This window comes from Oncorhynchus tshawytscha, linkage group LG03 (genome assembly GCF_018296145.1).
Source record: "Oncorhynchus tshawytscha isolate Ot180627B linkage group LG03, Otsh_v2.0, whole genome shotgun sequence".
Taxonomy (NCBI): Eukaryota; Metazoa; Chordata; class Actinopteri; order Salmoniformes; family Salmonidae; genus Oncorhynchus; species Oncorhynchus tshawytscha.
Window position 1 is genome coordinate 21,831,943 of NC_056431.1, and position 110,730 is coordinate 21,942,672.

General features: G+C 42.3%; 5 protein-coding genes and 1 long non-coding RNA gene across 10 annotated transcripts; 3 read left to right on the forward strand and 3 right to left on the reverse strand.

Moving 5' to 3' along the window:
* Positions 1 to 12,354: 12,354 nt before the first annotated feature.
* On the reverse strand, positions 12,355 to 13,604 carry LOC121842245. Its single transcript, XR_006081011.1, has 4 exons — positions 13,517 to 13,604; positions 13,280 to 13,349; positions 12,818 to 13,156; positions 12,355 to 12,515 (listed from the first exon to the last, which is right to left on the reverse strand). It is a non-coding gene; the product is annotated as an uncharacterized LOC121842245 (long non-coding RNA).
* On the forward strand, positions 12,984 to 42,939 carry LOC112223834. 4 transcript variants are annotated; one of them, XM_042312299.1, is made up of 17 exons: positions 12,984 to 13,002; positions 18,923 to 19,074; positions 19,254 to 19,631; positions 20,463 to 20,783; positions 21,030 to 21,287; positions 21,408 to 21,701; positions 21,877 to 22,003; positions 22,226 to 22,307; positions 22,461 to 22,797; positions 39,262 to 39,369; positions 39,571 to 39,948; positions 40,197 to 40,517; positions 40,608 to 40,871; positions 41,237 to 41,356; positions 41,492 to 41,618; positions 41,839 to 41,920; positions 42,074 to 42,939. In XM_042312299.1, the coding sequence occupies exons 2-17, from the start codon at positions 19,014 to 19,016 to the stop codon at positions 42,494 to 42,496; spliced, it is 3,681 nt and encodes a 1,226-aa protein (XP_042168233.1). In that variant the 5' UTR covers positions 12,984 to 13,002; positions 18,923 to 19,013; the 3' UTR covers positions 42,497 to 42,939. The 4 variants fall into 4 exon arrangements, with proteins under 4 accessions (XP_042168233.1, XP_042168227.1, XP_042168221.1 ...); XM_042312293.1 differs by lacking the exon at positions 12,984 to 13,002 and adding an exon at positions 14,761 to 14,879; XM_042312287.1 differs by lacking the exon at positions 12,984 to 13,002 and adding an exon at positions 16,652 to 16,804.
* A 1,246-nt stretch (positions 42,940 to 44,185) lies between these two features.
* irgq2 (immunity-related GTPase family, q2) lies at positions 44,186 to 46,596 on the forward strand. Its single transcript, XM_024414407.2, has 2 exons — positions 44,186 to 44,334; positions 45,294 to 46,596. Exon 2 carries the CDS (start codon positions 45,296 to 45,298, stop codon positions 46,442 to 46,444), a length of 1,149 nt encoding a protein of 382 aa, XP_024270175.1. The 5' UTR covers positions 44,186 to 44,334; positions 45,294 to 45,295; the 3' UTR covers positions 46,445 to 46,596.
* A 2,109-nt stretch (positions 46,597 to 48,705) lies between these two features.
* si:dkey-24p1.1 (uncharacterized protein LOC556718 homolog) lies at positions 48,706 to 85,526 on the forward strand. 2 transcript variants are annotated; one of them, XM_042312301.1, is made up of 17 exons: positions 48,706 to 48,804; positions 64,800 to 64,879; positions 75,871 to 76,266; positions 76,398 to 76,679; positions 77,052 to 77,306; positions 77,513 to 77,779; positions 79,535 to 79,828; positions 80,138 to 80,449; positions 80,611 to 80,880; positions 81,256 to 81,522; positions 82,118 to 82,199; positions 82,339 to 82,411; positions 82,515 to 82,669; positions 82,974 to 83,031; positions 83,452 to 83,555; positions 84,334 to 84,412; positions 85,124 to 85,526. In XM_042312301.1, exons 2-17 carry the CDS (start codon positions 64,816 to 64,818, stop codon positions 85,373 to 85,375), a joined length of 3,210 nt encoding a protein of 1,069 aa, XP_042168235.1. In that variant the 5' UTR covers positions 48,706 to 48,804; positions 64,800 to 64,815; the 3' UTR covers positions 85,376 to 85,526. The 2 variants fall into 2 exon arrangements, with proteins under 2 accessions (XP_042168235.1, XP_042168240.1); XM_042312306.1 differs by lacking the exons at positions 75,871 to 76,266; positions 76,398 to 76,679.
* Positions 85,527 to 87,097: 1,571 nt separating this feature from the next.
* On the reverse strand, positions 87,098 to 99,605 carry LOC112231191 (myelin-associated glycoprotein). The gene is made up of 11 exons (XM_024397812.2): positions 98,886 to 99,605; positions 97,999 to 98,097; positions 96,524 to 96,883; positions 96,089 to 96,394; positions 95,733 to 95,996; positions 95,356 to 95,622; positions 91,520 to 91,789; positions 91,109 to 91,414; positions 90,604 to 90,691; positions 90,463 to 90,532; positions 87,098 to 89,998 (listed from the first exon to the last, which is right to left on the reverse strand). Exons 2-11 carry the CDS (start codon positions 98,048 to 98,050, stop codon positions 89,372 to 89,374), a joined length of 2,610 nt encoding a protein of 869 aa, XP_024253580.2. The 5' UTR covers positions 98,051 to 98,097; positions 98,886 to 99,605; the 3' UTR covers positions 87,098 to 89,371.
* Positions 99,606 to 100,921: 1,316 nt separating this feature from the next.
* LOC121841005 (sialoadhesin-like) lies at positions 100,922 to 106,388 on the reverse strand. Its single transcript, XM_042306720.1, has 8 exons — positions 106,033 to 106,388; positions 105,598 to 105,903; positions 105,238 to 105,505; positions 104,848 to 105,131; positions 104,516 to 104,603; positions 101,982 to 102,000; positions 101,671 to 101,736; positions 100,922 to 101,401 (listed from the first exon to the last, which is right to left on the reverse strand). Exons 1-8 carry the CDS (start codon positions 106,361 to 106,363, stop codon positions 101,345 to 101,347), a joined length of 1,419 nt encoding a protein of 472 aa, XP_042162654.1. The 5' UTR covers positions 106,364 to 106,388; the 3' UTR covers positions 100,922 to 101,344.
* Positions 106,389 to 110,730: the final 4,342 nt, after the last annotated feature.

Genomic DNA, 110,730 nt, shown 5'->3' on the forward strand with positions numbered 1-110,730 from the left:
TGCTCTGATGATACTGTTTCTCTCTTCATATATTGTAGCTCTTTCTGGAGGATGTGGGAATGCAGTTCTCCCCTGGACCATAAATGTAGCTGGTGTGTCTCTCGGTGTGACTTTGCCCTCTTCATCTACCTGTCTACAAATGAAAAGGATCCTTTTTACTTATTACACAATGAAAAAATGTGCATAATTATATGACTTATATTCTGCTAAAGTATTTCACATCTAGTTCAAAGACAGAATATATAAGTATTTCTACATGAAAATGAAACTTTATATCTCAAATGATCTGTTTTCAGCCCAGACACTGTCTGATAAGATGCTTTCTATGAGCGAAAGAAGAGTGCTTACATCTCATTGGATAAAAAAGACATGTCGTTTAAGAAGAGTGAGGTCATTGCCAGGCGTCCAAGATGATTGAGCACCTGTTCTTCCCCCACTCCTAAGCTTATGCTGTTTCAGTGCAATGAGATCCTTTTCATGTGAAATAATTCATACTTTTCTTCTTTGTAAAGTTTCAAATTTGCATGCATAAACATTAAAAAGTTAAGAGGAACAATTTTTTATAATAAAAATTATTTTGGATTTCATGGAAAAGCGCATAAGTACTGTATGATATGTGAATGAAAAAGCACATACGTTTTTCTATTTTTACTTTAGATAAACTATGTGAATGAAATATGGAGATATAATGATTCTGTGCACAATCATGACACTGTACATTTGCTCATTGCATTCTGTACATTGCTGAAGATTCCTGTAGATTCCTTCACCTGCCAATTTGCACTCTGCCACTGTGGCATTCTCTGACTTCAATATACACTACTGTTCAAAAGTTTGGGGTCACTTAGAAATGTCCTTGTTTTTGAAAGAAAAGCACATTTTCTGTCCATTAAAATAAAATAAAATACAGATCAGAATTACAGACACAACGCTCTGTACTACTCCCTTCACAGAACAGCGCAAATAGGCCCTAACCAGAATAGAAAGAGGAGTGGGAGGCCCCGGTGCACAACTGAGCAAGTGGACAAGTACATAAGAGTGTTTAGTTTGAGAAACAGATGCCTCACAAGTCCTCAACTGGCAGCTTCCTTAAATAGTACCGGCAAAAAAACAGTCTCAACATCAACAGTGAAGAGGCGACTCCGGGACGCTGGCCTTCTAGGCAGAGTTGCAAAGAAAAAGCCATATCTCAGACTGGCCAATAAAAAGAAAAGATTAAGATGGGCAAAATAACACAGACACTGGACAGAGGAACTCTGCCTAGAAGGCCATCATCTCGGAGTCGCCTCTTCACTGTTGATGTTGAGACTGGAGTTTTGCGGGTACTATTTAATGAAGCTGCCAGTCAGAATCCTGCAATCTTTCTTCAATCTTTCTGCAACGTACCACTGTTATTACTTAATGACAATATGAGCTCTATGATGATGTTTGATCACTCTCTTTATTTTACAAGTCTGTCCCGCCTCAAGCAAAGCCGTCTTTCTTTGGTTCCAAACAACAAATAAATAAAGTAAACAACAGAGAATGTGACCCGCTCAGTTTATCTATATAGTGTGTTATCTGTTCTCTCATACTCAAAACAGTAAGGAAAATACACCCCAAATACATTCTATATCTCCATGTATTAGTATGACTTTATTAATACAGTATGTAACAGTTATTCCTCCCACACCAGCCCTCATTGTTTGCAGAAGCGACATCACACAAAGCATTTTTAAAACCATTTCACTTGATAATATTTGCAACTGTGGTATGGAACACCGTTTGGGTCTTGGTGTGTCAAAAAAGATACACGTCAAATAACAAATAACACTAAATAACACTAAATAAGCTTGTTGACCAATCAGGACCTGAATATGATGCACGCCACACAATAATTGAACGCATTAAATATTTGTTTATGTATTTATTACACATTGATTACACATTGATTACACTATCACTCGTATTTCATATGCTATGATACTGGTAAAGTTCCCAAGTACTTCCATGACCCAAGTCTTTTCTTGCAAAAATATATCTTCAGCTAATGATTTGATGTTTTCAATGAGAGTAGTATCTTAAAGAAGTGTGTTGTTTCATTTCCAATATCCTCAAGTACCTTTTGATTTTTTTGTAGTTTGTAAATTCAGGTAAATCAAGTGATTATCAGAAAGGGGAGCCAACTGAGGATCTACATCTATAACAAATTGTAACAAAAAGGGGAAATTAGGAATAAATATATTCTAGATTTACATGACAAATATAAAGTCAGAGTGGTAGCCAAAGAGCTGATGCTTGACAGTTTTCTAAAGAAAGATCATCTATGTTCATTTCTTTACAACTAAAATTAGAACAGCTTTACATGGATCTGGCAAAGGGCGCCTTTGTAAGGTCAAGAGTAAAATGGATTGAAGAGGGGGAAAAAAACACTAGTTACTTTTTTTGCACTTGAAAAGAGAAACTACAAAAGAAAATGTATAACTGCCCTCAAAACTAATGATGTTTTAAGCAAAGATCCCATTACAATATCATAATTTGTCAATTCCTTTTATGAAAACCTTAACAGCTCTCAATTTCAGGAAGATGGTTGTGAAAGCTACATTTGCCACATTCATAATTATGTCCCTGTAATTGAGGATGATTTCCTCTCAGTTTGCGATTCACCTGTGTCAATTGAAGAAATTAGAGAGGCGCTGAATTCAATGAAAAAGGGAAATCAACTGGCCCTGATGGCCTGTCAGTTGAATTCTATAGACAGTATTGGGAGTTACGAGAAGACCCGATTTTCAATATGTTTCAAGATTGCATTAAAAATGGGGAAATGGTCTCCACTATGAAACAGGGCCTTATTTCATTGATTCCCGATAAAGACCTTTCTCTCATTGACAATTGGAGACCAATTACTTTATTAAATGTTGACTACAAATGGATTGCTCTGGTTTATGCCAAAATATTAAAGAAAGGAATAGATACCATTATAAATGAGACTCAAACAGGATTTTAGAAGGGCCGTCACATAAGCTCTAACATTCGTTTAGTCTTGGACCTTATAGATTATTCAGATGCAATTGACTCAAATGCGGTTGTCCTATTTCTGGACTTCTGTAAAGCCTTTGACACAATTGAATTTCTCTGTAGGTCTCTTAAACCTTTTGGATTTGGTGAAAATTGTATTAAAGTAATTTGCATGTTTTACAAATATATAAATAGCTATGTGCTACTAAACCTTAATATTCCAAAAGATTCAGTATCAACAGAAGTGCACGACAGGGATGCCCAATTTTGCCATTTTTATTCATTTTGGTTGTGGAACTTCTATCTCTAGATATTCTGAATAATGCAAAGTTGTATGGCTTAACCATTTTTAACAAAGAAATCAAAATCTCCGAACTGGCTGATGATACTACTATTTTCTTAAGAGACAAAGACCAGGTCTCACATGCCCTTAATACTATAACTGCATTTTCTATTGCATCAGGATTAAAACTGAATGTTTCTAAATGTGAAATCTTATGTTTATTTGACTCGGGTGATAAAGAAATAGAAAATATTCCTGTAAATTATATATTCCTGTTAAATATTTAGGAATTTATCTGTCAAAAAACACTTAGTCAGACAACATTTGAATTTAAACTAAAAATATATTTCATTATTGGCTACAAAGAGTTCTTTCTATACTTGGGAGAGTACTTCTGTCCAAGGCAGAGGAACTGTCTCGTTTTGTGTACCCCTCATTATTGTTATGTGTAAATCCAGCTACTTATAAAGAGATTAATAAGACCTTTCTTGACTTCATCTGGAAAAATAAGTCTCACGAACTAAAAAAATCTGTCCTTTCTAACAAAAGAGCTGAAGGCGGTCTAGAAGTGTTGGATTTTGTTGACATTAAATAACACTTTCAAGATAAACTGGTTGGAAAGATGTTTGATCAATACTGATTCAATATGGTATTTCATTCCAAACAATGTGTTTCATAAGTTGAGAGGTCTCCAATTTTTACTGAAATGTAATTATATTCCTGAAAGATTACCTGCTAAATTGGCTAGGTTTCACCAACAAGCTTTAATGGCCTGGAAAATATGTTTCCTGCACAATTTTTCCCCACATAAAGCTCTTTTGTGGAATAATTCAGACATGACTGTAAGGAATCAGTCCTTGCTCTACCCCATCTGGCATGAGAGGAATAACGACTTTGTCCTTGATATTTTTGACAACAGAGGCAATATTCTCACATATGAACAATTTATAACATTGAAAGAGTTTCCAATACCTTTCAGAGAGTTTATTTCTGTGGTCAGAGCCGTTCCCAGGGGTCTAACTACACTAATGAAAACTCATCTTATCTTTGGTAATGATCACACATTTTATCCAGAACTCAGATTGGAAGGCGTGGGCTTACTTGAGAGATCATGTTGTAATAAATATATAAGACAAATTCTTCATTCAAAACCAACTTACACTGAGAGGAAAGTTTTTCTGGAACATGCTTACTCCTGACATTGTCTGAAAAATGCATGGTTAAGGCCTTATAAACAGTGTATACCAAACAAAGTTAAGGAAGTGCACTTCAAAATTGTACATAAGATATATCCATGTAATTATATGATGTCCAAATTTGTAGCTATTGATGATATCTGCATTTTCTGTGAAAAAAACTGTGTTTTGTTTTGTTAGACATGTTTGATGTAGCAAAGTAAGTTGATTTTTATATTATGAATTTTAAAAACATTTTTAAAAATAATATAAAAGTTGCTGGTAAAGTTGTCTCGCGCACCTGCTGTGCTGGTCATAAAAAAGCTAGCTAGCTCATGGATGCAAACAATGTTCTTCCCCAAAAACATAGCAAAACGACATCATCTGTTTTCAGTAGCTATAGTAGCTAGCTAACTATATAGCTAGGCGTCATCATCTAAAATAACCCTAATTTATAAGACAGTTCTTATTTGATGAATGGTGGTCGGGCCCATCTATGTGAAGCTAGCCACAATAAGGATTAGCCACAATAGTGGACTTTGCGGTTAACCTTCAGAATAAAATTATGTCATTGACAGCGATGCAAATGAATACAAATAGTAGAATTATGCCATAATTGAATAGATGATGCCAAACGGGGTTGGAATGTTGTTATATAAAATCAACAAAAGACAATAATTTGTTAGTTTGACACAAATCTGTTGAAATCACACTGGATGGATTATACTTTAGAATTGCATTGGGGGCATACTAAACCAAGGTGGCGTAGCAGTGGGGATGTCTGTTTTGATTGTCTTGTCCCGTCCCTTGTATATATCAGTTTTCTTCATGTATATTTCATATATATATTTGTATAATTCTTTTTACATTTGCACACACTGTACATTACTTTTCTATTTTCCTTTTTTTTGTGTTATTGACTGTGCGTTTGTTTATGTGTTGTTGTTTTTGTCGCACTGCTTTGCTTTATCTTGGCCAGGTCGCAGTTGTAAATGAGAACTTGTTCTCAACTGGCCTACCTGGTTAAATAAAGGTGAATGAAAACTAAAAAAAAAAGTTATTTCACAGTACAGCTTTACCTATATATTGTGGATCAATTACATGGGGTCTCAGTCTACTCAGGACACCCAGAGAACATTATCGTCATACTGTAGCTCTTATTGCTGGACTCTGAAAAATGCGATGATTGTGTTTTCAGCCATGGTAGCTATTCCAGAGGAAAAACAATGGGTGTTTTACTGTAAGGACGCACTACAGTGGGAAAAAATTATTGGGTAGTGCATGTCTACTTATATTAAATATATAATTATTAATATACGCCTACTGTATGATAGCTAGCAAATTAATTAGCTATAGAGTACAACTTAGCTAACTGTATTTGGTAAACTCTTCACAGTTGTGTTCTGTGGGTGTTTTGAGGAGCTGTACCCCATTTTTGCTTCACATTCCAATTTTAACATGGGCACTAAAATGGCAGGCAATGGAATCAAAAGGAATTTGATTTTAAGTCAGCAACCCTCCGGTTGCTAGTTGACTTTCCACCAGACTTTTCCCATCGGACCAGGCATTAGAACTGGCAACTCTCTTATTAGGCTGTTAGACAGGCAAAGGCGTTCTCTAGTTGCTAAACTTTCAGTTAGCCAAACAGAGCTAATAAGTTTTCCTTGATTATAATTTACCCTGAGTCAAATAGTGTTATTTGAGTAAAATATTTTGAAGGAAACTTAAGTACGTTTACTGTGGTCCCTTGATTATCTGCATACCATTTTGATTAACATAGTTGAACATGAGAAAGATAACACGAACTTGTAGCTTTATGTGGTATCTGTACAATTTTTATTTTAGTGTTCATAATTTTTGATGACTTTTACTTTTTTCAGGGCTACATTCCAAAAAAGTATAAAGAAAAAATTATGTACTTTTACTCCATACATTTTCCCTGACCCCAAAAGGACTATATGTTACATTTTGAATGCCTTGCAAGGACAGTAATCTTGTCAAGCTCTCGCACACTTTTTTATTTAAGACAAAAACATCTCTGAGTCATTTCCCTATTGCCACTGATCTGGCGGAACTAAAACACAAATGCGTTGTTTGTAAATTATGTCTGAGTGTTGGAGTGTGAAATATCCTTAAATAAAGGAAGCATCTAAGTACAATTGTGCGGCCTGGTTTTTAATATAATGAATTTTAGATGTGTTTGTACTTTAAATATATATTTTCAACCCATTTTTGTGCTATCAATTGGTAGTTACAGTCTTGTCTCATCGCATATTTGCAACTCCAAATGTACAGACTCAGGTGAAGTTTCGAGTGTACAATTATGTTGTGCATCCTCCAAAACATAACATCCAAACAAGCTGCACTAGCTTCTTTACTCATGTAAATAAGTTAGAAATTGTGCTACTAATGAACAAACACGTCACATAAAAGTAATCATGTTTTTGTTTGGTTAGCTTTTGGAAATTGCAGAAATAAAAATGTTTCCTTCTTCAGAAGTAACTAGGCAGGCTAATGTAAGGTAGCTAATTAATTTGCTAGCTTAGTACAGTAGGTGTATATTAATGATTATATAGTTAATGTAAGTACACGTGCAATCATAATTGACAGTTGTGTATATAAAGCACCCACAAGCTACCGGTGGCAGTGATCTTGGAATGAACGAGTGACAAATTTACGGGCTAGGGCGGTCCATTTAAACCTCTTGAGTGTAGGGGGCAGTATTTTGATGTTTGGATGAAAAACATACCCAAATGAAACTGCCTATTTCTCAGGCCAAGAATCTAGAATGTGCATATAATTGTCAGATTAGGATAGAAAACACTCTAAAGTTTCCAAACCCGTCAAAATAATGTCTGTGAGTATAACATAACTGATATTGCAGGCGAAAACCTGAGGAAAATCCAACCCGGACGTGTTGTTTTTCCTGAAAGCTCTCTGTTCCATAGCTTGCCTTCGCTCCATTTAAAGGGATATCAACCATATTCCTTTTCCTATGGCTTCCCCATGGTGTGAACAGTGTTTAGACATAGTTTCAGGCTTTTATTTTGGAAAATGAGCTAGAAAGATCACATCGCGTAAGGGGATGGCTGGGTGCCAGCAGTGTTTTGCATGCGCAACAGCTTGGAGCAGCCATTTTCTCTCTCTCTCCTATTGAAGAAGCTACAGTCCCGGTTGATATATTATCGATTATATATTGTAAAAACAACCTGAGGATTGATTATAAAGAACTTTGACATGTTTCTGCGAACATTACGGATACTATTTGGAATTTTCATCTACAATGTCGTAACTGCTCGAGCCTGTGGATTTCTGAACATAACGCGCCAACCAAATGGAGGTATTTTGGATATAAAGATAATCTTTATGGAACAAAAGGAACATTTATTGTGTAACTGGGAGTCTCGTGAGTGCAAACATCCGAAGATCATCAAAGGTAAGCGATTTCATTTATTGCTTTTCTGACTTTTGTGACCTTGGCTGCTAGCTGTTTGTAATATTTTGTCTACTGAGAGAGATGTCCTTACATAAACGCTTGGTATGCTTTCGCCGAAAAGCTTTATTGAAAACTGACACGCCAGGTGGATTAACAACAAGCTAAGCTGTGTTTTGCTATATTGCACTTGTCATTTAATGAACATTTTATATTTTTAGTAATTTAATTTGAATTTGGAGCTCTGAAATTCAGCGGATGTTGACGAAAATGATTCCGCTAACGGGATGGGTGCATCAAGAAGTTTTTAAGAATCATTCCTTCCTTCCCCTTCCTTTGCCCTGTAAGTGTAATTGGAGGGGTGAGGGGATATGGCCTGTAGTCCGAACACTTAAAAGACTAATCCTATCCTCTCAGCCTTCAAATTAAGTGGACACTTCTAATGACGTATTATGATGTCTGACGAGTATACACTTGCAGGGAAAGGGGCGAGGGATGAAGGGATGATTTTTAAATGGACCACCCTTGGCCGGAAATTTGTCACTCGTTCGTCCCGCGATGATTGTGTTTTCAGCCATCGGTAGCTTGTGGGTGCTTTACTGTATACGCACTACAGTCAATTACGAGTGCATGTCTACTTATATTAAATATATAATTATTAATATACGCCTACTGTATGATAGCTAGCAAATTAATTAGCTATATAACGTTAGTCTGCTTAGCTGGAACTGTACGGGGCTGTTGTTTTGGGGAGCTGTTGTTTTGTGGCGATTTTCAAGGGCACAACCGCAGGCAATGGAATCAAGGATTTGATACCAGCAACCCTCCGGTTGCTAGTTGACTTTCCACCAGACTTTTCCCATCGGACCAGGCATTAGAACTGGCAACTCTCCGCTAGGCTGTTAGAGAGGTTAGGCGTTCTCTAGTTGCAACTTTCAGTTAGCCAAACAGAGCTAATAAGTTTTCCTTGATTATAATTTACCCAGTGGTCTAGAGCACTGAAGTAAAATATACTTTAAAGTACTACTTAAGTACTTTTTGGGGGTATCTGTACTTTACTTTAGTGTTCATATTTTTGATGACTTTTACTTTTACTTCACTACATTCCTAAAGGAAATTATGTACTTTTACTCCATACATTTTCCCTGACCCCCAAAAGGACTATAGTTACATTTTGAATGCTTAGCAGGACAGAAAATTGTCAAATTCGCACACTTATCAAGAGAACATCTCTGGTCATCCCTACTGCCACTGATCTGGCGGACTCACTAAAACACAAATGCTTTGTTTGTAAATTATGTCTGAGTGTTGGAGTGTGACCCTGGCTATCCGTAAATAAAGAAAACAAGACAATTGTGCGGCCTGGTTTGCTTAATATAATGAATTTTAGATGTGTTTGTACTTTAAATATATATTTTCAACCCTTTTTTGTGCTATCCAATTGGTAGTTACAGTCTTGTCTCATCGCTGCAACTCCAAGTACAGACTCAGGTGAAGGTCGAGAACCGTGCATCCTCCAAAACATAACCCAAACAAGCTGCACTGCTTCTTGACACAATGCCAACTTAACCCGGAAGCCAGCCGCACCAATGTGTCAGAGGAAACACAGTACACCTGGCTACTGTGTCAGCGTGCACTGCACCTGGTCCACCAAAGGAATCACTAGTGCGTGTTGGGACAAGGACATGCCGGCCAAACCCCTAACCCGGACGACGCTGGCCCAGTTGTGCGCCGCCCCATGGGTCTCCCGGTCACAGCCAGCTGTGCCAGAGCCTACGCTTGAACGCAGAATCTCTAGTGGCACAACTAATACTGCGATGCAGTGCCTTAGACCACTGCGCCACTCGAGAGGGCTTTTACTTTTGACACTTAAGTATATTTAAAACCAAATACTTTTAGACTTTTACTCAAGTAGTACTTTACTTGAGTCATTTTCTATGAAGGTATCTTTACTTTTACTCAAGTATGAAATCTGGGTACATTTTCCAACGCTGAATTTACCTCGCTCAGACAGTCGTACCTTGCTTAACTTTTTGATTAAAAAAGCTCAGTATAACAATGATAAGCATTTTATGCCAACTGAATTTATGCCGTATGTCCTCATGTATGAAACTGTGGGATTGTAATGTTTTCTTACCATTTACAAGCGCTGGTCAGATAGACAAGGAGGGCCACATTAAGGCTGAGGGACAAGCCAACGATTATCCAGGGAAAGACTGCAACATCCCTCTTCTCTGACCCAGGGATATCTATGGGAAGTGATACAAATTAATTGGTACAAAAACACTTTGTTTAATTGATCCAACACTATTCTACTTTTTACTCTTTACCCCACTAGTTAGGTTTCCATTCAATTGGCGACAGATTTACATGCAGAATCAAATGTTCAAAAACAAACTTGTTTCAGATATAATCAGTGTGTGATGACGCAGTCCACACAAAATGTTGTTTTTCACTTAAGTTGTCATTTACCTAATAACTTTAGCAATAGTTTTGGCACAAAAACTGTTACGGTAAATAGCAAATGTGCCTAATCTGATTTTGGCACATGCATAAAGACTAACAGCTCACATATACAGTGCGGGAAGGCTGTGCTGGTTGGCTAGTCTACATGATGAAATTATCATGGATAGGAGCGAGAATATTTCTCTTCGTCAAAAGGCAGTCAAGCAACGATCATGTCATTAGAATAAGACCCTCGATATTTATTTCAAAGTAGCATCAGGATAACCGTGCACCACCCTGTGAAGTTCATCAATGATTTCATTTGTAGACTAATAAACTGCATGGTTTCCTGAATCGTAGTGGAGGACCACACACCATATCATTGCTTGAGTCCAACTTTATACTTCGATATTATGGTGGTTATTTCAATATTTGCGCATAAAGGCGTTTCCACTGCCATTTCTCGCATAGATATCCCACCATGTCGAACGAACAAATGATCTGTCTGCATTTATAAAATTGTATCGAAACTTCCTGTTTCCATCACAGATGTCATACTTTTTAAAAATCCGGTATGACTTTACTATCATAAAAATTGTGGATGGAAATGTGGTATCTGACATACACTACATTACCAGAAGTAAGTGGACACCTGCTCGTCAAACATCTCATTCCAAAATCATGGGCTTTAATATGGAGTTGGTCCCCCATTTGCTGCTATGATAGCCTCCACAACAGCCTCCACTTCTGGGAAGGCTTTCCACTACATGTTGGAACATTGCTGCGGGGACATACTTCCATTCAGCCACAAGACCATTAGTGAGGTCGAGCACTGATGTTGGGTGATTAGGCTTGGTTCACAATCGGTGTTCCAATTCATCCCAAAGATGTTCGATGGGGTTGAGGTCAGGGCTCAGTGCAGGCCAGTCAAGTTCTTCCACACCGATCTCAACAAATCATTTCTGTATGGACTTCGCTTTGTGCACTGGGGCATTGTCATGCTGAAACAGGAAAGGGCCTTCCCCAAACTTGCAACAAAGTTGGAAGCACAGAATCGTCTAGAATGTCATTGTATGCTGTAGCGTTAAGATTTCCCCTCACTGGAACTAAAGGGCTAGCCCGAACCCTGAAACAATGTGCTTTATAAAGAGGTGATCATGAAACTATCGTTTTTTCAACTCTGCATAAACTGAGTATAAACAGCATATAATGAGTAGTCGCCTATTTATTACAAACATGGTTGAAGAAAAGTTCAAAATTAAATCACACTGCCACATTATAATGAGATGAATGGTGAATTTTGCACTTGACACCACTTTTGCATGATGCAAATGTCATCGTCTTTGTCGGTGTGATTTGAGCTGAATTTGAGCAGAAATGAATTGGTGATTCATCTTCACTCAAATTGTAAAATGTAACACTAGTCCTATACATACATAGAATGTTCAACTGAAGAACTTACGTGTCAGGCTCCCTTCAGCTTGGTGTAGTATGGGGAATTCCATCTCGGTCTGGCCAATTACATTTCTGCTGACACACTCCACGCTGCTGTTCTTTTATTCTGAGGCAGACATGGTGATGTTGCTGTTCACGGTTTGGGCACTCCTGGAGACGATCACACTGTAACTAATATAGACCCCTAACATTGGCCAAGCAATCACTGGTAAGGGAACCCCCTGACTGACACACACACAGGTCAGGACCTCTGCCTGGACCACACACACCGAGCCATTCAGGAACTTGGGACGGTCTAGGGAAGACAAATAAATACTTGTTTACCTAACAGAGACTTGAAGAGTAAGTACTGTAATGTATTTTGATAATGAGGGAATGCTCTGAAAGGTGAATGTACATTTTACTGTTAAAGTCACCGTTTTCTCCACAGTAATGTTGGCCTTCTTGTAGATGCCCATACATGTGAGGTTGATGTTGTGATGTTCGGATTTAGGAGTGAAATACAACTTATTCACACTGAAAGTATTTTCTGCTGTTGATGGCTCCATTCTCCCCCAATGCATGCCTAAGTTCTCTGTCCCTCTCCAGACTATTCCAACAAAATCTTCTTCTAGTCTTTGCGGGCAGAGGTCATTTCGTTTGAGTGAATATACTTTGCAGGTCAGTGTGGCCCTCTCTCCCTCTGTGAGAGGGGGTGTCTCCACAGTGGGCGTCTTCTGGGTTAGAGCTAAACAGAATTTGGCTGAGTTTAATCACTTTGACCATTCATTTTTCAAGCATTTTAATTCAGATTATGCTGTGATGTGAAGAACATGATTATTATCATTTGGAGGTTCTGAATCAATGACAAAATATGCTGCAATTTAACATTATTAGAAATCAGAGTGTGTAGGCTACATTTATTCTCACTTGGACACATAAAGGTGATATTTTCATCAGGCAAAGACCAATACAGTAATACTCATTATAATCTGTAGTGCGATTTAAGAGAATGAAAGTAGTATATTGTTGACATAGTTTCTTACGTACCAGACACTGAGACTTGTACCCTCTCAGGAAAAACATACATTTGATCATCTCCCCATGTTAACTTGAATCTATACTCGTGTTCTCCTTCTTGTTGGTCTTCGAGGAAAAAGCTGCAAGACCTTTCAGGACCTCTCAGGAACTGCCAAACAACACCGCACACCTCTGCATCTTTTTCAAATACAGGTGTAAGTGGATCTCCTTTGAACCAGACTCTTCGTACGTATTCAGTAACGTTGCCTGGGTATGTGAATTTACATGATATAGGAATGCACCGTCCAGCCTCTCCTGTAACGTCTTGGGTCACTGTGATGGAGAAGTTTGTACCTGTCTCACGAGGCTCTAAAAATGTCCAGTATAGTAATACATTTAACAGTTGACTCGCCAAAGCTTACAAAGAGAGTAATCTTATTCCAAAACATGTTACTATACTCTTTTGTTGAGTCGTAGAGCATTATACTGTACCTATGCACTGACTACAGCTTGCTGTTATGACCCAGCAGATAGCCACGGTGCAGATCTCAACCAGCATCTTCTTTTATCACAAGACATAAGAAATCAGGATTTATGAGATACAAATCTATGCTGTAATAGAGAGTATACAATTTATTTCCCTAAACAGCTAACCAAATGCACAAATGATTCATCACTTCATAATATGCTGACTTAATGACTTGTTTATATTGTTATAAATCAACTTACCACTCCCTACCGTGTACCAGCCCTCTGTCTGTCTCACTTAGCTCTCTCTGTTCGGTGGAGATATCTAAATATTTTCTGTCATTTCTGGCTGCGGGAAATGTAAAAATATCTGTAGAGGCCAGAGTCAAGAGTCAGTATCTATCTTTAGTTCACCCTTTTCACAACCTAATTTTGTGTTGAAACAATATAAACTGTTGCACAGTACAACACTGTGTTAATGTCAGTACAATTAGGAACAGTTGTAGAATATACTAAAGTCAGCATAGTAACCTAAAATACTGCATTAACATTCAGGCCCTTGGTATACTTGTTTGTTTAGTCTTTGAACCTATGCATGAGGGCAGTTCATATTTCAGATTAAAATAACTGTGCATATGGTTCACATTGATCAGTTGTTTTATCCTGGGAATGCATTTTTAGTGCATCTCAATGTATTACAAAACAACAAAATTCTAACCAAAAGCAATTTGTAGAGCATATACAACTTCAATATTTTATGCTGCTGGTTGATCTTTACTAATAGTTCACTAATATCTGACTCAACAGATATCTTTGGCCCCCATACACACTTAGGTTGTACAACTGATGTACGACGCATTTGACACCATGGTTGTGATAGCTGATATTTTTGTGATACAATAATGAGTTCAAACAACCACTGCAGGCTTCCAACGCTTATGCAATTATATTTGTGCAGAAAACCCCCGTTTTATCACAACGATTGTACCAAATGTATCAGTTGAGTATGTTTTACTTAGTTGTTAACCCACTTTAGGTTTACCCTAAATTTCATTTCAATTCCATTCAGTTTGACTATGACTTACAATGGCTAGAACAACTCTACAAGGCTTTTAGTTTAGGTACCAACTGTGTGAGTATCTGTAGTTTGGTGCATACTGATGAGAGACTTTGGAAGGCATTTGCAGGAGTAGCCAACAGGTTGAGGCTCATGCCACCAGAATTCAGCCCAAATGAAGCCATATCTAGAATCCCTTATAAAAGTCACAATAGCAGGTATTGTAAAGACAGTTTGCTATAATGTCCCTGCTGCAGCGTGAGGCCTGCTCAGGAGACCTGTACTTTACGCCCTTTTTCAACAGCAGAAACAGATATATTTCAGGGAACATGGTGTAGAGTTTAAACGGAAGTATTTAGGAGAAGTTAAACCCCACCTAACAAATATAGCAAAACTTTAGCACTTTAACTCAGTCTCAAAGTGTGAAGAGGAACTAAACTAGGGCCCACAGAGTGTTGTAAGGGTTGGTCAAACTCTGTGAAGATGCACTAACATGTCTGGTTAAAATACAATAAAAATGTCATGGGAAACTGAGTTGAAGACCAAGAAGGCATAATGGCTTTTACGGTAATATTGTTTTTAGAAGAATTGCAGTAATGGTCAAATGTTTTTTAACGTTTAAAAAATAATGCAACTGTGAAAGAGGAATCATCACTCTTCAAATGTGGTTCTGATATAAATGTATAAGTGAATGATTGTGGAAGAAAAACAATCTAATTTGCTGCTGATTTTGAATAAGCTATAAAATCATCACAAAATACACTATTTTTTCAAAAGTATGTCGAAACTCCTTCAAATTAGTGGATTCAGCTATTTCAGCCACACCTGTTTCTGACAAATGGAAAATCGAACACACAGTCATGTTTGTTTATGTTTGTCTCCATAGACAAACATTGGCAGCAGAATGGCCTTACTGAAGAGCTGAGTGACTTTCAATGTGACACCATCATAGGGTGTCATATTTCAAACAAGTCAGTTCGTCAAATTTCTGCCCTGCTTGAGCTGCCCTGTCAACTATACGTGCTGTTATTGTGAAGCGGAAATGTCTAGGAGCAACAATGGCTCAGCCGCAAATTGGTAGGCGTGTAGCGCTTAAAAATTGTCTGTCCTCAGATGCAACACTAACTACCGAGTTCCAAACTGCCTCTGGATGCAGCGTCAGCACAAGAACTGTTCATCGGGAGCTTCATGAAATGGGTTTCCATGGCCAAGCAGCCGCACACAAGCCTAAAATCCCCAAGCGCAATGCCAAGAGTCGGCTGGAGTGGCGTAAAGCTCGCCACCATTGGACTCTGAAGCAGAGGAAACGCTTTATTTGGAGTGATGAATCATGCTTCACCATCTGGTAGTCCGACAGACATATCTGGGTTTGGCAGATGCCAGTAGAATGCTACCTGCCCCAATGCATTGTGCCAACTGTAAAGTTTGGTGGAGGACAAATAATGGCCTCGGGCTGTTTTCATGGTGCGGTCCATGCCCCTTAGCTCCAGTGAAGTGAAAGCTTAACGCTACAGCATACAATGACATTCTAGATGATTCTGTGCATCCAACTTTGTGGAAACAGTTTGGGGACGGCCCAAACCGGTCATGCAGTGTCTATTGAGTACAAACCAGTAGCCTCTAATGTTAATAATGAACGGAATACATAGTCAGTTGCGGAACTGAATGTATTCAACCAAAATCTGTCTTCTGCATTAAACCCTATTTCGCATTTTTCCACTTTGGCTGCTTGGTTAATCAAACCAGCAACTTTTCAGTTACTGTCTCAACGCTTTTAAACTGTAGGCTACCTGTCACTCATAATTAATGCATTCAGCATGCTTGTGACTTAATGAAGAATATGTCAGTGAATGGGTTTTTAACTCATATAAAGGTAAGTACCCTTTTCTCAGCAGATCTTGCGTATTAGGGAAATGACTTCATCTATCAGACCACAGAGGGGTTTAAAAAAAGATAGAGGATATTGCAAGTTTATCTCTATCCAATGCAAGGCATTTTAAATATTATTCACATGTACTTGTTACAAACAGCCAATCTTGAAATATGTACACATTTTCTTGTATAAATCTTTCTTATGGTAAAATAAAACTGCATGTAAATACAAAAGGCATGGGTATTGCAGTGTGTGTTGGGATCGCAGTCTGTGACTCAGTTGTTTGAGTATGGTGCTTGCAAAGCCTGGGTTGTGGGTTTGATTCCCACGGGGGACCAATACAGGAAAAAGTTTTTAAAAAATGCATTGACTCACTACTGTAAGTTTCTCTGGATAAGAATGTCTGCTTAATGACTTAAATGTCAACCAAGTTGGTTTGATGGGTTGATAGATTATGGTCTATATACAGTATGGCTGGGCGGTATACAGTACCAAGGGACTTCCTGGATTGCAGCACCAAGTTAGAGAGAGTAACAGAATGGGGACATGAAGTGACAGTTCACACCCATCAGAGAGACACAGGGCTCCTGATCAACAGGAGGAGAGAGCACACAGAGAGGTAATGTGCTGATTCAGTCTAACTTTCTGCATGGATCGAAAGACAAGCTATTCAACCATTATATATTTTTGTTTTGTTACATTGAATGACTGTTAAAACTTGATTATGACTACTTAATGTAATGGTAATTTTCTATTAATCATTTAGGGCATTACATCACATTGCTTCATAAGGCTTTTATGTACAGTTGGAGTCGGAAGTTTACATACACCTTAGCAAAATACATTTAAACTCAGTTTTTCACAATTTCTGACATTTAATCATAGTAAATATTCCCTGTCTTAAGTCAGTTAGGTTCACCACTTAATTTTAAGAATTTGAAATGTCACAATAATAGCAGAGAGAATGATTTATTTTGTCTTTTATTTCTTTCATCACATTCCCAGTGGGTAAGAAGTTTACATACACTGAATTAGTATTTGGTAGCATGGCCTTTAAATGGTTTAACTTGGGTCAAACATTTTGGGTAGCCTTCCACAAGCTTCCCACAATAAGTTGGGTGAATTTTGGCCCATTTCTCCTGACTGAGCTGATGTAACTGAGTCAGGTTTGAAGGCCTCCATGCTCGCACATGCTTTCTCAGTTCTGCCCACAAGTTTTCAATAGGGTTGAGGTCAGGGCTTTGTGATGGCCACTCCAATACCTTGACTTTGTTGTCCTTAAGCCATTTTGCCACAACGTTGGAAGTATGCTTGGGGTCATTGTCCGTTTAGAAGCCTCATTTGCGACCTAGCTTTAACTTCCTGACTGATGTCTTGAGATGTTGCTTCAATATAACCACATAATTTTCCTACCTCATGATGCCATCTATTTTGTGAAGTGCACCAGTCCCCTTGCAGCAAAGCACCTCCACAACATGATGCTGCCACCCCCGTGCTTCACGCTTGGGATGATGTTCTTCAGCTTGCAAGCCTCCACCTTTCCCTCCAAACATAACGATGGTCATTATGGCCAAACAGTTCTATTTTTGTTTCATTAGACTAGAAGACATTTATCCAAAAGTACAATCTTTGTCCCCATGTGCAGTTGCAAACTGCAAACTTTATGGCAGTTTTGGAGGAGTGGCTTCTTCCTTGGAGCAGCGGCAGCCTTTCAGGTTATGTCGATATAGGACTCGTTTTACTGTGGATATAGATACTTTTGTACCTGTTTCCTCCAGCATCTTCACAAGCTCATTTGCTGTGGTTCTGGGATTGATTTGCACTTTTTGCATCAAAGTACATTCATCTCTTGGAGACAAAATGTATATCCTTCCTGAGCGGTATGACGGCTGCGTGGTCCCATGGTGTTTATACTTGCGTACTATTGTTTGTACAGATGAAGGTGGTATCTTCAGGCGTTTGGAGGTCTTGGCTGATTTCTTTTGATTTTCCCATGATGTCAAGCAAAGAGGCACTGAGTTTGAAGGTAGCCCTGAAAATACATCCACAGGTACACCTCCAATTGACTCAAATGATATCAATCAGCCTATCAGAAGCTTCTAAAGCCATGACATCATTTTCTGGAATTTTCCAAGCTGTTTAAAGGCCCAGTCAACTTAGTGTATGTAAACGCTGCCCCGGTGGAATTGTGATACGGTGAAGTAAGTGAAATAATCTGTCTGTAAACAGTTGTTGGAAAGACTACTTGTGTCATGCACAAAGTAGATGTCCTAACCGACTTGCCAAAACTATAGTTTGTTAATAATACATTTGTGGAGTGGTTGAAAAACGAGTTTTAATGACTCCAACCTAAGTGTGTGTAAACTTCCGACTTCAACTGTAGCTTATTCATAAAGATTTATCGATGCAGTTAAAGATATTTTTGAGCAGTTATTAAAGCTTATGTTGGGCATTTGAATGTTTTATAGGGAGTCACTCATAAGGAGTTATAAAGGTGCTTGGAATGCATTATGAAGAAGGCGCTCATAGGAACTGTGACCGTACATTTTTCTTTGACATACTCTCTAGGCATTATAGCAAAATACCTCTTAGTTGAATAAACATGCTAAGACGGTTGTTATGAATGACACTGTAGCACTCATAAAGATGTAATGAAACGTTAATATCGGAGGTGTATTGCTATATGTTGTTATTATCACAACACCATTTCATATTCCATTTCACACTTGTGCTCCAGACCAGAAGACACAGACAGAGACAGTGACAAGAAGAGAAAGAGGAAAGAGACCCCGGTACTGTGATTGATTCATCAAGGCAGTGGAACCAGGATGTGGGTCCTCATCTCGGCAGCTCTGCTTCTCTCTCCGACAGAGAGAGCCACATGCGATAGTAAGGTCCCTTTTATCACAACTAATGTTAATGTGATAGTCATTAGTAGATGTGGTAGTAGTAGTGGTATGGCAAATATCTCAGTAGACACTATCTCATAAAACATGTTTACGAACAAGTGAAGTAGTATCCAAGTGCTTTCTGTATTACTCATGACTTTATTCATTTCTCTCCATCAGAACTGGCAGCACCACCAACAGCATCACCCTGGACCATCACCGTCAGTCCAGCAGAAATAACAGCAGAGAAGGGACTATGTGCTGTTATTTCATGTACTTTCACTCACCCTGATAACATCAAGCCTACCGCTGCAGTATGGTTCAAGTGCCCAACAAAGGGCAAATGTGATGAGGATAAAATCAGAATTTTCCACCTCAAAGAACCCTCTAAAGCTCATGATGGTTATGAACAGAGAGTGTCTCTACTGGAGACTGATCTGACAAAGAAGAACTGTAGTGTGATCATCAACGACATCAGAGAGAATGATGCTGGAGAGTATCAATTCAGACTTCCAAATTCAAATACATACCCGAAGAAAGTGAAAATCACAGTGAGCGGTACTATGACTATTAAATCAAATCAAATCAAATTTTATTTGTCACATACACATGGTTAGCAGGTGTTAATGCGAGTGTAGCGAAATGGTTGTGCTTCTAGTTCCGACAATGCAGTAATAATGAACAAGTAATCTAACTAACAATTCCAAAAAAACTACTGTCTTATACACAGTGTAAGGGGATAAAGAATATGTACATAAGGATATATGAATGAGTGATGGTACAGAGCAGCATAGGCAAGATACAGTAGATGATATCGAGTACAGTATATACATATGAGATGAGTATGTAAACCAAGTGGCATAGTTAAAGTGGCTAGTGATACATGTATTACATAAGGATGCAGTCGATGATATAGAGTACAGTATCAACGTATGCATATGAGATGAATAATGTAGGGTAAGTAACATTATATAAGGTAGCATTGTTTAAAGTGGCTAGTGATATATTTACATCATTTCCCATCAATTCCCATGATTAAAGTGGCTGGAGTAGAGTCGGTGTCATTGACAGTGTGTTGGCAGTAGCCACTCAATGTTAGTGGTGGCTGTTTAACAGTCTGATGGCCTTGAGATAGAAGCTGTTTTTCAGTCTCTCAGTCCCAGTTACAGGGACAACCTATTATTGTAGTTAATTGTATACAGTACACACTTGCCAAGTTCCCCCTCAGGTCTCCCTTATTATAAAGTCCTATCATAAGAAGACATTACTGGGGAAACTCCCATTCAGAGTCATCACATGCATGCTGCTCTCCTACGGCTGATTATGTGTCACTGCTGTTTTGTACACAGATGTAAAACTCACTTCTGTGTTTGTATTTCCTGCCTCCAGCTCTGACCCAGAAGCCCTCAGTGTTGACTCCTCCTCTGACAGAGGGAGAACCAGCTACTCTGACCTGCACCGCCCCGGGGATGTGCTCTGGAACTCCTCCTAACATCACATGGACATGGAGAGGAACAGGAGACAACATCACTGAGCTCAGAGACAACATCACCATACAGGAGAGAGAGGACCTGACCACTGTGACAACAACCCACTTCTCAACGTTGACCTTTACCCCCTCAGCTGAACACCACAACATGATGGTTACGTGTCAAGTAACCTTCCAGAAAAAATATCAAATTGAAGAGACAGTAACTTTGAATGTGACATGTGAGTACCGCTTATCCTACATTTGACATTAAACACCTTGTTCCAGAGAATCTTTGAAACCTAAGAATAACCTTGATAATAAGCAAATGATACAGTATGAAGACTCCACCTGCAGTTATGTCATGGCTTTGACTTTCTCCCTTTTTAATCATGATCCATTGTTATTAGTCCCTCAACCAACATAGTCTGAATTTAGTGTATGTTTAAAAATACATCTGTACAATTAGAAACTCTTTGCACTTAAAGATGTGAAAGACCCCCAAATAACTGGAAATGAAATGGTGAAGGAGGATGGTACCCTGGATCTGACCTGCAGTGTTGACAGTTACCCTCCATCTGACATCACTTGGAGTAAGAACGGGACAAGTACCCCACTTCAGAATTACACTGAAAATGCCACTCTCACCATCTCCAATGTGACAAGACAACATGCTGGGGACTATGTGTGTACAGTTCAACACCTCAACAGGACTATGACTGCTTCCACTGTTGTCACTGTGATGTGTAAGTACTAACCTGACTGTAATATACAAACTCATGTCATATTTTATGATCTGGAATTACTCTGTCATGTTTTTAGCATCAATCTATCACTGATATCTCTTTCTTCACTGTCTTTTCCAGACCTTCCTGTGATTCTTCCTGGCTCTGGGTGTGTGGACCAGGCAGAGGTCATGACCTGTCTGTGTGTCAGTCAGGGGGTTCCCTCACCCCTCATAGTGTGGCCACTGCTGGAGCTCAACACAGAGAGGTGCAGCCCCACTACATCAGTGTTGGGTTCCTCAGTGAACAGCACCATCAGCCTGCCTGTTGGAAACCACAACAACACCACTGTGGAGTGTGTCAGCAGAAATGTGGTGGGTGTAGTGAGAGAGAAGCTGCAGGTCACACAAAATAAGAGCCAAGAAAAGCAAAGAGGTAAATATGTATGTCAAGTTACTTGGTTAGAGAGTCACAGCTTCCCATTCCCACCCAATGTTTGTAATATTGAGGATGTTCTGTACATTTAAGCTTGGGGAAATTAATATTTTTTTCCAGAGGATATGAAGGAATGTGAGCCCCTTCTCATTCAGAGTTGTTGTTCTCTTTTTAGAGAAGGAGTTGGAAGGCATTATAGCTTTGCTGTCGGACCTAAAACTGATTACTGCATTTGTGGTTGGTGCAGCCCTCTCAGCCACCATCTGTTGTATCTTCCTGTGTTTGAAAGGGAAATGTAAAAGGTAAATGCATTCTATTACTGACATACAGTGTTAACTGTAGTGTTAACTGAGTGTTGTTTTTAAAAATACATTTCAGATTGTCTTTAGAAATTCATATTTACTATCAAGAGAATCAGATACGTTATCAAATGCACCAACGCCTTGCACCATAATGTAATGGGCGTGCTTGCTAACCCCTCCAAGATACAGTTAGAGAAATGTCATTTGCAATATTTTCCTTAGACAAAAAGAGAGGATCCCAATGTACTCAGACTCCAAAAGCCCTTTCATGAACCTGGAGATGGTGACATGTGAAGACCAACAGGTGCAGTACCAGTTTCTTTCTTTATTCAGCTCTGCAAATATTCAGTTATCAACTCATATTGGCATGTGAATGCTAAGACAGCATAAACAGATCTGGGATCACCAAGCTAACAAAAGACTCCTAACACAGTACTTTCTGTCTTCTACGCCATAGATGGATGCAGGACAGGCTGTGGGGGGCGAACAGACCCCTCTGCAGTTGGAGCTGAGCGAGGGAGCTGAAAATGGAGGGCCCCAGACCAGTGGAGCCGCGGGAAAATTTGCCACAGGGGAAGAACTAAATGAAGTGGACTACGCCAGAATCAACTACTCCCTGCTGAAGAAGAAGACTCCTGAGGAGGCAGAGAAGAAGACCACTACCACAGAGTCAGACTACGCCAAAATCAAAAGAGAGAAGAAGAAAGAAGGGGATGAAGACGGAAGAGAGGGGAGTGGTGTGAATATGGGGAAGGATGAGGAGAAAGAGAACAGTAAGCCAGCAGCAGAGTCAGGTGAGGATACAGCGCTTTACTCCAACGTCAAGGCTATTATGGGTGGTGGTGAGTGACAAAGCAATTTTCGCTAGAAACATGGGGGAAAGCATACAGTATTAGCCATGGGTTCTTATATCATTTTCTGAATCCGGATTGAGTTTTATGATGATACTGAGACTTTTGTTTAACTGAAGCTAGTGTAGTTAGTAGTTTTGGTAAATGCTTTGTTTTACAGCGCTGTGTCAGCTGGTACTGTATGTTCCTGGTGGTTGTATAATTTCAATAAGCATATTTTCTAGTTAGAAGCAAGTTTTGGTAATGTTTTTCAAGGAAGTGTTATTTGACTTCTGTAATAATTCTGTTTTGTCACCACGAGGAAGGACTGACAAAGATGTGGTTTGGAAAAGGTAAAGACAAAGTTGACTTGATTGTTGACTGATTGTTGACAACATGTAAAGTATATTTCTTCTCCAATGTTTATTGAAAATAAACATATTACATATTACATATTACATATTACATATTAACATGGACGTGACATCAGTCAAAATAAGACATGCTATCAAGAATAAGTTAAAACTAGCTGAAACGAGCCACCTACGATTCCCCAGATGGCATCTTTGTGTCATTGTTGCTACTGTAGCTGTCTGGCCATCCAGAATCACGACAACACATGTTCAGCCCCATTGAAGTGTGTGTATCGTTTGTGACATTGTCAGCTCACCACTATCTGAGAATATTTTTCTATTATAGGTGTTCATTATTTCAACATGATTTTATATTGAGGCACAACCTCACTTTTTTCATTAGTTTGTTCTCTGAAATCTGTTCAAAGCATGTATAAATGGTGTATTTCTTTTTTGCTATTTCCAACCTACCATCTCCACAAATTTCATTCAACAATAATTACAGGCTACCAATGGTATAAATCAGGAATGGCCAACTTTGATGGGGAGGGGGGCACAAACAAATCTGAACTCGTCAGGGGGGCAGCAGTGGCTCACGGGTCTGCTTAACAACATCCATACCCACACATGTAGTCAGAGCTGGCGGTAATCTTTTGGGGGCCCTAAGAAAAATGTTGTTTCCCCTACCTTGTGAGCACAACATTTTAGGGCCCCACTCTTGACCTCAAAAAAATTATTATTCTACACATTTTGCCATGGGACTTAGAGAAATTATGCAATACATACACATTCTGTCAAGGGGTTCAGAGAAGATTTTGCAATTTTATTACTCATTTCATGCTATTTTACTTATTTGACCATGATTCATACATAAATAGCAAAACATTCGGATAGTATACAACTTAAAAGCATAATGTACTGTTTTTTCTGGCTAGTCCAAATTAGATCTATTTCTTGCATATTGCAGCATTATGCTGCGCTATGAGTATTCTATGTTCCGAAATATATAATCCAACCGCAAGGCGCTACAGAGGGAAATAGTACAAGTACATCACTTGGTCCAAGCTTCCTGCCATCCAGGACCTCTATAGTAGGCGTGTCATATTAGGCGTTCTCTCTGCTATCACATGGTAAGCGGTACTGGAGTGCCAAGTCTAGGTCCAAACGGCTCTTTAACAGCTTCTACCCCCAAGCCATAACACTGCTGAACAATTAATCAAATGGCCACCCAGCCTATGTTCCTAGCCACCACGCGTCTACATCTGCATTGCTTGCGGTTTGGGGTTTTAGGCTGGGTTTCTGTATAGCACCTTGTGAAATCGGCTGATGTAAAAAGGGCTTCATAAATACATTTGATTGATTGATTGATTTGCATTGACACCATTTATGAACAGAGCAGAACAATATCTCCTAGGTTCTTCCACAATAAATTATATTGAACTAGAGTACATTAATGAAGATTTTTTTTAAATGTATGTAACACAAGGGCATAAAAAAGTGTGCATTTATCTATATGCCCACATTGAGAAACAATGCCTAATTTATCATAACCATTACAGATAGATCCTAACTGCTAAATTGCTACATATACACTGAGTGCACAAAACATTAAGAACATCTACTCTTTCCATGACATACTGACCAGATTAAAGCTATGATCCCTTATTGATGTCACTTGTTATTAAATCCACTTCAATCAGTGTAGATGAAGAGGAGGAGACTGGTTAAAGAATGATTTTTAAGCCTTGAGAGAACTGAGACATGGAGACCTACAGCACCCGGTGTCACAGGAAGGCCAAAAAGATAAATCAAGGACAACAACCACCTGAGCCATGGCCTGTTCCCTTGCTATCATCCAGAAGGTGAGGTCAGTACAGGTGCATCAAAGCTGGGACCGAGAGTCTGAAAAACAGCTTCTATCTCAAGGACACCAGTCTGTTAAATAGCCATCACAAGCCGAGTAATAACCGGCTACTCAACCCTGCACCTCAACCCTGCACACAGACATGAAATCTCTGGCAACTTTAAATAATGGAACACTAGTCACTTTAATGAATGTTTACATACTACTTTACTCATCTCATATGTATATAATGTATTCTATTCTACTGTATTTAGTCAATGCCACTCCAACATTGTTAGTCCTAGTATTTATATATTTCTTTATTCCCTTCTTTTACTTTTAGATGTGTGTATTCTTGTGAGTTGCTATATACTATTGAACTGATGTAGCTAGGAACACAAGCATTTCGCTACACCCGCAGTAACATCTGCTTGGTATGTCTATGTGACCAATAACATTGTATTTTAATTGATAGGCGCATACAGACAGCTTGGCTACACTGTAACAGAAGCGGTCACAGTGCGCTCAGCCAGGACTGTGACTTTTCCAACTGAATGAACACATCTTAACATGTAATGTGATTGAACTGATTGATGTTGGGTAAATAGATGATAAAATGCAGAATAGTGTCAAATGCCTGTAAACAGCTCGGGGGGAACAAATATTTCACATACAGTATTTAAATCAGGCAAAGTGACAAGACAACATTTTCTTGTGGTGAACGCCTCTCACATGACATGTAACAACACCCTGACTGCATCGAACATGAAACAACAAAACGAATGTAACAGCACAACAAAATAGATAAGCAACTATCTTTTGCAGGTGCCTTTTCATTTTAAACACCAGTGCTGAAACCAGTGCTTTCTAAAAGCCAAATTGTGCTTGATCTGAAAATGTGGTGGGAGGCTTCATATGTGTGACACCATTGCGGAACCCCTGAGGCATGCAGAGACCAAATTGGAGCTCCATACCGCATTGCTGTGTGCCTCCCACATTTTGTAACAATGCAGAGGGCGCCATATAGCTCCGCATTGACATGATTGGCTGACAGTAGGTGGTGGTGGGAGGTCCTGTATAAACACAAACTCACTTCCTTGACAACTTCCTTCACAACAGCTCTGCTCAACAGATCTGTGCTGCTGCACAAAGAGCAAGAAGTATGAATGCCCTGACTTCTGCAGAGGCCGTATTACTGTAAATACTGCACGGACAAGGCAGACTCTGACCACGAATTGCCTTTAAAAGTAAATTTATGCTTTATCTGGAAATGTGGTCGGAGGCGCTATATGGATGGTATGACGCAAATGTGGAGCCCCCGGAAGCATGCAGAGGCCAAATGTAGCTCTATACTGTATAGCCTAGGCACCTCCACAGTTTGGAGGGTTCCATATAGCTCCGCATTGACATGATTGGTGGACGCTAGGAGGGGGCGGGAGGGGCAGGATGTCCAGAAAAAACACAAACTCACTTCCGTGACAACTTCCTTCACAACAGCTATGCAAGAAGTATACAGTGCATTCGGAAAGTATTCAGACCACTTGACTTTTTTGTTACATTACAGCCTTATTCTAATATGGATTCAATTGTTATTTTTTCCCCGATCCATCTACAGAAATTACACCATAATGACAAAGCAAAAAGAGGTTTTTAGAAACGTTTGTGTGTATTAATGTGTATTAATGTATTAAGCATAAGAATCTGAAATATCACATTTACATACAGTTGAAGTTGGAAGTTTACATACACTTATGTTGGAGTCATTAAAACTCGTTTTTCAACCACTCCACAAATTTCTTGTTAACAAACTATAGTCGGTTAGGAAATCTACTTTGTGCATGAAACAAGTAATTTTTTCAAAAATAGTTTATAGTCAGATTCCAGTGGGTCAGAAGTTTACATCACTAAATCGTATCACAATTCCACCGGGGCAGCGTTTACATACACTAAGTTGACTGGGCCTTTAAACAGCTTGGGACATTCCAGAAAATGATGTCATGGCTTTAGAAGCTTCTGATAGGCTGATTGACATCATGTGAGTCAATTGGAGGTGTACCTGTGGATGTATTTCAAGGCCTTCCTTGAAACTCAGTGCCTCTTTGCTTGACATCATGGGAAAACAAAAGATGTCAGCCAAGACCTCAGAGAAAAATTGTAGACCTCCACAAGTCTAGTTCATCCTTGGTAGCAATTTCCAAATGCCTGCAGGTACCACGTCCATCTGTACAAACAATAGTACGCAAGTATAAACACCATGGACCCAAGCAGCCGTCATACCACTCAGGAAGTTCTGTCTCCTAGAGATGAACGTACTTTGGAGCAAAGGACCTTGTGAAGATGCTGGAGGAAACAGGTCAAAAGTACCTATATCCACAGTAAAACGAGTCCTATATCGACATAACCTGAAAGGCCGCTCAGCAAGGGAGAAGCCACTGCTCAAAAACCTCCATAAAAAAACATAATACGGTTTGCAACTGCACATGGGGACAAAGATCGTACTTTTCGGAGAAATGTCCTCTGGTCTAGATTTTTGAAATAAAAATATATGACCATTGTTATGTTTGGAGGGAAAAGGGGAGGCTTGCAAGCCGAAGAACACCATCCCAACCATGAAGCACGGGGTGGCAGCATTATGTTGTGGGGGTGCTTTGCTGCAGGAGGGACTGGTGCACTTCACAAAATAGATGGCGTCATGAGGCAGGAAAATTATGTGGTTATATTGAAGCAACATCTCAAGCCATCAGTCAGGAAGTTAAAGCTTGGTCCCAAATGGGTCCTTCCAAGTGGACAATGACCCCAAGCATACTTCCAAAGTTGTGGCAAAATGGCTTAAGGACAACAAAAGCAAGGTATTGGATGGCCATCACAAAGCCCTGACTTCAATCCTATAGAAAATTTGTGGGCAGAACTGAAAAAGCGTGTGCAAGCAAGGAGGCCTACAAACCTGACTCAGTTACACCAGCTCTGTCAGGAGGAATGGGCCAAAATTCACCCAACTTATTGTGGGAAGCTTGTGGAAGGCTAACTGAAAGGTTTGACCCAAGTTAAACAATTTAAAGGCAATGCTACATTTAGTGTATGTAAACTTCTGACCCACTGGGAATGTGATGAAAGAAATAAAAGCTGAAATAAATAATTCTCTCTGCTATTATTCTGACATTTCACATTCTTCAAATAAAGTGGTGATCCTAACTGACCTAAGACAGGGCATTTTTACTAGGGCTAAGTGTCAGGAATTGTGAAAAACTGAGTTTAAATGTATTTGGCTAAGGTGAATGTAAACTTCCGACTTCAACTGTAAGTATTCTGACCCTATACTCACTACTTTGTTGAAGCACCTTTGGCAGCGATTACAGCCTCAAGTCTTCTTGGGTATGACTCTACAAGCTTGGCACACCTATATTTAGGGAGTTTCTTCCATTCTTCTCTGCAGATCCTCTCAAGCTCTGTCAGGTTGGATGGGGCGCATCACTGCACAGCTATTATCAGGTCTCACCAGAGATTTTCAAGGACATTTAGAGACTTGTCCCGAAGCCACTCCTGCGTTGTCTTGGCTGTGTGCTTAGGGTTGTTGTCCTGTTGGAAGGTGAACCTTCGCCACAGTCTGAGGTCCTGAGCTCTCATGGAGCAGGTTTTCATCAAGGATCTCTGTACTCTCTCCGTTCATCTTTCCCTCGATTATGACTAGTTTCCCAGTCCCTGCCACTGAAAAACATCCCCACAGCATGATGCTGCCACCACCATGCTTTACCGTTGGGATAGTGTCAGGTTTCCTCCAGAAGTGGCACTTAACATTTAGGCCAAATAGTTCATTCTTGGTTTCATCAGACCAGAGAATGTTGTTTCTGGTGGTGTGAGAGTCCTTTAGGTTCCTTTTAGCAAACTCCAAGCTGGCAGGTCTTGTTCCTTTTACTGAGGAGTGGCTTCCATCTGGACATTTTACCATAAAGGCCTGATTGGTGGAGTGCTGCAGAGATGGTTGTCCTTCTGGAAGGTTCTCCTATCTCCACAGAGGAACTCTGGAGCTCTGTCAGAGTGACCATCGAGTTCTTGGTCACCTCCCGACCAAGGCCCTACTCCCCCGTTTTGGCTGGGCTACCAGCTCTAGGGAGAGGTTTTGGTTGTTCCAAACTTCTTCCATTTAAGAATGACAGAGGCCATTGTGTTCTTGGGGACCTTCAATGCTGCAGAGATGTTTTGGTACCCTTCCCCAGATCTGTACCTCGACATAATCTTGTATCAGAGATCTACGGACAATTCCTTCAACCTCATGGCTTGGTTTTTGCTCTGACAAGCACTGTCTACTGTGGGAAGTTATATAGACAGGTGTGTGCCTTTCCAAATCATGTCATAAATAGCAAAACATTCGGATAGTATACAACTTAAAAGCATAATGTACTGTTTTTTCTGGCTAGTCCAAATTAGATCTATTTCTTGCATATTGCAGCATTATGCTGCGCTATGAGTATTCTATGTTCTGAAATATATAATCCAACCGCAAGGCGCTACAGAGGGAAATAGTACAAGTACATCACTTGGTCCAAGCTTCCTGCCATCCAGGACCTCTATATTAGGCGTGTCATATTAGGCGTTCTCTCTGCTATCACATGGTAAGCGGTACTGGAGTGCCAAGTCTAGGTCCAAACGGCTCTTTAACAGCTTCTACCCCCAAGCCATAACACTGCTGAACAATTAATCAAATGGCCACCCAGCCTATGTTCCTAGCCACCACGCGTCTACATCTGCATTGCTTGCGGTTTGGGGTTTTAGGCTGGGTTTCTGTATAGCACCTTGTGAAATCGGCTGATGTAAAAAGGGCTTCATAAATACATTTGATTGATTGATTGATTTGCATTGACACCATTTATGAACAGAGCAGAACAATATCTCCTAGGTTCTTCCACAATAAATTATATTGAACTAGAGTACATTAATGAAGATTTTTTTTAAATGTATGTAACACAAGGGCATAAAAAAGTGTGCATTTATCTATATGCCCACATTGAGAAACAATGCCTAATTTATCATAACCATTACAGATAGATCCTAACTGCTAAATTGCTACATATACACTGAGTGCACAAAACATTAAGAACATCTACTCTTTCCATGACATACTGACCAGATTAAAGCTATGATCCCTTATTGATGTCACTTGTTATTAAATCCACTTCAATCAGTGTAGATGAAGAGGAGGAGACTGGTTAAAGAATGATTTTAAGCCTTGAGAGAACTGAGACATGGAGACCTACAGCACCCGGTGTCACAGGAAGGCCAAAAAGATAAATCAAGGACAACAACCACCTGAGCCATGGCCTGTTCCCTTGCTATCATCCAGAAGGTGAGGTCAGTACAGGTGCATCAAAGCTGGGACCGAGAGTCTGAAAAACAGCTTCTATCTCAAGGACACCAGTCTGTTAAATAGCCATCACAAGCCGAGTAATAACCGGCTACTCAACCCTGCACCTCAACCCTGCACACAGACATGAAATCTCTGGCAACTTTAAATAATGGAACACTAGTCACTTTAATGAATGTTTACATACTACTTTACTCATCTCATATGTATATAATGTATTCTATTCTACTGTATTTAGTCAATGCCACTCCAACATTGTTAGTCCTAGTATTTATATATTTCTTTATTCCCTTCTTTTACTTTTAGATGTGTGTATTCTTGTGAGTTGCTATATACTATTGAACTGATGTAGCTAGGAACACAAGCATTTCGCTACACCCGCAGTAACATCTGCTTGGTATGTCTATGTGACCAATAACATTGTATTTTAATTGATAGGCGCATACAGACAGCTTGGCTACACTGTAACAGAAGCGGTCACAGTGCGCTCAGCCAGGACTGTGACTTTTCCAACTGAATGAACACATCTTAACATGTAATGTGATTGAACTGATTGATGTTGGGTAAATAGATGATAAAATGCAGAATAGTGTCAAATGCCTGTAAACAGCTCGGGGGGAACAAATATTTCACATACAGTATTTAAATCAGGCAAAGTGACAAGACAACATTTTCTTGTGGTGAACGCCTCTCACATGACATGTAACAACACCCTGACTGCATCGAACATGAAACAACAAAACGAATGTAACAGCACAACAAAATAGATAAGCAACTATCTTTTGCAGGTGCCTTTTCATTTTAAACACCAGTGCTGAAACCAGTGCTTTCTAAAAGCCAAATTGTGCTTGATCTGAAAATGTGGTGGGAGGCTTCATATGTGTGACACCATTGCGGAACCCCTGAGGCATGCAGAGACCAAATTGGAGCTCCATACCGCATTGCTGTGTGCCTCCCACATTTTGTAACAATGCAGAGGGCGCCATATAGCTCCGCATTGACATGATTGGCTGACAGTAGGTGGTGGTGGGAGGTCCTGTATAAACACAAACTCACTTCCTTGACAACTTCCTTCACAACAGCTCTGCTCAACAGATCTGTGCTGCTGCACAAAGAGCAAGAAGTATGAATGCCCTGACTTCTGCAGAGGCCGTATTACTGTAAATACTGCACGGACAAGGCAGACTCTGACCACGAATTGCCTTTAAAAGTAAATTTATGCTTTATCTGGAAATGTGGTCGGAGGCGCTATATGGATGGTATGACGCAAATGTGGAGCCCCCGGAAGCATGCAGAGGCCAAATGTAGCTCTATACTGTATAGCCTAGGCACCTCCACAGTTTGGAGGGTTCCATATAGCTCCGCATTGACATGATTGGTGGACGCTAGGAGGGGGCGGGAGGGGCAGGATGTCCAGAAAAAACACAAACTCACTTCCGTGACAACTTCCTTCACAACAGCTATGCAAGAAGTATACAGTGCATTCGGAAAGTATTCAGACCACTTGACTTTTTTTGTTACATTACAGCCTTATTCTAATATGGATTCAATTGTTATTTTTTCCCCCGATCCATCTACAGAAATTACACCATAATGACAAAGCAAAAAGAGGTTTTTAGAAACGTTTGTGTGTATTAATGTGTATTAATGTATTAAGCATAAGAATCTGAAATATCACATTTACATACAGTTGAAGTTGGAAGTTTACATACACTTATGTTGGAGTCATTAAAACTCGTTTTTCAACCACTCCACAAATTTCTTGTTAACAAACTATAGTCGGTTAGGAAATCTACTTTGTGCATGAAACAAGTAATTTTTTCAAAAATAGTTTATAGTCAGATTCCAGTGGGTCAGAAGTTTACATCACTAAATCGTATCACAATTCCACCGGGGCAGCGTTTACATACACTAAGTTGACTGGGCCTTTAAACAGCTTGGGACATTCCAGAAAATGATGTCATGGCTTTAGAAGCTTCTGATAGGCTGATTGACATCATGTGAGTCAATTGGAGGTGTACCTGTGGATGTATTTCAAGGCCTTCCTTGAAACTCAGTGCCTCTTTGCTTGACATCATGGGAAAATAAAAGATGTCAGCCAAGACCTCAGAGAAAAATTGTAGACCTCCACAAGTCTAGTTCATCCTTGGTAGCAATTTCCAAATGCCTGCAGGTACCACGTCCATCTGTACAAACAATAGTACGCAAGTATAAACACCATGGACCCAAGCAGCCGTCATACCACTCAGGAAGTTCTGTCTCCTAGAGATGAACGTACTTTGGAGCAAAGGACCTTGTGAAGATGCTGGAGGAAACAGGTCAAAAGTACCTATATCCACAGTAAAACGAGTCCTATATCGACATAACCTGAAAGGCCGCTCAGCAAGGGAGAAGCCACTGCTCAAAAACCTCCATAAAAAAACATAATACGGTTTGCAACTGCACATGGGGACAAAGATCGTACTTTTCGGAGAAATGTCCTCTGGTCTAGATTTTTTAAATAAAAATATATGACCATTGTTATGTTTGGAGGGAAAAGGGGGAGGCTTGCAAGCCGAAGAACACCATCCCAACCATGAAGCACGGGGGTGGCAGCATTATGTTGTGGGGGTGCTTTGCTGCAGGAGGGACTGGTGCACTTCACAAAATAGATGGCGTCATGAGGCAGGAAAATTATGTGGTTATATTGAAGCAACATCTCAAGCCATCAGTCAGGAAGTTAAAGCTTGGTCCCAAATGGGTCCTTCCAAGTGGACAATGACCCCAAGCATACTTCCAAAGTTGTGGCAAAATGGCTTAAGGACAACAAAAGCAAGGTATTGGATGGCCATCACAAAGCCCTGACTTCAATCCTATAGAAAATTTGTGGGCAGAACTGAAAAAGCGTGTGCAAGCAAGGAGGCCTACAAACCTGACTCAGTTACACCAGCTCTGTCAGGAGGAATGGGCCAAAATTCACCCAACTTATTGTGGGAAGCTTGTGGAAGGCTAACTGAAAGGTTTTTGACCCAAGTTAAACAATTTAAAGGCAATGCTACATTTAGTGTATGTAAACTTCTGACCCACTGGGAATGTGATGAAAGAAATACAAGCTGAAATAAATCATTCTCTCTGCTATTATTCTGACATTTCACATTCTTCAAATAAAGTGGTGATCCTAACTGACCTAAGACAGGGCATTTTTACTAGGGCTAAGTGTCAGGAATTGTGAAAAACTGAGTTTAAATGTATTTGGCTAAGGTGAATGTAAACTTCCGACTTCAACTGTAAGTATTCTGACCCTATACTCACTACTTTGTTGAAGCACCTTTGGCAGCGATTACAGCCTCAAGTCTTCTTGGGTATGACTCTACAAGCTTGGCACACCTATATTTAGGGAGTTTCTTCCATTCTTCTCTGCAGATCCTCTCAAGCTCTGTCAGGTTGGATGGGGCGCATCACTGCACAGCTATTATCAGGTCTCACCAGAGATTTTCAAGGACATTTAGAGACTTGTCCCGAAGCCACTCCTGCGTTGTCTTGGCTGTGTGCTTAGGGTTGTTGTCCTGTTGGAAGGTGAACCTTCGCCACAGTCTGAGGTCCTGAGCTCTCATGGAGCAGGTTTTCATCAAGGATCTCTGTACTCTCTCCGTTCATCTTTCCCTCGATTATGACTAGTTTCCCAGTCCCTGCCACTGAAAAACATCCCCACAGCATGATGCTGCCACCACCATGCTTTACCGTTGGGATAGTGTCAGGTTTCCTCCAGAAGTGGCACTTAACATTTAGGCCAAATAGTTCATTCTTGGTTTCATCAGACCAGAGAATGTTGTTTCTGGTGGTGTGAGAGTCCTTTAGGTTCCTTTTAGCAAACTCCAAGCTGGCAGGTCTTGTTCCTTTTACTGAGGAGTGGCTTCCATCTGGACATTTTACCATAAAGGCCTGATTGGTGGAGTGCTGCAGAGATGGTTGTCCTTCTGGAAGGTTCTCCTATCTCCACAGAGGAACTCTGGAGCTCTGTCAGAGTGACCATCGAGTTCTTGGTCACCTCCCCGACCAAGGCCCTACTCCCCCGTTTTGGCTGGGCTACCAGCTCTAGGGAGAGGTTTTGGTTGTTCCAAACTTCTTCCATTTAAGAATGACAGAGGCCATTGTGTTCTTGGGGACCTTCAATGCTGCAGAGATGTTTTGGTACCCTTCCCCAGATCTGTACCTCGACATAATCTTGTATCAGAGATCTACGGACAATTCCTTCAACCTCATGGCTTGGTTTTTGCTCTGACAAGCACTGTCTACTGTGGGAAGTTATATAGACAGGTGTGTGCCTTTCCAAATCATGTCTGATCCATTTAATTTACCACAGGTGGACTCCAATGAAGTTGTAGAAACATCTCAAGAATGATCAATGGAAACAGGATGCACCTGAGCTCAATTTCGAGTGTCATAGCAAAGGGTCTGAATACCTAAGTAAACAAGGTATTTCTGTTTTATTTTTTTACATTTGCAAACATTTCTAAAAAACAGTTTTGGCTTTGTTATTATTGGGTATTTTGTGTAGATTGATGAGGATTTTTTTTATTTAATCAAATTTTGAGTACGGCTTTAAAGTAACTAAATGTGGAAAGAGTCAAGGGGTCTGAATAATTTACGCATGCACTTTAAATGCCCTGACTTCTGCAGAGGCCATATCGCAGTAGATGCCAGATTGACCATGCAAAGCCTTTTAAGGCACTGAACCAAAACGGTAGCTGCGCCTGAGCAATGTAGAAAACGGTGCACCTGGCCTCCAGAATCCCTCGACTTCATTCAAATTGAGATGGTTTGGAATGAGTCGGACCACAGAGCTAAGCCAAAAGCAGCTCAGTTATATGTGGGAACTCCTTCAAAACTGTTGGGAAAGCATTCCAGGTGAAGCTGGTTGAGAGAATGCCAAGAGTGTGCAAAGCTATCATTAAGGCAAAGGGTAGCTATTTGAAGAATCTCAAATATAAAATATATTTTGATTTATTTAACACTCTTTTTTCGTTACTACATGATTCCATATGTGTTATTTCATGGTTTTGATGTCTTCACTATTATTCTATATGATAGAAAATAGTAAAACATTCAGAAAAACTCTGTAATGAGTAGGTGTTCTAAAACTTTTGACCAGTAGTGTATGTTTTTGTACCCCTTTAAACTAGAAAGTATCATGATCCATTGGGTATTTTGATATTTTCAGTGATTAGTAATGTACACCCCTGTGGTCTCAAGATGAATGGTTTTGCCCACTTGAAAGTTTTGCAATTGAAATACAAAAAAAAAACGAGAAATGATTTGACCTCTACTTTTCCAAACCACATCTTTGTCAGTCCTTCCTCATGGTGAAAAAACAGAAACGATGCAAAAGTAAAATTACACTTCCTTAAAAAACATTACAAAAACACCTTCCAAACTTGCCTCATTGTACAACAAGTACATCATTGTATTGAAAATGTACAACCACCAGGCACATACAGTACCAGCTGACACAGGGCTGTAAAATAAAGCATTTACCAAAACTATTAAGAGGCGTTGTGGCGCGGATTGAATCTCGGCCTGATTCGGATACTGCAGTTGCAACTATTGGCAAGTTAAATGGTTAAAAACATATTTGTGTGATGTACAGTAGTACTGTAAACAATGGAGAGGTGGCGTGAGGATAACTGTTAATAAAGTAATGGAGAACTGTAATTGGAGGGGGTATTTCTACCTTACTGTTTAGGAGATGTGTTGAGAAAACAGATTTTCGCCCAAAACATTTTCTTCCTTTATTTTAGCTTGGAATCGAAGAAAGATGGCTTTTCTGTAGATGGGATGAACTTGGGTATTTAGACTATCAGTGGCCACCACTGGATGGAAGACGTTTAAGGATTTAGTCATCAGGCCATCAGACATTTAGAACATCCAAAGACAAGGAATATCCAGTTAACTTAGACATGTTGCAAAGAAAATATACCACAATAAATGTCCATGTTGAGGCCTTAGTCATGTTTTAATCTGAACATACTTTTTTTCTAATAGCAGCAACACATACTGTATTTTAGGGATTATAGTTCAAATGTAATTACTTGGGAGAAGTAAAACCCCACCTATATAAATATAGTAAGGTTGGTGGCACTTAAACAAAGTCTTAAAATGTGAAAAGAAACTTAACTGAGGCCAACAGAGTGTTGTAAAAGCCTTGGTCAAACTCAGTAAGGTTAACTATCAGATCTTAAAGTAAAACACATCATGAGCTGAAGACCAAGGCATCATTTTGTTACCTTCTTTTAGCTAGGCAAGTCAGTTAAGAACAAATTCTTATTTACAATGACAGCCTACTGGGGAACAGTGCCTTGTTCAGGGGCAGAACCTTGTCAGCTCGGGGATTTGATCCAGCAACCTTTTGGTTACTGCCCCAACACTCTAACCACTAGGCTACCTGCCCGCCCCAAAACATGTGGCATAATGGATTTTACAGTAATGCTGTTTTCACAGGAATTGCAGTTAGATCTCTTTATGTACAGTACCGGTCAATTATGTTGATTTATGACTACATGCACATTTGCTGTACAACTACACAAAATGACACTATTACTGGTTTTGAATAAGTCACAAATTATAATACTGCAGAATTTATCTGAATATATAAGCTACGGGATTGTAGTGTTGGTTGATCGGTATGGATTGATGGGTTGGTTGATGGGCTTGGGTTGATTATGGTCTATATACAGTCCAGTATGGCTGGGCGGTATGCTGTACAGAGGGACTTCCTGGATGCAGCATCAGGTTAGAGGGAGGAGTAACAGACTGGGGACATGAAGTGACAGTTCACACTCATCAGAGACTCACACATGACTCACAGTCAACAAGAAGAGAGAGCACACAGAGAGAGGTAATGTGCTGATTCAGTCTTATTCTTTACATGGCAAATATGTTTGTTTTTTAAGTGCTTGGAAAAAAATGGAGAACTCTGGACGTTACTTATGTAACTAAACTAGTAACTCCTTAGTCTTTGGTAGAAACAATTGGCACTTTGTTTGTTACAATGACTCCCCACGTGACTTAAAATGTAATTACTCTGTTACCATGTAGTTTCAAAATAAGTTCCAGACAATTATGGTAAAATAAAGCATAACTAGGAGTTTGACATCTCTCCATGCATTAAATTACAGTTGAAAAAAAACGAGGTGAGATGGTTGTGACAATCAGAAACGTGTCATGAAACGTTCACGTCAGTTGTTAGGAAGGCCTATGTATTCTCCTTACACAGCTGGCAACGGGATGTGTAGATATGATCATACCAAACAACAAGAAGGCCCGCACACGGTTGATGCTCTCAATTCACTGCTTTACTGACAACATTTCGATCTCGAAACGGATCTTTGTCTGGTCAAACAAACTGAGTACTCACTTCCCAAAATATACACATTCCATCTTCCATGACCATTATGCACATGACGCGTGTAGGCGTGGTAACAATAAAACATGTGGCACAAGCAATCATAATTAATCTGAGAGGTACATATGTTCATAAAGGATTATATACATACAAATGGATTCAAGTTCAAAATCTTGGCAACAGTAGTAAAAAGATTGTTGAAAACGTTTGGAATACCCTTCCATATGACTATTACGAGCAGGAGGTGAGGTGGCCGTAAGTATAATTCCAGTGACCTATTTCAAAAATTATTAGTGCATCTTTAATATTTGATATCAATGAGATGGGCAGATATAGTAGTTACAGAATCTAATATATACAGTATGTACAAAGTAACTAGGAGACCAGGAAGCCAAGACAAATCAAAGTGACATACAGTATGTAAGAAAGGGTCTGAGATCAAACTCTTGGTTCAGACCTTTAGGAGACGTGGTGCACAAACTGTGATTCCAATACAATTCTCTTCTCAATAATAGATTATAAGTACCCCCCCCATGTGTCTTAAAATGTTCGATACCAATGTATCTCAGAGAGCTAATGTTGTGACGGGCCTCCATGAAATGTGCAGCCACAGGGTTTCTCTGGTCGAGGGTCCTGATATTACTCCTGTGTTCTGCTATTCCTGTTTCAGAGCGTGTCTCGTTTTTCCTGCATAGCATATACCACAAATACACTTGATCAGGTTTATCACATTTTTTTGTGGAACGTGTAATGATGTCCTTAATCTTGATGGCCTTGCCCGTGATAGGGGGATTGAACATTGTGCATTTGTTCGTAAAGTTACACTGGGTACATCGACCACATCTGTAATTACCATCCGTCAGATTGTCTTGGAAGATGCTACGTGGCACCAGTGGAAGATCAGACCTCACCACCATTTGACTGATGTTGTGGGCCCCTCTGAAGATGACCCGCGGAGGTTCTTTAACCTTTTTTCCAGTTGTGGATCAGTGCTTAAGATGTGCCAGGGTTTTTAATGATGTGGTCAAACTGTTTACCAAGTGGGGAGTATTGGAGGAAGCATTTAACACGTTGGTCAGGAGCGTGGGGAGGTTTTGGCATGAGGCTGTCATCCTTGGTCATATTTTTTTAACGTTCCCCTGCATCATGCAGCCATTCCTCTGGGTAACCTTGCTGTCTGAAACGCTCATCCAGACAGTCGGCTTGCTTGTCATAGTCACTCTGTGTACTACAAATCCTGCGTATGCTGGATTGGCTGATGGGGAGGCTCTTTTTTAGGGGTCTAAGGTTGGAATCTGTCTCCGGGTAACTAGGAATTCCTGTCCGTCGGCTTCCTGTTTAGGTCGGTGCTGAAGCCCTCCCCCTCCCTCTTTATCAAAATGTCAAGAAAACCTGTTTCGTGCATCAAGGGTGAGAGTGAATTTCAAATGTTCAGTGCTTGTATAACACTATTTATCATGTTATTCTGTGTTATTCTCTTTCTGTGCTCCAGACCTGTGGACACAGACAAGGGGACCAGAGAAAGAGGTGAAAGACAGGATGTGGGTCCTCATTTTGGCAGCTCTACTCTTCTCTCTGACAGAGAGAGCAACATGTCGAAGTAGGGTTCCTTTCATCATTAAAGTATTGTTAATATTGAAATCATGAGTAGATGTATAGATGTGGTAATCGTAGTGGTACAGTATGGTAATTAAAACCCCAAAACATTTTAACCTCAACTGATTCTGTATCATCAAAAATGTAATGAACAAGTGAAGTGCTTTCTGTATTACTCATGACTGTATTCATTTCCCTCCATCAGAACTGGCAGCACCACCAACAGCATCATCCTGGACCATCACCGTCAGTCCAGCAGAAATAACAGCAGAGAAGGGACTATGTGCTGTTATTTCATGTACTTTCACTCACCCTGATAACATCAAGCCTACCGCTGCAGTATGGTTCAAGTGCCCAACAAAGGGCAAATGTGATGAGGATAAAATCAGAATTGTCCACTCCAATAAACCCTCTAAAGCTCAGGAGGGTTATAAACAGAGAGTGTCTCTACTGGAGACTGATCTGACAAAGAAGAACTGTAGTGTGATCATCAACGACATCAGAGAGAATGATGCTGGAGAGTATCAATTCAGACTTCCAAGTTCATATACATACCCGAAGAAAGTGAAAATCACAGTGAGCGGTACTATGACTATTATTACCAGTTACAGGGACAACCTATTATTGTAGTTAATTGTATACAGTACACACTTGCCAAGTTCCCCCTCAGGTCTCCCTTATTATAAAGTCCTATCATAAGAAGACATTACTGGGGAAACTCCCATTCAGAGTCATCACATGCATGCTGCTCTCCTACGGCGGATTATGTGTCACTGCTGTTTTGTACACAGATGTAAAACTCACTTCTGTATTTGTATTTCCTGCCTCCAGCTCTGACCCAGAAGCCCTCAGTGTTGACTCCTCCTCTGACAGAGGGAGAACCAGCTACTCTGACCTGCACAGCCCCGGGGATGTGCTCTGGAACTCCTCCTAACATCACATGGACATGGAGAGGAACAGGAGACAACATCACTGAGCTCAGAGACAACATCACCATACAGGAGAGAGAGGACCTGACCAATGTGACGACAACCCACTTCTCAATGTTGACCTTCACCCCCACAGCTAAGCATCACGGCACCAACGTCACATGTCTGGTGTCATTCAATGGCCGCATCACCACTAAGAAGACACTGACAATGAATGTGGCACGTAGGTAGTGTACATTATCTGACCTCCCGTTGTGCTGCAACACTTCCATTTCATGAACACGATTTGTATGTACTGTTCTTTGTTTTCTAGATGTGAAGGAACCCAAGATCTCTGGCTGTAACACAGTGAGAGAGGGTGATACCCTGAATCTGACCTGCAGTGATGACAGCTACCCACCATCATCATCTAACATCACCTGGAGTAAGAAGGGGACAACAGCTTTGGAACGGAATAACTCTGGACGGGCCACTCTCATCATCTCTAACATGACAAGAGAACATGCTGGGGAGTATGTGTGTACAGCTCAACACCACAGTAGATCTCTGATGGCTTCCACTGTTGTCACTGTGATGTGTGAGTACAAGCAGCACTGTTCAGACAGATTGAAAATGGCTTGTGACATGCTGTTACCTTTAAATTGCCTATGGTTTATCTCCCCTCTCATGACCTGTGTGTGTGTGTGTGTGTGTGTGTGTGTGTGTGTGTGTGTGTGTGTGTGTGTGTGTGTGTGTGTGTGTGTGTGTGTGTGTGTGTGTGTGTGTGTGTGTGTGTGTGTGTGTGTGTGCGTGCGTGCGTGCGTGCGTGCGTGCGTGCGTGCGTGCGTGCGTGCGTGCGTGCGTGCGTGCGTGCGTGTGTAACTCAGGGAGTTCCCTTACCCTTTATAAGATGGTTAACACTAAAAGAGTACAGTTTTACTACATCAGTGTTGATGTTCTCAGTGAACAGCACCATCAGCCTGCCTGTCAGAAACCACACCAATACCACTATGGAGTGTGTCAGCAGAAATGAAGCGGGCAGAGTGAGAGAGGTGCAAGTCACCCAAATAGAAAAACAAGAAGGTAAAGATACAAGTTAACACACTTTGTTAGAGAGCCACAGCTTCCCAATATCAATGCAACATAGAGGATTTGCACGCTTGGATTGAGAAAAGTTGTGAGCCACTTCTAAAATCCAACGCGTTGTTCTCTTTATAGAGGATGTGTCTAAAGACATCATGGCTTTGCTGTCGGACCTACAACTGATTACTGCATTTGTGGTTGGTGCAGCCCTCTCAGCCAGCATCTTTTGTATCTTCCTGTGTTTGAAAGGGAAACGTAAAAGGTAAATGCATTCTATTACTGATGTACAGTCGCTATTGACTGAATATGTTATTTAAAAAATCAATTGTAAATTGTCTCACTGATTTATTTATATTTATTATCAAGAACATCAGATTTCTTGTCAAAAGTACCAATGCCTTGCACCATATTGTAATGGAAGTGCTTGCTAACCCCTCCAAAATACAGTGATTGAGACATTTCATTTGAACTCTTTTCCTTAGACGCAAAGAGAGGATCCCAAAGGACTCAGACTCCAAAAGCCATTTCATGAACCTGGAGATGGTGGCATGTGAAGACCAACAGGTACAGTACCAGTTCCTTTCTTTATTCAGCTTTACCAACATTTAGTTAGCATTGACATGCCAATAGGAGTTTACAAGGCAACACAAACATGTCTGGTACCACCAAGCTAACAAAATACTCCTAACACAGTGCTTTCTGTCATCTACTGCATAGATGGATGCAGGACAGGCTGTGGGGGGCAAACAGACCCCTCTGCAGGTGGAGCTGAAGGAGGGAGAAGAAAACGGAGGGCCCCAGACCAGTGGAGCCATAGGGAAATCTACCACAGGGGGAGAACCAAATGAAGTGGACTACGCCAGTATCAACTACTCCCTGCTGAAGAAGAAGACTCCTGAGGAGGCAGAGAAGAAGACCACCACCACAGAGACAGACTACGCCGAAATCAAACGACAGAAGAAGAATGAGGAGGAAGAAGATGGTGGAGAGGGGAGTGGTGTGATGGAAGAGGTGGAATGGGAGGAAGGGGATGAGATGGTAGGGAAGGAAGAGGAGAAAGAGAACGGTAAGCCATTACGAGAGACAGATGAGGATACAGCACTTTACTCCAACATCAAGACTATTATGGGTGGAGAGTGACACAGCAACGTGGGAAATAGCGCACAGCACTATGGCTTCTAATATACAGCACTGCGGTGTTTTCTCATACTCCAGATTGAATGTTTTATGATGATAGAGACTTTGTTTAACTGAAACTACTGTAGGAAATAGTTTTGGTAATTCTTTCTTTTTCAGCCTTGTCTAATGTAATGTTAGTTTTGTAACGATTCTGTTTTTGTGTCACCATGGAAGGACATGGTGTCTCCTCTGATCCTTCATGTTTTTGTATTTTGATTTAACCATAACCCTGTATATTGAGGCACTACCTTACTTTTGATGTTTGTGTGTATTTTAGTTGTTTGCTATCTGCTAAGAATTTCTAAATGATGTTTTAACTGTCTTGTAGCATGATGTACTACAGTACCCATAATGCTCTGTATCAATATACGGTTTCATCTTGGTAAAGACGTTCCTAAAGCTAACACTATGGTGTCCCATCTACTTATTAATACATTAGAGGAGGCTGGTGGTAGGAGCTATAGGAGGACAGGTTCATTGTAATGGCAGGAATGGGACGGCAGGGTAACCTAGTGGTTAGAGAGCGTTGGACTGGTAACCGAAAGGTTGCACAGATCAAATCCCCGAGCTGACAATCTGTCGTTCTGCCCCTGAACAAGGCAGTTAACCCACTGTTCCTAGGCTGTCATTGAAAATAAGAATTTGTTCTTAACTGACTTGCCTAGTTAAATAAATACTTGAAACTGTATCAAACATATGAAAACCACATGTATGACTCTGTTCCATTAATTCCATTCCAGCCATTAAAACAAGCCTGTCCTCCTACAGCTCATCACACCAGGCTCCTCTGTAATACATGGTGTCAGAAGTTGGATGTCTATTTATTATCTCCACAAATTGTATTCGACAGTGATTACACAGATGGTGTGACTGCAGAGAACAGTAGAGGTTTTCTTTAGAACTCCAGTTCCTTCACCGTGTATTCTATGTTGACATAATCAAAATGTATATGTTCACGATCATTGTAAATAAGAATTTGTTCTTAATTGACTTGCCTAGTTCAATAAATGTTACATTTAAATGAAATAAAAATTTTAACAATATTACTATGCTACAAACAACCCCTAGATAGAGGCACTCCATTTGACATGACAACCGCAAAGCCACATCATTTACAAGCCCACTTCTAAACCCCATTCTCAGTTTGAGTTTTTATCATAGTACTCATTTATCAGAAAAGGAAACTGATTTAAGGTGATCTCAACCATCTGCTGGTGTAAGTGAAAACAGAACAACAGGCTCTGATTGGAAGGCAGATGTTTAAAATTAACCCTGAAACTCTCAGATGTCGGCAGAGGTTTCTCACATGGTTTCCTCTGAACAAAAAAAACACCAAGAGGTGTGTGTGTGAGTCACAATAGCAGGAAATGGACACTCCCTTTCACATTGTAAATCTGTCTGTGTTGTGGTGGTGGTTTCTTTTGCACTGTACCTGTCACTGAGCTACCGAACAAACCCACGTACAAACACCTGTGTTATTCCTCAGGTTTGGATGAAAAGAAAATGAAGATGTCCCTTTACTGTTAAATGTTCATTTAGAGAGTACGTCACCTGCCAATTGTCAGTGTGAGCATCATGGACTCTGTCGTGTGTACAGTATGTGCTCACACTCATACTGGATTAAGGATGGGATTACAGGATTAGAATGTTCCACTCACATTAAAGAGCCTGTAAATAGATCTAGCAGACACAGTCAGCACACTTCGCTTGTATTGAGGATGTATCTGCCATTGATCATTGGATAAGGATGTATTTCCCTTTTTAAGGTCTGCCCTTAGGTTTTTTCATCCAGGTCAAAGGTAAGGCACAGGCAGTAGCATACATTAGTACTGTAGACCAGACAGATACTTGGAGCTAAAATAGTGTATTTGTTTACACAACACTTACCACTACCCAATACTGTCATAGAAAAAGTGAAATACGTTAAATCTGATTAATTGTGTAAATAAATGGTTTTATTGTGTTCCCACTTATCCCGAGTTGATACAGCAGTAAGGGATTGTGTTCCCACTTATCCCGAGTTGATACAGCAGTAAGGGATTGTGTTCCCACTTATCCCGAGTTGATACAGCAGTAAGGGATTGTGTTCCCACTTATCCCGAGTTGATACAGCAGTAAGGGATTGTGTTCCCACTTATCCCGAGTTGATACAGCAGTAAGGGATTGTGTTCCCACTTATCCCGAGTTGATACAGCAGTAAGGGATTGTGTTCCCACTTATCCCGAGTTGATACAGCAGTAAGGGATTGTGTTCCCACTTATCCCGAGTTGATACAGCAATAAGGGATTGTGTTCCCACTTATCCCGAGTTGATACAGCAGTAAGGGATTGTGTTCCCACTTATCCCGAGTTGATACAGCAGTAAGGGATTGTGTTCCCACTTATCCCGAGTTGATACAGCAGTAAGGGATTGTGTTCCCACTTATCCCGAGTTGATACAGCAGTAAGGGATTGTGTTCCCACTTATCCCGATTGATACAGCAGTAAGGGATTGTGTTCCCACTTATCCCGAGTTGATACAGCAGTAAGGGATTGTGTTCCAGGTCCTCGAGGGCTGCACTGTATGTCAGTGTTTGTTCTTGCCTTCTACTCAGAGACTAATAAATACCTCAGTATTAAACTGTGTGACATAACAGCCAATCAATTATCAATTGAATTGATCAATTACGTGCCCAAGAAATGTAATCCTCCACTATTAAGATGTGTGAGTGTTCCTACATGTTGATCTATGCTAATGACCATCCGCACCTCTCTCACAGCCATGGCGGCGGATGTTGTATCTCACAGCCTGAACCTCCTGGAGACTCTCAAAGAGTCTATTGAGAACAACAAGCTGTCAGATGTCAAGGATGCTGTGGAGGACCTCCTGATCAGCCGGATCAACCTGGCCGTGGCAGGAGAGCGGGGGCCCGAGAAGTCTGCATTCATCAACGCCCTCCGTGGCCTGGGGCCTGAGGATGAAGGAGCCGCCCTATCCCCTTGCCCCACTTCTCCAGAGGAGATGGCCATCTATCCCAACCCTAAGCACCCTGACTTCAGGCTCTGGGACTTGCCACCCACCCCCGCAGCCTCGCCCTTTGACCCAGAAGGGTACATGGAGCGGGTGAAGTTCCTGCGGTACAACGTGGTGGTCATGGCGTTCACACAGAGTCTCCAGGCCAACAGCGTGGCGGTGTTTCTGGAAGCCCGCTCTGTGCAGAGGGACACTGTGTACTTCGCCCTGCTGGCCTCGGAGAAGGACACAGAAAAGTGTCTGGAGGAGAGGCGGAAGGCCAGCCTGGAGTTGTTGAAGGCCCAGGGGGTGGCCCTGCCTAAGGTGTTCCTAGTGAGGCCCTCCTGTCTGGAGAAACTTGACTTCCCAGGACTCCTGGAGGAGATGGAGAGGGACCTACCAGAGATCCGGGCCCATGCTCTCCTCCTGGCCCTGCCCACTCTCTCCCCAGTCCTGATCACCCAGAAGAGAGACGCCTTCAAGGCCTTGGTCTGGGCTGCCGCGTCACTCTCTGGTGGGGTGTCGGCCATCCCCGTGCCCCTGGTGGCCTCCATGGTGGACGCCAGAGTGGGTGTGAGGATCCTCACCAAGGCCAGGGCCTCGCTCTGTCTGGACGACGAGTCTGTTGAGCGGTTGGCACGGCAACGCGGCATGGAGCCGGCACGGCTCAAAGCCCTGCGGACGTGTAACCTGTCGGCTGAAGTCACCAAGGGGGAGGTAAAGCTTCGGCTGGCAGTGGCAGAGAAGGAGTTGACCACCAACACGACCCGGCTGGTGGAGATGGCCATGCCCAGGCACGCCCGCTCAGCTGGTCGTTCCTTCACTGTCATGTTGCAGGCTCTCAATGGGGCCATCGATGAGATGGTGGTTGACGCAGAGAAGATACTGGCTGATGCTGGTATTGGAGAGGGGAAATGAAGGAGGTCAAGAGGAGGGCTAGAAATAGTGCAATGAAAAATGTTTTAAAACATTTGCAATGGAAATGCAAATATGCATTGCGTAGGACTTTACTGCAGACAAATTATCTAGTGGCTTCATGGTTAAAATGTTATTAATATTTTTCAAAATTAATAAACATTTTTTCAAAAACCGTGCAGAAAATCAGGTGTTTCTTTGTCAAAGGATTTTGTTACATTTCAGTCTCCTGTAATGTACAGTACCAGTCAAAAGTATGGACACCTATTCGTTCAAGGGTTTTTCTTTTTGAAAATTATTTTAACACCCCTACTCTTACGACAAGTGCCATGGGGTCTTTAGTGACCACAGAGAGTCAGCACACCCGTTTAATGTCCCATCCAAGGGTTTTTCTTTATTTTTACTATTTTCTAAATTGTAGAATAATATTGAAGACTTCAAAACTATGAAATAACACATATGGAATCATGTAGTGACCAAAAAAGTGTTAAACAAATCCAAATATATTTGAGATTCTTCAAAGTAGACACCCTTTGCTTTGATGACAGCTTTGTACACTCTTGGCATTCTCTCAACCAGCTTCACCTGGAATGCTTTTCCAACCGTCTTGAAGGAGTTCCCACATATGCTGAGCACTTGTTGGCTGCTTTTCCTTCACTCTGCGATCCAACTCATCCCAAACCATCTCAATTGGTTTGAGGTCAGGTGATTGTGGAAGCCAGGTCATCTGATGAAGCACTCCATCACTCACTTTCCTGGTCAAATAGCCCTTACACAGACTGGAGGTATGTTGGGTAATTGTCCTGTTGAAAAACAAATGACAGTCACACTAAGCCCAAACCAGATTAGATGGCGTATTGCTGCAGAATGCTGTGGTAGTCATGCTGGTTAAGTGCGCCTTCAATTCTTATTAAATCACTGACAGTGTCATGAGCAAAGCACCCCCACACCACCTCCTCCATGCTTCACGGTGGGAACCACACATGCAGAGATCATCCCCTCACCTTCTCTGTGTCTCACAAAGACATGGCGGTTGGAACCAAAAATCCCAAATTTGGACTCATCAAACCAAAGGACAGATTTCAACCAGTCTAATGTTCATTGCTTGTGTTTCTTGGCCCAAGCAATTATTTTATTTTTATTGGTGTCTATCTACACTATCTACCTAGAGAGTTTTCATCTGTATTTTTCAGAGCCGTCTACATACCACCACAGACCAATGCTGGCACTAAGAGCGCACTCAATGAGCAGTATTCCGCCATAAGCAAACAGGAAAACGCTCATCCAGAGGAGGCACTCCTAGTGGCCGGGGACTTTAATGCAGGGAAACTAAAATCTGTTTTACCAAATTTCTATCAGCATGGTAAACATGCAACCAGAGGCAAAAATAAAATCTACACCTCCTTTACTCAAATCAAATCAATTCAAAGTTTATTTGTCACGTGCGCCGAATACAACAGGTGAAATGCTTACTTACGGGCTCTAACCAATAGTGCAAAAAAGGTATTAGGTGAACAATAGGTAAGTAAAGAAATAAAAACAACAGTAAATAGATGGTGAAAGATAACATTAGCGAGGTTATATAGAGGCACTGGTTAGTCGGGGTGATTGAGGTAGTATGTACATGTAGATATGGTTAAAGGGACTATGCATATATGATAAACAGAGTGATCCTGATTTCGACCACTGCAGCAAAATCCAAGTCCTTGTTTCAGTAACTTTCCTTCCATTTGGTGCCTTTTGAATGTGACCCTGTTCTTTTCATATCACTTTTGCTCAGTTTATATTTATGCTCAGTTATTACATTTACTGTGGGTGCATTTATGGGCTTTTACATGTTTTGTTATCCACAATCAATAGCAGTGCCAATGTGTATAGGAGTTATTCAACTTGAATACAGTAACTTGGGCAGGATAGCATGTTGTCTTTATATGCAATACAATATTTTCACAGACAAATACGAGTCAGCACTGTGTTTCTGCTTAAATCAGCAAGGTTTTACTCAGAAGGTATTGCACAGTACAGTGCCTCGTTCTTCATGTACAACCACACACACTACACATACTGTAAATTTGAACAAAACACCTGACAGATGAAGTGAGTCTAAGCTCACTTCACAAATACAGTTCTGAACAGCGCAGAATGGAAAACAGATACAGTACCTCCCTCCATCATCAACCCCGAATCATACAAATAGACGCTTCTGTCTGTCATGCTTGGATGATCATGCAAAAAACAAATGCAAAGCCTGGCAGATTTTTGGGTTCGTCTTTTAGTTTCTCATCCTTATCTTGAGAAGACGGATATGCTTGCAGATACAGTATCTTTCACGAGACAGTCATCACAGCGAAATCCCTTCTGAGGTAAGAAGAAACAACTTTGTGAATGTTTGCTATTTCTTTTATGCATGTCTACCCATTATAAAGTGAGACATGTATCCTGGATACATCTTTATTTGAGTCATAACGAGCTGATAATGTGAAATAACTCATGTGCACATTGAGATAGGAACATTGCTCAAATGCTGTCAGTTCCACTCTAAAGTCATAATAAAGTGTCACCAATACATTTCTTATATGAGAATGTACAGTCATTTAGATATTTCTGTCTCAATGATATGGTAATAATGAGAGAGAGAGAGAGAGAGAGAGAGAGAGAGAGAGAGAGAGAGAACCAACAATTGCAAGACAGAATAATCGAATGGGAAGTGTAAATTTAAGTTCCTGGCCTCCACCTGACAAAAACGAAGGTTACTACCAGTAAAATTTGCAGTAAACGTTACTTGTACAAGTGAAACTTCTAAACAGATATTTATATTATTGTGGAAGTGTTTATTACTATCCTTGAAGTGAGCAAAGGGGATTAAATAAGAATTCACAGCAGCTTTCGAAAGCGAGAACATAAAATAAATGCCACCTATAAAAATAATAATCCACATTTGGATAGGCTACTAATGACAAAATAAATAAAGTAATCAAAATAAGTACGAAATTAACCAAATAAATACAGTGCAAATACGTGTAAGGCACACAACATAATATTCTTGCAAAGGCTACATTTATTTCGAATAAGACGCACTGTGAATACAGGCTTTGAAAATGAACAAAAAAAAGTGCAACAAGAACCATTCGGCCTATTTTTCTTTTCATTATATATGAACCTACCTAAAGGTTTCTGGCATGGAACACAATCATGTTCACCTTTTCTGGTTTAATAGACTGCAGAGTGGGGTAACAATATTGCCTGCTGTAGGCTTACTGAAAAAAACGTTCAGACGGGAACTTTTTTTGCACAGATGCAGAGGTATTTGAGGGCGACGTTGACAAAGAGCGGAAATCGATCCTCATTCCCTCTCCCCAATGCCACTAGGTCATACATTTACATTTTGTTGGGTGGATGTGAAGCTCCGCGCTGGCCCGCTGTTGTGAACGGAGTATGACTTTTTGCTTAGCTCTCCCAAGAACACTGCCCAGTGATGTCTTCTATGTTGAACATGCAAACTCGATCTCTATTCTAATTCAAAATCACCATTGAAAGGGTCTCGTATCACCCTGCAGGTCTACAACGTTTGATTCCAAATCACCATTCAGAGTTATCGGTAACACATATCACCAAATGATTGGTTAATATGTGTTTACTTATTTGCACACATGATGGGACGATGTGTCATTCCAGACATCGCCCAATCCATATACACCCCTAGTCCCAGGAATAATATTGTAGCCCTATTCGCATGGGACTAATATTACCAGAGAACATTGGTTATGCATGTACTACACCCGAATGCCCGTTATTCCAGAGGACGATTCGGACTGAATTAGTTTTTTCCAAACTGCCACCTGTAATTAGATATATTTTTGTTTTATACATTGGCAGTTAGGACGGAAGCCTGGAGTTTTTTTTTTTATAGGAGTGAAGATATTTCATCAAGTCCTGGCGACAGGTGACACTGATAACTCGAGTTTGGTTCTCAAGTTTCTAAACCATACAAAGCCATCTTTGGTATAGTGTCGACATAATATTTGAATTGAGGAAGTGTGATCAAAATCATGAGGATAATTTAGCGATCAGCAGTAGAAAGCCCAATACGGACGGGATACATTTTACTGGGGGTGCTCAATGTAATGTAATTATGTACAAAAGCACAAATCACCACATCCGTAATTTTAGTCTGGTCTGAATCTGCCATGTCAGTCATTTTTATTTGTCAGGAAGGTTATTATCCCAGCCCTAAAAATCGATTGTTTTTCAGCAAACTCCCAGGTGCTCTGATAATACTTATCCCGTGCGGATCGTAATCCCTGTGTTTTGGGGAAATTACAGAGTTTAACAGGTGCTGCACCCAGTTTTGGGTAAGAACATGGGAACAAATTGATCAACTCAAATTAAATTTTATTAATCACATGCGCCGAATACAACCTTAAAGTGCAATGCTTACTTACGACCCCCTAGCCAACAATGGAGTTTAAAAAAACGTCTAAGAATAAGAAATAAAAGTAACAAGTAATTAAAGAACAGGAGTAAAATAACAGTAACGAGACTATATACAGGGGGGTACCAGTACAGAATCAATGTAAGGGGGCACCGGTTATTTGAGGGAATATGTACATGAAGGTAGAGTTATTAAAGTGAATATGCATAGATGACAACAAAGTGTAGCAGCGGTGTGAAAAAAGGAGGAGGGGGGGTCAATGCAAATAGTCTGGGTAGCCATTTGATTAGGTGTTCAGGAGTCTAAATGGCTTGGGGCTAGAAGCTCTTTAGAAGCCTCTTGGACCTAGACTTGGCGCTCTGGTGGTAGCAGAGAGAACAGTCTATGACTAGGGTGGCTGGAGTCTTTGACCATTTGTAGGTCCTTCCTCTGTCACCGCCTGGTATAGAGGTTCTGGATGGCAGGAAGCTTGGCCCTGGTGATGAACTGGGTCGTTCGCACTACCCTCTGTAGTGCCTTGTGGTCGGAGGCCGAGCAGTTGCCATAACAGGCAGTGATGCAACCAGTCAGGATGCTCTCGATGGTGCAGCTATAGAACCTTTTGAGGATCTGAGGACCCATGCCAAGTATTTTCAGTCTCCTCAATGGGAATAGGTTTTGTCGTGCCCTCTTCGCGACTGTCTTGGTGTGCTTGGACCATGTTTGTTTGTTGGTGATGTGGACACCAAGGAACTTGAAGATCTCCACGTGCTCCACTGTAGCCCGGTCGATGTGGATGGGGATGTGCTCGGCCCTCTTTTTCCTGTAGTCCACAATCATCTCCTTTGTCTTGATCACATTGAGGGAGAGGTTGTTGTCCTGGCACCACACGGCCAGGTCTCTGACCTCCTCCCTATAGGCTGTCTCGTCGTTGTCGGTGATCAGGCCTAACACTGTTGTGTCATCGGCAAACTTAATGATGGTGTTGGAGTTGTGCCTTGCCGTGCAGTCATGATTGAACAGGGAGTACAGGAGGGGACTGAGCACGTACCCCTGAGGGGCCCCTGTGTTGAGGATCAGCGTGGCGGATGTTGTGACCTACCCTTATCACCTGGGGGCGGCCCGTCAGGAAGTCCAGGATTCAGTTGCAGAGGGAGGTGTTCGGTCCCAGGGTCCATTAGCTTATTGATGAGCTTTGAGGGCACTATGGTGTTGATCGCTGAGCTGTAGTCAATGAATAGCATTCTCACATAGGTGTTCCTTTTGTCCAGGTGGGAAAGAGCAAGTGCAATAGAGATTGCATCATCTGAGGATCTGTTGGGACGATATGCAAATTGGAGTGGGTGTAGTGTTTCTGGGATAATGGTGTTGATGTGAGCCATGACCAGCCTTTCAAAGCACTTCATGGCTACAGACGTGAGTGCTACTGGTTGGTAGTCATTTAGGAAGGTTACCTTAGGGTTCTTGGGCACAGGCACTATGGTGGTCGGCTTACAACATGTTGGTATTACAGACTCGGACAGAGAGAGGTTGAAAATGTCAGTGAAGACACTTGCCAGTTAGTTAGTGCATGCTCACAATACACCTGTTTAAAGGTTACCTGTTTAAAAGTTATTCACATCGTCTTCCAGGACAGCTGGTGCTCTCATGCATGCTTCAGTGTTATTTGCCTCAAAGTGAGCATAGAACTATTTTAGCTCGTCTTGTATGCTCGTGTCACTGGGCAGCTTTCGGCTGTGCTTCTTTTTATGGTCTGTAATGGTTTGCAAGCCCTGCCACATCCGATGAGCATCAGAGTCGGTGTACTACGATTCGATCTTAGTCCTGTATTGACACTTTGCCTGATTGATGGTTCGTCGGACGGCATTCCTTGAGCACATTTTTGGGGTACAGTCGATAGCTCTGGACTTCGGGCTAAAAGTCCTCCCTGGTGGCGCAGTGGTTAAGGGCGCTGTACTGTGCCATCAGAGACTCTGGGTGGGCGCCCAGGCTCTGTCGTAACCGGCCACGACCGGGAGGTCTGTGGGGCGACGCACAATTGGCCTAGCGTCGTCCGGGTTAGGGAGGGCTTGGCCGGTAGGGATGTCCTTGTCTCATCGCACACCAGCAACTCCTGTGGTGGGCCGGGCGGAGTGTGCGCTATCCAAAGTTTCCAGGTGCACGTTGTTTCCTCCGACACATTGGTGCGGCTGGCTTCCGGGTTGGATGCGCGCTGTGTTAAGAAGCAGTGCGGCTTGTTTGGGTTGTGCATCGGAGGATGCATAACTTTCAAACTTCGTCTCTCCCGAGCCCGTACGGGAGTTGTAGCGATGAGACAAGATAGTAACTCCTAAAAACAATTGGATACCATGAAATTGGGGAGAAAAAGGGGTCAAATTTTAAAAAGAAGTCCAGGGCTATCGACCTGCTCCCTGCCATTACATTTTATGTGAATGAATTGAACATCGCCAAGGCAGCGTAAAACAAATATTGTGCATATTTCATGCAGCCTTTGCTGTTAGATCGCAAAGCAGCATACAACTGAGCTAAATGTTTGGAAATGTCAAGTTCACTTTCTCATTCACAGTTTATAAATGCATATCAAGCGCAAGTGTGCTGTTTAGTTAACATAGGCTGTGTGGGGGGGAATTTAGGACATCTGAAGCTGGGGGCTGGGCATTGAGGACGTCTTCTACTGTGGATCACAAACATATCCCAATGATTATGACTTTTATGAATTCAAATATTATGGCGACACTATACCAAAGCTGGTTTAGAAACTTACCAGATGTGTCATTTGAGCAAGCGTTGCAACATAAATGTACACATACACGTTATTCAATCATTGCACCCACACTGCAGGTGTGCGCCAAGAAGTGCCTGCTTTGCCAAGTGCTAAAATAGAAGTTGCTTCTATTTGTGACACCAAACGCAATGCAAGTCCAGCCTCTCCCATCTCCTCATTGGCTTTTAGAAGCATACAGTGGCATGCAAAAGTATTCACCCCCTTGGCATTTTTCCTATTTTGTTTCCTTACAACCTGGAAATAAATAATAATTTGAATTACATGCCTACCACTTTGAAGATGCAAAATATTTTTTCTTGTGAAACAAGCAAGAAATAAGACAAAAAAAATGGAAAACTTGAGGGTGCATAATTTTTCACCCCCCGCCCCTCAAAAGTCAATACTTTGTAGAGCCACCTTTTGCAGCAATTCTAGCTGCAAGTCTCTTGGGGTATGCCTATATAAGCTTGGCACATCTAGCCACTGGGATTTTTTCCCATTCTTCAAGGCAAAACTGCTCCAGCTCCGTCAAGTTGGATGGTTCCGCTGGTGTACAGCAATCTTTAAGTCATACCACAGATATTGAATTGGATTGAAGTCTGGGCTTTGACTAGGTCATTCCAAGACATTTAAATGTTTCCCCTTAAACCACTCAAGTGTTGCTTCCGCAGGATGCATAGGGTCATTGTCCTGCTGGAAGGTGAACCTCCATCCCAGCCTCAAATCTCTGGAAGACTGAAACAGTTTTCACTCAAGAATTTCCCTGTATTTAGCGCCATCATTCTTTCAATCCTGACCAGTTTTCCAGTCCCAGCCAATGAAAAACATCCCCACAGCATGATGCTGCCACCACCATGCTTCACTGTGGGGATGGTGTTCTCAGGGTGATGAGAGGTGTTGGGTTTGCACCAGACATAACGTTTTCCTTGATGGCCAAGAAGCTCAATTTTAGTCTCATCTAACCAGAGCACCTTCTTCCATGTGCTTCGGGAGTCTCCCACGAGCTTTTTGGTGACCACCAAATGTGTTATTTTTTTTAATTTTCTTCTTTAAGCAATGGCTTTTTTCTTGCCACTCTTCCGTAAAGCCCTGCTCTGTGAAGTGTACGGCTTAAAGTGGTCCTATGGACAGATACTCCAATCTCCGCTGAGGAGCTTTGCAGCTACTTTGGGGTTATCTTTGGTCTCTTTTATGCCTCTCTGATTAATGCCCTCCTTGCCTGGTCCATGAGTTTTGCTGGGTGGACCTCTCTTGGCAGGTTTGTTGTGGTGCCATATTCTTTCATTTTTTAAATAATGGATTTAATGGTGCTCCGTAGGATGTTCAAAGTTTTGGATATTTTTTTATAACCCAACCCTGATCTGTACTTCTGCACAACTTTGTCCCTGACCTGTTTAGAGAGCTCCTTGGTCTTCATGGTGCCGCTTGCTTGGTGGTGCCCCTTGCTTAGTGGTGTTACAGACTCTGGGGCCTTTCAGAACAGGTGTACAGTATATATACTTGAGAACTTGTGACAGATCATGTGACACTTAGATTACACACAGGTGGACTTTATTTAACTAATTGTGTAACGTCTGAAGGTAATTGGTTGCACCAGATCTTATTTAGGGCCTTCATAGCAAAGGGGGTGAATAAATATGCACCCACAACTTTTCAGTTTTTTATTTTTGAAACAAGGTTTTTTTTTCACTTCACCAATTTGGACTATTTTGAGTATGTCCATTACATGAAATGCAAATAAAATCCCATTTAAATTACAGGTTGTAATGCAACAAAATAGGAAAAACGCCAAGGGGGATAAATACTTTTGCAAGGCACTGTATGTGCTGCCTCCTCATTGGTTATACCCATGTGGATGATTGAAAGATGAACTGAGGTCGGTTGGTTGTGGTATTATTATATAAAAGTTAGATGCCAATCGCCATATACAGTCCAAAGAAGAAAAAGCCTGGAAGGAGGAGAGATGACTAGAAACGATTCGGTTGACCGTTTTATGTGTGGATTAATTGTCGGAGTAGAATGCAGTAGGGGACCTTGTGCATTTCAGGTAAAATAACAACTCAATGTTTATATCCCAGGACAATTTAGCATTAAACATTTTGGGGAATTTAGCTGGCTAGCGTGCAGTTGCTAGCTAATGTCACGACTCCGACCGAAGGACACTCCCCTTCCCGTTCGGGTGGCGCTCGGCGGTCGTCATCGCCGGCCTACTAACTGCTACTGATTATTTCCTCCCCCTCCTTATGTGTTGATTGTGTGCACCTGTTTTGAGTTAGGTAGTAGGCTTTATTAGTCAGCCGGCCCGCAGGGTTCCTTGTGCGGGATTAATTATCGTGATCGTCTGTTTGGTGTACTTATGTGCACGTCTATTTGGGTTTTGTGTTTTCCCATTTTGTGGGTTTTCCCTGGATGGTTTAAGTCCCCCTGTTTGGGGCATTTGTTTGTTCAGTACGCCCTGTGTTTTGTGAGGGTTGGCTTATGTTCAGCGTTTGTGTCAGTGCATTAAAATAGCACTCCCCTGAACTCTCTGCTTCCTGCGCCTGACTCCTCACCCACTACACTCAGACCGTTACAGAATCCCGCACCCTGGAATGGAGTCAGCAGGAGCAACAGCCACTCCCCTCCCATCGATGGAAGAGAGGGTTCTACATCACACCACCGTTCTCCATCGGATTGGAATGGCGATGGATCTGGTGATGGAGAGAATGGACCGATGGGAGAGAAGCGGTCTCCTCTCCCTCCCTCCACCTTCGGCCCCTCCTCCTCAGGACTCCCCATCTCCCGACTCCAGCACCCTCCGTCTTACGCTCCCAAGGGTCTATGATGGAACGGCAGCAGTGTGCCAGGGGTTCTTACTCCAGCTAGAACTGTACCTGGCCACCGTCAGACCTACTCCCTCGGGAGCGGAGAGGGTGAATGTCCTCATTTCCTGCCTCACGGGTCGTGCTCTGGAGTGGGCAAATGCAGTTTGGAATGGCCCAGACTCAGCGAAGGAGCACTACCCCGAGTTTTCTCGCCGTTTCCGCGCCGTGTTTGACCATCCTCCAGATGGCCGAGCGGCGGGAGAACAACTATTCCATCTCCGGCAGGGAAAATGAGCGCCCAGGATTACGCGTTGGAGTTCCGTACCTTGGCAGCAGGATCCGGGTGGAACGACAGGGCCCTTATCGACCACTACAGGTGTAGTCTCCGGGAGGACGTCCGCAGGGAGCTAGCGTGTCGGGACACCGCTCTTTCCTTGGATGAGCTAATTGACATGTCCATCCGACTGGACAATCTGCTGGCGGCCCGCGGGCGTTCGGAGAGGGTCCTGTGTGTTCCACCACCCAGCACCTCCACTCCTGTTCCGATGGAGTTGGGAGGGGCTTTGCCGAGGGGTACCGGAGGAGGAGGCTCCCTCTGCACCAACTGTGGTCGGAGAGGACACACGGCCGATCGGTGCTGGGGGTCCGTCTGGGAGTCGAGATGGCAGGCGGAACATTTCTCGATCACCCCAGGTGAGTCAGCACCAAACTCACCCAGAACCCCTGTTGGTCACATGTTTGTCTTGATTTTTTTCTTAACTTTTTCCCCTCTTCCCAGCATAGGGCGCTAGTCGATTCAGGCGCAGCTGGGAACTTTATGGATCGCGGACTTGCTATTAAATTAGGTGTTCCGCTTGTGCCGATAGATTCTCCCTTTCCCGTGCACTCCCTAGATAGCCGGCCATTAGGGTCAGGGGTGGTCAGGAGACCACAATCCCACTGGACATGGTAACGCAGGGGAATCATAGGGAGCGTATCAGTCTCTATATTATTGATTCGCCTGCGTTTCCAGTGGTGTTGGGGATTCCCTGGCTGGCCCGGCACAATCCTAAAATTTTGTGGAGACAGAGGGTTCTCCAGGGGTGGTCAGAGGAGTGTTCTGGAAGGTGTCTGGGAGTTTCCGTCGGTGCCACCTCGGTGGAAAGTCCAGACCAGGGTCCCACAGTGTGCATTCCCCCCGAGTATGCCGATTTGGCAATCGCTTTTAGTAAAAGGAAGGCGACTAAATTACCACCACATCGACCGGGAAGGGATTGTGCGATAGATCTCCAGGTAAACGCTGCGCTTCCCAAGAGTCACGTGTACCCATTGTCCCAAGAGGAGACGTTGGCTATGGAGACATATATCACGGAGTCTCTGGGACAGGGGTACATTCGGTCCTCCATTTCACCCGTCTCCTCGAGTTTCTTTTTGTGAAGAAAAAGGAGGGAGGTTTGCGTCCTTGTATTGATTATAGAGGTCTAAATGCCATCACAGTGGGGTTCAGCTACCCACTACCTCTCATTGCTACGGCAGTGGAATCCTTTCAGGGAGCGCAGTTCTTCACAAAATTGGATCTCAGGAGCGCGTATAGCCTGGTGCGTATTCGGAAGGGAGACGAGTGGAAAACCGCATTTAGTACCACATCGGGCCACTATGAGTACCGCGTCATGCCGTATGGGTTAAAAAATGCTCCAGCCATTTTTCAATCCTTTGTAGACGAGATTCTCAGGGACCTGCACGGGCAGGGAGTGGTTGTTTATATCGATGACATTCTGATCTACTCAGCCACTCATGCCGCGCATGTGTCTCTGGTACGCAAGGTGCTTGGTAGACTGCTGGAGCATGACCTATACGTCAAGGCTGAGAAGTGTGTGTTCTCCAAACGAGCCGTCTCCTTTCTGGGTTATCGCATTTCCACCTCGGGGGTGGAGATGGAGGGTGACCGCAGTAAGGCCGTGCGTAATTGGCCGACTCCAACCACGGTAAAAGAGGTGCAGCGGTTTTTGGGTTTTTCCAACTACTACCGGAGGTTTATCCGGGTTTTGGCCAGGTAGCGGCTCCAATTACCTCACTGCTAAAGGGGGCCCGGTGCGGTTGCAGTGGTCAGCGGAGGCGGACAGAGCTTTCAACAGGTTGAAGGCGCTGTTCACGGATGCACCCGTGTTGGCGCATCCGGACCCCTCTCTAGCATTCATAGTGGAGGTGGACGCGTCCGAGGCTGGGGTGGGTGCCGTGCTATCACAGCGCTCGGGTACGCCACCAAAACTCCGCCCCTGTGCTTTCTTCTCCAGTAAGCTCAGCCCAGCGGAGCGTAACTATGGGATGTGGGGGACCGGGAGTTGTTAGCGGTGGTCAGGGCTCTGAAGGTGTGGAGACACTGGCATGAGGGGGCTAAGCACCCCTTTCTCATCTGGACCGACCACCAGAATCTGGAGTATATTCGGGCAGCTAGGAGACTGAACCCGCGGCAGGCAAGGTGGGCCATGTTTTTACTCGATTCCGGTTCACTTTATCATATAGACCGGGCTCCCAGAACGTGAAGGCGGACGCACTGTCCCGCTTTTACGACACGGAGGATAGGTCCACCGAACCTACTCCCATCCTTCTGGCCTCAAAGCTGATGGCACCGGTGGTATGGGAGGTGGACTCGGACATCGAGCGGGCGTTACGGGCTGAACCAGCGCCTCCTCAGTGTCCGGCGGGGCGGAGGTACGTGCCGCTTGGTGTTCGGGACCAACTGATTCGGTGGGCTCACGTCCTACCCTCCTCGGGTCACCCTGGGGTGAGGAGGACAGTAGGGAGCCTTCGGGGGAAGGTATTGGTGGCCTACCTTGGCTAAGGACGTTAAGGTTTATGTCTCCTCCTGTTCGGTATGCGCCCAGAGTAAGGCTCCTAGGCACCTTCCTAGAGGGAAGTTACAACCCCTCCCCGTTCCACAACGGCCATGGTCACATCTATCCGTAGATTTCCTGACCGACCTTCCCCTGTCTCAGGGCAACACCACGGTTCTGGTGATTGTGGATCGGTTCTCTAAGTCCTGCCGTCTCCTCCCGTTGCCCGGTATCCCAACGGCCCTACAGACTGCGGAGGCATTATTCACCCACGTCTTCCGGCACTACGGGGTGCCGGAGGACATCGTTTCTGATCGGGGTCCCCAGTTCACGTCCCGAGTATGGAGGGCGTTCATGGAGCGTCTGGGGGTCTCGGTCAGCCTGACCTCCGGTTATCACCCTGAAAGTAATGGGCAGGTGGAGAGAGTAAACCAGGAGGTGGGTAGGTTTCTGCGGTCGTACTGCCAGGACCGGCCAGGGGAGTGGGCGAGATACATCCCCTGGGCGGAAATGGCCCAGAACTCATTGCGCCACTCCTCTACTAATGTGTCCCCCTTTCAGTGTGTGTTGGGGTACCAGCCGGTCCTGGCACCGTGGCATCCGAGCCAGACCGAGGCTCCTGCGGTGGAGGAATGGGTGCAGCGCTCCAAAGAAACCTGGAGGGCCGTCCAGGAATCCCTTCAACAGGCTAGTGGACGGCAGAAAAGGAGTGCTGACCGCCACCGCAGTGAGGCCCCCGTGTTTGTACCAGGGGACAGGGTCTGGCTCTCGACCCGAAACCTGCCCCTCCGCGTGCCCTGCCGGAAGCTTGGGCCGCAGTGTGTAGGGCCGTTCAAAGTCCTGAGGAGAATAAACGAGGTGTGTTATTACAACTCCCTTCCTATTATCGTATTAACCCCTCGTTTCATGTGTCTCTCCTCAGGCCGGTGGTAGCTGGTCCCCTACAGGACGGTGAGCTGCTGGAGGTCCCTCCTCCCCCTCTGGACATCGAGGGGTCCCTGGCGTATACGATACGGGCCATTCTGGACTCGAGACGCCGGGTGAGGGGCCTGCAGTACCTCGTGGACTGGGAGGGGTACGGTCCGGAGGAGAGGTGCTGGGTACCCACCAGGGACATTTTGGATCCGTCGATGTTGAGGGATTTCCATCGCCTCCATCCGGATCGCCCTGCGCCTCGTCCTCCGGGTCGACCTCGAGGCCGGTGTCGGCGCGCTGCGGGAGCCACGCATCAAGGGGGTACTGTCACGACTCCGACCGAAGGACACTCCCCTTCCCGTTCGGGTGGCGCTCGGCGGTCGTCATCGCCGGCCTACTAGCTGCTACTGATTATTTCCTCCCCCTCCTTATGTGTTGATTGTGTGCACCTGTTTTGAGTTAGGTAGTAGGCTTTATTAGTCAGCCGGCCCGCAGGGTTCCTTGTGCGGGATTAATTATCGTGATCGTCTGTTTGGTGTACTTATGTGCACGTCTATTTGGGTTTTGTGTTTTCCCATTTTGTGGGTTTTCCCTGGACGGTTTAAGTCCCCCTGTTTGGGGCATTCATTTGTTCAGTACGCCCTGTGTTTTGTGAGGGTTGGCTTATGTTCAGCGTTTGTGTCAGTGCATTAAAATAGCACTCCCCTGAACTCTCTGCTTCCTGCGCCTGACTCCTCACCCACTACACTCAGACCGTTACAGCTAATGTGTCCTATTTAGCTAGCTAGCTTGCTGTTGCTAGCTCATTTGTCCTGGGTTATAAACATTTAGCTGTTAGTTTACCTGAAATGCACAAGGTCCCCTACTGCATTCTAATGTCGAACAGTATCAAGTGAAAGGTTTTACTCATGCTCAGTTCTAGGGTCTGGAGTGTTCCAGATGTGGAAATTTGAAGTAGAAGTTATGGAACTCCCTCACGTGCTTGTGTTATGGAAAAAAGTCCACAATGAAAATTACATTATATGTGGAGAATAATAGGCAACATTTGCATCTGTTGGTCATCAAGCTGGCTATTAATTTCTATGCCATTGCGGCCTACTGTAGCGTACCATTTGATATAATAAATATATACATCTATATTGAAATGACGATATCACTGGAGTCATTGCAAATCAATTTATGTCACTTGTGTAGCCTACCTGGAGCTGGCAAATTGATTTAAAAAACTATAACTCTGTTCAATCAATCAAATGTATTAATAAAGCCCTTTTTACATCAGCTGATGTCACAAAGGGCTGTACAAAAACCCAGCCTAAAACCCCAAACAGCAAGCAATGCAGTTGTAGAAGCACGGTGGCTAGGAATAACTCCCTAGAATGGCCGGAACCTAGGAAGAAACGTAGAGAGTAACCAGGCTCTAAGGGGTGGCCAGTCCTCTTCTGGCTGTGGCAGGTGGAGATTATAACAGTACATGGCCAAGATGCTGTTTTATCTTTGTGTTATTATTAAGTTATACATTGTCATGTTTAGTTAATTAAATTGGAAGTTATCAATTGTGATCATGGTCACAGCTCTATCACAAATGTATCATTCTCCACATTTAATGTCAGTTTCATTGTGGATTTTCCCCTGAAATGAGATGTAGGCATGTTGGCCTATCAGGGCTATAGGCTTCCTGCATCTTGCTCAGCAAACCATGGCAAAATTAAATTGCAATTATAATCCCAGATTTTAGTCAGTACCCTACGCCTATTGAAATAACAAGTCAATTACGCAAATAGGTCATTTATAACCATTTGTAGTCTTAAACATCTGGCACATAATAATGACGCAATTGCCAGAAAATAGCATAACATTTGTTTTTTGAAGTTCATCTAAGTGTTTCTTGCACATAAATTTCGAGATCCTCTGTCCAACTTTCATCACTCAAACTCCCCTGTTGGATTTATCTGTAGTTATGAACATATGCAAACAGGATTTATTTGAACTGGGTGGTTTGTGCCTTGAATGCTGATTGGGTGAAAGCCCTGGTATATCAGATGTGTACCACTGGAATGACAAAAGTTTTTTCTTCTAATTACGTTGGTAACCAGTTTATAATAGCAATAAGGCACCTCAGGGGTTTATGGTATATGGCCAATATACCACGGCTAAGGGCTGTTATTTGTAGTATATGGCCAATATACCATGGCTAAGGGATATGACCTAAGAACTAACTGCGCTTAGCCATGGCATATTGGCCATAGACCACACCTCCCAGGGCCTTATTGCTTAATCATAGCAGTCAAAACAGGTTAAATCAACATCCATTGATGGAAAATGATCTGGAGAATTTAATAAGGGTGATTTATCTTTTCTCTTGTGACATATTCTTAAACTAGCAATAATTATTATTCTGATGGAAAACCACATTTTTCTTCTTAGCGTTTAAAAATGATTTCGATATTTCTTCTTAATTCGCTCAGTAATGTTATGGAAAAAGGGTTTATTGGAAAAATGTGGCAACTCTCTCGCGAAAAACATTTTTTGGGGCTAGTTTTTAGGCCTTGTGGGAAGGTTTTCAGAGGTCAAATAAATTTTAGTTAGACCTGGCAACCCTGCACGTGCCTGCCATCATTCACTTTGAACTGGACTGTGCGCTAACAGGCAGTTGCAACAGCGTGACTTTAGATCATTATAACTCATTCGCCATAGGATACCAAATACACCTGACTGTATTTCTGAAAATATGTAAACACCACGGGAGTTCTCTTACGTTTGGGAAATGTACAGTCCTATTGATCAAACATTCATGAAAAGGTAGTCTCTCTCTCCCACAGTTATTATGCACATCAACAACAACAAGATCAACAACTAATGCTAGCTAGAAATCTACAGTAACAAAGGAACATTAGATAAACCCTCTCAAAGTTTTTCACAAAATTGCACTGATAAACGATGGGGAATTGTAGCCTACTCGTCCTGCAGCTTGCCTACCAATGTATGCTTGTCCCAAACAAGCACCCAAACTAACTGGCTAAAGTTGGCTAGCTTGCTAGCTAGCTACTTCCAGACACAAATGAGAGAACACCTCACTCTGACCTTTATACTTGCAGACCAGGTTAGGCTGTTTACATGTTATCTAGAACGTTTATTACTTTTTTGTCTACAATTACAGACATCGGTCATATGCAGCAAGTGTTGTGCATTCATAAATGCATCAGTTATTCTGCGTTCTGGCACACTCAGAGGAGAGTGCTCTGAAATCAGAATAGATAGCCAGAGTGAATTTGCGAACGCAAGAGATATGATAACTGGATAACAGTCATTCAAGTTCTTGCTAGCTAACCAAATGACACCTGCATCTCTAGCTGTGTATAGCCATAGAAAAACTGTATGAGGAAAGAAGTATGGAGCGAGATAGTATGTTCAACCTTTTGGCAGCTATCTTAAGAAAAGCCATGCATGAAACATGAAATGTGAATGTTAAATTAGATCTATAAACGTTTTCCGAGTGGCTCAGCTGTCTAAGGCACTGCATCGCAGTTCACGAGGCATCACCACAGACCAGGAGACTCATGATGCGGTGAACATTTGGCCAGCGTCGTCCAGATTAGGGGAGGGTTTGACCGGACAGAATTTCCTTGTCCCATCAGATTCTAGTGACTCCTTGTGGACGCCAGCTGGATGGTGAAGTAGAACTGACAGCATTTTCGCTACTTTGCAGATATGAAACAAACAGATCATATCAGTGAAAAATATAAAATTCCCAGTTTATGCTACAAAACAAACGTCTTAAGAGGTTTTAAAAATCAGTAATTTTTGAATCAACATTCCATGACATTGGACCGTCGTCCTCACATCATCGGAACAGGAAGTTATATTGTCGTCAAGGGCTTATATAGGAAGGGAGAGGAGGGCATGTTTGAAAAGTTTTATAGCCCATGTCCCTTCACAGGGACAGGCCACTGATTGAGCAGAGCCCTGTCTTATGAAAACCCAATTCTCCCATTTTAGAAGCTAAAATCACATTTCATCCCATCATGAATAATTTCATATTCAAACATTTAAATTGAACAACAATTCCATGTGAATCCGATAACTCTGATGTGTAGACTTTCCACTGTAGAGTTTGTGTCATCTTATCATTGATGAGAATGTCTCAGATGACAACCAGACTGACATCATATTCATTAAGTACCACCGCATATGTTCAATTGTTCGGATTACCAGAATATAGTTCATTTCCCCCCACCTTCTGATGTTCCCAGAATCTCTATATTAACCAAGGTTTTTGCAAATGTAACATCAGTAGGGTAGAGAGGAAAAAGGGGGGAAGAGGTATTTATGACTGTCATAAACCTACCCCCCAGGCCAATGTCATGACACTGTCTACTTAACCAGTGAACCAGAGAGGCATATGCAGCTGAGATATGCTTTGCACACACACACACACACACACACACACACACACACACACACACACACACACACACACACACACACACACACACACACACACACACACACACACACACACACACACACGTGCGTACACAGGTACACACACACCCACATATGTACTTACGTACGCACGCACGCGCACACACACACACACACACACACACACACACACACACACACACACACTAATAGTATGTTTCTACTACAGATATCCAGTAATAGTCATGATACTCAAGAGAACAGCTGCAATGTTCCATTTCTTGACAGTTCTTCTGATGCTGTTAAATGGTAGGTGAACATTTTGTCTTCTTTAGTTACATATGAAATATACCGTGCATTCAGAAAGTATTCAGACCCCTTGACTTTTCCCACATTTTATTACTTTACAACATTCTAAAATTGATTAAATTGTTTATTTCAGGTTTGTATAAATTTGAGCAAATATTATATTTACATAGGTATTCAGACCGTTTAGTCAGTACTTTGTTGAAGCACCTTTGGCATCGATTACAGCTTTGAGTCTTCTTGGGTGTGACGCTACAAGCTTGGCACACATGTATTTGGAACATTTTTCCCATTCTTCTTTGCAGATCCTCTCGAGGCCTGTCAGTTTGGATGATAAGCTCCGCTGCACAGCTATTTTCAGATCTCTCCAGAGATATTTGATTGGTTTCAAGTCCGGGCTCTGGCTGGGTCAATCAAGGACATTCAGAGACTTGTCCCGAAGCCACTCCTGCATTTTCTTGGCTGTGTGCTTAGGGTCATTGTCCTGTTGGAAGGTGAACCTTTACCCCAGTCTAAGGTCCTGAGCGCTCTAGAGCAGGTTTTCATCAAGGATCTCTCTGTACTCTCTGCTCCGTTCATCTTTCCCTGGATACTGACTAGTCGCCTAGTCCCTGCCGCTAAAAACATCCCCACACCATGACGTTGCCACCACCATGCTTCACTGTAGGCATGGTGCCAGGTTTCGTCCAGACAATATGCTTGGCATTCAGGCCAAAGAGTTCAATCTAGGTTTCATCAGACCAGAGAATCTTGTTTTTGCTCTGACATGCACTGTCAACTGTGGGATCTTATATAGACAGGTGTGTGTCTTTCCAAATCATGTCCAACAATAGAATTTTCCACAGATGGACTCCAATCAAGTTGTAGAAACATCTAAAGGATGATCAATGGAAACAGGATGCACCTGAGCTCCATTTTGAGTCATATAGCAAAGGATCTGAATACTTATGTAAATAAGGTATTTCTGTTTTTTATTTTCAATACATTTGCAAACATTTCTAAAAAACATTTTTCGCTTTTTCGTTATGTGGTATTGTGTGTAGATTTTTGAGAAAAACAATGAATTTAATCCTTTTTCAAATAAGGATGTAAAGTTACAAAATGTGGAAAAGGTCAAGGGGTCTGAATATTTTCCTGTCACTCCTGCTCCCGCTCTTCCTCCCTGGTGCTCGAGGGCACCAGGCTTCCCAGCACTACACACTCCTGCCACCATCATCACACACGCCTGCTTCGTCAAGCGCATCAGAGATTCATTGGACTCACATGGGCTCAATCACCTGTGTTATTACCTCCCCTATATCTGTCTGTTTCCCAGCTCTGTTTCCCGCTTCAGCATTAATTGTTGTATGTCTTTGTATTACTCGGTTCTGATGCTGTTTCTGTCCTGTTCCATGTCTGTGCATGTTACGGTTTTCTAGGTGTGAAGGAGAGTCGGACCAAACTGCAGCGTGTAGATTGCGATCCATGTTTAATGAACAACGTAAACACAAATTAACACAAAACACTACAAAACAATAAACGTAACGAAAACCGAAACAGCCTATACTTGTGTCAACTAACACAGCGACAGGAACAAAGACACTAAGGACAATCACCCACGACAAACTCAAAGAATATGGCTGCCTAAATATGGTTCCCAATCAGAGACAACGACAAACACCTGCCTCTGATTGAGAACCACTCCAGACAGCCATAGACCTTGCTAGATAACCCAACAAGCTACAATCCCAATACACACACACCAAAACCCCAAGACAAAACACACCACAATACAAAAACCCCATGCCACACCCTGGCCTGACCCAATACATGAAGAAAAACACAAAATACTTAGACCAGGGCGTGACAGAACCCCCCCCCCTAAGGTGCGGACTCCCAAACGCACCTCAAAACAATAGGGAGGGTCCGGGTGGGCGTCTGTCCATGGTGGCGGCTCCGGCGCGGGACGTGGAACCCACTCAGTTAATGTCTTAGTCCCCTCTCCTCGCGTCCCTGGATAGTCCACCCTCGCCGCCGACCATGGCCTAGTAGTCCTCACCCAGAAACCCACTGGACTGAGGAGCAGATCGGGACTGAAGGACAGCTCGGGACTGAGGCAGCTCGGGACTGAGGGGAAGCTCTGGAGTGAGAGAAAGCTCTGGAGTGAGAGAAAGCTCGGGAGTGAGAGAAAGCTCGGGAGTGAGAGAAAGCTCGGGAGTGAGAGGAAGCTCTGGAGTGAGAGGAAGCTCTGGAGTGAGAGGAAGCTCGGGAGTGAGAGGAAGCTCGGGAGTGAGAGGAAGCTCAGGCAGGTAGGTAGATCTACCAGATCCTGGCTGGCTGGTGGTTTCAGCAGATCCTGGCTGACTGGCAGATCCTGGCTGACTGGCGGATCTGGCGTATCCTGGCCGACTGGCGTATCCTGGCCGACTGGCGGATCCTGGCCGACTGGCAGATCCTGGCCGACTGGCAGTTCTGGCTGACTGGCAGATCTGGAAGAGTCTGGTTGACTGGCAGATCTGGAAGAGTCTGGTTGACTGGCAGATCTGGAAGAGTCTGGTTGACTGGCAGATCTGGAAGAGTCTGGTTGACTGGCAGATCTGGAAGAGTCTGGTTGACTGGCAGATCTGGAAGAGTCTGGCTGACTGGCAGATCTGGAAGAGTCTGGCTGACTGGCAGATCTGGAAGAGTCTGGCTGACTGGCAGATCTGGAAGAGTCTGGCTGACTGGCAGATCTGGAAAGAGTCTGGCTGACTGGCAGATCTGGAAGAGTCTGGCTGACTGGCGGATCTGGATGAGTCTGGCTGACTGGCGGATCTGGAAGAGTCTGGCTGACTGGCGGATCCTGGCAGACTGAAAGATCTGGCTGCTCCATGCTGACTGGCGGCTCTGGCTGCTCCACGCTGACTGGCGGCTCTGGCTGCTCCATGTAGGCTGACAGCTCTGGCGGCTTCTTACAGACTGGCAGCTCTGGCGGCTCCGTGCAGACTGGCAGCTCCTTGCAGACTGGCAGCTCCTTGCAGACTGACAGCTCCTTGCAGACTGACAGCTCCGTGCAGACTGGCAGCTCCTTGCAGACTGGCAGCTCGGGCTGCTTCATGCAGACTGACAGCTCTGGCTGCTCCATGCAGACTGACAGCTCTGGCTGCTCCATGCAGACTGACAACTCTGGCTGCTCCATGCAGACTGACAGCTCTGGCTGCTCCATGCAGACTGACAGCTCCTTGCAGACTGACAGCTCTGGCTGTTCCATGCAGACTGGCAGCTCTGGCTGCTCCATGCAGACTGACATCTCTGGCTGCTCCATGCAGACTGACAGCTTAGGCTGCTCCATGCAGGCTGGCAGCTCTGGCTGCACCATGCAGACTGACAGCTCCTTGCAGACTGACAGCTCTGGCTGCTCCATGCAGACTGGCAGCTCTGGCTGCTCCATGCAGACTGACAGCTCTGGCTGCTCCATGCAGACTGACAGCTCTGGCTGCTCCATGCAGACTGACAGCTCTGGCTGCTCCATGCAGACTGACAGCTCTGGCTGCTCCATGCAGCCTGGCAGCTCTGGCTGCTCCATGCAGGCTGGCAGCTCTGGCTGCTCCATGCAGGTTGGCAGCTCTGGCTGCTCCATGCAGGCTGGCAGCTCTGGCTGCGCTGAACAGGCAGGAGACTCCAGCAGCGCTGTAGGGGAGGAAGGCTCTGACAGCGCTGAACAGGCGGGAGACTCCGGCAGCGCAGGAGAGGAGAAAGGCTCCGGCAGCGTTGGAGAGGCGAGGCACACTGTAGGCCTGATGCGTGGTGCTGGTACTGGTGGTACTGAACCGAGGACACGCACAGGAAGCCTGGTGCGGGGAGCTGCTACCGGAGGGCTGGGGTGTGGAGGTGGTACTGGATAGACCGGACCGTGCAGGCGCACTGGAGCTCTTGAGCACCGAGCCTGCCCAACCTTACCTGGCTCGGTGCCCACTCTAGCCCGGCCGATAAGAGGAGCTGGAATATACCGCACCGGGCTATGCACCCGCACTGGGGACACCGTGCGCACCACTGCATAACACGGTGCCTGCCCGGTCTCAGGAAGTTTGCACAGGTCTCCTACCTGGCATAGCCATACTCCCTGTGAGCCCCCCCCCAAGAAATTTTTGGGGCTGACTCTCGGGCTTCCGTCCGCGCCGCCGTGCTTGCTTCGCCAACCTCATTCTCCGATAACCTTCCGCGCACTGCTCCATCGAATCCCAGGCGGGCTCCGGCACTCTCCCTGGGTCGACCGCCCACCTGTCTATCTCCTCCCAAGAAGTATAGTCCATACTGTACTCCTCTTTGGGCTGCTCCTGTTGCCTCCTCTCCTGCTGCTCCTGCCTGTTGACACGCTGCTTGGTCTGTTGGTGGTGGGTGATTCTGTTATGGTTTTCTAGGTGTGAAGGAGAGTCGGACCAAACTGCAGCGTGTAGATTGCGATCCATGTTTAATGAACAACGTAAACACAAATTAACACAAAACACTACAAAACAATAAACGTAACGAAAACCGAAACAGCCTATACTTGTGTCAACTAACACAGCGACAGGAACAAAGACACTAAGGACAATCACCCACGACAAACTCAAAGAATATGGCTGCCTAAATATGGTTCCCAATCAGAGACAACGATAAACACCTGCCTCTGATTGAGAACCACTCCAGACAGCCATAGACCTTGCTAGATAACCCCACTAGCTACAATCCCAATACACACACCAAAACCCCAAGACAAAACACACCACAATACAAAAACCCCATGCCACACCCTGGCCTGACCCAATACATGAAGAAAAACACAAAATACTTAGACCAGGGCGTGACAGTGCAAAATTAAATGTTCACTCTCCGTACCTGCTTCTCATCTCCAACGTCGGTTCTTACACTTTCCGAATGCACTGTAACTGTTACTGTCAGGTGCACTGAAAACCATATATTCCATATCATTTTATAAATGTTTCAATTGCTTTGGTGCTATTTTTGAAGTATGAGGTGGATTTTCAAAACTCTTAGTACAAAACTCCAAACTGGTAACGCTTGTAACACAGCAAGTCTCATATTCAAAACCTTTTATTGTGCCTTCATTTTGTTTGGACATATCTTTCACCACACCATTTTTGGTCCAACATATACATTTACTGTGAAATACCATGGGAACATTGATTTAATCACCAAAACACAACATAATCATCTCTTCTCAATGGAGTTATTAACCAGTTAATCCAATAGCAAAAAATGCAAGAAACATACACTATATATACAAAAGTATGAAGACACCCCTTCAAATTAGTGGATTCGACTAATTCAGCCACATTTATAAAATCGAGCACACAGCCCTGCAATCTCCATCGACAACCATTGACAGTATACTGGCATTACTGAAGTGCACAGTGACTTTCAACATGGCATCGTTATAGGATGCCACCTTTCCAACTAATCAGTTCATCAAATTTCTGCTCTGCTAGAGCTGCCCTGTCAACTGTAAGTGCTGTTATTGTGAAGTAGAAACGTAAAGGAGCAACAACGGCTCAGCCACGAAGTGGTAGGCCACACAAGCTCACAGAATGGGACCGCTGAGTGCTGAAGAACATAGCGAGTAAAAATCGTCTGTCATCAGTTGCAATGTCAGCACAATACCTGTTTGATGGAAGCTTCATGAAATAGGTTTCCATGGGCGAGCAGCCGCACACAGGCCTAAGATCACCATGTGCAATGCCAAGCGTCGGCTGAAGTGCTGTAAAGCTCACCGCCTTTGGACTCTGGAGCAGTGGAAATGCATTCTCTGGAGTGATGAATTACGCTTCACCATCTGGCAGTCCGAAAGACTAATCTGAGTTCGCCAGATGCCAGGAGAACGCTACCTGACTGAATGCATAGTGCCGACTGTAAAGTTTGCTGGAGGAGGAATAATGGTCTGGGGCAGTTTTCGGTTCAGGTTCAGGATAGGCCCCTTAGTTCCAGTGAAGAGAAATCTTGACGCTACAGCATACAATGACATTCTAGACAATGCTGTGCTTCCAACATTGGAACGCTGACTGCGAGCCAGCCCTAATCGCCCAACATCAGTGTCTGACCTCACTAATGTTCTTGTGGGTGAATGGAAGCAAGTCCCCACAGTACTGTGGCTGTCCTCGTGAGAGACAGTTTCATCATAGCTCTTGATGTTTTTTTTGACTGCATTTGAAGAAACTTTCAAATGTTCCGGATTGACTGACCTTCATGTCTTAAAGTAATGATGGACTGTCATTTCTCTTTTCTTATTTGAGCTGTTCTTGCCATAATATGCACTTGGTCTTTTACCAAATAGGGCTATCTTCTGTATACCACCCTACCTTGTCACAACACAGAAGACAAAGAACAGTGAGACACAGGCTTAAATCTTAGACACACGGAAGGTAGGGTGAATACGGAGGGTACGGGGTAGCACAAGATGGACAGCAGTGGAACTCAGGACTCTGGAGATGGGAAAGAACCAATGAAACGAGGGGACAGTTTGACAGACTCTACCCGAAGGGGCAGGTCCCGTGTGGACAACCATACCCTCTGCCCAATGCAGTAGCGAGGAGTTGGGGTTCGGCAACGGTCTGCTTATAGCCGCCCTGGTTCTTCTCCAGGTACGTTGACAGCGGCAGACAAACATCTGGGCCGAGGGTACGCTGACCTCCTGCTCTTGTTCAGGGAAGAGTAGAGGCTGATACCTCATGGAGCACTCAAAAGAGAGTCCTGTGGAGAGTCCCGTGGAAGAACTGGGAAGAGTGTTCCGGGCATACTCCACCCAGACCAGTTGGCGGCTCCAGGTAGTGGAGTTGGTCTAGACCAGGCACCTTAAGGTGGTCTCCAGGTCTTGATTGGCTTGCTCCGATTCACCATTAGTTTGGGGATGGAATCCGGATGACAGGCTGGCCGATGACCCAAAACTGAGACGAGAACTGAGGACACCGTTCGGAGACCATGTCTACCGGGAGTCCATGGACCCGGAAGACATGCCTCACTATAAGCTGGGCCTTCTCCTTGGCAAAAGGTAGTTAGGGGAGAGGGATGAAATGGGCAGCCTTGGAGAACTGGTCGACTTCCATCAGAATGACAGTGTTGCCATCAGACGGAGGGAGCCCGGGGACAAAGTACAGAGATATCTGAGACCAAGGACGTGTAGGGAACGGTAGTGGCTGCAGTAAGCCAGAAGGAGCTTGCCGTGGAGTCTTGTTTTGAGCACACACAGTGCATGTGTTGACGAAGGCAGAGACGTCAGGGACCATTGTGGGCCACCAGAAACGTTGTCGAAGGAAGGCTAGTGTACGATGGGACCCTGGATGACAGGTCAGCCTGGAGGAATGAGTCCATTCCAGGACCCGGACTGGATTAGGGACAAAGAGCCGGTTAGTCAGGCCCCCTTCGGGTCCAGGCTAGGAGCGTTATGCCTTGAAGGTTCTCAATACCCCAATCCCCAGTGGCAGCAAGGCATGAGCTAGGGAGAATGGTTTCAGAGGTTGAGGGTGTGGCAGAGGAACTGTATAGGTGGGAGAGCGTGTCAGGCTTCACATTCTTTGACCCTGGGCAGTAGGAGATGGTGAAGTTAAATCTGGTGAACAAGAGGGCCCACCGGGCCTGCCTGGAGTTGAGGCACTTGGCTGTACGGCGATATTCCAAGTTTTTATGGTTGGTCCAGACCAGGAATGGCTGCTCTGCTCCTTCCAGCCAGTGCCTCCACTATTCCACTCCACTCAATGCCATCTTCACTGCCAGGAGTTCTCAGTTGCCAACATCGTAGTTCCTTTCAGCAGGATTGAGACGATAGGACAGGAAGGCACAGGGATGAAGCTTCTGGTCCTGGGAAGATCGCTGGGACAGGATGGCCCCCACTCCAACATCCGAAGCATCCACTTCCACCACAAATTGACGCGAGGGGTCCGGATGGATGAGGATGGGTGCCAAGAGGGGGACCGCCAGGGTGCTGTAACCCCAAATGAAATGGCAGTAGAAGTTTGTAAATCCAAGAAATTGTTGAAACTGCACCCTGGACGTTGGTTGAGGTCAATCCACTACTGCTTTCACCTTTCCAGGATCCATCTGAACATTGTCCTCAGCGATGACATATCCCAGAAAGGTGATTGTAGAGCGGTGAAACGCACACTTCTCGGCTTTCACAAACAGTTGGTTCTCCAGGAGGCGCTGAAGGACCTGTCTGACATGAAGAACATGTTCTTGTGCAGATCGGGAAAAAAACAGGATGTCATCAAGGTCCATGAACACAAACCCGTTTAGCATGTCCCGAAGCCCATCATTATCCAAATCCTGGAAAACAGCGGGGGCCTTGGTGAGTCCAAATGGCATGACCTGGTACTCAAAATGTCCACTGGCTGTGTTGAAGGCTGTCTTCCACTCTTCCCCCTTACGTATCTGAACCAGGTGGTAGGCATTTAGAAGGTCCAACTTAGAAAATATGGTGGCCCCCTGGGGAGGTTCAAATGCCGAGGAGAGGTAGGGGGTAAATATTCTTGACAGTAATGTCGTTAAGTCCCCGGGAGTCAATGCACGGACGCAGGTTCTTGTCCTTCTTCTCCACAAAGAAAAACCCTGCGCTGGAAGGAAATGCAGACGGACGGACGGCCCCAGTGACCAGAGAATCCTCTATGTACTCCTCCATAGCTTTGGTCTCTGGTCCGGACAGAGAATACAACAGACCCTGAGGTGGTGTAATGCCTGGGAGAAGGTCAATAGCACAGTCATAAGGATGGTGCGGGGGAAGGGAAGTAGCACGTGCCTAACTGAAGACCTCCAGGAGGTCATAGTACTCAGTGGGAACAGCAGAGACATCCACAGTCTTGCTAACGTCCTGAGGAAGACGACTTGGGGAAGGCTGTGCTGCTTGAAGGCAGTGGGAATGGCCAAATGGGCTCCAACCCAGGATAGAGCTTGTGGTCCAGTCAATCACAAGATTGTGTTTTTGTAGCCAGGAAAATACCAAAACAACTGGAACATGGGGAGATGCAATGAGGAGGAACTGTATGGTCTCACTGTGGTTACCAGAAACCTGTAATTGAACGGGCACAGTAATATGGGTGACTTCCCCTATAGAGCGGCCGTGGGCACAGAGAGAGGCACAGAGAGAGGCTGAGTGGGAATACCAAGCTCAGAAGCTATCGTGGCATCCATATGACATTCATCAGCCCCAGAGTCAATGACCACTCAGAGAGACTTGGATTGGTCTCCCCACAGCACAAGCACAAAAAAGGGTGTGCAGGTGATGGGAATTAGGGAACTCCCAGTCTAATTCACCATAGCACTGGTACCCACTCGAGACAAGGGTTTCCTAACAGGACAGGTAGCTATAAAGGGTCCTGCCCCTCCACAGTGCAGAAAACAATTACTGTTCATCCTCCGTGAGTGTTCCCCAACTGACAACCTAGCTCTTCCCAACTGCACAGGCTCAAGCTCCAACTCACCCATCGTAGATTCACGGGAGGGCTCAGGTGGCTTCAAATCCTCTCGGAAAAGCTGCCTTCGGAAACTTCATAGATTCAAGGAGCCATAGCGGGTGCACTAGTGTGCCCGAGACCAGACCTCCTCTCACTCATACGTTCCATTAGGCGTCCATCGATTTTTTATGGTTAGAGCGATAAGGGAGTCGAGGTCCAGAGGTAATTCCCGAGCAGCTAGCGCATCCTTGACATCCTCAGATAATTTGTGCAGAAAATTATCAGAAAGAGACTCCGGATACCAGGCACTCTCGGTGGCCAACGTGAGAAAAATCAACCGCGTAGTCTGCCACACTAAAGGAGTTTTGACGTAAGTCAAGCAGTTTACTGACCACCTTTCTCCCAGATACTGGAGACTCAAATACCTTTCTCACCTCTGCCATAAATTCCTCCAGATGACCACAAATTTTAGATTGTTGCTCCTAAACTGCTGTAGCCCAGGAGAGCGCCCTTCCCGACATTAGCGTAATGATATACGCTATCTTCGATAGGTCTGAAGGAAACGAAGATGGCTGTAGCTCAAAAATAAGTGAGCACTGAGAAAGAAAACCCTGGCAGGCACCAGGATTCCCCGAATATCGCTCTGGAGGAGGGAGGCAGGGTTCTCAGGGAGCCGGGATAGGCTGTACCAACTCACCACAGAGAGGGAAATAATTACTGGGTGATTGGGGTTTTTCAGAGGTGGCAGGCATCCTCTGAGATAACAGCATCCAGAACAGGCAAGGGTCAAAACTGGGAGGACTAGAAAGGAGGACTAGAAAAATAGCAAAGACAGGAGTACAGGAAAACCACTGGTGGACTTGGAACATACAAGACAAACTGGCACAGAGAGACCGGAAACACAGCGATAAATACACTGACACAGAGAGACAGGAAACACAGGGATAAATACACTGGAGAAAACAAGCGACACCTGGAGGGGGTGGAGGCAATAACGAGGACAGGTGAAACTGTTCAGGGTGTGACAGTACATCTCTGATCTTGTCAATATCAGATTTTTTTTTTTTTACTTACTGCGAATATAATCAGAATAGTCATCATCATAATAGTACATTAAAGTATCATACTTTATATGTTAATACATTACAAACATACATTTTCATTATGTAGTTCTCAAAATCTGTCCTAGACCAACCAATTTAAAGTCTATAGGTTTACCAAATGGTTAAGGGATTATAAATTAAGAGCGGTCGGATTAAGTAATTGTGAAATGTATTTGAACAAATGAGAAGATTCGTTTCATTCTCAAGAATGAGAATATCAACAGTAATGCGAGCATTGCATTGTGAAAAGCAATTACTCTCTATGAACATGTGAAACATTCAACTAGATGAAACACTGATTAAGTTTGGTGAAAAAGTGACTGCACGATTGTGTGTGTTGTACTTAGTCTACTGAAAATGTGCTTAGAGGTTTGAACTACCTTTTTGATAAATCGGTCCTGAGTTTTGTACTAAGTGTTGTAAAAATGTACCATATAGTTGTGACAAAAAAACTGTACTATTCTAATCTTGCTTTCCTCTTGGTCCATCATAGTTCCTGTTTGCAATCTTGAAACACCCATCAAAATAACTGGAGAGCACTTGGCCGCAAAGGAAGGTTCCTGCATTACAATCAAATGCACTGTTACCAGCTTGATGAAACATGAACAAGATCAATGGTTTTGGATGAAAAATGCAAAGTGGAATGACGTCATGAAGGACTTCACTGGCACAATTGTAATCAGTAACACGAAGGCCCAAACTCCTGCCCCTGAATTTGCAGACAGAGTAAAGTACATTGGTTCTGTGAATTTTGGACAGGTCACACAAAGCGACTGCAGCCTACTCATCAACAACCTGGAAAAGACTGACAGTGGGATCTACACATTCAGATATATAGGAAAGAATGACAAATGGATGACTGAAGCTGGTCTGAATCTTACAGTTGAAGGCAAGTTCACCTTACAGATACATCTGGATATTAATTTCCAATAATAATCCAAATAATCACCGCTATTCGATTGACAGTGTTGTAATGTACAATATGGTGTTCTGTCTCTGTCTGATGTCTTGCCACTGTAGATGACCCGTGCCAGGTTAGAGTTCAGAAGTTGAACCATTCAACAGTTATAGAGTCTGCGCCTGTGACCTTTCGATGCTTCACGTCAGGGGCATGTGGATCACACCCAGAGTTCACAGGGCTTGGTCAGACCGTAATGCCTGTTCACACCTACGAGGGTAACCGTGCAAGCAGTGCGGTCAGCTTTAATGCTAGCTGGCAGGATGATGGGAGGGTGCTCTCCTGTCAACCACAGGGGACCAAAGACCAGTGTGTGAGCAAGAGCATCAAGCTGACGGTTGAATGTGAGTTCGTTACTGACTTTCTAGTTCAAACTGTGTTTATCGAATCGCGGAAGTTCAGCGTTACAGCGTGATTGACATTTAAAGGCAATGTTCCTGTGTTAGCAGAGGCTGCATTCACGGTAAATGCTGCATATGTCGTCTCAAATCGGGAATTACCTTTAAATTTATATCCCACAATCTGTACCGCTTCAGCGACACAGATAGAGTAAAGTGCTTGATTAGCCTTATCATAACCATTGCATTCTTTTTGTTTCAAACCTTTTTTACTACAAAGAAATCACCCTACTAATTTGATTTGATGTTTTGTGCTTCTTGTTTTCAGAGTTGAGCAATTTCTATGATCACTTGACTTTTTTGTCTTCTCTTTAAAAGATGCCCCTAAGGAGACAATGGCAGTTGTACATTTGTCAACTGTAAAGGAAGGACAGCCGGTCACCCTCACTTGTTCCAGCAGAGGGCACCCAAATGCTACTTACTCCTGGTTTAAAGACAGTCAAAAGACCCAATTCAGGGGAACAGAATTGTTGATCCGATCTACCACATCTACACACAGCGGGAATTACTACTGCAAAGCTGTAAACCAACATGGGACCCAAAACTCAAACGTTGTTACAATCAATGTTAAATGTGAGATATTCCTTATTTGTGTCATCCAGATATACATTTTGTATCATAGGGAAATGAAATCGAGGAAGAATTCCTTTAAATAATGTTTTAGGCCGTCTCTATCTCACATCCATGCTCATATACATTGTGGAATTGACTTTTTAATACATAGACAATGAAGGCAGCCGACACAGTTTTTATTCAATTGGAATACTCTTCTCTTTCAGATGCTCCTGTCGGAGTGCACATTGAAACAAATAAGGATCGAGCTACAATCAAAGAAGGAGACAAAATCAAATTAACTTGCGTGGCGAAAAGCAACCCTGAAGCGCATTCATGGTCTTGGTTCAAAGACAAAAGAAAAATAACCAATGCTTTAAAGGAGTATACCTTCAGTAGTGTACAGCCAGATGACGGAGGACTTTACTCCTGTGAGGCGAGGAATGATGTTGGCAGGGGAAGGTCATCATCAGGATATCAGATAACCGTTTCCTGTACGTCTTTTTCCGTTTTAGCATGTTCAAACACTGTACAGGGAACAACAATTATCAATTAAAATGGTATGCTGAATGTCAAATTCTTACATCCTTCCAATATCAATATCAGGAACTACTCAGTAATATACACGGTGCTGAATAAATTAATATACAGTACCAGTCACAAGTTTGGACACACCTAGTTATTCAAAGTTTTTTTTGTTTTCACTATTTCCTACATTGTAGAATAATAGTGAAGACATCAAAACTATGAAATGGCACATGTGGAATCATGTAGTAACCACAAAAGTGTTAAACAAATCAAAATATATTTTGTATTTGAGATTCTTTAAAGTAGCCACCCTTTGCCTTGATGACAGCTTTGCTCACTCTTGGCATTCTCACAGCCTGTTTCATGAGGTAGTCACCTGGAATACGTTTGAATTAACAGGTGTGCCTTGTTACACGCTAATTTGTGGAATTTCTTTCCTTCTTAATGCGTTTGAGCCAATCAGTTGTGTTGTGACAAGGTAGGGGTTGTAAAGAACATAGCCCTATTTGGTAAAAGACCAAGTCCATATTATGGCAAGAACAGCTCAAATAAGCAAAGAGAACGACTGTCCATCATTACTTCAGGACATGAAAATCAGTCAATCCGGAACATTTCAAGAAATTTGAAAGTTTCTTCCAGTGCAGTCGCAAATATCGTCAAGCACTATGATGAAACTGGCTCTCATGAGGACTGCCACAGGAAAGGATGTTACCTCTGCTGCAGAGGATAAGTTCATTAGTTTGCAGCCCAAATAAATGCTTTACAGAGTTCAAGTACCAGACACATCTCAGCATCAACTGTTCAGAGGAGACTGCATGAGACTGTGTGAATCAGGCCTTCATCGTTGAATTGCAGCAAAGAAACCACTACTAAAGGACAAGAAACACGAGCAATGGACATTTGACTGGTGGAAATGTGTCCTTTGGTCTGTGGTTCCCACCATGAAGCATGGAGTAGGAGGTGTGATGGTTTGGGGGTGCTTTGCTGGTGACACTGTCGGTGATTTATTTAGAATTCAAGGCACACTTAACCAGCATGGCTAGCACAGCATTCTGCAGCGATACGGCATCTCATCTGGTTTGCGCTTCGTGGGACTATTGTTTGTATTTGATGGAGTGATGCATCAAATGACCTGGCCTCCACAATCACCCAACCTCAACCCAATTGAGATGATTTGGGATGAGTTGGACCGCAGGAAAAGCAGCCAACAAGTGAACAGTATTTTTTTAATTTTAACTAGGCAAGTAAGTTAAGAACAAGTTCTTATTTACAATGACGGCCTACCCCGGGAATACCTTAACAACGCTCGGCCAATTGTGCGCCGCCATATAGGACTCCCAATCACAGCCAGTTATGATACAGCCTGGAATCAAACCAGGGTCTGTAGTGACGCCTTTAGCACTGAGATGCAGAGCCCTAGACTGCAGCACCACTCGGGAGCCCATACATGGGAAGTCCTACAAGACCAGGTGAAGCCGGTTGAGAGAATGCCAAGAGGGTGAAAGCTGTCATCAAGGCAAAGGGTGGCTACTTTGAAAAATCTAAAATATATTTTGATTTGTTTAATACTTTTTTTGGTTACTACATGATTCCATATGTGCTAATTCATAGTTTTGATGTCTTCATTATTAGAAAATAGTAAAACATAAAGAAAACCCTTTGAATGAGTAGGTGTGTCCAAACTTTTGATTGATACTATATATATCTGTTATCTTTTGCAGATGTTCCAAGAAACACTCACATCACCCAAAGCGGAGGTTCCCACGACAACCAGGTGAAGGCAGGCTCTCAGCTATGTCTCACCTGTGTGGCTGAGGCCCATCCTGCGCCCAGTGTCTACACCTGGTACCACCATAGTGGAGTATTACCACATAGACTAAGCTCCATCACAGGCCCCAAACATACCCTACTCTTGGTTAGGGTGGGCGTCACAGACGAGGGGTGTTACATTTGTAGGGCCACCAATGACATCGGCACGGGACAGAACAGCAGCATGTCATGCTTCCGTGTTCTATGTGAGTATTATTCATCACAGCTGTAAAAGCTGTTCTTATTGTATAAATGCATCCAGATCTCATATCATAGCCTCCTCTTACTCGGTATCTGAGCACTGCTGAGCCCATTTCACCTCTCAAAAAGAACAGCTAATAGATTAATAGATGTCATAGAAGATATTTTGGTTAGCTTATTCATGATGACGTTTTACACATGGCAGCCTCTGTGTTCATGTTTGTGTTCATATTTGAAATGTGTATGTTGTATCTACAGTCCTCTCTGACAAACATTTGAATAGGTACAATTAAATATTTGAATCCTCTCTACAGATGGCCCAACCAAACCAGTGCTTTCTATGGTGCGCACGGCCCAGGAGGGCCACCTGGTTCGTATCAACTGCACCGTGCAGAGTTTCCCAGACTCTCAGCTCACTCTGACATGGACTCCCCGTCCCTCTGTCTCACCAATGTCTAGCTCCCTTCTTCAAATGCAGCCTCAACCAGTTCTTGGGTTCCTCCAACATTCTACCAATGTTGTCCGGGGTTCTTTTAATGTTACATTCCTGCAAGGAGGGGTTTATACCTGTCGAGCCCAGAACTCTGAGGGGAGGAGCAGCACAGAGGAGGAGCTGGAGATTACATGTGAGTACAATGCATCATCGTCACCGTCATCACCGTCATCACCGCCATCACCGTCATCACCGTCATCATCCTTCTATTATTATTATGATGAAATAGTCAAACATGTTTGATTTCCAAGATAAACATTTTCCATTATGCTTTCTCTGCTATGACACCTACAGACAGCCCCAAAAATGTGATGGCCTCTGCTCACCCTGACACCGTCCTGACTGAAAACAGCCAGCTGGTTCTTACCTGCACGGCTCGTTCCAACCCCCATGCCACCAAATACACCTGGATCCAGATCAGCGCAGGAGAGACCAGGGTAGTGGGGCTGGTCCAGAAGTTGACGGTGATGTCCACAACCCCATCCCATAGTGGACTGTACAGGTGCACTGCCCAGAACTCCTTAGGAACTGGGAAATCGCAACAGGTTGAAGTTAAAGTCAAGTGTGAGTACATCTCTGTCGCCGCTTTATGACAACTACCCATAGGATATACACCCTATGTAGATCTGAGAGGAATTAATAGATATTAATAAGGTGATAATTCCACCTGGCCTATCAGAGGGCAAGATGGAGGGAGATGAACCATACTGCTTACTGCAATCCTCTCAGATCTACATTTGGGATCAGCGTCATCCTTTCAAATGGGTTCAGGTCCTCTATAACTTTCTGGAATAAAGACTTAAGTGGTCATTTGTGTAGAGCTTGAATTTATGTTCTTCTAATACTATAACTAAAGACAATTCAACACAAGGAAAATGCAAATGCATATTTCTATTCAAATGTATAAGAATCGTTTTATTCCATCATCTTCCATCACAGATGCTCCAAAGCTCACAAAGGTCATTCACAACATGACCAATAGGTGGCAGAGTGATGGGGGGAGCCCTGTGGCACTGACCTGCCGCAGTCACAGTTACCCCCCTGTCTACAGCTACAAGTGGTACAGGCTGGTCGAGGAAAGGGAGCATTTCATCATCAATCACCAGAACATCACTGTCCACCCGGACAAGCCCGGGACGTACTACTGTGTCGCCACCAATTCCATGGGGGGGAAAGAATCTGGAAGAGTCGAGCTGTTTCTCAACCGTGAGTGCATAGTGACTGACAGCCACTTTGGAAAATCAATAGAGTACAGAAGTGTGACTTATTCTGACTAACATTTTTACCTCAGTATTTCTATCTCACTTTTGATATTCATCTGAGGCCTTACACTCTTAGAAAAAAAGGGTTCCAAAAGAGGTGTTCAGCTATCCCCATAAGATAACCCTTTCTGGCTCCAGATAGAACCCTTTTTGGCTCCAGATAGAACCCTCTGTAGAAAAGGTTTCTACCTAGAACCAAATAGGGTTCTTCAAAGGGTTCCCCTATGGGGACAGCCGAAGAACCCTTTAAGGTTCTAGATAGCACCCTTCTTTCTAAGAGTGTTGCATATTTCATTCTCCCCCTGATATGCCACCTAAATGTATGAATCAATGATGATACAGGCCTTAAAAACCATCCTTCAATATGCTAAATGTATTGTATGCATACAGTAAGACAGTATGTAACAACACATAGGTGACATTGGCATTTAAAGTCACAGTTCCACACAAAATGCCAAAGACTGTAGCCAGTGTCTGAATGGTCCAATATTGATCCATTTCTCTTTATCGTTACTCCTCCCTCTGTTCTCTCATCGCAGGAAGTGTCTTCCATGTCCTCTCTCTCGTCCTTCCTTTCTGCTGTGTTCCGCTTGTTCTTTTACTCATCTTTCTGGTCTACAGGTGAGTCCTCTGTCAACACTTACTCACTTCACTCCTCTTATTTATAAAATAGTAATTACTAATAGTCATTAGTAATGACTGGAAACTCACCACAACACCGTTTGTGTGAAATATCGACTTTTTGTTTTGTGTTTTTCAGACACAAGAGAATCAAATCGATCCATCAGGGGACATCACATAAACTGCCTTGTTGTGTTCACTTTGGTTTTCTGGTACTGTAACATTCCACAAATACTGCATTATTCTCTTCTATTTATTCTGTAGTTCATTTTGTGAAAATCCCTAGTTAATTGTGTGTGTGTGTGTCACCGTCAGAGCTGGCGTAATGGCACAAGTGAGAACCTGGTGAGTGAAGGGGGTGCAGCGGCATCAGAGCCCCCGGGGAGCAGCAGAGATCAGCTGTACCACCCAGAGCCCCTGCCCCAACCGCAGCATCCCCATCCCAGCAGGACGTCAGGTCCAGACAGCACGTAAGAGCATCAGACATGGTCTCACACAGACAAGATCACACTGTAGACAAACACACATAAGCACCCACGTTTGTATGCACACGTGCACACAGAGACACACACGTCTGGATGGGCAGACATACGCAAGTCTCAATGAGACCATTTAGCAGGCCTCCCTCACATACAATGGGATTCCATTATACTAGTTACTGTGGATCACCACTACTTTCTGTCTCAGTTTGAACATCTAAAGGACGATATAGACCTGTGTCTACTTGTCAGTCTTGGCAGAGTGATTCAATTGTTGTTTTTTTCATCTTTAAAGGTCCACCTCTGACATATACACTGCATACAGTGTTCTGAAGGTACCAGGTGGAAAGCAGGTGAGAGAAATCGAACAGTGTTGTTGAAGGGATGAAATATGGAGGAGAGAGGCCTTTATATGCTGTATATAGCTCTACAGTTTACTCAATCAATGACTATTACAATCATTCAGTATTCAGTACGTCAAAAATGCCTGAGCGTAGTGGCATGTAGCCTAGTGGTTAGAGCGTTGGGCCAGTAGCAAAAGGTTGTTAGATCAAAACCCCAAGCTGACAAGGTAAAAATCTGTTCTGACTTTGAGCAAAGCAGTTAATCCACTGTTCCTAGACTGTCATTGTAAATAAGAATTTGTTCTTAACTAACTTGCCTAGTTAAATATAAACAAATAAGTAGCATATACATTGTACAGTAATGAAGGGATGAACTAACTATTTCAATTCTTGACATTCTCTTTAATGCATTCCATCTCATTTATTCAGGGTCTTTCACCAAGCCATCCAATCAGAAAAAAAGATGAACACACTGAACACACACAGGAACCTGAAGTGAACTATGCGTCGCTGCAATTCAAGGGCCAGGAGATGTAAGATTGAACATTTTTCTGAGAATGTGGGGAAGGCAGATGAAACCAGGATAGGTTCAAATTAAAACCCATCACATTGGCCTCCTGAGTAGGGCAGCGGTCTAAGGCACTGCATCGCAGTGCTAGAGGCGTCACTATAGACCCGGGTTCGATCCCAGGCTGTGTGGCAGCAGGCTGTGACTGTGAGACCCATGAGATGGCGCACAATTGGCCCAGCATTGTTAGGGCAGGGTTTGGCCGGCCGGGGATGTCCTTGTCCCATCGTGCTCTAGCGACTCCTTGTAACTTCCGGGTTAAGCGAGCAGTGTGTCAAGAAGCAGTGCAGCTTGGAGGATGCATGGCTCTCAATCTTCACCTCTCCCGAGTCCGTATGGTAGTTGCAGCAATTGGACAAGACTGTAACTACCAATTGGATATTAATTATAATAATAAAAAACAAATCACTTCACATTTGCAGTGCGGTGTCCATTTTAGGGCAACCCCCAGGCTCAAGCCTAACCCTTTGAGGCTGAGGCTGTCCTAAAATCAACACCGTACTACAGTACAGTAGAGAGCATTCTTCAGTCATTCCAAAAGGTGAATGCATATGATGTGGGAAAACATACAAATGACCTCAAATACATCATAAATTGATATTACCCTACCATAATGTAGTAATGTATTGAAACCACTCATGTGAAAATGACTGTAGTAGTCAACCAAAACGTACGTAGGGAAATAACCTGATGAGACAACAGATATGAGTCAAACGCTTACAATGACACAACTTGTCTTCCAGGGGTAGCTTGGGTCCTAGAGACCAAGCGAGAGAGGATGACGTCTATGCTAAGGTTGGCAAGCCAAAGCTGAAGGAAAAGGTCAGTCAACCGTAATAACAAATGTGTAAACCAAAACAATGGGCAACATCACACATGGGCCCTTATGCCATGAAGTTACACTGTAACGTCATTGATCACCCGAATGTCATTTTTCAGCTTTACACTGTAACTGCAGCTAAGATAGGCCTGCATATAATAATGAGTGAATTTAAAGGAAGCTAGTCAAATTCTGCTTCAATTGAATTATTTGTATAGTTACTCTGTAACTCTGTAACCACATGAACTCAATATAAAGTTAAACTAAACATTGCGAATGGAAACTTTGAAGTTACAAAACTCCACTGTTACTGAAACAGGATATTGAGGTAAGAGTACACAGAGATCCTGTAAATGACGTAAGATGAACCACAAATAGAATTACATCATAGAAAATGTGTCGTAGGAGAAATACTGATGTAAAAAAAAGCAAGAGGACATTTAGAAGGATGTTTGTACAGACAGTCCAGCAGTAGCAGAAGGGGGTATCACAGCTGCAAAGAAAATGGGAAAATGACTTAATGTGTTTTACTGGACCTTGATGTTAGCACTTGATAGTTTGGAAAAGGCAAATGAACTCGTACAGTGTTAAGATATTTGATAAGAATAATTTTGAAAAAAAATATGACTGCCCAAGACAATAAATATTCTCCAGATTTACAAAATAGCAACATTCGAGCTGCTTAATTTGTATGAATCTCTTTCTATATTCAGACTAATAAGTGCAATGACTACGAGAACATTAAGGAAGTGTGTGCTTCGAAGCCCACCATCGAGCCAAACATGGACACGGAGACAGCGAGCAGTGAGGATGACGTGGAGATCAGCTACTCTGAGGTCATGTTCAGAGCAAAGCCAGGACACCAGACAGTCTGTAGTTCTGTCCCTCGCCACCATAGGGCAGGCCACAGCAGCAGCTCAGATGAAGAAGACTACATAACCCAGTACTCTGATGTTAAAATATAAGAGGAAGTTTCATTCATAGTCCAAAAAAAGTATTAAGGTTTGTTTGTAAATAGTTGTATCACACCTACAGTACCAGTCAAAAGTTTGGACACACCTACTCATTTAAGGGTTTTTCATTATTTTTACTATTTTATACATTGTAGAATAATAGTGAAAACATCCAAATTATGAAATAACACATATGGAATCATGTAGTAACTAAAAAAGTGTTAAACAAATAAAAATGTATGTTATATTTGAGATTATTCAAAGTAGCCACCCTTTGCCTTGATGACAGCTTTGCACACTCTTGGCATTCTCTCAACCAGTTTCATGAGATAGTCACCTGGAATGCATTTAAATTAACAGGTGTGCCTTGTTAAAAGTTCATTTGTGGAATTTCTTTCCTTCTTAATGAGTTTGAGCCAATCAGTTGTGTTGTGACAAGGTAGGGGTGGTATAAAGAAGATGGCCCTATTTGGTAAAAGATCAAGTCCATATTATGGCAAGAACAGCTCAAATAAGCAAAAAGAAATGGCAGTCCATCATTAATTTAAGACATGAAGGTAATTTAATCTGGAACATTTCAAGAACTTTGAAAGTTTCCTCAAGTGCAGTTGCAAAAACCATCATGCGCTATGATGAAACTGGCTCTCATGAGGACACGCTACAGGAAAGGAAGACCCAGAGTTACCTCTGCTGCAGAGGATACGTTCATTAGAGTTAACTGCACCTCACAGCCCAAATAAATGCTTCACAGAGTTCAAATAACAGACACATCTCATCATCAACTGTTCAGAGGAGACTGCATGAATCAGGCCTTCATGGTCGAATTGCTGCAAAGAAACCACTACTAAAGGACACCAATAAGAAGAAGAGACTTGCTTGGGCAAGAAACAAAAGCAATGCACATTAGACCGGTGGAAATCTATCCTTTGGTCTGATGACTCCAAATTTGTGATTTTTGGTTCCAACTGCTGTCTTTGTGAGACGCAGAGTAGGTGAACCGATTATCTCCGTATGTGTGGTTCCAATCCGTGAAGCATGGGGGAGGAGGTGCTATGGTGTAGGGGTGCTTTGCTGGTGACACTGTCCCTGATTTATTTAGAATTCAAGGCACGCTTAACCAGCATGGCTACCACAGCATTCTGCAGCGATACACCATCCGATCTGGTTTGCGCTTAGTGGGACTATCATTTGTTTTTCAACATGACAATGACCCGAAACACACCTCCAGGCTGTGTAAGAACTATTTGACCAAGAAGGAGAGTGATAGAGTGCTGCATCAGATGACCTGGCCTCCACAATCACCTGATCTCAACCCAATTGAGATGGTTTGGGATGAGTTGGACTGCAGAGCGAAGAAAAAGCAGTGCTCAGCATATGTGGGAACTCCTTCAAGACTGTTGGAAAAGCATTCCTCATGATGCTGGTTGAGAGAATTCCAAGAGTGTACAAAGTTGTCATCAAGGCAAAGGGTGGATACTTTGAAGAATATAAAATATATTTTCATTTGTTCAACACTTTTTTGGTTACTACATGATTCCATATGTGTTATTTCATCTCTTTGATGTCTTCACTATTGTTCAACAATTTAGAAAATAGTACAAATATATAAAAACCTTGAATGAGTGTGTCCAAACTTTTGACTAGTGCTTTATATCTGGATTGTTAGCAATAAAAACACATTCAAGAACCGGTAGTTGCCTTAACTGTACTTTGAAATTACAAGTCAGTCAAGACCACAATGGCAGAAAACAGAGTTTATTGACGTCATTCAAAGTGGGTTTGAACATCGTGTGGTACATCAATGCAATGTGTGCTTACTAGGCTGTCAAAACAGAAATGCTTCACTGTTTAGAAATTTCCCATATTACAGGATGTGCTATTGTGTATATGCTATGCAACTGACACCATGTCTTCATATTTGTTTAACATTGCAATGTGCATTATTACTGACTTCTGACTTTACATAGTTACTGAATCATGCTGAAATTACTGACTGCTTGTAACCTGTATTCACCTGTATTCAGCTTTAAACATTGTAAATACATTTTCAATAAAAAAGACAATAAAAACAATAATACAACATGTTGAAGTGATTCATAACCATCACACACATTTTGTAAGTTCATAAATACACATTTTCTGTGCAACAATAAGTTACAAATTCATAGAAGAGGAACAAAACTTTGAAAAACAAACAAATATTACACTCTTAACTGTTGCAAGATGAACATTTAATTAATTGGAAATGTATGTAAGGAGCGACACTAATCTATAAAAACACAGTTAAAAAGTCAGAATAAAAAAACATACACAGTGCCTAGTGAAAGTGTATACCCCCGCCCCCGCACAGTCTTAACATTTTACTGCCTTAAAAGTAAATAAAAAATGTATGACATTTGAATGTTTTCCTACTGATGTACATAACTTACTCTACATTTTAAAAGTGAAAGAAAAAAATACAGAACATTTTCCAAATTAATAAATAAATAAAAAATAACGGAGCTGTCTTAATTATGTATGTCTTCACACCCCAGAGTAAATACTTGGTGGAAGCACCTGAGAGCTGTCAATCATTTTGAATTAGATTCTACCAACTTTGACCATCTCATAGGGCAACATATACACATTGTTTTTGTCCAAATTGCTCAAGCCCAGTAAATTTGTTTGGGAGTCATTGATGGACAGCAAAATTCAAACCTTGAAAATCAGCTTCTTGATTTGATTTCCATTGGATTTGACTACAGCGATACGGATTGAGTCCAGGCCATTGTCTCAAATTTTCATGCAGATTTAAGTCAGGACTGAACCACACTGGACCATTCAGAAGCAGTCAACAGCTATTGGAAAGCCATTCTGGTGTGTCTTTGAGATTAAAATGTGTGCAATTGACTCGGTGAAAAATACAACTCTATCCCAGTGTTTGGTATTCAGAAGACTGAATCTGGGCTTTGTTAATCTGGGTTTTGCTCCTTTCATATTTATTATGATCCTGACAAACTGTCCAATCCCTGCCGAGGTCAAGCACACCAATAACACATTGTTTCCACCACAAACAGGAGGATCAACAACATTGTGATCCTGACAAACTGTCCAATCCCTGCCGAGGTCAAGCACACCAATAACACATTGTTTCCACCACAAACAGGAGGATCAACAACATTGCATTCACTCCACATTATTAGCCTCTATAGAAAAGTGAAAAGGAGGAAGCCTGTGTTTAAAAAAATCCACTTCAAATCAAACATTCTGTTGGCAAAAAGGCTGTTAAGTAATACTGCAAGACAACACGGGAAATGCATTTTTCTGGCCTAAATTAAAAACCACGGGCCAAATCCAGAACTACACAACACAGAGTGAAACCCTCTCTATTTTCAAGTACTGTGGCTTGTGTTGACTTAAATCTGCTTGACAATTAGAGACAATGTTTGAATATTGCTGTCCATCAATGACTCCCAAACCAAATTTACTGAGCTTAAGCTATTTGGACAAAAAACAATGGGTATGTGTTAGCCTAAGAGTTGTGAAAAGTTAGTAGAACCTTATTCAAAATGATTCACAGCTATAATGGCGGCCCAAGGTGCTTCCACCAAGTATTACCTCTGGGGTGTGAAGACATACGCAATCAAGACATCTTTGTTTTTTTGTTTTATTCAATTGGAAAAATATATATAGAATTGTTCTTTCACTTTGAAAATGTGGAGTTGGTTGTGTAGATCAGCAGGACAAAATCTAATGTATTTCCTCATTGGATTTCATTTTAAGCCGAAATAGCCGAATCCACTAATTTGAAGGGGTGTCCACAGACTTTTGTATATATTGTATATATAGAGATGAAAATCCAACTGATGAACAGACACTGTAGAATAACTGGTGTTAAAAAAAAAGGTGGACATAGTGGTTCTAGTTTGGAAGGTGACAAGGATTTCTCTGCAGTGCATTATGGGTGATTTTTCACAACCTTATCTGCATTTAAGCTTTACTCCCTCTATACATCAGCTTACTAAGCCTTTACACTCTCCTACTATCTAACTCAGGTTGTCCACAATTTGCTTCAGATATGACCTGACCACGACATATGTTCCCATATGTTTCCTCCTCTTCACCATTAGAGGAATCTTTCGGCTCAGAAAGCAGTGTCACCTCGTCCACTGCAGTTTCTGCTGGGTTGTGCTGCTCAGACTGTCCCAGTGGGGCCTCTGTATACTCCTGGACACTGAGGGCATAATTAGTCACACCCTGTAGCTCTGGCAGCACAGAATCCTTTGCAACTTCTTCTTCCTCATCACTCTCGTGCCCTGCCTGGGATTCTTCCAAGACTTTAGTTCCATGGTCCTCAGCGTGCTCCCCCTGCTCCAGAGCAGGAATGGCCTCCTTCTTCTCAGCCCCTCCCTCGATACTGCCTGTGGAGTGCAGGCGGATCACTGCGTACTCTGTCATTTTGAAGGCGACTCCCCTGATCTCTCCCTCCCCCACCCCCCGCTCGGCCACCTTGGCCTGGAGTTTGGAGAAGTTCAAGTTGGCGTAGTGGAGGAGGTCTGTGTCGTCGATTTCCCTGTCCACTGTCCTGTTGGGCCCGAGGGCCTCATCCAGCATGGCTTTATTGGCATAGACATTGTCCTCTTCCTGAAAGAGGGTCTGAGGGGTAAGCATCACGTTAGAGGGGTTTATATGTTTATTGGCCAAGTTTTTTTAATGTAGACTCCTATTAGCTGTAACTTCCTGGTGTCCACACAAAACAATACAAAACAATCATATGAGCAAGTCAACCACTGGATAGGAAAGGGCTAGTTGTTAGCTAGTTGTTTAACATGAGATCCAGACAATATGGTTGCAAAAGACTTGATTACAGTAATGTGCCACCGCAACCTAAACTGACTTGAGTTCCTCTTCATGCACACGGTTGATTTTTGCATTTTCACAGCCAAGCTACCTCTAATCTTTCACTGCAACAAAAATACCAGTGCTGAAATGTGTGCGCCATCTAGGATATGTGATAGGCTGTTCATGCACCCTCTTCTGTGAGATATGTATATCAACGCCTTTCCACATTGTTAGACTGTAAGCACATACAATGTCGGAATGTCAGTGTAGTTACTTACCTCATCCGTCACTATGAACTCTGCTGTGTCCTTCTGTCTTTTGCTTGGTGACTGCCTGGCTCTCCTATGCCTGAGAGCAAAACAACAGAGGCTTAGATAATGGCGTCAAATACCAGTCCAGACCCTGTGTCAGTCACTTACTTGCAGAAGTGAAGTAGTGGGATGCATAGGAGCATCATCACTCCTGCCCCCACACCAGCCCCGATCAACAGAGAGGGAAGATGGAAACCTGTGCAATCACAACGTAGAGCAAACAAATGAGTTGTAAAACAAGCACCACAATTCCTTCTTTGTACTTAAAGTCCTTCTTATTTGGCAATGTGAGAGCTTGGGACTACAAGGTTCTTTTTTCAAAAAGATGATTCTGAGACAATTGGCTTTAAAGGTCCGAACTGTCATTGGTTTCAATTGTGTCAGCCATTTTTTATCTTGTATTCTTTTGAACTTAACAACATGAATAGGGTTTTTTTTTTTTTTACTATATACGTAGAGAACATTGAACAGAGCAAGGCTATGTCAATAATGACATTTTGACAAAAATACAGATAGAACCTTATAGTTACAAGCCCTTGAATGGTTAGTGGGACCAGTGGACTGTTAGGAACTAATTCTGGTGTAGAGCAGGACAAATGTCTCCTAACTCTACCTTCCAATGTTTTCATTGATGTTAAGTCAAATGTGAAGTTGTCAAAATCAACAAAGTTGGAGCTGAGGCAGACCAGACTCTGTATTTTCTCTTCCTGTGATTGGTGGATGGTGAGGGAGCTCCTCAGGCCTGCTTGGCCCATTGGCTCCTCCCTGATGATGGTGTTAGTGGAGTGATTGACAGACTCTCCAGCCAGTTGCCACACCAGTGTGGGAGCAGGGTTCCCATAGCTATCACAGAAACATCTGATCTGAGATGTAGCTGAAATCCTGATGCAGTGGGAGGTGTTCAGGATCTCTGAACCAACTACAGCGAACAGAAAGGAAGGACGCGATTATTCTTAATAGTTCATTCAGATGAATGAGTGATTGTGATTCAAAATCAGTAGAATAAATACTATACAGTACATACACGTTACATCGATACTGATGGCTTCAGAGGTCTGCAGTCCATGGACATTCTGAGCCTCACAGTAGTACTGTTCATTTGAAAGCCTGGTCACACTGGAGATGTTGAGGTCCTCTTTAGACCCGACAATGTCCTTCTCCCTTCCCTCAACTCTGTACCAGGTGTAGTTCTTCACTGCTGGGTTGGCATTGCTGCTGCAAGTCAGAGTCACAGAGCTGCCCTCTGCTACTGAGCTAGAGGGACTGACTGACAATGAGGTGTTCTTGGGGGGATCTGGAAGAAAACAGTGCTGTGTTATCATAAAAAAAATGATTGAGCATTATGCACTAGCACCACTGTTAAGAAGTCTGCCTATCCATACGTCCCATGCTACATATCTATAACTCTATACAAATAAGCCAGCTGTGAGCCAGATTCAGTTGCCATACCTAAGCCAGATCCTTTCCACAATAAGGGCCAAACCTGGGCCGGCATGTAGATTTGGCCCAGTTACCACTTTGAATTACACCATAAGCGGGCCGCATCCACCTTGATAAGCTAGGTTTAGCTTTTCCATGGTAATGATCTGGCTTAGTTACGGCAATTAAATCTGGTACACTTCTGGACCGTAATTCCAAGTGTTTACTAGGCCACATAAACATGTAGGCGGATTACAAATGGGGGCTGGATTTGGGCCATAATAATCTTTCTTTCTAGGTTTGTCTTTGGAAATCCTTCAGTTGAGATAAAACACAATCTGCACCTGGAGCGGGGGGCGGGGGGTTGATATGTAGAAATCTTGACTAGGAATGGCCAATGGCAATACATAGAAAACAGCCACGCATAAACATATTCACACTGCCATACAAACTCTACAACAGGCTTCAGTGATGGAGGGCATTGACACACACACAGTAAAGATTTTTCATGGTCGTCACGCAACAGGGCAATGGCTCACTGTCATTGGACCAGACAGTCTGGGCACTGACCATGACCCAGACATTGGCCAGTCACAGCAGCTGGATGTGTGCCTCAACAGAGTGATATTCAACCAGTCATAAATAGAGTGTTTTAAAGCATCTTGGTAACACTTTACAATAAGGTTATGGATTAGCATCAACTACAGTTGAAGTCGGAAGTTTACATACACTTAGGTTGGAGTCAACTCGTTTTTCAACACTCCACAAATTTTTTGTTAACAAACTATAGTTTTGGCATGTCGGTTAGGACAAACTCTTAGGGCTCGGATCCCGCTAGCAGGATCAAAATCGACAACATCGGTGAAGCTGGAGCGTGCCAAATTCAAATGACAAAATTGTAATATTAAACATTCAAGTGTCTTACATCTTTTAAAAGCATAACTTCTTGTTAATCCAACTGCTTTGTCAGATTTCAAAAAGGCTTTACATCGAAAGCATACCATGTGATTATCTGAGGACAGCGCCCCACATCAAAATACTCTTTCAACTTGCACCGGCTTCACAAAAATCACAAATAGCGATTAAATAAATCACTTACCTTTGAAGATCTCCCTCTGTTTGCAATCCCAAGGGTCCCAGCCACACAATGAATGTTCGTTTTGTTCGATAAAGTCCTTCTTTATATCCAAAAAAGTATGTTTAGTTGGTGCCATTGATTTCAGTAATCCACTCCTTTGACTTAGTCCAAATAAGTCTAGCAATGTTTCTAATTAATCCTCAGGTACCCTAATATGTAAATAAACAATAATATTTCAGACGGAAAGAACGATGTTCAATAGAAAAGGAAAATAACGAAGAGCATGCCCTCATTCACGTGCACCAAAATCCTACCTTTCCTGATGAGAACACCTTTGATAAACTACAACTACTTGTTAGTTTTTCAAGAAACAAGCCTGAAACCCTGTCTAAAGACTGTTGACATCTAGTGGATGCCATAGGAACTGCAATCTGGGAGCTATTTTTTGTATATCCAATAGGCTAGCATTGAAAAGGCCTGTGACCTCAATTCTTTTTTTATTCCGGATGGATTTACCTTGAGTTTTTTCCTGCCATATCAGGTCTGTTATACTCACAGACATTATTTTAACAGTTTTAGAAACTTCAGAGTGTTTTCTTTCCAATACTACCAATTATATGCATATCCTAGCTTCTGGGCCTGAGTAACAGGCAGTTTACTTTGGGCACTTTGAAGTTTGTAAAAATGTTTAAAAAATGTATGAGACTATAACACAATAGATATGGTAGGAGGGAAATCCAAAGAAAAACCAACTGGAATGTCTTTCTTTTTTGAGAGCCCATGCTCTTACAATGGAAGGAAAAAGGGCAAATCCAAATCCAGCTCCCAGATTGCAATTTCTATGTCTTCCACTAGATGTCAACAGTCTTTGATCAAGGTTTCAGGCTTGTTTCTTCCAAAACGAGGGAGAATTATGAGTTTTAGTACTGGGACTCAGAGTTGGAAATCAGTCTGTGAGCTTGCGATGAAGAGGATGCGGACCTGCTAATATCATTTTCCTATTGAACATACTTCTTTCCGTATGAAATATTATAGTTTAATTACATTTTAGGGTAGCTGAGCATTACATAGAAACATATTTTGACTTGTTTTAACAAAGTTTAGCTGTAGCTTTTTGGATTCCTTTCTGTGCATGTTGAACAAGTGGATTACTCAATCGATGGCGCCAACTAAATTGAATTTTTGGGATATAAGGAAGGATTTTATCTAACAAAATGACACTACATGTTGTAGCTTGGACCCTTTGGATTGCAAATCAGAGGAAGATTTTCAAAAAGTAAGTGAATATTTAATCGCTATTTCTGAATTTATGACAGGGCATGCTTTCGCTGTAAAGCCAATTGTAAATCGGACAGTGCAGTTAGATTAACAAGAATTTAAGCTTTTAACCGATATAAGACACTTCTATGTACCTAAATGTTTCATGTCCATAATTTATGATAATTTATGATTATTTATTTGAATTGCGCGCCCTCCAATTTCACCGGAAGTTGTCAACAGGTGTCCCAATAGCACTGACCTCAGAACTGAAAAAGCGTATGTCAGCGAGGAGGCCTACAAACCTGACTCAGTTACACCAGCTCTGTCAGGAGGAATGGGCCAAAATTCACCCAAATTATTGTGGGAAGCTTGTGGAAGGCTACCCAAGTTAAACCATTTAAAGGCAATGCTACAAAATACTAATTGAGTGTGTGTAAACGTCTGACCCACTGGTAATGTGAAGAAAGAAAGAAAAGCTGAAATAAATTATTCTCTCTACTCTATTATTCTGACATTTCACATTCTTAAAATAAAGTGGTGATCCTAACTAAGACAGGGCATTTTTACTAGGATCAAATGTCAGGAATTGTGAAAAACTGAGTTTAAATGTATTTGGCTAAGGTTTATGTAAACTTCCGACTTCAACTGTATATTAACTGAAAGGCTCTACATGTACCATTTCAAAATTATGGCTAAAATATGTTGTGTTTCTTTACCATTAGTAAATGATTAACAAATGCATTGACACCATTAAATGATACATTAGTTGATGCCAATTAATGTAGCCATATGGTAAAGTGTTAGCAGCATCTTGATGTTTCTATGTTTCTGTTCTTACACTAGGCGATACACTGTATTATACCCAGGGATAGAAATTAAGCTAGCCCGCTAACCCGTGGCTAGTACCTTTCAGACTGGGCTAGTAGAAAATGTGCCCGACTAGCCCAGCAGCTAGTGACATTTTGTCTTTTCAAATATTGCGTATTTATTTTGGACCCAGGCCAGTAAAAATTGCAGTCTGCTATCCTGGCTGGCCAGTGGCCAATATCTTTAAGTTCCATCCCTGACCATACCACTGCAAAAGTATAATGTATATAACTTACATTGAATATCCAGCTGAACAACTGTGGCTTTTTCTTTACCGAGTGCATGCAGTGCTTCACAGCAGTACTCCCCGCTATCACTTGCTTTACTGTCTAAGGTGAAGCTCTCTCCAGATCCTAAAAGGACCGCCTCAGTCCCATTGATTTTGTACCAGGTGTAGTTCTTCACTGCAGGGTTGGCATTGCTGTTGCAGGTCAGGGTCACAGAGCTGCCCTCTACCACTGAACCAGAGGGACTGACTGACACTGAGGTGTTCTTGGGAGGGTCTGGGGGAAAGAAACAATAGATATTGTATGTCAAGATTCAATTTAGTGTGTGTTATGATACTGTCTATAGTTGAAACTATTGTTCATATTTGGTTTCATTGTGTACATACACATTCCAATTAGTTGAATGACAGGTGAGTTCTTGGTTCCATGGTCATTGATGGCTTCACAGTAGAAATAACTGTCATCTGCTGGTACCTGGACAGTTAGCATTCTGCTAGCCCTCACTGTTGAAACCTGCTCTCCAATAACTCTGTACCAGTTGTAGCGCCACACTTCTGGGTTAGCATTGCTGCTGCAAGTCAGAGTCACAGAGCTGCCCTCTACCACTGAACCAGAGGGACTGACTGACACCGAGGTGTTCTTGGGAGAGTCTGAGGGAGAGTGCACAGAAAGTTGTCAAATTCTATAGAAATAATTAACTTACCATACATGAATCAAACCTACCATGCATGAATCAACTTACAAAGAACAGCGACTGTCAGATCAGTTTTGGATGATTTATCACTCTTGCCAGCTTGTCGTTTGTACAGCGCAGTGCAGGAGATCTTCTCTCCATGGTGGACATGTGAAGCGGTAAAGTTCAGGATAGAAGTTATGACTCGATTCGGAGTCACCTGCAAATCCTCCACACTGTCACTCAGTGTGGGGGTCCATGTCAGAGTTGGAGGGAGTGAGGGGCAGGGTGCTGCAGCAGAGCAGATCAGACTCACTGAGGTCCCCTCCATCACATTTACTGTTGCTGGACTTAGAGTGGGTTTGGATGGATTTTCTGAGGGAGTAAAAAACAACAACTTATATTACATGAGCAGTGCATTAAATACAGCAGGGTTCAAACCTGCAACTTAAAATGAACACAACACACACAACACAAAACTAGCATATTCTAATGATACTCTACCTTTTACATAAATTGTGACAAGTTCTGGAAAATTATATCTCAGAGCATTGTCACATTCAATTCTAAATGAAAAGTAGTCATTGAGATAAGATGTGAGGTCATTCAGGATTGTGGTACATTCCTTCTGCTGCATGTTCCCAGTTAGATTCCCTTGAATGGTGTTTAAGCCTGTTCCTGTGAGACTAGAATCAAACACCTGTACTCCTGTCCACCCTTTCCTCCATATTCCTTTACATGAAGCTGTGAGGAACGACTCATATCCAGATCCCAGTGTAAATGAGCAGGGAATGTTCACACAAGATCCACTCAGAGCCTTTATATTCTGAGGCATCAGAGCTGCAAAGTCGAGGCACAGAACACCTGAAATACACACAGCAAAATATTAGACTGGGTGTTAGGTTATTTTCAACTTCACTAGGGTGTTGTTTTTTCCTACAAACCGCAAAAAAATATGCTGGCTAGTTATTTAGCGATGTGCAGAATAATCTGGCTAGCATTTTGGGGGGATGTAGCAATACTAGTAGACATGGATTGTATGAACTATCCTTTTAAAGGCCCCGTGCAAATGTTTTTATCTCAATATTTAAAAAAATCTGGGTAACATTAAAGCAACTTCCTGTAATAGTTTTTAAAAATGTTTATTTATTTATTTATTTCTCAAGCAAGAATTGTGTTAGGAATGTCTGGGAGTGGGGAAGGGCACATAATGGTGCATTAACCACAGTGTGGCTCAATCCACCTGAGCAGAGAAGGGATATGTAACCTTAAAACTAAGTTATTGGCAGAGAGGTTTGAAACGCTCTTTGTATTTGTCTATTAACTTTACCCCCCTGGTGAACTGCACCCATGCACAACCTGCTGATTAGAAGGTCCTGTATTTCAACCAGCCACTATCGGGAAATAACACCGATCACATTATTACAGTGTTAGTTTCATCAGCTGTTGTATAAATATGATACTAAACACAGGAAAAACTGAATGTTGACTGCACTGGGCTTTTAATAAGGATCAGAACACTAATCATGTTTCCATCCAGTTTTTATGCGAGTAAAGTCATACCGTATAACAACTAAGAATCATGATGGCAGAAGCTAGGTTTACATCCAATTGACGACAGATTTTCATGCGAATATTATAAAATCCGATAAAGACAATATATGCATTTTACCACCATTGGTGTTTCCACCAAACGGAGTAGTTGGGGATAAAAATCAGTGCATGATGACATAGTGCACACAAAATGTACATTTTCGCTTAAATTTCCATGTACCAAATCTAAATCTAAAGTTCATAGTGTTTCCATCGCATTTCAGCTCATATTTTCTTCATGCAGACTTTTAAATATTCACATGAAAATCTGTCACCAATTGGATGAGAACCTAGCTACAGATAACCTATCAAATGTAAATGGTTAAGTGCAATGGGAGATGCTAGAAAGCAGTGCATCAGACCCAGCCTTTCCCACAGCAACCCACCTTGCAGCAGACCACCAATGAGGATGAGTCTTTCAGCTCCTGTGATGTGCATGATTCTCTGTATCAGAAAGGGCCAGATGACCTGCTTTTTAACACTGTCTGGACAGACAGACATACAAGTTCAGTACAGAGGCAGCAGACACACTTCATTACATTGTCTTAATTTTTTTTAAACATGAAACCAACAGTGAAAATAACTTTGAAATAAAGTCAAACACATCAAAATGTTGACATTTTTCTTTTGATTTGTCATTAATAGAATGATTCCATATAGATTCTGATTGTAGGGAACTGAAACAGCATTGACCCTATTCTCCACAAGACAGTCTGAGTTTTCTTGCTTTTTAATTGGACATGTTGGCTACACTACAAACATTTGTATCATGATGAGATTTGAATCATAGTAATATGAACATATTTCTCACATAAATATAGAATGAAAAAATATGTTATTTCATTATACCTTGAAGCCAATGAAGCTGTGTTGATTCTGAGTAAGTTTAAATAAATAAATGAAGCATAATGAAGTCAAACAGGTTCATATTTTGGGTGTAGATTCATTTCCATTGAAAATACTGACCAATACAAAATGAATGAAGCGTCCAAAGATGTGAGCTGATACGGTTGATATTTGTGTTCATCTAGATGTATCCTACGCCTGACCCACTAAAGATAATGTAGTATTGTTGAACTTGACAATATCTACAATTCGATTTTAATTAGATGCTATCAATATCTGAAATGTGTTCCCAAATCCAACTCATCCGAAAATAGGGACACATGTACATAAACTTTCAAATGCTTCTCCACATTACAAAATTGGGACAGTCACATGAATTACCATAACAGAAATAGTACAAACAGAAATAGTGTCTTTGACCTCTTACCAGTATTCACGCGATGGTCATCTGTTCAAATCCAACGCACAATTCAGGCTATATAAATGCCACCTGATGTGGTGTCTGTTGTCTAGCTGCCTGGCACTGCAGACATTCAGAAGAAGTGGCACTGCTGTTTGCAAGACACAGAATTTTCCTTCGTTGAATAAGCGTCAACCCACAAGTGATAGCCTCCATCTGTAGTATCAAATGATCATCAGATTTTCTTTTCAATCACAGTTACTAGTGAAATATATCAAGCTTCACAAGGAAGGCAACATCCTCTGATTCCAGATGAAATACAAGCAGACATATAATCCAGTGACCTGTAAATTACACAGAAAGCTACAGCCCCTTGCAATATTTCTCTTTATTTCTCTTGTTTAAACATGTTTTATTTTAAAGGAATACAGCCAACAGTAATTCATCCAGAGATTTAAATCCACAAATGTAATCATGTAGTTTCAAGTCTATTTTCACAGCGAGTTCCAGTTTAATGGGGCAATAACTGCTCAAGACATCTGTGGCTGAAGGAAATTACACGTTTGACCTGTTGCATAACTTGTTACTTTCCATAGTTACGACTCAATGGGCCACCATTCAAATCAGAAGTAAAAGCAAACTTTAATGTGGATATCCTAAACGTACAATTCAAAGGGCTTAGAAAGAGAGAAATTACATGAAGAAATTAATAAAAAGTCTCTGATGATGAATTTGTGTTAATGTTACTCTACACAATATATTAACCCTTCGGTGTTGAGGAGATAATATACATTATATATATACAATATACATAATATATAATATAATATAATATACATACACATACATATATATATATATATATATATATATATATATATATATATAGTAACTATCAAAAGTTTGGACACACCTACTCATTCAAGAGTTTTTCTTTATTTTTACTATTTTCTACAATGTAGAATAATAGTGAAGACATCAAAACTATGAAATAACACATAGAATCATATAGTAACCAAACAAAGTGTTAAACAAATCAAAATACATGGAAATGCAATTTCCAAGAACATGACTGTCGTTGAATAATAGCCATTTAGCTGGCAGGTATCTTCACTGACATTATCAATCTCTCCCTGACCAGTCTGTAATACCTACAAGAACGCCAAGGTAACCTGTCTAAATGATTATCGCCCTATAGCACTCACATTTGTAGTCATGAAATGCTTTCAAAGGCTTGTCATGGCTCACATCAACACCATTATCCCATAACCATGGACACACTCCAATTCACATACTGCATTAACAGATTTGTGCATGGGGGCATTGTCATACTGAAGCAAGAAAGGGCCTTCCCCAAACTGTTGCCACAAAGTTGAACAGAATCGTCTAGATTGGCATTGTATGCTGTAGCTTTACGATTTCCCTTCAATGCAACTAAGGGGCCTAGCCCGAACCATGAAAAACAGCCCCAGACCATTATTCCTCCACCAAACTTTACATGTGGCACTATGCAATGGGTCATGTAGCATTCTCCTGGCTTATGCTAAACCCAGATTCGTCCGTCGGACTGCCAGATGATGAAGCTTGATTCATCACTCCAGAGAATGCGTTTCCACGCCGAGCTTTACACCACTTCAGCCAACACTTGGCATTGAGCATGGTGATATTAGACTTGTGTGCTGCTGCTCAGCCATGGAAACCCGACAAACAGTTATTGTGCTCACGTTGCTTCCAGAGGTAGTTTGGAACTTGATAGTGAGTGTTGCAACCAAGGACAAACGTTTTTACATGCTACGTGCTTCAGCACTCTGCCGTCCCGTTCTGTGAGCTAGTGTGGCCTACCACCTTGTGGCTGAGCCGTTGTTGCTCCTAGATGTTTCCACTTCACAAAATAACAGCACTTACAGTTGACCAGGGCGAGTTAGAACAGAATTCACGCGGGGAGGGTAAAGCAAAGGCGAGGGTCATGTGAAAATATTTTTAGGTTCCTAATGACATCCCGTCTGCCCCAATCATTTTTTTACGGTCCCTTACTGTCTTGTGTGCATACGGTTTACATACATTTTACATACGGTTTGTCCCGGGAACCAAACCCACTATCCTGGTGCCCTGCTGTACCAACTGAGCTGCATAGGACCACAAGTGAAGAACTATCTAGTACAATTAACCATCATCATCCTAATCATCATCAAGAAATGAATGAATGTGATATGATTACAAAATGAATATACAAGTGTGCAATAAAATCAAATATAGATGAACTGAAAGAGACAAAGGGTGGAAATGGACGGTAAAACCAACATTTTGGGAGATGACAAAGTGAAATGCTTGATTTAAGCTTGTTATTTACATGTATCTGATAGATTAAAACAATTCTGATGAGGTCGACGACCACGTTCCCTGTATTCACGTCTCTCAGGTAGAGCCGAAACCGTGAATCCAGAGTTACGCTCATGGTGTTACTGCCTCTGTCCCCTCTGCAGCGTTCACATATCACTACCACTGGTCTCTCTGTGTGCTTCTCTGCTGCCACACTCTTTCCTCTGACATACATCACAAACACATGCATGTTCGCACACACACACACACACACACACACACACACACACACACACACACACACACACACACACACACACACACACACACACACACACACACACACACACACACACACACACACACACACACACATATATGTTATGTGTGGTCAAATAAATGTTACTTGTATACACAATTCCAAAGGTGCTAGAATTGCAGGGATTTGTTTTTGCATGCAAATCACTAATACTAGCCTAAAGAGTGCCCTCACCTGTATGACCTCATAAGTAGAGGTCACGTTTGAGATCTGTAGTGTGGCGTATGTGTCACCTACTGCCTGTTAGCAGACATGGGGACATGTCACACAGTAAGTGCCTCACATAATAAAGTATTTATTAGCAAAAGCACAATAAAAAGAAATCACAAGATGATTACCATGTTATTTCCAGGTAATTACAATTAGTGACCTATTACTGTCTTCATAACTTGTAACACAAAAAGAAATGACCAAGTATTATTATGTATTTTCTAGGTAATTCCAAAGTATTTTCTGTACTGTGAGATATAGTGCTACCGACCTACCTTAAAGTCTCTGGATAATCTGATCGTGAATAGAGATGGAGACAAAGATTAGATCGGAAATATTGAAAGTGTCGATTGCTAAACGACAGTGGGCACAACTGGAGTCACATGTGCAAAACTCTAACTACATTCTGCACTACCAACAGTCACCTGAGCTAAACAGTTCACATCACCTGCAAAACTCATTCCAAGCAACACAACTCTTAACACATGGCTCAAAACACGCTCAGTGCAGCCAAACACTATGCACAACCCTCACTGAGATAACACACACTGTCACTCAGAACACACTGAGAGTAAAAACACTAGCATCAAACACCAATACAGAAAATACAAACTTTTCATCTTTACAGTTTGAAAAATTTCAGTGACTTCATACAAAGTAATATTTTCTTCAAAGAAAAGAGTGACATTCTTTCACATGATTTATAAAATTTTTTAGAACATAACAATTCTTTAAGGTAACTGAAAATTAGCAGTTTGCTTCAATAGTCTGTAGTAATTTATGGAATTACAGTAATGAGAAAAAAAGGTAGAAACTAAAAGTACATACTGTAATTCAAACAAATAATTGAGGGGCTAATCCTGCCTCTCTCTAGCATCAGGCCACAGGTTTTCTTCAACATCACATCTAATGTTTTCTCTTGCCATGCACCTGGGGAAGAACCTTCTGGAGTGCCTTATCCATCCCTGGCAGTCCTCTGGACTCGTGTCCTCACATCCGGCACGCATGGCTTCCAAAAGAGACATTTGGTCATGTGGGTGGTGACCAAACACTTTCCACCTCCAGGCAGAGAAAAACTCCTCTATTGGGTTGAGGAAGGGTGAATATGCAGGCAGGTACAAAACCATAAATCTGTGATGTGCTGCAAACCAATCTGTGACAGCTGCAGAGTGGTGAAAAGCAACGTTATCGCAAACTATGACAAAAACTTGGGGGTTTCTTACTGGCTCCCCTGTTCTGCTGGCACTAGCTGAGCATAGAGCTGTTCTAGGAAAGCTATAAGCCTTTCTGTGTTGTATGGGCCAATGAGTGGTGTGTTGAGAAGCAAACCATCATTGGCCATTGCAGCACACATGGTGATATTTCCCCCCCTTTGGCCTGGAACCTCCACAGTGGCCCTTTGACCTATAACATTCCTTCCTCTGCGCCGTGTTTTGGCAAGGTTAAATCCAGCTTCATCGATAAATACAAATGAATGTGGTCTTTCCAGTGCTTCCACCTCCATTACTCTCTGAAAAACAGTAAGTGCACAGTTTTACTGTAGAAATGCTAGTGTTTTTTTTACTGTAAATATTTTGTATAGCTGTGTACGTAACCTCAGACGTCTTACCTGGACATATTGGTATCTTTGCTCTTTTACCCGTTCACTGTTTCTCTCGAACGGTACAGTGTATAACTGTTTCATTGTAACTTGGTGTTTCTTTAGGACTCGAGCAATAGTTGTTGTGCTGACAGAATTAACATTTTCAAATATATCATTATCAGCCAGCACTCTATCTTGAATCTCCCGCAGTTTTATTGCATTGTTGACAACAACCATGTCAACAATAGCATTTTCCTGCGCATCTGAAAATATTTTTCCTCTTCCCCCTGTTGGGGGCAGCCTTTGGGTCCTGTTGTAAAAATATATTTTACAGTCAAACTTACTGTAATATATATCTGTGTAAATATTCTATAATTGCAATACAAAATAGATTCCTGTAATGTTTTCATTTACTGTAAGGATGTAACTCTCACCTGTTTGCATGATGGAAAATTCGCATTACAGATGCCACTGTGGATCTTTGCAGATTGGGTTGCACCCTCAACCCTGCCTCTCTCAATGAGAGACCATGGTTCACGACATGGTCTATAAGTGTAGCCCTTATTTCATCTGAAATAACAGCTCTTTGTCTTCTTTGTCTTCCTCCACGCATCCGCCCTCTCCCTGCCACCCTTCTCCCTCCACGAACCCATCTTCCTTGTTCCATTTCCAAAATGAGTCTTTCTGAGCTCTACCTATATATACTGTAATATGTGTGTGTGTGTTCACTAACAAGTCTAAAACAAGACACCTGCTTAGCCTTTCAGCTGAAATTGCAATCAGCAGTGTTTGAAAGGCACAAGGCTGAAATCTATTCCGTTTTGAATGTGTGGGTCACAGTTTTGACAGCAGTGTGTTAGCATTTGAACAAAGTGCTGTAAATCCACAGTGTTGTGCAGGTTGTGGTTAAAGTCATGGGATAAGTGTGTAGAGTTTTGAAAACTGTGTTCAAGCAATGAAAAACGAACTAGAGTTTGGTCCACATGAACTGCTGCTGTGCAGACTGTAGTTAGAGTTTTGCACATGTGACTCCAGTTGTGTCCACTGTCGTTTAGCAATCGAAAAAAACTGTAATCTCTCATTGACAGACTACCAATAACCAAATGACGCTAGATTTAAATTCTGGGTTAACCAAGATTATGTGAAAGACTATTTCTGAAGAATGTCCTTGAAAGAATGAAATACAAGATTCTACTTTGCTTAGCAATTACAGTATATCCATTTTACCTGATATATTTATAGACTCCGAAGATGACTGTTAGAATCCACAGGACAAAGACCACTCCACAGATTATGGATGGAACTGATGTTTGTGCTACAAGACATGTTTGAGTTACTTTGTTAGTTACCAAATCCACTTTCTCTATACTTTTTGTATGTTTACCAATAGTCTTTATAACAAATGATATCCTGTTAATAGCATAATCGTTAAATTGTAGAATTGCTTAAAATGTCATTAATTTCATCTTCATTAATTGAATTGGTTAATTATACACAACAATCTGTTAAATCTATGATGGAAATGAAGCACAATTTCATTGTTACAGCAGTAGGCCTACCTGTAGTTGTGGAGGGGCAATGGTGGAAATACACAAAGATGTTGGACCTATCTTTGCCATAGCTATTTTGTGCTTCACAGCAGAACAGTCCACTCTCGCTGATATCCTGCAGAACCAGAGATGGAGATCTAGACTCCGTTGGGACCATCTTGCTCTCATTGACTCTGTACCAGGTGTAGGTCTTCACTGGTGGGTTGGCATTGCTGCTGCAGGTCAGGGTCAAAGAGCTGCCCCTACTACTGAACCAGAGGGACTGACTGACACTGAGGTGTTCTTGGGAGGGGCTGGGGGAAAGAAACAATAGATATTGTATGTCAAGATTCAATTTAGTGTGTGTTATGATACTGTCTATAGTTGAAACTATTGTTAATATTTGGTTTCATTGTGTACATACACATTCTATCTAGTTGAATGACAGATGAGTTCTCGGTTCCATGGTCATTGATGGCTTCACAGTAGAAATAACTGTCATCTGCTGGTATCTGGACAGTTAGCATTCTGCTAGCCCTCACTGTTGAAACCTGCTCTCCAATAACACTGTACCAGTTGTAGCGCCCCACTGCTGGGTTAGCATTGCTGCTGCAAGTCAGAGTCACAGAGCTGCCCTCTACCACTGAATCAGAGGGACTGACTGACACTGAGGTGTTCTTGGGAGAGTCTGAGGGAGAGTGCACAGAAAGTTGTCAAATTCTATAGAAATAATTAACTTACCATACATGAATCAAACCTACCATGGATGAATCAACTTACAAAGAACAGCGACTGTCAGATCAGTTTTGGATGATTTATCACTCTTGCCAGCTTGTCGTTTGTACAGCGCAGTGCAGGAGATCTTCTCTCCATGGTGGACATGTGAAGCGGTAAAGTTCAGGATAGAAGTTATGACTCGATTCGGAGTCACCTGCAAATCCTCCACACTGTCACTCAGTGTGGGGGTCCATGTCAGAGTTGGAGGGAGTGAGGGACAGGGTGCTGCAGCAGAGCAGATCAGACTCACTGAGGTCCCCTCCATCACATTTACTGTTGCTGGACTTAGAGTGGGTTTGGATGGATTTTCTGAGGGAGTAAAAAACAACAACTTTTATTACATGAGCAGTGCATTAAATACAGCAGGGTTCAAACCTGCAACTTAAAAAGAACACAACACACACAACACAAAACTAGCATATTCTAATGATACCCTACCTTTTGCATAAATTGTGACAAGTTCTGGAAAATTATATTTCAGATAATTGTCACATTCAATTCTAAATGAAAAGTAGTCATTGAGATAAGATGTGAGGTCATTCAGGATTGTGGTACATTCCTTCTGCTGCATGTTCCCAGTTAGATTCCCTTGAATGGTGTTTAAGCCTGTTCCTGTGAGACTAGAATCAAACACCTGTACTCCTGTCCACCCTTTCCTCCATATTCCTTTACATGAAGCTGTGAGGAACGACTCATATCCAGATCCCAGTGTAAATGAGCAGGGAATGTTCACACAAGATCCACTCAGAGCCTCTATATTCTGAGGCATCAGAGCTGCAAAGTCGAGGCACAGAACACCTGAAATAAACACAGCAAAATATTAGACTGGGTGTTAGGTTATTTTCAACTTCACTAGGGTGTTGTTTTTTCCTACAAACCGCAAAAAATATGCTGGCTAGTTATTTAGCGATGTGCAGAATAATCTGTAGCAATACTAGTAGACATGGATTGTATGAACTATCCTTTTAAAGGCCCCGTGCAAATGTTTTTATCTCAATATTTAAAAAAATCTGGGTAACATTAAAGCAACTTCCTGTAATAGTTTAAAAAAAAATGTTTATTTATTTCTCAAGCAAGAATTGTGTTAGGACTGTCTGGGAGTGGGGAAGGGCACATAATGGTGCATTAACCACAGTGTGGCTCAATCCACCTGAGCAGAGAAGGGATATGTAACCTTAAAACTAAGTTATTGGCAGAGAGGTTTGAAACGCTCTTTGTATTTGTCTATTAACTTTACCCCCTGGTGAACTGCACCCATGCACAACCTAATTTTGCACGCCCAATTTTTCAGTTTTTGATTTGTTAAAAAAGTTTGAAATATCCAATAAATGTCATTCCACTTCATGATTGTGTCCCACTTGTTGTTGATTCTTCACAAAAAAATACAGTTTTATATCTTTTTGTTTGAAGCCTGAAATGTGGCAAAAGGTCGCAAAGTTCAAGGGGGCCGAATACTTTCGCAAGGCACTGTATCTTCACTGACATTATCAATCTCTCCCTGACCAGTCTGTAATACCTACAAGAACGCCAAGGTAACCTGTCTAAATGATTATCGCCCTATAGCACTCACATTTGTAGTCATGAAATGCTTTCAAAGGCTTGTCATGGCTCACATCAACACCATTATCCGAGAACCATGGACACACTCCAATTTGCATACTGCATTAACAGATTTGTGCACAGGGGCATTGTCATACTGAAGCAGGAAAGGGCCTTCCCCAAACTGTTACCACAAAGTTGAACAGAATCGTCTAGATTGGCATTGTATGCTGTAGCTTTACGATTCCCCTTCAATGCAACTAAGGGGCCTAGCCCGAACTATGAAAAACAGCCCCAAACCATTATTCCTCCACCAAACTTTACATGTGGTACTATGTAATGGGTCATGTAGCATTCTCCTGGCTTATGCTAAACCCAGATTCGTCCGTCGGACTGCCAGATGATAAAGCTTGATTCATCACTCCAGAGAATGCGTTTCCACGCCGATCTTTACACCACTTCAGCCAACACTTGGCTTTGCGCATTGTGATATTAGACTTGTGAGCTGCTGCTCAGCCATGGAAACCCGACAAACAGTTATTGTGCTCACGTTGCTTCCAGAGGTAGTTTGGAACTTGATAGTGAGTGTTGCAACCAAGGACAAACGTTTTTTACATGCTACGTGCTTCAGCACTCTGCCGTCCCGTTCTGTGAGCTAGTGTGGCCTACCACCTTGTGGCTGAGCCGTTGTTGCTCCTAGATGTTTCCACTTCACAAAATAACAGCACTTACAGTTGACCAGGGCGAGTTAGAACAGAATTCACGCGGGGAGGGTAAAGCAAAGGGGAGGGTCATGTGAAAATATTTTTTAGGTTCTTAATGACATCCCGTCTCCCCCAATATTTTTTTTACGGTCCCTTACTGTCTTGTGTGCATACGGTTTACATACATTTTGCATACGTTTTTTCCCAGGAACCAAACCCACTATCCTGGTGCCATGCTGTACCAACTGAGCTGCATAGGACCACAAGTGAAGAACTATCTAGTACAATTAACCATCATCATCCTAATCATCATCAAGAAATGAATATATGTGATATGATTACAAAATGAATATAGAAATGTGCAATAAAATCTGAAATACAGATGAACTGAAAGAGAGAGAAAGGGTGGAAATGGACGGTAAAACCAACATTTTTGGAGATGACAAAGTGAAATGCTTGATTTAAGCTTGTTATTTACATGTATCTGATAGATTAAAACAATTCTGATGAGGTCGACGACCACGTTCCCTGTATTCACGTCTCTCAGGTAGAGCCGAAACCGTGAATCCAGAGTTACGCTCATGGTGTTACTGCCTCTGTCCCCTCTGCAGCGTTCACATATCACTACCACTGGTCTCTCTGTGTGCTTCTCTGCTGCCATATTTTCCTCTGACACACACACACATGCACAAACACACACACACACACACACACACACACACACACAACGTTATATGGTTAAAGAAATATTCCTTGTATACACATTTCCAAAAGTGTGAAAACTATAGTGATTTTATGTATGCCAATGATCACAAATACTAGCCTAAAGAGTGCTCTCACCTGTATGACCTCATAACTAGAGGTCACTTTGGAGATGGCGTATGTATAATCTGCTGACCTGGCCCTTTGTTGCAATAAGTGCCTCACATAATACAATATTTAGAGCACAATGAAATCAAGAACATAAAGATTGTTTAACAATATTAAAATGGTTATTTCTAGGTAATTACAATAAATTACATATTACTGTCATTAAAACATGGACAAACAATTACCAGAAACAAACAATTATTACCATGTAATTTCTAGGTAATTCCAAAGTATTTCTGTACTGTTAACTACAGTGCTACCAACGTACCTTTAGTCCTCTGGATAATCTGCTAGTATATGAAACACATATATATATATTTATATACACATTTAAAAAGATTTCCATGAAATACAAGGTCTTAGGTAAGTACGTAATTTAATTTGACTTGGTATGTTTGTAGACTCTGAAGACTGCACTTAGAATCCACAGGACAGTGACCACTCCACATATTATGGATGGAACTGATGAATATGACAGGGAGATGTTTAAGTTACGTTGTTAGCTACCAAATCCACAGACACTGTAACTGATTTATACAGAGAATAGCATAATCGTTAAATGGTGATGGGGCGTAATATGCCATTCATATCACACCACATGCTAGGCTAGCTAATGCTATAGCAGCCCATTGGATTCCATGAAAATGCGACCTTTAGCATTGTGGTGAGTCGGACGTGTTGTCGAATCCAAATGAGTTGCTTTAGTATTCCTAAAGTTAGTGACACGAAATTAAGCACTCTTTTCTCTAACTTATTGATAATTTCTCCGACTTATTAATAAACCAGTTGCATCAACATGTGAACACCATAACGAGGCTCAACCACCAGAAATAAAAACACAGAACTGTTGAAAATAGTAATCATGTACCTTTAACACCAATATTGATGCTTTCAGAAAATGCAGGCGGAAGACTGTTGTCTTATTCAAGGTTGAGGTAATACTGGGATAGGTAGGAACGGGGATAAGGGAAGTTTAGGATAGTGGTGCAGTCCTTCTCAAGCAAGTCCCCAGCACAATCTTTAACACAGTCTCTAACACTGTATTCCCGAAACCTCTAGTCCATGTTCCTTTACATGGACGAGTGAGGAATGATTAACATGTAGACTCCAGTGTAAATCTGCATGGAATGAGCACACAAGACCCACTCAGAGCCTCTATAATTGGAGGCATCAACACTGCCACCTTTTGGTTTTGGCACAGAGCATCTGAAATAAACAGTTTAGACCGAAGAATGAACAGCAAAAAACACAGAAACATTATCTTTCGAAATTCAATGCTCTGTTATTTTTTTTATTTTTTTACATGAATGATTTAAAAGAGCTAAAGTGAAATCATGAGAAGGAATGATTATGGTTTTTGTCTAGAACTCAGGGAAACAGTAAGCCAAGTAGAAAAGAAAAACTAAATATTTAGTTACCACAAACTACGAGACAGTGGATTATGCAGTCAGACGGAACAGAGAAAATAGGCATTTAACGTCATAGCCGGTAGTAAGATTTAGCCGGTAGTAATTTGTGCAATAGACACCGGCTGGAATGTGGTTTTAACCAATCAGCATTCAGGATTAGACCCACCCGTTGTATAAAATGTTTTGTACAATCAGTGTACAGTATAATAACGTTTATACAACTGGTGGGTTTAATCCTGAATGTTGATTGATTAAAAACACATTCCAGCCAGGGTCTTTTCCACAAATTCCCACTAGATAAATCTATGATGTTAAAATGCCTATTTACTTGTTCCATCTGACTGCGCAATCCACTGTCTCATCAGCTCAACCAGGCAAGTTATACACTTGATCTCCACTATAAAAAGCATCTAGACATTGTCTAACATTTTTCTTGAGACTAACGTTTAAGTTTTCAACAGCAGAGATTTGTATAAACCTTGCTGTATGTCTCTCCGACATTTGCAACAGTGTTTCAATATTCAAATTCGATATCCAGCTGTCCCATAGTAATGAACGTGTAAGGGTCAGGAGTCAGGACGAGACAGATAGTGCAGGCAGCGTTTCTCAGCCAG

Coding starts and splice junctions, on each gene's coding strand:
- LOC112223834 (XM_042312299.1), top strand. CDS start 19,014: ATGTGGGTCCTCATCTCGGCAGCTCTGCTTCTCTCTCCGACAGAGAGA. Junction 20,784..21,029: donor AGTAACTTTGAATGTGACAT/GTGAGTACCGCT, acceptor TTGCACTTAAAG/ATGTGAAAGACCCCCAAATA. Junction 40,872..41,236: donor CACTGTTGTCACTGTGATGT/GTGAGTACAAGC, acceptor TGATGTTCTCAG/TGAACAGCACCATCAGCCTG.
- irgq2 (XM_024414407.2), top strand. CDS start 45,296: ATGGCGGCGGATGTTGTATCTCACAGCCTGAACCTCCTGGAGACTCTC.
- si:dkey-24p1.1 (XM_042312301.1), top strand. CDS start 64,816: ATGATACTCAAGAGAACAGCTGCAATGTTCCATTTCTTGACAGTTCTT. Junction 82,200..82,338: donor CTCATCTTTCTGGTCTACAG/GTGAGTCCTCTG, acceptor TGTGTTTTTCAG/ACACAAGAGAATCAAATCGA. Junction 84,413..85,123: donor AGCCAAAGCTGAAGGAAAAG/GTCAGTCAACCG, acceptor TTCTATATTCAG/ACTAATAAGTGCAATGACTA.
- LOC112231191 (XM_024397812.2), bottom strand. CDS start 98,050: ATGCACATCACAGGAGCTGAAAGACTCATCCTCATTGGTGGTCTGCTG. Junction 90,533..90,603: donor CCACTACTTCACTTCTGCAA/GTAAGTGACTGA, acceptor TTTTGCTCTCAG/GCATAGGAGAGCCAGGCAGT. Junction 89,999..90,462: donor AGTTCATAGTGACGGATGAG/GTAAGTAACTAC, acceptor CTTACCCCTCAG/ACCCTCTTTCAGGAAGAGGA.
- LOC121841005 (XM_042306720.1), bottom strand. CDS start 106,363: ATGCCTCAGAATATAGAGGCTCTGAGTGGATCTTGTGTGAACATTCCC. Junction 105,904..106,032: donor TGTCACAATTTATGCAAAAG/GTAGGGTATCAT, acceptor TTACTCCCTCAG/AAAATCCATCCAAACCCACT. Junction 101,402..101,670: donor CTACTTATGAGGTCATACAG/GTGAGGGCACTC, acceptor GATGTATGTCAG/AGGAAAGAGTGTGGCAGCAG.